Source organism: Microtus pennsylvanicus, chromosome 4 (assembly GCF_037038515.1).
Source record: "Microtus pennsylvanicus isolate mMicPen1 chromosome 4, mMicPen1.hap1, whole genome shotgun sequence".
Classification (NCBI taxonomy): Eukaryota; Metazoa; Chordata; class Mammalia; order Rodentia; family Cricetidae; genus Microtus; species Microtus pennsylvanicus.
Genome location: NC_134582.1, coordinates 78,729,654 through 78,854,896, shown reverse-complemented (window position 1 = coordinate 78,854,896; position 125,243 = coordinate 78,729,654). Strand labels below are relative to the sequence as shown.

Genomic DNA, 125,243 nt, shown 5'->3' with positions numbered 1-125,243 from the left:
AGCTGGAGTCCTTGGAGTTAGAGCTATAGATATGGGACAGTTTGGTGAGAGACACCTTGCATTTGGGACAGGAAGACAATTCTTCAACAGAGCTGTCTGGCTTCTGATGTGGCCAGGCAGGCTGGCCTCAATCTTTTCTTTTCTTTTTGTTTTTTAGACAGGGTTTCTCTGTGTAGCCCTGGCTATCCTGGAACTAGTTCTGTTGACCAGGTTCGCCTTGAACTCACAGAGATCCATCCACCTGCCTCTGCTTCCCGAGTGCTGGGATTAAAGGTGTGCGCCACCACCACCCAGCTTCTGGCCTTGATCTTAAGTGTAATTTAGCTTTGGAGAGAGAGCCCTTGTGTGGAAACACACAGAAAACAACTCAGGGATTGACCAGAAGGGATGGCCACAGTGCCCACTACCTACATTTGGGATGACTTATGAGAGGCCTCATGTCTCTGCCATGCCTTGACTGAGAACAAAGAGTATGAACTGGGCAGAGGTTGGAAGTTCGGCTGTGTGTATGTCAAGCTTCATGCCTGCAAGATGGAAATGACAAGAGCGTCCACCCCAGGGGATTAAATGAGACAGTGTCTTGGTTGAGAAATAGCTATGTTTGTGGAATACAACAGTCAGCACATACCAGAGGCAGGATCCTTTCTGGGGTTGTTGGGCTGTTTTTTTTTGGTTTTTTTTTGAGCTTTCAGGTAATAGCAGACTGTTTTTACTCTACAGGCAAAATCATGCCCTTATCCTTCCATGATAACCTAGCTCCTTCCAAGGTCCTTCGGGTTAGGCCCGTGATCTTTTATTATCCTCATTTCAGCCTCTTCTTGCACCTACAGCTTCCTTGCCCACGCTCCAGGTCGTGGTCATGCTCAGCCGTCATCAGTTCCCCAATCTGGTGTTTCTCTGGGTTCCTCTGTTGGAGTCTCTGTTGTGCCTTCCCTCCCTGACTTCAGTATTTGCCCTGGAAGTTCTTTCTAGATCTCCCGCTGCTCCTCTTTCTTCACAAGGCTCTGACCATCCTCAACAAGGATTTGCTGAATCAATGAATCAAAAGGGCTGCCTGACCGAGAGTCCCAGCAGGTACCTCGCATCTGGGTAGGACATGATAAAATAACCATGGACTACAGTACAGATGAGGAAATGGAAGCTAAGGTGATCTATCTAACATACAAATCCCTGCACATCTGTGTGTCCGACATGCCTGGCTTCTCACGCATCTGTTGGGTGTGCAGACTAGAACAAAGATGGTGGCCCACCAAACTGGTGAGAGTAGTGGTTCTGAAACCTTGCACAACGGGCTTGACCTCCTAGCCCCTAATTCTTCATAGGCTAGTAAAGAGTTAAAGAACAGGTGTGTGCCGAGTGCTCAGTGGTGTCTAATGCATAACACACACTGAGCAAACACATCTAGTCTCATCTGTTTCTAGGTGAGACACACAGGCCCAGAATAAGTTCTTGAGTTGTGATCAGCTGGAGAAGAGCTAGGTGTACACCCCAGAACTTATAGGAAAGCGGTCTTGTTTCATTTGAGAATTCAGTATCCTTGGGAGAATCTAGACCCCCAGAAGACACTTAGGTCAGCTCCATTAAACACGCTGGTTGGGTCACTTGGTAGACATTTTTATTCTAAGAGGCAGAGAGGGCCCTTAGGTGTTATCCAGGGAAGTCTGATTTTTCCCTGAGATTCCATGTCAGGAACCTCATATTTTGCTTCCGCAGTCTAGTATGTTGCCTAGAATGCAGGAAATGGTTACCGAAGGAAGCAATAAATTACATTTCAGCATTCATCAAGGGCTGTCTGTAATTGTTAAGGATGAACTGCCAGCCTGTCATGGAATCATCCAAGTTGCTTGTGACTTGGAGGCCACACGTGGGGAAACTGAGGTGTGGTGGTGGGGCTGAAAAATAATTTCTCCAAGGCCGTCCAGTGGCAGTTCCAAGTATGTCAAAATGGCTACGCACTGCGAAGGGTTTTGATTGGAGTGATGAGCACTGGGGGTAACTGCCAGTTAGAAATGACAGGCTCAAATTACGAGGTGTGAAAAGGGAGCCATGCTTTTCTATGGAACTGCCTGATGGAGTTAGCAGGAGCGACTCCTCAGTAGAACAAAAGGCGGGTCCCCATGAGGGAGGCCCCTGAGTTATGCCCCAGCTTCTCGCTGGCCAGTTCTCGCACAGGGAAAACTGCCAGTCAGCTTTGCATCTGGAAACTTTAGTAGCTCGGTCTTCAACCGAAGGAACTTCTCAGGACACAGTACCCTCAGTGCTCTTGGTTCCACGCGGCGCTCTTTAAGGAAACTCGCTCTCTTGGCAGGGCTAGACTTCCAGCACTTACTGAAGGTATGCTAAAAAGCTTATTTTTGAGCCTCTTTTAATGGATTGTGGGTCTTGGACAGCAAACAGCTAGAAGCATCCTGAGCTGCTGCTTGCTGGACCTAACCACGAGGTGAAGGCTAGGGTGGCTGGAGTTTGGCTCACCCATTACAGATGCGCGACCGGTACAGATACCCGGAGAATACCAAAAGTGGCTGTTCTCCCTAGTGGAGTCTCGTTACCAGAGGGCCCCCCCCGCCCCCCCTAAACACTCTACTGGGGCAACAACTATGCACATTTACTAAGCCTCTGGAGGGATGGTGGTCACGTGGCCATAGAGGGCGGCGCCCTCAGCTTTAAAATGAACTCCAAATCACAGAAGGCTTTCTGGAAGAGGCGGAAATTCTTTGGCGGTCCAATATGGCTTTCTCACAACAACAAGGATGCGCTTAACGCTCTAGGGTCCAAGTAATGCCTGAGGTGAGCTTCTTGCTATGAAGCAAGCCCAGGAAGCAGCGGGGTCCGGGAAGGGAGAAGAGCCTCAGGGGACTGGAGTTGCGGGACCAGGCCTGACTTGGGTTCCCTGACCTGTCTTTCCACTGTCTTTGAGGAATGGACGCTCCACAGCCATACGAGACCGGTGCTGCGGGGGCCCTGGTGCTGAGTGCACGCTCGGAGGTTCCCGTCATCCTCACGTAGAGTTGCCCCTAGGCCGGGGGCTCCTGTCTTTCAGGCTTGGCCGGACCAGCTAGCCTGTCCGTCTTCCCCGTGCAGTCCCGCAGGGGTCCCGATGCCTGGGCCTCAAGGGTGAGGCGCGCTCGAGAGGGCCATCTGCCTGGGTGCGGAGAACTGCAGCGTCCGCTTTGCGAGGCGCTGCCCCTCCCGGGCCCTAGCCCCGCGCGACCGCACCTAGCCAAGGCCGCCAGCGCCCGCAGCCCGGGCCGCCGTGCCAGGCCCAGACCCAGCCTAGGCGCGGGAGGCGGTGCAGGGATTAGTGGACCCCTCCCCCCAGGGCTCCCCTCGCCCCGCCCGGGGCTGCGAAGACCCCTGGGCCCGAGGGTGACCAAGGAGCTTCGTCCCCGCGGTGTCTGTCTGGACTAGGGACTCGGCCTCACGGGGCGGGGGCTGCACAGCGGCAGGCCGAGGTGCGGGCGCGCTGTGGGGTTGCATCCCGGTCGGGGTGCAGGGCGTGGGCTCAGAGCTGGGGGGGCTCACAGCCTCCACCCTCGGCTTAGGCCACGGTCCTGCGGCCAGTGCCCGGGCGGGTAACCCGACCCTGCTCCCCGGAGCCGCTCACCCCGCACGGCCCGGCCCGGAGAGGGAGAGGAACGAGGGAAGGGGGAAGGGAAAGGGGGTGGGTGAGGGGCCGTGGGGAGCGCAGGGCCGAGTCCCGGGCCCGCCTGCGCTGCTCTAGGGCGGCTGCCCGAGGCTCCCGGGAGGAGCCAGCCCCCTGCCTCGCGGGCGTCGAGCCTGCGGCAGGAGGGAGCCCCAGGGCTGGACAGGCTTGGCTCGGGGAGGCAGACCCGAGCTGCTGCCTCCATTTTGTTTCCTGTTCAGCTTGGTCTGTCGTGGTGGTGGTGGTGGTGTGGGTTTGGGGTGCGGCTGGGCAAGGGGGTTCACCTGTGGCCACGTCGGCTCGGGGCCTGAGGCCTCGAAGACCCTAGCCCCAGCCCCCAGGTGAGCCCTACGGCAAGAGGGGGGTAGCCTTGGCCTCGGCTCGAAACCAGCGGGCTGAGGGCAGGTGCCCAGTGGAAGGGGAGCCCGGGCTGTAACCTAAGATGGAGGCTGGGGCTGACGCGGGCCTGAGCAGGGCCGGCAGGACAGGCCTCAGCCAGGCCAGGTGTCTCCGGGGTTGGGGTGCAGCAGGACGGGGAGAAGGGTGCGGGAGCCGTGTGCGACCAGGGGCCGAGGCCGAGCCCCGAGGTAGGTGAAGGGCTCGCGATGCCACCCACGACGCCCGCAGGCCCCGCCACTCCCCGGAGGCGCGCGAGGCCCCCAGGGAGCCTGCCTCCGGCCCCGCCCGGGCAGCCGGGGCCAGCCCGTAGGCCCCGGCCTCGAGCGGGCGCACAGGGGGAGGGGAGGGGGCGATAGCCGCCGCGCCGCTGATTGGGCCGCTCGCTCGCGAGCCCGACTTCACCCGCCCTGAACCCCGAAGAGTGAGGCGTGGGAGCGCGCGCGCGGGCGCGCGTGTGGGAGCGCGGGAGCGCGCGCGTGTGGTGGGGGGGGTAGGAAGGGGGTTGGGCGCGCGCCCGGGGCTCCCGTCGCACACGCGGGCCAGTGCGAGGCGCTCTCCGTAGCACGCGCCGGCGCGGGGGCGCGCGCGGTGGGGGTGTGAGGAGGAGGAGGTGGCGGCGGTGGCGGCGGAGGAGGAATAGGCCGGGGCAGGTCGCCTTCGCTGCCTTCTTGCCCGAAGAGAGACGCAGGGAGGGGGGAGGGGGGTGCGGCGAGCGGCTCCTCTCTCTGCCCTCCGCTCCGCTGGCGCCCCAGTGTAATGAGGGTCACCCCCTCCCCCCAGCTGGCCCGGGAGGGGGCGCGGGGCACGGTAACTAGTGCGCAGGGGTGGGTGACGGGCGGGAGGGGGAGGGAGGAAACAGCCGGGGCCGGTAAGATGGTGGTGGCCGTGGGCTGAGGGACTCGGTCGGAGGGCCGGTGGCCGAGCCAGGGCTGGTGGCTGGCGGCGCTGCAGCCGCGGCCCCCTCCCCCGCCTCCATCACTACCAGCCGGCCTCAAGGCCTAGCCGGCCGGGGCTGCGGCGAACTTCCTCCCAACGCGGCCCGTGCATCGCCGGCCGTCCCCAGCCGCGCGCTCCTCGGCCTCTGCGTCCCCTCAGGTAGCTGGCTGGACGGGGGGGGAGGGGGCGCGGGGACGGCCGCCCTCCCGCAGCAAACTTTGCTTGCTGCTGAGTGTTGATGAGTGCCAACAGCGCCGGCCGGGAAGCGCTGCCGCGGCGGTGGGAAGGAGCGCGGCCCGGGCAGGCGGCGTTGGCGTCGGCAGCAGCCATGTTTGTCAAGCTTGTAGCAGCTGCTGCTACCCGGCCTCGGCTTTGCCGGCCGCCTCGGCTTCTCTCCCGGCCGTGTCTCGGTCTCGAGGCCCTTGCAGCTGTGAACGCAGGATGTTTGCAGTCAGGAAGGCGAGCTCCGGGGCACACCCGCCTCGGCCAACTTGCTTGAGGCCTGCGCACGGTAGCTGCAAAGGCTCTGGCGCCGACTGGGCGCGGGGTGCAGCGCTATTGTGACCGCTGCGCCCAGCTTGTTGAGGAGGAGGGGGTACCTTTTTGTGCAGCGTCCAGAAGCTGCCCCCGAGACCCGCAGCCCCTTCTCTTTGAAGAGATTTGGCTGCCGGACCTTGGGCGTGGGGAGGATGAGGTTCTCGTTTGAGATCTGGGAATTTTGACTGCCAAAGGGTTTTAATTTTAGTTCAGCCCCAGTGTCCAGCAGCCTGCAGTGCAGGGAAGAGGAACGGGCTGTTTCCATGTGGCAGGATTTGCCCAGCTCCGGGAAGATGTAGTTCGCGGAGACTCACTGAGGCCATTTTCCTGTCGTCAGCCTGGAGAACTTTTTCCGTCCTTGGAAGTGCAGCAGAAAGGCCACAAGGCCTTCAGAAGTGGCTGCCATTTTGAAGAGAAGAATCAGATGGTCTGTTAACTCAGATTAATTGCTGTGTCTTTTGGATTCCAGGTTGATGCGGGCACAGTATGGATCAGACTTGCGAACTCTCTAGAAGGAATTGTCTGCTGTCCTTTTCTAATCCAGTGAATTTAGATGCCACAGAAGACAAGGACAGCCCATTCGGTAATGGTCAATCCAATTTTTCTGAGCCACTTAAAGGGTGTACTATGCAGTTACCGACTGCCAGTGGAACATCCCAAAATGCTTATGGACAAGATTCTCCATCTTGTTACATTCCACTGCGGAGACTACAGGATTTGGCCTCCATGATCAATGTAGAGTATTTAAGTGGGTCTGCTGATGGATCAGAGTCCTTTCAAGACCCTGCAAAAAGCGATTCAAGAGCTCAGTCGCCAGTTGTTCGCACTTCCTTGAGTCCTGGTGGTCCAACAGCACTTGCTATGAAAGAGGATCCCTCTTGTAATAACTCCCCCGAACTCCAGTTGAGAGTAACAGAGACGACCAAGAATGGCTTTCTGCACTTTGAGAATTTTACTTGTGTGGACGATGCAGATGTAGATTCTGAAATGGACCCAGAACAGCCAGTCACAGAGGATGAGAGTATAGAGGAGCTCTTTGAGGAGACTCAGACCAATGCCACCTGCAATAATGAGCCCAAATCAGAAACTGGTGTAGAAATGGCCGTGAGACGTGAACAAGACAGCTCACCAGAGAGTAGACATGGTGCAGCCAAACGGCCATTCTTGCCTTTAGCTCCTGAAACTGAAAAACAGAAAAATAAACAAAGAAGTGAAGTGGACGGAAGCAATGAAAAAACAGCCCTCCTTCCAGCCCCCATTTCACTAGGAGATACAAACATTACCATAGAAGAGCAATTTAACTCAATAAATTTATCTTTTCAGGATGATCCAGACTCCAGTACCAGTACATTAGGAAACATGCTAGAATTACCCGGAACCTCATCATCATCCACTTCACAGGAATTGCCATTTGTAAGCAGCTTTTGGTACAACTTAAATATATACTTCGGTGTATATATACAGGCCACTTAAAGGGAAACTTAAACTAATTTGTTTTTCTTGCCAGTTCATAGCTGGAAGCTAATGATGAGCTTCTTGGGGAATTTTTCCTTGATTTTTAAACCTTATCTCTATTGTGTGAGTTTGGTTCTTTATAGTTTATCCCAGATTGCTCCATTGAGGATTGGCTATGTGTTAAGTCTATGAAGGCATTAGACTGAGGTCAGGTTTACATTTTCAAAATGCAGGTAGATATACATTTGATTATCTTTAAGAAACAAAGCAACAACAACAACAAAACCAAAAACGTTTGGTCTGCTGATGCCATTATCAGCTCAGGGGAACCAATGTGTGACGTGAAGTCCTGTTACTGCATAAAGCGTGACTTGTTTTTTAGGGGGCCAGACTTGCTCCAAGTTGAAGTGCATTTTGGGCACAGATTTAGCTTGGCTCTAAGATGAGAAACTTTCTTGGCCAGCACTCAAAATTTAAGTTAATTTTTTCTGAACTACTTGTAACATTGCAGCAGTCTATGCCTTTGATAACCACTACCACTGACTTGGACTTGATAATCTTTTCTATTAAAATTTGAAGTGTATGTGTAGATAGGTCTTGTGTACAAGTGTGCACATGTGTGTAGAAATGGAGAGGAACGCACGAGTCCCATAGTGTTATATCCTATTGCAGGAGGGGGCGGTAAGAGATAAAGTTCTTGTTTTTCAGAACCTAGCATTTCTTTACTAGTTAATGACAGTTGAGCTCTCTTAGCCCCAGTCTCATCACTTCTGAAATTAAAAGTACTTGCTGTGTGAAAGATCTCTTAGCTTTACACGTTTGATTCTTGTTTCTGCTCTAACCCTGTCTTGTCATGGCCACTGATAATGTCACCAAAGAGGATTATATTTTTGTTGGGAGTCAACAGATGCCTGAAAATACAACAAAGATTTCATATGAATTTTTTTTATAGCATATAGATGATTGTTTTGAGGACATTAAAAGTTTATTTAACTCCATAGCTCTATCTATCTTGAAAGTTGCAGAGAGAGAATGTGGGTGTGTCACCTTTGTTTCTGCTGATTAATATCAGCTAAAATTGATACTTTTGTTTCTTAGCTTAAATTGCTGTGGTGGATATCTTGAATTTCTGTTGTCCTGGATGTTTATTAGAGTATATAGGTTATTTTGAAAACCTACTGGCAGCTGGGACAAAGCTTTTCTTGGGTTCATGTTGATATTTATTGTACATGTGTATAGTTTTGTCTTTGTTTTCATAAATGCATTAGATTTGAGTGTAGAGATAGATTGAGTAGAAACAAAGAAATGTAAACCTGTAGTTCTCTTCAAGTATCTGTGGTCTAGTATTGGTCCTGTTAAAACTGCACCAGAGCTGGTACAGTGGCTCACACCTATATTCTTAACACTCTTGAGGGTGAGCACTCGTGAGACATCGTGAGTTCTAAGTCAGCCTGCTCTACAATCTGAGACTTTGTCTTAAAAAAATGAACCTTTTGAGAATATTGTGTATCTAACAAGGTAGTTGACAGATTTGTATAGATACAGAAAATTTTATTTACTTCTTTTTCTTGGTACAAACCTGTATACATATTAGGTGACATCTTTTTAAAAAAAGATTAGATCTCAACACTTTGAACAGGCAATGATTTATTATTAATTGCTTGATACTGTTTCACTGAGTGGGTCTTCATAGCCTTGTTGTAAAATGAGATGTCATAAAAGAAAGTGAGCCAGATGTGGTGACTCACGCCTATTTCTTACCACTCAAGAAACTGAGGCAGGAATGGTTATCTTGCGTTTGAGACCAACCTGAGCTACAGGTCAGTATTTATGGTACTTGACCCTTTCAGTCAGGATTGAATACAGCCAGCTTTCCTTAGTGATTTACAAGTCTCTCTGAAGTAACTCTTTGCAGATTTGTTACATTTACTATTTGCAATGTGGTTTTGAGCCTATCCATTCACATGGACAGTTTAAGGGAGTTAGTTCTGGACTTCTACTCCATGGTCCTGGGATTAAACTCAGATCATCAGGCTTGGCAGCAAGCTCCTTTATCTGGAGTGTCATCTCACTAGCCCTTTGTATATATTTTTGAGACAGGGAATCATGTAATGTAGACTGTTCTTGAACTTTTAGTAGAGAATGACCTTGAACGTCTGATCCTCCTTCTTCTACCTCTCAAAAGATGGAGTTACAGATGCTTTACCACACTTGGTTTTTCTTTTTCCTTTTTATTTTCTGTGTAGTCCTGGCTGTCCTGAAACTAGCTCTGTGTACCAGGCTGACCTTGAACTCAGAGATCTGACTGCCTCTGCCTTCTGAGTTCTGGGATTAAAGGCACGCTCCACTGCTACCTGACCACACCTGGTTTTTCTTTCTGAGTAGCGTAGACTGGCCTCAAATTCCCCCTGTTACCATTACAGTCATGTGTCACAATGATTGCTCATCTGCTTACATCAATTTACTTAGCTACAATTTCACTGTGTGAAAACTGTCTCTAGGTGACTTTGGATCTTTAAGAAAATCTGATTGCAAACTGATCCTTTCACCTTATATCATAGTCACTTAAAATGCAATATTAAACTGGATGTCATGGCACATGTCAGGAATCACAGCACTTGGGAGGCTGAAGGCAGGATTTGATTTTGAAGCCAGTCTGGGTTACAGAATGAGATTTAAATGCTGGATGTTGCACACACTTTTGATCATTAAAGCTGGTGTATCTCTGGGTTCCAGGCTAGTCTGGTCTACATATAGAGTTCAAGGTTAGCCATGGATACACAATAAAATACTGTTTTGTGCGCTAGGTTGACAACTCAGCATTTAAGTGTGCCTACTCCTCTTCTAGAGGACCCAGGTTTGATTCCCAGCATCTGTATCTGGCAGCTCACAATGCCTATACCTCCAGATCCAGGGAGACCTCATCTTGTCTTCATGGTCACTCGCACACACTTCAAAATATCAATCTTGAGAGGCTGGAGAGATGGCTCAGCGTTTGAAGAGCATCTTTCAGAGTACTCAGGTTTAGTTCCTAGCACCCACGTAGTGCTCATAATCCTCCATAACTCTAGACCCAGGATATACATGCAGACAGAAATGCCTGTACATGAAATAAAATGAAAAAAAGAGTAAATATAAAAATCTTGGAATATAAACAAAACAAGACGGTGGAGTGACTCGTGCCTGTAGTCGCAACACTCTGAAGGATAAATAAAGCATGGTGAGCTCCAGGTCAATTGGGTTACATAGTACATTCAAGAGTAGCCTGGGTTCATAGCAAGGCACACACTCTCTCATACATATACCAAAAAAAACAAAACCACATGGTCAAGTTCCAAACAGATAACAACAGCTGGAGTTGTAACCCAATAGCTATGTGCATAGGGTTCTAGGTTCCACATGAAAACAGAACGAGGGGGTATTTATGATTTGAACTTACCCCTTTTATTACCCAGTGTGCATAAGGAGGTTAGAGGACAATTTGTGAAAGTCAGGTTTCTTTACTAAGTGCGTCCCGGACCTAGTTATTGTTGTATTTTTTTTTTTTTCTGGAACTTGCTCTGTAGACCAGTCTGGCTTTGAACTCATGGAGATCTGCCTGTCTGCCCTTCAGTGCTGGGATTAAAGGCATTTGCCTCCACCACCAGGCTCTCTGCACTTCTTAAGGCTTTATCGACTACTCCAGGCTATCTGGTCCACGAGTTTCCAGGTAGATCTCCTGGCTCTTCCTTCTGTCTATCTCTTGTTTTAGGAGTGCTGGGATTACAAGTACATACTACTGCATCTGGCGTTTTGTGGATTATGGGCATAGAGTTTGTGGTCAGGCTTGGCAGGCTAGTGATTTTACCTTCTGAACTATCTCCCAGGTCCCTTCATTATATTTTTTCTTTCTTTTTTCTTTTTTTGCTTTGCGGTGGTTGGAGACAGTTTCTTTATGTATCTTCCTTGGCTTTCCTGGAACTTACTTCGTAGACCAGGCTGGCCTGGCTTGAACTCAGAAATTCCCCTTCTTCTGTCTCGCGAGTGCTGTGATTAATGGCATGTGCTACCACCACCTGGCTCCTTCATTGTTGTTTTAACTTATATTTTTGCTGATATTAATGCATGCTTTTTTCAAAAATGATTTTTGTGTGTGGGTGTTTTGCCATGAATGTTTATATAGTAGTTGTGCATGGTGTCCTTGGAGGCTAGAAGTGGGTACCTGACCTTTTGGAATTTGGCTTACCAATGGATGCGAGTTGGCCATATGGATACTGGGAATTGAATCCAAGTTCTATGGGAGAACAATCAGTACTCTCAACCTCTGAGCCATCTGCCCAGTCCTATGTTTATTTATTTGCTTTATTTTTAGGTTCATTTATCTTTTTTTTTAAAAAAAAATATTTATTTATTTATTTATTTGTTATGTATACAATATTCTATCTGTGTGTATGCCTGCAGGCCGGAAGAGGGCACTAGACCTTATTACAGATGGTTGTGAGCCACCATGTGGTTGCTGGGAATTGAACTCATGACCTTTGGGAGAGCAGGCAATGCTCTTAACCTCTGAGCCATCTCTCCAGCCCTAGGTTTATTTATCTTATGTATATGATTGCTCTATTGACTTTATGCCAGAAGAGGGTATCAGATCCTACTATTGATGGTTGTGAACCACCATGTAGTTGCTGAGAATTGAGAATTTAGGACTTCTGGAAGAACAGCCTGTGCTCTTAACTGCTGAGCCATCTCTCTAGTGCCTGTTATTTGTATTTTGTCTTTGCTTAATATATTAATATATTTTTTTGTTTTCAAGTTAAATTATTCAGTGGTAGTTGCATTGTCGGTGATGATGATAACCATTTTACTAGTATAGTCCAGGTGACTTGTATTCCTGGACCCTCCTGCCTTGGCCTACCATGTGTTTAGACATTTATCTTCAGAGGTTTCTTTGTGGGGGTTGCTAATATGGGAATTGTATTTAGGTTTTCATACTTTGTAGGCTCTGCCACTAATATATGTATATATACATACATACTCATACACACATCCTTTTTTTACATCTTTTGAGACAGAATTCTTGCTAAGTTGCCTGACATGGCCTTGAATTTACTATCCTCTTATTTGAGCCTCCTGAGTATCAGGAATAGCCCTATGCTATAAGACTCAGTTTTTAAGAGATATTTATGTATACTCTAGATGATGTACATTTTTTAATGACTCAATAAGCATTATTTTATTTTGCCTTTTTACCTTTTGTTTGAGATCTAGGATCTCAAGCATGTAGCCCAGGCTGACCTCAAACTCATCGACTGAGTAGGTGAGGATGATCTTGAATCCCTAATGGTTTTTTTTCACCTCCCAGGTACTAAGACTGTAGGCATATGCTGCAGTGCCTGTCTGCTTAAATTTGGTAATCCCATCGTTTACAAATTGGAGAACCAATAAGTTGACGTATATGAATGTAATGTTTACATATTACATCAGGTTTTTGTGTCTGCTGCTGTTACATGAAATTATAAAGGCCTTTTTGCTCTTTTTGGTTTTGGTCTGTAAAAAGCACTTGCTCCAAACCTAATAACTTTAATTCCTGTGACCCACAGGGTGGAAGGAGAGGACTGACCCTTGTAAGTTGTTCTCTGATTCTACATACATATGCATACACATACGCATGCACGTGCGTGCACACACACACACACAAATGTGACTTCATCCATCCATCTACTGTTTATTTATTTATGTTTATATTTTGAGACAGGTCTCTGTGCCCTGACTGTCCCGGAACTCGCTCTACAGACCAGGCTGGTCTCAAACTCAAAGAGATCCATTTGTCTGTGTCTCCCAAGTGCTGGGAAGCATGCACTGTCATGCCTAACCATAAATATAATTTTTCCTTTTTAAAAAATAGTATCCCAGGGTATTTTTTGTTCGTTTGTTTTTTGTTTTTTCGAGACAGGGTTTCTCTGTACCTTTGGAGTTTGTCCTGGAACTCTCTCTGTAGATCAGACTGGTCTCGAATTCAACAGAGATCCACCTGCCTCTGCCTCCTGAGTGCTGGGATTAAAGGTGTGCGCCACTACGCCCGCAAGGGTATTCTTGAACTCCTTTTCTGTTGGAAGATGTCTGTGAACTTCATACATAGTTTTCCATCTACCTCTTCAGTGCTGGAATTAAGCATGTACTGCTATAACTGGTATATGCAGGTAATGGAGAATAGAACCTAGGGCTCTGTAGAGCCTGGGGAAGCATCTGATCATCTGGCAACAGCTAAGCTGCATCGCTTCAATACTTGTAAAAGAGTGCTGGAAGGCTGAATGTGGTGCCAGCCAGGGCTACACAGTGAGACCCTTTCTCAAAAAGTGGGAAGGGGCACTAGAAGGTTAGAATACATTTTGAAGGATGAACTGTTTTAATATATTAGATATTGTTAAAAGTAATGACTGGTTATGTGATATCCCTTATGTACCAGGAACAGTCTGAAAGAAGTTGCTCTAAGTTAAGGTGTACTCCCTGTCATCTCTACTTCTTTCTGTGCTGATTGGCTTTGCTGTCAGTGGACATTAATGTCATACTCATTGTTACTGACATTTTATACCCAAAGCACCTATTTATTTATTTATTTATTTGTCACATCTTTAAAATTTTATTGTAGCCAAGGAGTGGTGGTATATGCCATTAATCCCAGCACATTGGGAAGCACAGACTGGCGGATCAATGTAAGTTCCAGGCTAGTCAGGGTTACATAAGGAGATTACGTATAAAAAGCAATAAAAGACCATCCATACTTCTTTATAAAATGTATTAAAGATCTATGTTTTGTGGGACGTATGTAATGTTAGTGTTCAGGAGCTGGGACAGAAAGACTGGGATATGTAAAATCTTGTCTCAGAAAACCAAAACAAGGTCTGGGCAAATAATAGCTTAAGCTTGTTGTAGTCATAGTATTCAGGAGGCTTAGTTAGGTGGGGCTTTTGAGTTTAAATTATGGAATGGCCTCTATTGGAGTGAGAATCTGCTTCAAGGTTCCTCCCTGTTAAAAATTAGTATTTTCTTGTCAATTTTAGGACTCACAGCCTTGTTCATAGGAGGGGATCCCTCTATTCTCCTAAACTTTATATGTGTTATATAATTAGCACACCATATATAATATGGTGCGTTTTAAATAAGGCGTCCTACTGTGCCACAATCTGCAAAGAATTACAGAACCGTTAAAGGATAATAAGATTCTGAGTTTAAAGTGATTTTGGTTAAAAGAGCTGAGGGCTGTATAGCTCAAACCGACCATAAACAGAAGAGTTTTAGGATCACAGGTGTGTTCTGTCACAACTGGTTTGAAATGTCTGCAAACATCTTAATTGTAGAAGTGTTACTGTATAAACAAGTAAAATTAAGCTTCTAATATCAGGTCTTTGTTAGAGGTGATATTAGAGTCTTTGTGTTTTGTATAGGGTTTCACTTTGTAGCTTAGGCTTCCTCCAGTCTTGGCCTCTCACTAGGATTATAGGCAGGAGCAACTACACCCACCTGTAAGTGAAGTTTTTTTTTTTTTTGTATCTCTTGTAGACCAGGCTGGCCTCGAACTCACAGAGATCCGCCTGCCTCTGCCTCCCGAGTGCTGGGATTAAAGGCGTGCGCCACCACCACCCAGTTTATTTATTTATTTTTTAAAGTTGTTTTGAGACAGGGTTTCTCTGGGTAACAGTCCTAGCTGTTCTGGAACTCACATTGTAGACCAGGATGGCCTCAAACTCAGAGAAATACCAGCCTCTGCTTCCCAAGTGCTGCTATTAAAGGTGTGTGTCACTACTGCCTGGTTAAGAGAAGTCTTGATACTAGGTACTTAGTCAGCTTTATAATATGTATGACATTATTTCCTGAGGGTAACTGACAGAATTATGACAAAGATAACTTTAATAGTTCTTGATAGGCTTACATCTGCATTGATTTCCATAAAGAACTGTAACAATTTGGGCGCTGGAGAGATGGCTCAGTAGTTGAGCTATTAACTTTTTTGTTGTTATTTGGGGGGGGGAGGGTTTGAGACGGGGGTTTCTCTGTAGCTTTGGAGCCTGTCCTTGAACTAGCTCTCTTAGACCAGACTGGTCTTGAACTCACAGAGATCTGCCTGCCTCTGTCTCCCAAGTGCTGGGATTAAAGTCATGCACCACCACAACCTAGGGTTTTTTGGTTTTTTTTGTTTTGTTTTGTTTTTGAGTCAGGATTTTTTTATGTAGCACTGTAATCCCACTTACCTGGGATTAAAGGCATACACCACTATACCCATCAGAAAAAAATTTAACCTTTGTGTGTATATATGCCTGCAACAGTGTACATGTGGAAGGCAGGGAACAACTTGATGGAGCAGGTTCTCTCCTTGTACCCTATGGGTTCCAGGGATTGAACTCACACAGTCAGGTCTAACAGCAAGTCCCTTCACCCATGGAACCATCTTGATAACTCTCAAGCTTAATTTTCAAATAGACATGTAGTGAAGAATTTTAGAACTTTACCAGGAACTAACTGCAGTGCTATGCCTGCTTACTCAGCATCTCCAGTTCCTGTCTTCTTCCCACTGCTTAATAGCACAATGTTACGGGTAATGTACTTGAATCTTTTATCCCTTAATAGATTATATATGTTCTAGTCCTTTTGTTTTATTTTACTTTCCCTATGTTGTCAGACTGGCATAGAACTCACCTGTTTCAGCCTTCCAAGCAAATGTTGGAATCGCAGACATGTACTATTGGGCTGGTTAAATTTGTAATTTAGAAAAGTAAATCTATCTGGGTATGTAAACCCAGTGTTTACATGCGTGGGAGAGTGTTCTGTGTAAACAGGAGGGGGCACATACCACTAGCTCCAGCACATTGTGGGGTAGAAGCAGGAAGATCTCTTGTGAGTTCTAGGCCAACTAGGGCTATATAATGGAAATTTTGTCTCAATAGTAAATTTAAAAAAATAAATAAGTAGAGACTGGGTGGTGGTGGCACATGCCTTTAATCCCATCACTCAAAAGGCAGAGGCAGGCAGATCTCTATGAGTTTGAGGCCAGTCTGGTCTATAAGAGCTAGTTCCAGAACAGGCACCACAGCTACAGAGAAACCCTATCTTGAAAAAATGTAAAAAAATAAGTAGAGTCTGAAGACTAAGTTGTTTGGAGGAAGTCATATAATCAAGGTACCATCGTCTTAAAGCATTATCAGACTTTAAGTCATCCATATGTAACTTGCATATATATATATTTATTATCTTTGTTATTCAAAACAGGGTTTCTTTTTGTTTGACAGCTTTGTATGCCAGGCAGGCCTTGAATTCACAGAGATATTTGAAAAACCATTAAAAAAAGAAAAGGAAAAAATAAAGTTATAACATTTCAAATTATGCAGAGGTTATTCTTTTGCAAATAGTTAATATTACAGTCTCCCCCAGACAGTGTTTCTCTGTAACTGACCTGGAACTTACTTTGTACACCTATGTGCACTGGTGTTTTGCCATGGGTGTTGGATCCCCGGGAAATGGAATTACAGACAGTTGTGAACTGCCATGTGGGTGCTGGGAATTGAACTCTGGTCCTCTGGAAGAACAGTAAGTGTTCTTAACCTCTAAGCCATCTCTTGAGCCCCAGGATTATTATTTTTAACAATTGTATATCCAGTATTGAGTGTATATTTACCAGAAATGTTAAAATTGGTTTTTGTCATTACATTTCCTGGCAGTACAGTTAAAATCTAGAAAGATCCATTTTTATAAAGTATGTTATTTTGGAGGTGCTTATAATTTCATTTGCATTTATAGTCTCATGGTGATCTAAAGGTACTTCTTTTCTTGTTAGGACAGGATCTTGTTATGCAGACTAGGCTGGCCTTTAACTTGCCATGACTTCAGCTTTTTTGTAGTCCTTCATTTACATTGGTAACCTCTTAGTAACTGTTAACAGTTTTTTTTCCCCCAAGGGCTATTTTGTACCTGTTTCTCCTAGCAGTCCTCTCCTCCCAATTCAAATTAGACTTCAGATGCTTTGTGAGCGTGTAAAGGTTTCTATTTATCTGTGTTCCGTTTACATTTTATGCTGCTTTACTTCCTTCAGTAATTTGAAGTTGCTTTATGTCTCAAGGAGTATAGTATAAGATAAAAATTTTCATTTGGGGACCAGAGAGATGGCTCACTGAATAGTAGCCTGCTCTTCAGATGACTGGGGTTTAATTCCTAGTACCCACATGGTGGCTCACAATCATTTGTAACTCTAGTTCTAGGACATCTAATACCTCGTTTTTGAATTCCATGGGCACCAGGCATGCTTGTAGTACACAGACATGAATGCAAAATGCCCATATGAATAATACTTAAAACAATTTTTTTCTTACAAAATACTTTGTCTTTTTTCCTCAGGATATTCTTGTGTTCCTCAGTTTCACCTTATAACTTTGGGATCAGGCAATCCTTCTGTCTTGCCTTCCTAAGGAACTGAGACTAAGAAGTATATATCATTTGGCCTATATATCCACCTACACATTTGAGAAAACAACCTTGATAGCTCTTCTGTACTGTCTGTATCATATTTTGTCTGTGATGTGAGCGACTATATTCTGCATCTACATAAAGAGCTGTCAGGTGTGGTGGTGCATAACAGTAATTCCAGTTGTTGGTGTTTAGAGGCCAAACCAGAGCTCAATGCTATCCTCGTTTACGCTGTGAGTTGGAGGCAAGTCTGAGCTATATAACATCCTGTCTCAAAATAAAGAGGGGGGCAGCAAGATGGCTCACCAGGTAAATGCACTTGCCACCACGCCTGATCATCTGATCTTGGAACCCATATAGAGGTAGAAATTTCCACAAATTATCCTTTCTCTTCCCCATCTACTTGTGTTCACACACATGTGCTCTCACATACATACACAATAGAAACACAAAAGAATTGTTTCATCCTTTTTATTAACAGATTTTATTTATATTTCATATGTATAAATGTTTGCCTGTTATACATGTATGTGTACTATATGTGTGCAGTGCCCTGGAAGGCCAGAGAGGGCATTAGATTTCCCCTGGAACTGGAATTGCAGACCATGTGAGCTGTCATGTGGGTATTGGGAACTCAACTTTCAACTGCTGAGCCATCTCTTCAGCCTTCATATTGTTTGGATGTACTACAATTAATTGTTGATGAACATTGAGTTTGTTTTCAGTATTTTGCTAATGTACCTAAGTTCTGCAATAATTGAGTTCTGTATCTCATTGCATGACTAAAAATGTAGGTATCTAAGGATAATATAGTCTGGATATTATAACACAAACCTGAAATTGTAACCCTCAGGAAGCTGAAGCAGGTGGATTGAGAATTTGAGGCCAGCCTGGACTCCATAGTGAGATCCTGTCTCAGAAACTAAGCCATTAATATATGGCTGGATTACCTAGTTGAATTTAGCTCATGTTATATGTTGTGAGTTCCAGTCACCTTGGGTTATACATGGGAGACCCTATATCTAAAAACAAAAAAGCAAATAATCCAAAAAAAAAAAGAAGAAATTAGAACATTGGCTCAGCAGTTAAGAGTGTGCACTGCTCTCCAGAGTGCCCGTGTTTAGTTCTCAGCACTCATTTCAGATACCACACAGCTCCTGAAGATCTAGCCACCTTCTCAGGCATTTGCACTTACATGTACATTCTCATAATCATTCTCTCTCTCTCTCTCTCATACACACACACACACACACACTTAAAAATGATAACAAGCCGGGTGGTGGTGGTGCACGCCTTTAATCCTAGCACTTGAGAGGCAGAGGCAGGCGGATCTCTGTGAGTTCTAGACCAGCCTGGTCTACAAGAGCTAGTTCCAGGACAGGCTCCAAAACCACAGAGAAACCCTGTCTCGAAAAAAGCAAATAAATAAATAAATAAATAAATAAATAAATAAATAAATAAATAAAAATGATAACAGCCTTAATAAAGAACATAGAAAAATGGCTGAGTGAGTAAAAGACCTTGTAACTAAACCTGATTTGAGTTCAATCCTTGGATTCCACATGATGAAAGGATAGAACGGACCCCTACATGCATACTTACTGATTCATGCCTACATAAGAAGCACACAAAACATAAAAATAAAAACAAATCTAGCAATTATAATAACAACCCCCCCAAATGAGACACTGAGGGTTTGTGTGTGTGTATTCGTGTTTGTGTATATGCTTGTGATAGCAGTGATTAAACCCAGGGCTTTGAGCATATCAGGTAGTGTTATTACTGTGTACTCAAGCAGTTGAATTACCTTAAGGTTAGACCATGATAGTGTTTGGCCAGTAAATGGGTTTTTGACTTTGTAGTAGGTGCTTATGTTTTAAAAGTGCTATGTTGTTATGGTTAGTAGTTAGAGTCATGACTGGGTAAGATAGAGTCAGAAGGCTGCTTGGCGCTAAGGCTAGGCTGGCCCTGAACTGAAGTGAACGGTTTTCCTGCCTCAGCCTTCTAAGTCATTGAGATAACAAATGTGAGCCATCCCTTGTGGCTTATACTGGTCTTTTAAACAAAACCTGAAATTATTGGTGTGCGCGTGCATGGCATGGAAGCATAAATGGAGGTCACAGGACAATTTTTTGGAGTTGGTTCTCTCCTACCAAAGTTTCAGGTAGTGAACTTGGTTGTCAATTTTGCCTGACAGGTACTGTTAACAGCTGAGCTGTTTTTTGGCCCCTAATGTTGGTCTTTGTTATACTTTATAATTTCTGTTTGTTTGTTTTCAGTGCTGGAGTTATAGGCATGCACTTCTGATTCTTAAGGATACTGCAGTTATGTTGACACTGCTTTTAATGTCTTTCTGCTCTGAGCTAGTAGAAAAAGCACATGTGTTAATTTGTCCTTAGTCCTGGCGTTTGGTAGTTTGTGATATCTATAACAGCTTAATCATAATTGCTACCACCTTTACTGTTAAGAATGTTTTTAGCCAGGTGGTAGTGGTTTGAGGCCAGCCTGATCTACCGAGTGAGTTCCAAGATAGGCTCCAAAGCTACACAATGAAACTCTATCTTGAAAGCAACAAGGAAACAAAACAAATATTTTTAGCAGCTTTTGGTTCGTAGGTTTCTAATAAGTGCTTGCATAATTTTTTTATTTTTATTTATTCATTTTGCTATGTGAGATAAAGCAACACTGAAATTATATGGAGTCAGTTATCACATGCTGGTGAGACTTTTGTACTAATTCATAGATTATCTTTTTTTTGTGGTCCCTCCATCCCCAAGCCTCAGGACTCAAAAACAAGTACTGGTTAACTATGGGATGAATTTTTTTTCAATCTTGGCAGATCTCTGGTGCTTTAAGAAAAAGTAGCTAATTTACTAAGAGTTCTACCTCAGACACAGAGAGTCTTTAGTTTGATGTGCAGTTGGTGGTGGAGGAATAATTGGTCAGCATTTGCTATTTAATAAGCTTCCTCATGTGGTTAGGAGATGATAGGCAAGTACTCTACCACTGAGCTATACCCTCAAGCCCTGGGTATGTATCCATTAGTCTTTAGTATATCTATGAGTAGAATTACTGGGATATGTGGTTATCATGTTATCTTAAATATTTTAATTTCTTAGAAAGTTTTTTTGTTTAGATTTATTTTATGCACATGAATTTTGCCCACATGCATGCATCTTTACTCTGTGAATGCCAGGTGCTCCCTGAGGTCAGAAGAGGGTGTCAGATCCCCTGGAACTGGAATTAATGGATGTGGGTGCTGGGAACCAAACCTGGGTTCTCTGTATTCTGAATCATTTCTCCAGCCTGGATCTTTTGATCTCTTAACAGGGCTGTACTAAAGTCACCATCATACTTTTCTTCATCAGTACTTGTTATTTTGCTGGTGATTTTGATTTGCATTTCCTTCACAACTTAGCACTTTTATTTTTTGGCATTGTGTCTGATAATACAATGTAATCGATTTGTAATTGGTATATAAAGAGAAGGTAGAACCAATTCCATGTCTTCAGTTATGGTTAGATTTATCATAAGTAGTTAAAGTAACTAAGGTTTTACTCAGTGGATGATGAATACAGTCATTAATAGTTAGAGCTTCAGTTGTGCTATCCAACTTTGAATCCTGGCTCTGCCTTTTACTAAACAACTATTACTATTAGGCATATAGTAAATACGTGTAAAAATATATGTCTTATGAGAATCCAAGGAGGATCATTTTCCTTGACACATCAGAAATACTGAATATACATTACTTAGATTTATTACTTGAATAATATTTATCAATGATTGGCCAAGTATTCTTTCTTTTCTTTTTTTTTTGCTTCCTCCCCTACCTCCCAAGAGTTTCTTTCTGTAGCCCTGGCTGACCTGGAACTAAACTCACAGGATCTGCCTGCCTCTTGTCTCCTGAGTGTTGGGATTAAAAGCCTCTGCTACCATACAGGTTTTCATTCAGGCTTTGAAATTTCAATCAACAAAATTTTAACGTTACAGTCTTTCTTATTTGATTGGCAAAATGATTCTCGAGGGCTTTTAAAAAGGAAATGCTATATTTCTTTCCTAACTCCTGGGTGACTATAAAGATGGAAAAGTAAGTGTATTATTTTCACTTGAATTTTACTTACATACATGAGTATTTTGAAGCATCCTAGGTCATTCTATTTTACATACTTCGTGTGAAAGAAGTCTTAGTTTTTTTTTTTTTAATGTTTATGGGGGTTTTTCCACATGTTTGTCTGTGTACCAGTTTGTTTGGTGGTAGCATGGACCAGAAGAGAGCATTGAAGCCCCTGGAGCTAGAATTACAGATGATTGTAAGCTACCCTGTATGTTGGCAATGAAACCACCGTCCTGGAAGAAAGAGTATGCATGCTCCTAATTGAGATTCCGATCCAGCCCCGTGTGAAAGCAATCTTAAGGTTTAGAGATAATTTACGTATTGTACTGAGCCACATCCTTTGGTATCTTTTGAGTAGGGGCATTATTCCCCACTTGAATTATTTCATTGAGTCCTTTCTTTTTTTTTTATAATTTTTTTTTATTTATTATGTATACAACATTCTGCCTCGATGTATGCCCGCACGCCAGAGGAGGGCGCCAGATCTCAGTACAGATGGTTGTGAGCCACCATGTGGTTGCTGGGAATTGAACTCAGGACCTCTGGAAGAGCAGCCAGTGCTCTTAACCTCTGAGCCATCTCTCCAGCCCCCATTGAGTCCTTTCTTGACCACTGGAGCGCCATGTGGGTAGTTTCAGGCATGGAGGAAGTAAAATGCAGTCTGACAGTTGAGCTCTCTAAGCGCATTTTGAAAGACATTGCCCTTAGGGCAAAATGATACTGTTTTGTTTTGTGTCTTGCTGAGGCAGAGGAGGTTGCTCTTAGTCCTTGTAGCCTAGGTACTTTGGCCTCTGCAAAATACTTGGTGTTTTTTTGTATTATACAAGATGTATACATTTATATATATATAAATGTAAATTTTAATTTAATAAAATATATATTTGTATTTTCCTAGATTATAAAAGCACAGACCTGTGGAAAAAATATTTCCTCTGAAGGCAGGAAGTTTTTGCTGTTTAGAAACGTGGACCAGGGAGCTGGGGTGGGTCAGTTAGATACCAGGTCAATCAAGCGTGTTATTTTTGGAGAAAGGATGTGGCCTGGGCTTCTGCGGTAAACGGTTCCTAAGAGCTTCATTTATATTTATACTATACTCTATTTGAATGTTGTTCCGAGTTGTACTGTGTAGTATTTAGTATATCTTTCTTGTATATCATGGGGATAATTTAGGGTTGGGTGCATTCGCATGAGTATAGTAGTATGGCTATGACCTATACTTCTAGGATTTGATTTTGTTTTGTTTGAGACTGGATCTCACTATGTAGTCCTAGCTATCTGGAACTATGTGGACCAGGCTGGCCTTGAACTTCCAGAGATCTATGCTTACCTCTGCCTCCCAAATACTAGAGTTAAAGACTTTTACCACCATATTCTGTGTACTTTTAGGATCTTTTTTCATTATAAATAGTAATGAGAATGTAAAATATTAATTGAAAATTACTCTAAAAGACTATACTGTGAACAATTAAGTCAGGCTAATTTGTGCTGGATTTTTAATCTATCAACATTAGAAATATTTATTGTGGATGTGAGTGGGTGCTGTGTGCCACATAGCTAATTTGGAGAGGGTAATATTATGAGGGTTTGTTCTCTGCATTGAGTTCCAGGGATCAAATTAAAGTTGTCTGACTTTGTGGCAGGTGCCATGGAGCCATCTTGCTAGGCCTGGCTGCGTTTTCCTTTTGTATTTTTTAGCCATTGGCTTTTCAGAGTTCTAGTTGGATGGTAATGCTTTGAAGGTTTTCTATTCTTACTGATTCCCCATGTTTTGTCTGTCTAAAGTGTCAACCGAAGAAAAGGTCTACACCACTGAAATATGAAGTTGGAGATCTCATTTGGGCAAAATTCAAGAGACGCCCATGGTGGCCCTGCAGGATTTGTGCTGATCCATTGATTAATACACACTCAAAAATGAAAGGTAATCATTTATAGCTGATAATTTGTGATAAAATGCAATGTGTAATCATAGGTTTGCAGTTGCTTTCAGTGTAATTCAGGAGTTTTGTTACTTTAGCAATAAATAATTCATTGTTATGAATTGTTAACAAATTTCTTCTTTAGTTTTTTTTTGTTTTTTTTTTTAGTTTATGCACTCTGAGATTTAAAAGTTGTTACACTAGGCATGTTTGGTATTTGCCTGTTAATCTCATTGTTTTAAAGATTGAGGCAGGAATCATGAATTTGAGGACAACTATATAATGAGACTATGGTTTTGTTGTTGTTCTTTTTGTTACTATGTATACAGCATTCTGTATACAGAAAAGTCATCAGATCTCATTTGAGCCACCATGTGGTTGCTGGAAATTAAACTCAGAACCTTTGAAAGAGCAGCCAGTGCTCTTTAACTGCTGAGCCATCTTCATCCAGCCCTGAGACTATGTTTTAAATAAAAGTTCTCAGCTATTCTGTATGTATAGAATGGAAAATGGAAATGGCAATTTAGCTTTACCAATTAAAATATATTCCCAGCCCCTTTACATTCTTCTTACTTGCTGGAGATGGGATTTCATGTATCCGAGGGTGACTTTGAACTGATCATCTGATCTTCCTCTGTCTTCCATGGGCATTATATAGGCGTGTGCCACCTAGTTTATGTGGTGTTATGATCTAGCCCAGGACCCCTGTGAAAGGGTCATTCAACCCCAAAAGGGGTCATAAACCATAGGTTGAGAATTGCTGACTTTTAGGGGATTGGAAGCAGGAGACTAAGGATTTCTAGCTTTTCCTTGTCTGCACAGTGAGCTTGAGGCCAATATGGGGTACATGAGACTCTGCCTCAACAAATGTGACAGAATCTTGATTTGGAATATTTTTCTTTGATTATTGCAATTTGTTTTTCTTACTTGGTGTCTCAGGGTCTCTATTTCTGTGAAGAGACCTCATGACCATGGTATTTCTTATAAAGGAAAACATTTAATTGGGTGGCTTAGAGTTTCAGAAGTTTAGTTCATTATCATCATGGCGGGACATGGCAACATGCAGGCAGACATGGTGCTGGAGAAGGAACTGAGAGTTCTACATCTTTATCTGAAGGCAACAGGAATTGAACTGAACTAGGTGTAACCTGAGCATAGGAGACCACAAAGCCCATCCTTACAGTGACAAGGCCACACCTCCTAAACTCCCTCTGAGCTTATGGGGTCCAATTACATTCAAACTACCACACTTGGTTTATCTCAGATATTTTTCCTTAAAGCTAAAGTCTAAAATTTGATTTACTTACTTATTTTTATAATTTGTAGTTATGTATGTGTAAGTGAGGGCAAGTACTCAAGGTCAGCAGCATTGTATCCTTGAGCTGGAGTTACAGGCATTTGTGAGCCATAGGTTCTGGGGCTCAAACTCTGGTACTAGAAGAGCAGTAAGTGCTCTTTATGGTTTAGCCATCTCTGCAGATGCCTATTTTTATATTTTGAAAAGACTAGGATGTTATGTATTCTTGGTCTGGAACTTGCTGTGTAGACCAGTTTGACTTCAAACTAGTGACTATCCTGCTTCTGTTGCAGAATTACACTGTCCCAAAGAACAACAAATATGTCCCCACCCACTTCCAACCCCCAAAAAGGAAAAGTGAGATTGCTGAAATTGATTTTATAGTTTAAAGTTTTTATTTTAAAAAACTTTTTTTCGTTTTTTGAGACAGGGTCTCTATATAGCTTTCAGTGGCCCTGAAGTCACTATGTAGACCAGGTTAGCCTCAAACTCACAGAGATCCACCTGCCTTTGCCTTCGAGTGCTGGGATTAAAGGTGTGCACCTTTGCACCTGACTCAGTTTGGGTATTTTTTTTTTTTTTTTCGAGACAGGGTTTCTCTGTGGTTTTTGGAGCCTGTCCTGGAACTAACTCTTGTAGACCAGGCTGGTCTCGAACTCACAGAGATCCGCCTGCCTCTACCTCCCGAGTGCTGGGATTAAAGGCGTGCGCCACCACCGCCCGGCCAGTTTGGGTATTTTTAAGATTTATTTACTTTTATGTGTTTGGGTGGTTTGCCTACATGTATGCAAGGGGTTGGAATTCCTGGATCTGGTGTTAGAGACAGTGGTTAACCGATGTGGGTGCTGGGAATTAAACCTATATTCTCTTGAAGAACAGTCATCTCTGCAGCCCAGCCCGCCCCTACAGGGTTTTTTGTTTGCTTGTTTTTATTTATTTATTTTTTTTATAGGATTTATTTTTATTTTCCTGTTATGTGTTTTGTACCATGTTTATTCCCAGTACCTATGGAGGCCAGAAGAGGGCACTGGATCCTTGGGACCTGGATTCATGACTAACCACGTGTAAGCTACCATGTGGTGCTGGGAGTCAGACTCAAGTTCTATGTTAGAGCAGCAAGTCCTCCTAATGGCAGAGCTGCTCGCCAGCACTGGAGTTGTTTTTTCTGTTACTCTACTTGCATTGTAGAGTTTTGCTTTCTTTCTTTTTGGTTTTTCTAGACAGGGCTTCTGTGTGAAATAGCCCTGTCTGTTCTTGTTTTGTAGACCAATCTAGCCTCAAACTCAGAGAGATCCACCTGCCTCTTCCTCCTGAGTGCTGGGATTAAAGGCGTGTACCACCATGCCCAACATGTTATGTAGTCTAGGCTGACCTCTAACTCACAGAGATCTGTTAGCATCTGTCTTCTTTTATTAGAGTTTTTAGTACTGCGATTAAACACTGTGGGGATGTGTGGGTATTTCATCTTACATTTTCAAGTAACAAATGTTTGTCACTGAGGAATTCATGGCAAACACCTGAGACAGGAACAAACAGAAACCATGGAGCAGTGTTCTTACTAACTTCTTAGTCAACTTTCTGTCATCACCCAGGACCATCCTCCCAGAGATGGCACCATGCTCAGTGAGCTGGTCCCTCCCACATTGATGATCAATCAAGAAAATGCACCATAGGCTTACCTACAGTGCCAGTGAGGCATTTTCTCAATTGAGGTTTCCTTTTCCCATATGGCTCTAGCCCATGTCAGGTTGATATAAAACTAGTTATCACATTCCCTGAGTGCTGGGATTAAGTTTTGGTTTCTTACTCATTTTAGTTCTCTTTGTGTATGCTAATTGGGCCCCTGCTGTTTATTTTTCAAATACTATTTATATCATATAAGTTGAGTCCTATGCCAGTACAGTTGACAAAATGATCGTTTTGATTATCCTTGTGGGAAATTAAGAGTCCAGTAAAAGAGAGAAGCTGCCAGCTAATAATTAAACAGATAATTTCCTGAGAAGTATACCAAACAAACAGTGTTGGCTTATAATCAGTGATACGAACAAGGTCATCAACTTTTGATACAGGAATATTCTGGCCACTGACAGTGGAACCATTATTTGTCCCTAGTGCATGAAATGGCTTTTTGGAGCCTATTCCCAATGGAGGGATGCCTTGCTCAGTCTAGACACAGTGGGGAGGGCCTTGGTCCTCCCTCAAGATGATATGACAGACTTTGTTGACTTCCCCATGGAAGGCTTCACCCTCTCTGAGTGGATGGGGAATGGGGTGGAGGGAAGGTAAGGGGAAGTGGGAGGAGGGGAAGGAGAGCGAACTGGGATTAGTATCTAAAATTTTAAGAAAAGGATTATTTTAAGTAGAAAAAAAGAAGTATTCTGGGCATTTTTGCTTATAGTGCTTGCCCCTTTTGAAAAAGGATTTATTTATGGGTATTTTATATTCTTTGGCCTTTGGCTAAATGTATGTCTGTTAAATAGTGTTGGATCCCCTGGAACTGGGGTCATAGTTGTGAGCTGTTATGTAGGTACTGGGAATTGAACCTGAATCCTGAAAGAGCAACCAGTGCTGTTAAACACTGAGTTATCTCTCCAGTCCTCTAGTGCTTGCTCTTTCAGTTTTTTTGGAAAGATTTTATATTAGTTTGTTTGTTTGTTTGATATGTATGAACATTTTTCTTATATGTATGTATGCACATCACTTGGGCCCTGATGCTCACAGTGTTTAGAAGAGGGTGTTAGATTCCTTGGGACTGGAGTTTAGGTGGTTGTGAGCCTACATGTAGGTGCTGGGAACCGAACCTGTGTCGTCTTCAAGACTTAAGAAGTGCTCTTAACCATCTCTTTAGCCTTCAGAATTTTATTATTTTATGTATATGAGTGTTTTGCCTGCTTGTTTGTCTTTGCAGCATGTGTGCTGAAGTGCTCATTGAGGCCAGAAGAGGGAGTAGGATTTTTTTTAATAATTTCTTTTTATTTTATGTGCATTAGTGTTTTATCTGCCTACATGTCTGTATGAGGGTGTCAGATCCCCTGGAACTAGAACTACAGATAGTTGCGAACTGCCATGTAGGTAGTGGGAATTGAACTCTGGTCCTCTGGAAGAGCAGTGCTCTTAACCCCTGAACCATCATCTCTCCAGCCCCAAGAGAGGGTAGGATCCCATGGAACTGTAGTTACAAATGGATGTTGGCCCCTGCTGGCGATTGAATCCTCTTGCATGGCAGTTGGTGCTCTTAAATACTGAGGCTTCTCTCAAGCCCCAGGGCTTTCCTTTTTAGGTTGGTATTTTTGATGGTATTGGGAACTTACCCTTGGACCTTTCACATACTAGACAATCACAGTAAACCTCTCTTACTTTGTGATCATTGGGAGATTACATTAGAACTACTTAGGGGGAAGTGATTTGCTTTAGGAACAGAAAGCGGCATGTTTTTTGTTCCTGAGAGGTTGAAGGTAGCAAATCATTCAGTGCCTGTAATGTTCATAAAAAAGTTCTGTGTACGCCGGTTGTGGTGGCGCACGCCGGTAGGATTTGCTGAAGGAGGCAGAGGCAGGAGGATCATGAGTTCGAGGCCAGCCTGGGCTACACATTTAAAAAAAAAAAAGTTCTGTGTAATATTCTAGGATGAATGTGCTGCCTTTGAAGAGGGTCAGTTTGATAGTGTTTTTAAAAACTTTTTAAGAAGTTCCACTCTAAACTGGGCAGTGGTGGCATACACCTTTAATCCCAGTACTTGCCTTTAATCCCAGCATTTGGGAGGCATAGGTAGGCGGTTCTCTGTGAGTTCAAGGCCTGCCTGGTCTACAAGAGCTAGTTCCAGGACAGGTTCCAAAATTACAGAGTTTTTAAAGTTTGTCTCAAAACAAAACAGAAGTTCACTCTTAAGTGTTGTGTTGGTTTTATACTGAAATTAGCATCTTATATTGGTCTAGAAATGTTAAAATTAGTTATTTTCCACTCATAAGGTAAAGGGCTGTAAGGTCTTACCTGTGTGTTTCACTATGAAAACTAATAAATATTCTGTAAATAATTTTTAAAAATTCACTCTATGGGCCCGTAATGCTCAAGTTTGTAGAGTTCTCGCCTAGCATGAGTGAAGCAGTCAGGATACTCCTCAGTCCTGAGTAAATGAGAGTCTGTACTTAGGGGTTAGGAGGCGGGGATCAGAAGTTCAGGACCATCCCTGATTACGCACTAAGTTTCAGGACAGTCTGGTCTGTCTGAGATCCTACCTTCAAATAAAACAAAATAACAACAAAAAGTTCTGATCAGAACCAAGAGCATGCTTGTTTACTGGCAGAAAGAAATCATGGGTGGGAATTGGGGGAAGGGGTATGAAAGTTAAAACTCTTTAAAGCCATACGTTCTAGCTGGGCAGCAGCGTAGCACATGCCTTTAATCCCAGTACTTGGGAGACAGAGGCAGGTGGATCTCTGAGTTTGAGGCCAGCTTGGTCTACACAGCAAGTTTCAGAACAGCCAGGACTGTTAAGCAGAGAAATCCTGTCTCGAAACACCCCTACCCCCCAAAAAAGTACTTTCTGAGACCTCTGTTGTATTTTAGAAAAGTGAACTCATGGCTAGTTAGTTCTTGTTTCTTTTTCCAGATTTCTATATTTTCAGTTTTGTTTTCTTGTTTTTGTAGTTCATGACAAGCCATAATCAGTTGAGTTCAAAAGACCTTACTGAATGAACATTTGCAGTAATGGCTCCATTTTTCCTGTGTGTGCTTACTGTTTATGTTACCACCATTGTCCAGTAGCCCATAAGAGATGTTGCAGTACTTAATTTTACAATTATGTGTGTGTATTCATGTATGCACATGTATTAGGTACACATGTCATGGGGCATGTGTGGAGGTCAGAGGACTTGGGGGTGTCACTATGTTTCTTAGTGATTGAATTCTGGTGGCTAGTTTTGACCACAAGTGCTTTACCTGCTTGAGCCAGCTTGCCAACCCCTATTCATAGCAGTACAGTTCTTTCCTTCAACTTTTCTTTGAAAAATTTCAAACCTACTGGAAATTTAAGTATAATGAAACTATATACTTAGATTTAGCAGTTAGAGTTATGCCAGTTCTTAGTTGATGTATAAAAATTACAGTGTAGTGTAAGTGCAGTATATAAAAAGAGTGATTTTTCTTTCTTCCCCCTTAGAGTAAGTATTTTTTTGTTTTTGTTTTTTTGTGTTTGGTTTTCGAGACAGGGTTTCTCTGTAGTTTTGGAGCCTGTCCTGGAGCTAGCTCGCTCTGTAGACCAGGCTGGCCTCGAACTCAGAGATCCGCCTGCCTCTGCCTCCCGAGTGCTGGGATTAAAGGCGTGTGCCACCACCATCCGGCCTAGGGTAAGTATTTCAAATTGTGTTAGAAAACACAGATTTTGGGACTGGGAATGGAAAGTAAAGTGCTTTTCTTTCAAAGCAGGAGGACTGAAGTTTAATCCTCAGTACCCAGAGAAGTCCAGGCACTGTGCTAACTTCTCTAACACTAGCACTGGTGGGGCCAGAGGGTGAGAAAGTACAGAGTTCTGCAACTAGAATTCCAGGTGGCTGCTGGGCTTGTAGAGTGAGTGCTGGAAACTGAACTTGAGTTCCCTGCAGGAGCAGTATGTGCTCTTAACCTCTGAGCCATCTCTTGTTTTTGATACAGTATCTTGTAGCCAAGACTGAGCTCAGAATTTCTGTGTAGTGTAGAATTACTGTGAATTCTGGATTACAGGCAGATATCACTAACCTTGATTTAGGTGGATTTAAAAAAAAATTTTTTTCTTCTTTTTCTTTGAGACAGGTTCTCACTGTAGCTCTGGCTAGCCTGCAAGTCTTCTATAGACCAAGCTGGCTTTACACTTAAAGAGATCTGCTTACCTTTGTCTCCCAAGAGCACAAACCCAGCCCAGTTTTAGTTTTAGTTTAGTCCAGACTTAGTTTTAGATAAGGTCTTTCTTTTTTCTGAGACGATTTAACTTTGTATTTCTGGCTGTCACTTTGTAGACCAGGCTAATCTTAAGCTCACAGAGACCTGCCTGTCTGCTGCTCTAGTGCAGGGCCTAAAGGCATGTGCCACCACCTTCTTGTGGTTTGAATTATTTCAGTCATTGTTCTCTCTGTAGAAGTTGGGAGTTAGTGCTGGATGTGGATGCTGGTGTTGTAGGCTTCTGAGGAATTCTAACACTTTTGTGTATGCCAAGGCAGAGGAAACTGAGTTTAAGACTAGCCTAGGAAGACCTTACCTCAGGGAAAAGATCTTTTAGTAAGAGATTGTGTACCACTGTGTGTACAGTGTGTATGGCTGTCATAGGACAGCTGTGGGAACTTCTTTCTACCACATAGGTCCTGAGGATTGAACTCAGGTAAGCCGACTTGACTTAGGTGCTTATCTCTCTGACTTGCTGTTTTTTTGTTTGGCATCCAGAATGGTTTTGAACTTGTGGCACTTGTGTGCCTTTACCTTCCAAGTGCTGGAAGTATGTGGTATTGGGAATTGAAGAACTACTAAACTAACTGTACCGAAGTTATGTCCTAGTCGCTCTGTGTCTGTCCATCCCCCCAGAGTGTGTGTGTGTGTGTGTGTGTGTGTGTGTGTGTGGTCCTGGGGATTGAATTCAGGGATACATACATGAAGCATAAGCTTTGCCAACTGAGCCACGTCCTCAGTCAGGGCTATTTATCATTCATTTTTAGATTTAACCCACTCTTCTCATCTTTGTTCATCATGGTTTTCATTTTGTTGTTTTTGAGATGAGGTCTTACTTTGTAGTCCTGGCTGAGTTGGTACTGGCTCTATAAACCAGGCTGGCTTCTAACTCAACAGAGATTGACCAGTTTCTACTCCCCAAGTACTGAGGTTAAAGGTATGCACTATGTGCCTGGCCTACCTATTTTTTTTTTATGATGTGTTTTTTATGTGGAAGCCAGAAAAGGGTATCAGATCCCCTGGAACTTGGGATATAGTTGTTAGCCACCACATGGATGCTATAAACCAAATCTTAGTCCTCTGGAAGAACAGCCAGTGTTCTTAATGGCTGAGCCATGTTTCCAGTTCTGGAATCAACATGGTTTTTCTTTTTTATTTTAAGGGTTTTTTTTTTTGAGATTTATTTTAATTATATGTTTGTGTGTGTGTGTGTGTGTGTGTGGTGGTGGTGGTGGTGGTGGTGGTGGTGGTGGTGGGGTAATGAGTGTCCAGGTCTGTGGAGATCAGAGCATTGGGTTCCTCAGAGATGGAGTTGTAGGCAATTGGGAGTCACCAGGTTTGAGTGCTGGGATCCTCTTCAAGAGCTGCACAGCTTTTAACTGCTGAACTATGTTTAGTCATTTCAAAAATTCTTTTGTGCATATGTGTGTTTGAGGATGCTCACTGAAGGCAGAAGAGGGTGTTGGATTCCCTGAAACTGGAATTAAAGGAGATTGTGAGCTGCCTGATCTGGGTGCTAAGAATTGAACTTAGGTCTTCTGGACCAGCTGAGCCATCTCTCTAGCCACTCAGCGTGGTTTGGATATATATTTGGGCCTTACATACTCAACAAATGCTCTAACTCCTTGCAGGACTCAGTGTTCTTTAATCCTGTGCTTTCTAGAGACCAAACTCAAGTTGAACTCAATTTGTAAGATTTGGTGCCAAGTGTCTTTACCTGCTGAGCAATCTGAATGTCCCAGAGGCTCCTATGGCAGTAGGAGGTTTGGCTGTTATCTTGACATTGAGTATCTTTGAAGTAATGACACTTTTTTTTTGTCCTCATCTAGTCGCCAATAGGAGGCCCTATCGAGAATACTACGTGGAGGCTTTTGGAGATCCTACTGAAAAAGCCTGGGTGGCTGGAAAAGCAATCGTCATGTTTGAAGGCAGGCATCAATTTGAAGAACTACCTGTCCTTAGGAGAAGAGGGAAACAGAAAGAAAAAGGATATAGGCATAAGGTAAAGACAATCTAAACAAAAGGACCTCTCAGAAACTATCTTCTTATGGAAGAAACAGCATTATATAGATTTGATCTATCCTATTACCTTTGGTTAGTAGGCTATCTGAAGAACGTTAGAAAATCAAATATTTTGTAGGGATTAGCTGTGGCTAGTTTCATACAACTTTATGCCGAGTTTTTTGAAAAGTGATTCTATCTACCTTTTTGGCTATCTTTTATAAAAGAAGAAAATGGTCATTAGAATTAGAGCTAAAATCTTGCTCATTGGGACAGCTCTTGCCTACTAAACATACATTCTTTGATTTAATCCTTAGGGCTGGACAGGAAAATAAAAACGAAATATTCTAATTGCCCTGAATACTAATTATTTCTCTTAAAAATGAGAAATGATTTTATATATTTGTTTATTTGAGATAGGTTCTTGTTTTTCACCTCAGGCTTTCCTGCCTTGGCTCTTCAGGTGCTGGAGTTAGAGAAATATTACCATAGTATCCAGCTTTGATAAAGCTTTTTAGTAGTTTTATTCTTTGCCAGTTTTCAATTTTGTAGTTTCATACCTACCTATATTTTAATCGTGAGCATTTCTCTTTGTCTGTATGTGTAGAGGTTATTTTGTTTGTTTGTTTTGTTTTTTTTCGTTGCCCAGGTAGGTCTCAGACTTGGCAGGTCTCTTGCCACACAGTCTTCAGGAATGCTCAGAACACAGGCATGTGACACCACACTAGGTTTATCTTACTGTCCTGAAATTGCTGAGTCAATATGTAGACCAGATTGGCTTTATACTCTGATCTACCTGCCTTTGCCTTGGAGTGCTAGGATTAGAGGCATGCCACTAAACCCAACCCAAAAGGTGGTGGTTTTTGTTTATTGTTGTGTTTTTTTTTTCTTCGAGACAAGGTTTCTCTGTGTAGCCCTGGCTGTCCTGGAACTTGCTCTGTAGACCATGTTGGTCTCAGACTCACAGAGATCCACCTGCTTCTGCCTCCTGAGTGCTGAGATTAAAGCTGTGTGCCACCACTGCCTAGTTGTTTTCATCTCTTAAGATGCTATAGCAACTTGTACTTTATAACTATTCTAATGTTTAGAATTATAAAATACTTAATATAAGGTTATCTTCTCAAAATATTTGTGTATGCAGTTGTTAGGATGCAACTTTAACTGCTTTTTGCCACTGTCACTGTTCCCCCCCTGCATGGCAGCTGTGGGAAGAGATCAGGTTTTGTATTGAGTTCTAGCTGTGTAGATTTATTTTAGCTATCTTTAGAAGAATTCACTCGGGGTTTCCTGTTTTGGAAACCTGATTTACTTCCATCACTAACATAAGCACAGATATATGTGTGGTCATGTCTGAAACTGGTGAAATGGTCAGTGTAGTACATTATAGAAGGAAGCTGCCTGTCCAGTGATCTTACGTTTTATGCGTTGGGGGAGCATTCCAAGTATTAATTATTTGTGAATAGTAACTGTTAGGTAGAACTTTGCCAAATAATATTACAGAGATTCAAGGATGAAAAAAAAACTAAAACAACAACAAAAAACCCTGAAAGACAGGTTCTAGATTGCTTATGATTTAAAATGCTTATTATCTCCCTGTTTTTCCTTTCCTCTTTCTTTTTGGAATTATTGATATTCTTATTTTTCTTTAAAGGTTCCTCAGAAAATTTTGAGCAAATGGGAAGCCAGTGTTGGTCTTGCTGAGCAATATGATGTTCCCAAAGGATCTAAGAACCAAAAATGTGTCACCAGTTCAATCAAGTTGGATCGTGAAGAAGCTATGCTATTTGAGGACTGTACAAATGACCCTGAATCGGAGCATGACCTGTTGCTTAATGGCTGCCTGAAGTCTCTGGCTTTTGATTCTGAACATTCTGCAGATGAAAAGGAAAAGCCCTGTGACAAGTCTCGAGCTAGAAAAAGCTCTGAAAATATAAAAAGGACTAGTGTGAAAAAGGGCCTCCTTTCATTTGAAGCACATAAAGAGGAACGGAGGGGAAAAATTCCAGAGAACCTTGGCCTAAACTTCATCTCTGGTAGTGTGTCTGATAAACAGGCTTCAAATGAACTTTCCAGGATAGCAAACAGCCTCACAGGGTCTAAAACTGCACCAGGAAATTTCCTCCTTTCTTCATGTGTGCAGAGCACTGATAAGGCAGATTTTGAGACTTCAAATTGTGATTCTTTATCAGGTTTGTCTGAGAGTGCTTTGATCTCTAAGCATTGTGTAGAGAAAAAGAAACTCCAGCCAGGCCTGGTGTGCAGCTCAAAAGTACAGCTCTGCTATATTGGAGCTGGTGATGAGGAAAAGCGAACTGATTCTATTAGTGTATGTACCACTTCTGATGATGGGAACAGTGATCTGGATCCTATAGAACACAACCCAGAATTTGATAACAGTGTCGTTGAAATTACAGATGCTTTTGATAGGACAGAGAGTGCTTTACCCATGCACAAAAATGAAACAAAGTATTCTAAATATCCTGCCACAAACAGAGTAAAAGAAAAACAAAAGTCCCTTATCACTAATTCGCATACAGATCTCTTAATGGATTCTGCCAAGACAGTGGAACCTGGAACTGCTGAGATGTCTCAGGTTGATTGTTCTGATCTTAAAGTCTGTACTCCTGTTCCTAAACCTCAACCAGAATTTAGAAATGACAGTCTTACTCCAAAATTCAGTGCATCACCAAGCATTTGTAGTGATAACTCCTTGACAAAGGGTGGGGCTCTAAATCAAACTCTGTTACCTTTAAAAAGCAGACAGCCCAAGTTCCGCAGTATAAAATGCAGGCATAAAGAAAACCCAGCTGATGCAGAATCCTCGGCTACAAATGAGGACCTCAACTTGAAATGTTCTTCTGATACCAAAGGCTCTCCTTTGGCCAGCATATCCAAAAGTGGGAAAGTAGAGGGCCTAAAACTACTGAATAATATGCATGAGAAAACCAGAGATTCAAGTGACATAGAAACAGCGGTGGTGAAACATGTTCTGTCAGAGTTGAAGGAACTCTCCTACAGATCGTTAAGTGAGGATGTCAGCGACTCTGGAACATCAAAGTCATCAAAGCCATTACTGTTTTCTTCTGCTTCTAGTCAGAATCATATACCTATTGAACCAGACTACAAATTTAGTACATTGCTAATGATGCTGAAAGACATGCACGATAGTAAGACTAAGGAGCAACGGTTGATGACTGCTCAAAATCTGGCTTCCTACCGTACTCCAGATCGTGGGGATTGTTCTACTAGTAGCCCTGTAGGGACATCAAAGGTTTTGCTGTTAGGAGGTTCCACACACAATTCTGAAAAAACTGGAGATAGTACTCAAGACGCTGTCCGACTGAATTCTAGTGAGGGTGACTCTGCCTTGTCTGGAGAATTGTCTTTGCCTGGCTTAGCTTCTGACAAAAGAGACCCTGCTTGTGGTAGAAGTCGCACTAACTGTATTCCAAGGCGCAACTGTGGCCGAGCAAAGCCATCGTCCAAATTGAGAGAAGCAGTTTCAGCCCAGATGGCAAAACCCCCAATAAACCCAAAAACCTTAAAGACCCAGCGGAAAAGAAAGTTGAATCGACCTCCAGCCGTGAGCATTGGCGCTAACCTGCTGGGAGACAAAGAAAGTGGAATTTTAGTGAATGGCCCATCAAGGGGTGGGGCTGAGGATCCTGGTAAAGAAGAGCCTCTTCAGCAGATGGGCCATTTAAGAAAGGAAGACGGCCATTTTTCTGATGTACATTTTGATAGCCAGGTTAAACAGTCTGACCCTGATAAAATTCTTGAAAAAGACCCTTCTTCTGAGAACAGGAAAGGCCCAGAGCTGGAGTCTGAAATGAAGGGTGAGAATGATGGACCCCATGGTGTTAATCAAGTGGTGCCTAAAAAGCGGTGGCAGCGATTAAACCAAAGGCGCCCTAAGCCTGGAAAACGCACTAATAGATTTAGGGAGAAAGAAAACTCTGAGGGTGCCTTTGGAGCCTTGCTTCCTGGTGACTCTGTGCCGAAGGGGCGGGAGGACTACTTGGAACCACGAGCTCCTCCTACAAGCATACTTGAGGACTCAGCAGCAGATCCCAATCATGTTGGCCACTCGGATTCAGTTGGGCCACGACTAAATGTTTGTGATAAATCCAGTGTTAGCATGGGTGATGGGGAAAAAGAGACAGGAATTCCCAATTTGACACCACAGACCAAGCTCCCTGAGCCAGGTAAGGATGCATCTGGTAGTGATTAGAGAATTTGTTGATAATGTTATTTTTATGATAGAGTAAGAAACAACTTGAAAAAGACTGAAATTTAATGCTGGTGTGTCTGTATTTTCAGACTGTTTGTTTTGTTTTGCTACCTTTGGGGGTTGAGTTTAAGACCTCATGCATGCTAGTCAATAGTTGCCTCATTGGTTTTGTGTGTGTGTGTGTGTGTGTGTGTGTGTGTTTAATCAGATTTTTTTCTTTTTCAAAAGAAAAACAATTTTCCCTCCCGTTTCTAGCTTGTTGTCTTATAATGTTGACTGACATTTTGGGATCCAGGAGGTAACTGAGAGGTGCTAAGAGAGGTGTGCTAAGATATCCTATCCCATGGGCTGCCTTTCCACTCTGCTGTGTCTTTTTTTTAAGTTTCTGTTTTGAGACAGAGTGTCTGTGTAGTCCTGGCTGTCTTGGAACTTGGTTTGTAGCCCAGGCTGCCTCAAACTCAAGAGATCCCAGGCTGGGATTAAAGCCAGCTAAATTTTTTTCAGAGAAGTTTAATGTCTCACATAATGATTCTTACTGTTTTTGCTTTTAATAGTTTTTATTAGGTGTCATAGCCAAGAAGCTATCCATCCCAGTGTAGTAGTATTCTTTCCTGTATTTTAGGAGTTTTATTGTCTTATGTCTTCTACCTATTTGTTTTGTTGTTGCTAATTTTTTTGTATGGGCGAAGTCAACATCTCTGAATTCTTTTGATGTGGATATTCAGTGCTTCCAAAATCATTTGTTGAAGAAACTGTACTTTTTCCATTGAGATCATCTTACTTTAGCTTCCTGTGTACTGGGATTGTAGATTCCCAGCTTTGAAAGAGTTTGAGAATGCTGGACTGCTTGGGACTGCTTGGGACTGCTTGAGGGAAACGTTCTAGTGAACCATGGGCTTCCTGGGCTTTGCTGTTGTTCTTAAATTTTATTTTTATTATTTTTAATTATGGGGGGATATGCACATGAGTGCAGGTCTCTACAGTATGTTGGGAATTGAATTTGGGTTCTCTGGAAGAGTATGTACATGCTCTTAACTGCTGAGTCATCTCCCCAGCCCTTTTGGAAATTTGTTTTGCTTTTAATTTATGTGTATGGGTTTTTCTTTTTACTTTTTTTTTTAAGATTTATTTATTTATTTATTTATACAGTATCCTGCCTGTAGGCCAGAAGAGGGCACCAGATCTCATTTTAGGTGGTTGTGAGCCACCATGTGGTTGCTGGGACGTGGGTTTCTCCCTCCTGGAACTCACTCTGTGGACCAGGCTGACCTTGAATTTACAGATATCTGACAGTCTCTGCCTTCTGGGTGCTGGGATTAAAGGCCTGAGCCACCACCACCTGGCTATGTGGTTTTGCTCGCAGTATGGTGCTCACAGAGGTTAGAAGAGGGTGTCAGTTCTGCTGTTGTATGCTGCCAAGCTTGCACGGGTCCTCTAGAAGAACAGCCAGTACTCATACCAGCTAAGCAGTTTGTCCAGCCCTGTAAAGTTTTTGATTATTAAATCTTTTTTTTTTCTTCTTCTTCTTCTTTTTTCGAGACAGGGTTTCTCTGTAGCTTTCGAGCCTGACCTGGAACTCACTCTTGTAGCCCAGGCTGGCCTCAAACTCACAGAGATCCACCTGTCTCTACCTCCCAAGTGCTGGGATTAAAGGCATGTGCCACCACCTTCCGGCTTGATTATTCAATCTTATTATGTCTGTTTAGATGTTCTTTTCTTTTCCTTTTATGGTTTTTTGAGACAGGATTTCTCTGTAGCTTTGGAGTCTGTCCTGGAACTAGCTCTTGTAGACCAGGCTGGCCTCGAACTCACAGAGATCCACCTGCCTCTGTTCTCCAAGTGCTGGGATTGAAGGTGAGCACCATCACTGCCTGACTTTCCTTTTTTTTTTTCTTCAAGACAGTTTCTCTGTAGCTTTGGTTGTCCTAGAGATAGCTCTGTAGACCACTCTGCCTCCCAAGTGCTGGAGTCAAAGGCATAAGCTCTGCTTTGCTTAGATTTGTTTTGAAATGACTCATTTCATTTAGTCTCATTGAATTGATTGTTTCAAGGAATTGATTCTGTTCTTTCAGATTGTCCATCCAGTTTGTTGGCGTACAGTTCTAAATGATTTCAGTCCTTTTCCCCCAATGTTGTTACGAGTTTGTAGTATGTATATATTTTTCTTTTTAAAACTTCAGCCTGCAGCCTGAAGACCTGGAGGGGATTGTTCAGCAATAAAGAGTGCATACTGTTCTTGCAAAGTGTTGGGATCTTCAGAATACCTATCACAGAGGACCCGAGTTAGGATCCCAGCAGGCATGTAGAACAGATCATAACTGCTTGGTATTTCAGCTCCAGGGAGTATAAAGCTCTCCTGGCTACTGCAGGCATCTGCATTCACATGCATATAACTTGTGTGCTTCCTCTATTTGATTCAATTTAAAAAATTAAATATATGTATAAACAACAGTTAGTAAAAAAGTCTGTGAGAAACTATAATTATAATATCAAAAAGTAAATAATAAAAATTTTCAAAACTCTTCCACTTGGTACTTAGAAGTATTTTCCTTTTTTATATTAGAGATTTAGCCTAAGACCTTGCTATATCCTTGACAAGCCTTAGCTGATGTAGCACAAAAACCCCTGAGACAGATATTGGGGTTACAGCTGAAGATCAGAGAGGCAGAGCAATAAGCCACTAGAGAGACCTTTTACTTCTACCAGTGCTCAGACTGCCCAGACTGCCCTGTGTCTCCACCAAACCTCAGACTCCACACTCCAGTGAGTTCCTGTCTCTTCCCCATATTATTCCTCTCTCCGCCCAGCCATATCGCTCCTGTCTCCACCTCCCTAGTGCTGGGATTAAAGGTGTGAGCCACCACCACTTGGATCTGTTTCTGGATCGATTTTGTGTAGCCTAGGGTAGCCTTGAACTCATGGAGATGGAGATCTGTCTACCTCTGTCTCTGGAGTCCTGGGATTAAAGGCCACCACTCCCTGGCCTCTAGTGGCTTAGCTTTGCATTCTGATCATCAAGTAAGCTTTATTTATTAAAAGACAGATAAATATCACTATACATTCCTAGCTTCTGATTTTGTTGTTTCTTGTATTCTCTTCACTAAATTTTATTTCTGCTGTACTTTTTTTCTTCTGATAACCTTGGATTAAGTTTTTTGCATATTTCTCATCCTGGAATTTGCTATGCTGGCCCTCAACTTGTAGATAGATATTCCTTCCTGCCTCTATTTTCTCAGTACTGGGGTTATTGAAGATGTATGTTACTAAGCCTGATTTCCTCCCACCCTTTTTTTTTTAAAGATTAAAAAATTTGCGTGCGTGTGCGTGCACACACGTGTGCACAGTATGTCTGTTAACTGCTGAGCCATCCATCTCTCCAGTCCCAGAGCTGGCTTTTAAAACAAGCAAACAAAAACCATATGTAGTTAATAATATAATTATCTTCAGTACTAATTTTGCTGAATATCATGTTTCATTCAGTCTCCAGTATTTTCATTTGCCTCAACATTCTTAATTTCCCTAATTTTTTCTGATAATTTTTTCTTTGACCGATTGTTCATTTTAGAATACAGTTTTATTACCATCTATGTATACATTTTTCTGATTTTTGTACTGTCATTGATTTCTGTTTTCTTTCCATGGTGGCTGGATCTCATTATGGATCGTTGTGAGCCACCATGTGGTTGCTGGGAATTGAACTCAGGATCTCTGGCAGAGCAGCTAGTGCTCTTATTCACTGAGCCATCTCTCCTGCCAGTTTTGTTTGTCTTTTTTTCAAGACAGGGTTTCTCTGTGTAACAGTTCTGCTGCCCTGGAACTCGCTTTGTAGACCAGGCTTGCCTCAAACTCAGTTTGCCTCTTCCCAAGCACTGAAGGCATGTGCCATTACTGCCCAGCTTCTCCTTCCATTTTGAAGGGAAGTTTGGCTGGATATATTGGCTTGCAGTTTTCTCTTCAGCACTTTGAATGTATTTATTTCCATCTAGTATGTAAGATTTAAGAAATCTGTGAAAAATATAACAGGAGTTTCCTTGTATGTGATTAGTTGATTTTCTTGGTGGCTTTAATATTCTCTGTGTTCTTTGATTTTCAACAATTTTGATGTACCACAGTATGGTCTTCTATATTCTGGACCTTTATAGATGCTGGGCAACTTCCAGTCTATTTGGGGGTCCTTTGAACTTGAATTTCTGTGTATTCCTCTCAGGTTTGGGAAGTCTTTTCAAGCAAACTTCTGGTCCTTTTTTTCTTGAAACATTATGTAGTCTATTGGTGCACTTGGTGGTTTCTTGTTTTTATATTTTCTTCACACTTTTTTTTTATTCTTTTGAGTACATAGTTTTTAATTACCTGTTTTTTGGGGTTTTTTTTTTTTTTGGCTTTGTTTTGCTTTTAGAAGGGTGCAATGATTAGTGTTTTAAATTTAGCAAGATCTACAATCACCTGGGAGATGGGCTTCTGGACGTGCCTGTGAGGGATTTCCCTGATTACTTTAATTGGCATGAGAAGGAGGACTCTGGGATCTGGGCTGTAAAAGTAAAAGCGAGCAAGCTCAGCCTTCTCTGCGTACATTGATCCACCTCTCTCTCCTGTCTGTCTGGAATGTAGCTAACTGCTTCAGCTCCTGCTGCCTTGAACTGCAACTCAAGCATTTTGAAGCTCTTCCCTTAAATCTTTTTGTTGTTGTGTTTTCTTACTGCAGTAAGAAAAGAAAGCACAGGATGTGGTAGGTGCTGGGCAGTAAACACCGCGCCCCCCGAGAGTATTTGCTAAGAGCTGGCCTCCCAGCCCTTGGAATTCTCTCTGGCGTTTGCCAGTTTTCTTTCTTCTACTTGATGACATTTTCTGTTGAATTCCTCTAGTTCTGTTTTAGTCCTCTAGTAAATTTCATTTCAGGCTGGGCGGTGGTGGTGCAAGCTTTTAAACCAGCACTGGTGAGGCAGAGGCAGACAGATCTCTGAATTTGAGGCCAGCCTGGTCTACAGAGTGAGTTTCAGGACAGCCAGGGTTTAAAAAATTTTCATTTCAGTTCTGTTCTCTCACCTCAGGGTTGTTGTTGTTTGGAATTTCCCTGTGATATTTTAATTTTGCTCATGCATTGGTTGAATTTTATTTTTAATTGTTTGTTATGTTATAGATAGACAATTGAGTTTCTTAGACAATATTTTGAATTCTTTATTGGGTTTTATGTACTTTTTGGAGTTCGTTTGTGGAGAAATTTCTCCCTCCTTTGTTTTATATTGGGTCATATTCCACCCCCATTCTCCAGCCCTGGTATTTCCCTACCTCACAAACTGAAGCTGCTAGTGGATCTGAGCTGAACTGGTTTGGTGAGTGGCAGTATCTGAGAAAGTGAAAGGTTCTTCTTACCCTTTATATTATGATTATTGCTGGGATTGGAATGTTTATAGAGTTACCATAAATGTCAGCATTTCTGGGAGTAACAAGGCCACTTATTCTGCTTTTTAAGAACTGTTCTCTTATTTTAAGTATTTTTAGTGCTAACAGTATTACATTGTGTGGATGCGTTAATTTTATTTTCATCAGTTGGTGAATTCAAGGGTGTTTACACTTAGGACTTTATATATACCTAGGAATGGAAATGCTAAGTGATTTAGTAATTTTGTGTTTAGACCTTTCAGGAATTGCTAGAAAAGTTGCTTTTTATCTAATTTTATGTTCCCAGTAGCAGTATGCGAGTTTCTGTTTCTCCAGATGCCCATTAGCACTTATTTGGTTGTAGCCTGTCTAGTGAGTATGGAGTGGTCTGAAATTGTAAGAATACCAAAAAAATTTTCATTTCTCTGATTAGTGATTTGTGTATTTTTCATGTACTTATTTGTGTGTGTGTGTGTGTGTGTGTGTGTGTGTGTATACATACATACTTTTGTTGGAAAAATGTCTTAATCTAGTTTTGGGTTATATTATTGCTATGTTTTCTTTTGTGGTCTTGGGGATAAACCAAGGGCCTGAGCTTCTACCCTGGAGCCTTCTCATGATTGTAATTGAGCTCTTTGTCTTTCAATTGTAAGCATTCCTCGTTCTAGATATTAGTAGTACATATGATGCACAAGTATTCTGAACTGATCTTGATCATAACGTTTTTTGGTGTTTTGTTTTGTTTTGATTTGTTTTCTTGTTTTCGAGGCAGGGTTTCCCACTCCTCGATGTCCTAGAACTCACCTTGCAGACTAGGCTGACTTTGAACTCACTGAGAACTCCCTGCCTCTGCCTCCCAAGTGCTGGGAACTAAAGGCATGGGCGCCATTGCCTGAACTTTACCATAACCTTTTAAAGTACAAAATTTTTAAAAAATTTGACAAACTCTTTTTTTGTGTATTTGATATTATATTTTGAAAACATTGTATAATCTGTGGTCATGAAGATTTACACCTGCTTTTTTTTCTAGAGCCTTTAATGAAATGTTTTTTTTTTGTATTTTTTTTGAATGAAATGTTTTTAAAGTAATGGTATGAGTTAAGCTACTCAACGTTACTCCTTTACATGTTGGTAACTTTTTGACTCAGTTATAGTATTAAAAAGACTTGTTACTAGCTGTGTGTGGTAATTCATGCTTATAATCCTAGCACTTGCTAAAATAAGTCAGGATGATGACTGTTTGGAGACAGCCTGGGCAAAAGAGTGACCCTGTTCCCTTAGAAAAAGTATTCTTTTTTTTTTCTTTTTCTTTTTTTTATTGTGTGGTCTTGTTGACATGTGTTTAAAAAACAAACTAGCAGCAAATATGTAAGGGTGACATCAGGTGTCTTCAGTCGCTCTCCACCTTAAATTTTGAACTAGGATGTCTCAGTGAACTTGGAGCTCAGCAGTTTAGCTAGGCTGGTCAGCCTCAGGAATATTTCTTCCCCATTTTCTCCACTTCTAGTTCTTAGAACAGTAGTTTGCCAATTGCTTCATCTTTGAAATTAGAATGTGAATGTTTAAAGTTTGTACTTTTCCAAGATGATTTAGACATCTATGCATCTTCTGTATTTCATATTAGATTTGTTAATTTCTTCAGTGTCCTCCATTAGAATTTTGATAGAGAATGTGCTGAAAGCTATAGGCTACTTCAGGCAGTGTTGCTGTTCTGGCTTCCAGTCTATCAATATGGAATGACATCTAAGTTGTACTTTCATTTCTTTCAATATTGTTTTGTAATTTTCAGTTTATAAGTCTCAGACATTTGCTAATGTATCCACAACTTAATTTTGACATTTATTTATTGATCTATTTATGTGTATATGCATGTACATTTTAGAAGTTATAGAACAATTTGTGGGAGTTGATTTTTCTCCTACTTTATGTGGGTTCCAGGGTTTAACTTAGGTCATCAGTACCCACATCCAAGTACCCACATCCACTGAGCCATGCTGACCCTAAATACCTTTTATTCTATTAAAATAAAATTGTATTTCAGGATTCATCAGATTGCTTATTCATAAATATAGTTGATTTTGTATATTGTTTTTTTAATTATTTTTTAATGTGTATAGGTTTTGTTTTTTTTTTTTGGTTTTTTTTGGTTTTTTAAGACAGGGTTTCTCTGTGGCTTTGGAGCCTGTCCTGGAACTAGCTCTGTAGACCAGGCTGGTCTCGAACTCACAGAAATCCGCCTGCGTGTATAGGTTTTTTGCCTACACATCTTTACAATGTGCACTGTGCCTGCAGAATCAAAGATGGTTGTGAGCCACCATGTGGGTACTGGGAATCAAACTCGGGTCCTCTGGAAGAGCATGAGCCAGCTTCACAGCCTAGCATATTGATATTAAAATTTGTTTGACTTGTTCATTAGTTCAGATAGATTTTCAGTGCACATATCTGCAAATGTAGATTACTTCTGTAAATGTACCTTACTTCTCTACTTACTCTGCCTAATTATTTTTGCTAGAATCTCTAGTGATGATGCACAGATGTGGAAAGAGCAACAGACATTCCCAATCATCAGAAAACCATTTGGTGTTTTCATTATATCACTAACTGTTTTAGTGGTGATTTTGACATTGAAGAATTCCCTTTCACCCCTGTGTGTTAGTAAGTTTCTTGGTGTTTTGACTTTAAGTTTTCAGAGCTTTCTGTCCATGGTGGTAAGGACAGCTGTTGTGTTACAGAGCAGAACAGCTCACATCATGGCACACAGGAAATAGAGAACCGTGTCTAAGCTAACTGGTTTCTTCCTCCTGCTGGTTCCCCAGCCTGTTGTGTTGTGCCATACACATTCAGGTTGGGTCTCTCTTCCCTCTAGTTTTTCCTTTCTGGAAACACACCCTCTCAGCCCTGTGCGCACATGTGCCAGTAAAGCTAGCACTCTGCTTACCTATTCTCCATGGTTCTTCTATTTAATCGAATTACAATTAAGATTAACCATCATTCTATATTTCATTAATTTGTCAGTTTGGCGCTTATTTGGCTCTTTTCCTCCCTTTATCTACCAGTGTGTATTAAACTTTGTAGTCTTAGGGTTAGTATCACTTGTGGTATATAGTACAATTTTTTTTTTAATTGCTAGGTTTGGTTTGCTTTTTTGTGATAATGTTTGTCTGGTTTTAGTTTGAGGTAGTAATGGCCTCATGGAATGTGTTATGACATGGGGGTTTGCTTTGTTTTTGTCTTAATGGGTATTAAATTTAGGGCCTCATATATGCTAGGTGAACTCTATATCTAGTCTATATCCCCAGCCATTTTTTTTGACTTTTTATATTGAGAAAGGGTCTCATTAAGTTGTTTAGACTGAACTTACTGTACAGTGTCTTTGGCAGGCCTTGAGCTTGTGATCCAGATTCTGCCTTTGTCTCTGGAGTAGCTGGGATTGAGTCTGTGCCATTATGCCTGGTTTTGTTTTGTTGGTGATGTTAGTGACTGAGCACAAATCTGTGTTCTATTGGTGAGCTGTACTCCCGGTTTTTTGTAGTCTGCAATGGGACAAATACCATTATATGTGACAGAGGTATTTTGCTGTTTTAAAAAGATAAATAAGAGCTCAGCGGAGGTGTCGAACGCCTTTGATCTCAGCTCTCAGGAGGCAGAAGCAGGTGAATCTCTGAGTTTGAGGCCAGCCTGGTCTACAAAGTGAGTTCCAGGACTGGCTCCAAAGCTACTGAGCAACCCTGTCTCAAAAAAACAAAACAAAACAAGAATCTGTAGCCCTAGTAGTAATCAGAACTGCATGATGGGGCCCTATCTCAGCTTGTGCTCTCTACCCTGTGTAAAATAGATGATGAATATTGTCTGGAAAACATTTGAAAATAATTTAAAAGCTGGACATCGTGTTACATGCTGTAATCGCAAGTACTTGAGAGTTGAAGGAAAGATCAGGAGTTCAAACTAGCCTCAGCTACATAGGGAGTTTGACGCTAGCCTGGACTACAAGAGTTCCATCCAGTCTCAAAAACAAACAAAACACCCATAGTCTATGTATATAATTTTCACTCCTTGCTTCTCAGCGGCTCAAACAAACACTAATCCAATTTTTGTTCTAAAAGATTTACTTCTCTTGTCATTTCATATTAGTGTAATGATATAGTGTATAGTCTCTAAGCTTTGCTTTTCACCTTACATATTTTGACTTGTCATAAGCACACTGGATCTCATCTGACTTGCATGTGATTATATGTGGTAACATGTAGCAATAACTTGTTTACACTGCTGAGTAGTATTTAGCATAGCTATATATACACATCCTATTTTCCTTTCCTTAGTTGGTCACCATTTGGTATGTTTTGGCATTAGGGCTATTTTATTATTTTAGCTGGTGTGTGCTCTCTGAACTGTAATCTACCAACATAAGAAGTTGACGTCCATTCTCTACAATACATTGTGTTCATTTTTGAAAGTTTATACTTGTAGAATGGGAATAAGAGCTTGTTTCTTTTGTGAGAATTTCAGTGGTGTTGAGTTTTAGCTCCTGCTTTGTCCGCTGCTGCTGCTCAGCCTGTATAAAGGCTTGCACAATCTACCATTTGCTCATTTGATTGTCATTCATTCTTCCTGTTGCCCTCCAGCATTCAAAGCTTGTGTTATAGTCATCTTTTTTTGATTGTCCTTTTTCATAACTTGTTTCAATGTTGTCCACTTGCATCAAGGAAACTAAGGCTATACAGAAAAGCTCTTTCTCAGAAAACAAAAAATAAATTAATTTTTTAAAATGGAGGAAATGGATTAGGGAACTTCTTTCCACTTTTCCAACTGTTCAAAGTGTTGTGACTGTTTGGGCAATCTGGGAAGAAGGTAGGTGAGAGTTGAGGTGTTGTAAATGTGAAGAAGAAAGAAAAAGAAAGTATCTTCTGTCTTACTAGTTATTTTCACTTTACAGTTTGTTACACTATTTAAGGAACGTGCTGGTAATTTTTTCCTAAAAGTAAATGTTTTAGGCATTAAGAACTGTATAGACTCTCTAACTACTAACCTTTGCCTTGGTGGCAAAAAAAAAAAGCCATAGACCATCTAGAAATGAATAGTGTGACTCTATACTCCAATAAAATGTTACCCCAAAAGTCTAATGTAATAGTTTATCAGACCCTAATTTGGGGTAGGGGGCAGATTTGAGACAGGGTTTCTCTGTATGTAGCCCTTGCTGCTGTGGAATTCATTTTGTAGACCAGGCCGACTTCAAATACCTGCCTCTGTCGCCACTAAAAGTGTTCACTACTACACCCAACTGAGGTCCTAAATCATGTTCTACATGATTTTGGCGAGGAGCAATGCATGTGATCACTGAATACAGATTTATCTCACTCTGATATCTACTTCTTTGTACTCTGCTGGCTTCTTTGTTTGCTCAAAGAAATAGCCAGAAAACTGAAGCTTGGCCTGAGTATTTTCTGAGAAAGCTGAATTGCCACTATCTAATGGGAACAGCAACCTCAAGAAGGGAACAAGACAGTCTTGAAACCTAGGATTGAAACTTTGTTTAGGAATGAGGGGACAGATACAATACTAACAAACACAGGAGCTCACTTTAATTAAAACCACTCACACTTTTAGAGTTGACAGATTTTGACAACTCCCAACTTTTGTTTTTGATAATCCATAGCAAATAATATCAAGCTTCTTACTGTTCAAGCCAGAATCCTTTTACATCTTTAAAATTGTTTTGAGCCTGCCTATTATTTTGGTTTTTCAAGACAGGCTTTCTCTGTGTAGCCCTGGCTGTCCTGGAACTTGCTCTGTAGACAAGGCTGGCCTCAAAGGCACAGAGATCTGCCTGACTCTGCCTCCCGAGTGCTGGGATTAAAGGCATGTGCACCACTGCTCACAGACTTCTTGCTGACAGAGTGGGTTTAAATAATTAATTAAATCCATTAATTAATATTGAAGTTATTTTCTCTTTTAGCTATTCGGTCAGAGAAGAAACGTCTTAGGAAGCCAAGCAAGTGGCTTCTGGAATATTCAGAAGAATATGACCAGATATTTGCTCCTAAGAAAAAACAAAAGAAGGTACAGGAACAAGTGCATAAGGTATGCAGCAACATTTTATAAGGTGGCAGTTTACCTGTAGTATCATATTTTATCTTCAGAAGACCATTACTTCTTTAACTGAGGTCCTCCTTCTCTGGTGTTTGTTTTGTGTAGTCTCTTGTTTACTGTTAGCTTCTAGCACAGTGTCTGCATACCCTGTGTTAGTTATTCATAAGGTGTGTGAGTGAATCAACTTAACATGTTTCTTCCTTTTTACCCTCTGCTTTTGAAGAGTGTTTTAGTACTTAGGAAGATTGTTATGATGAAGCATTAACAGCCTGGATAATAAAATGAAAATGCATAGTTTTGCCTTAACTTTTTTTTGTGAACTAAAGTTCTCATAATGCTAACTAATCTCTTTACTTTTATTTTACACTCTTGTGAATTAACAGTATGTATGTAATTAGTAGCAAAGGAATGTCCTGTACTTTGTTAGCCATTGCACTGTGGTTTAAAAAAAGTGAAGACCCTTATCTGTTAATTTTATTAGTGGCTATAAAATAAAAAGACTTAAAGATTTTCATCTTTCTCTACATTAAGCTCAGTCCTTTTATTAAACTTTAAAATTCTTTAAAAGTAAAAATAATTGTTTCTTTTAATTAAGGGGTTTAGTTTTAATTGGTAATATTAGGAGGAACTTTGATTTTTTTTCTCCCTCTCATTGGTTTTACATTATAGAGTTTAAATGTTAAACATTTTTCTTTTTAATTATGCTAAAATATTTCACAAAGTCTATTATAGTAGCTATTTTAAGCATACAGTTCTACAAGTTAGAGTAGTTGTGCTATTATACAACCATAAGTATCATTCATCTCTAGAATTATTTATTTTCTTAAACTGAAAAGCAATACTTATTGGACAAATAATTCTCTTTTCTAATATTTCCATTTTTTTTTAAAAATCTCCATGAGTTTGATTCTTCCAGATTGAACTAGTGGAGTTTTGTACTACTTTGAACTGTTTCCCTTAGCATAATATCCTCAGGCTTAATTCACGTTATAGCAAGTATCAGAATCTCTTGGGTTTGTTTTGTTATGTTTTGTTTTGGGGGGGGGGTGTGTTGTTTGTTTGTTTTGTTTTCTGAGACAGGGTTTCTCTGTGTAGCCTTGGCTGTCCTAGTGTAGACGAGACTGGCCTTGAACTCACAGATCTGCCTTCTGAGTGCCCGCACCAAGATTAAAGGTGTGAGCTACCACCACCACCAGGTCCTTTATGTTTCGTGTTTTTAATTGCCCTTTCATTCCCCTTTTGGTAAATTGTAATAATTTTGTCCTGTATAGCTGGGCGATGGTGGCGCACGCCTTTAATCCCAGCACTTGGGAGGCAGAGGCAGGCGGATCTCTGTGAGTTCGAGACCAGCCTGGTCTACAGAGCTAGTTCCAGGACAGGCTCCAAAGCCACAGAGAAACCCTGTCTCGAAAAACCAAAAAAAAAAAAAAAAAAAAAAAAAAATTTGTCCTGTGTATTCTATTTGTATCTACTATGTTTAGGTAAGTTCCCGCTGTGAAGACGAAAGCCTTCTTGCCCGATGTCGCTCTAGTGCTCAGAACAAGCAGGTGGATGAGAATTCTTTGATTTCAACTAAAGAAGAGCCTCCAGTTCTTGAAAGAGAGGCTCCATTTTTGGAAGGGCCCTTGGCTCAGTCAGATCTTGGAGTTGGACACGCTGAGTTGCCACAGCTGACCTTATCTGTTCCTGTGGCTCCAGAAGTCTCTCCGCAGCCTGCCCTTGAGTCTGAGGAATTGCTTGTTAAAACACCAGGTAAGGTGGGGCTGGGGTCTCAGTGTATAAGCAGCTGTGATTGGATGCAGCAGGAACTTTCTTCTATGTGTTGTTGTAAAGCTAACATCTTTTACTGTTTATGATTTTGTTCAAGGAAATTCCTAAAATAGTGGCTAATTTGATATAGCTTCTGACCACAAATGAGTCTGTGGAGTACTGTGAAGGAGATGTCTTTAGAAACTATCCTGTTTTATTGTCCTTTCATGATTATTGATCAGCTGCAGTGTGAACTAACAAACAAGTAGGAATGCTGCACACAGGTGGGCTAGAGAGATGGCTCAGAAATTAAGAGCATTGGCTGCTCTTCTAGAGGTTCTGAGTTCAATTCTCATCAACCACATGGTGGTTCACAACCAATGAAATGTGGTGCCCTCTGGCTTGCAGGCAGAACACTATATGCATAACAAATAAATAAGAATCTTTTAAAAAAAACTTAAATATTTTAGTGGCTGGGTGGTGCTATCATTCATTCATTCATTCATTTATTCCTCCCTTCTCCTTCTTCAAGATGGGTCATTATATAGCCCTGGCTGTCCTGGAACTCCTTCTGTAGATCAGGCTGACCTTGAACTCAAAAAAATCTCTAAAGTTTTTTCATCATGTATAAACTGGCTATAATAGGAACTGGAAAAATAGCTCAGCTAGAAAAATAGCTCAGTTGATGATATGATTGCTGCAGTTCAGTCCCCAGTACCTATATTAAAATTCCAGGTGTAATGGTGCATGTTGGGAATGCCAGTCAGAGGCAGCCTGTGAGCCCTTGGCCCCAGTGAAAACAAGGTGGATGGGCTCTGAGGAACACCTTGCAAAGTTGAGCTCTGGTCTCTACAGGTATACCCTAACAGCATAAAAGGAATCAGTATGTAACATTAGAATTTTGAAAACAAATTAAGCATCTAGTAAGTTTTAGTATTCCCTTTAAGTTCATTTCCAACTGGTTCTCATTTCATTATTTGCTATTTCACCTGGGAAGAATTAAATCTAAAAGTACTATTTGTATCATCCTGGTTATTGGGTGTTGCTTTAGTCTGTCAAGGACTGTTACTTGTCCTTCTATTTAGATAATAAGTATCTATACATCCCCAGCATTAGTTACTGGTATTTTTTCTTAAAATTCTAGTTATTCTTACTGCAGTAAAACAGAATCTTTTTTTTTTTTTTTTTTTTTTTTTTTTTTTTTTTTTTTTTTTTGGTTTTTCGAGACAGGGTTTCTCTGTGGCTTTGGAGCCTGTCCTGGAACTCGCTCTGTAGACCAGGCTGGTCTCGAACTCACAGAGATCCGCCTGCCTCTGCCTCCCGAGTGCTGGGATTAAAGGCGTGCGCCACCATCGCCCGGCTAGTAAAACAGAATCTTAAAAGATTTTTGTTTCATTTTATGTTATGTTGTTTTAATTTTTGCCATGCCAGGGATCACTCCTAGCGATTCACACATGTTAAGCAAGTGACTTGACACTGAACTATATGTCCAACTCCTAAAAGATTTTTTAAATTACATTTATTTGTGTGTGTTTGTATACATGCACAAGTGTGTGAGCACGTCACCACATATTTGTGGAGTTCAGAGGACAACTTTCAGAGGGACAGTTTTCTTCTATCATGTTTGTTTTGGGATCAAACTTAACTTGTCAGGCTTGGCACCAAGTGATTTTATACACTATGCCATCTGGCCTAACTAAAAGGTATGTTTTAAGGAACAGGAATAAGTACTTACTGTATCACACAAGCATACCTGTTTGTGCATGTGTGCGTGCGCATTTATATTGTAGGATTATTTGTTTTACTATTTTCCTATTTTGAGAGTGTTTATAGCACTAGCTGTTCTTGGTACTCACTATAGAACAGGCTGGTCTTTTCATCCACAGAGATCTGCCCATTTCTGTCTCTGGACTGCTGGGATTAAAGGGGTGCACTACCACACATAGTTTGTTTTACTTTTTTGTTTTGTTTCTTTTGTCTTTTTTTGGTGATGTGGGGGGAGGGTTGATCCACACACACACACACAGGATTTCTCTGTATGTAGTCCTGGCTGTTCACTTTGTGGTTCAGGCTGGCCTAATAGGGGTTCTCTGCCTTCCAAGTGCTGTGGTTAAAGGTGTGTGCTACCTCTACCTGGCTTTGTTTTACTTGTTTTGAAGGTCTGTTTGTGCCCAGACTCCAGCTCTACTTTATTTATCCTCACCATCAGTTGATTGCTATAATTCCACTTTTGCCCTTTTGGTTTTGCCCTTTTTCTATGGTTCACACATGCACACAGTCATCATGCATTAATGTGTGCCTTCATTATGTAAAATTAAATGTATTTTAGTAAGCACTGTTTTAGAGTAATATATTCATACTGTTCCTTTTCTTATAACATAATGAAAAATGTAAAAAAGATTGTGACTTATTAATACAAGTTTTTATTTTTCAAAATTAGCTTGTGCTGAATTTTCAAAGCATCTAAGGAAAATTATGTGCATTTCAGGGAATTATGAAAGTAAGCGTCAAAGAAAACCAACTAAGAAACTTCTTGAATCCAATGATTTAGACCCTGGATTTATGCCCAAGAAGGGTGATCTTGGCCTTTCTAGAAAGGTATGTTATTTTTGTCAAATGTAAAATAGGCTTAAACCCATGAAAAACATGATTAAAAATTGCATTTTTCAGTAGTACTTTTAACATTTATCTGCATAGTCATCCTTCTTTAATCGTGGTTTCACTTTCCACAGTTCCAATTAACTAATAACTATACCCTATAAACTATAAGTATTTAATGGCAAATTCAAGAAATACACAATTCATATTTAAAATGCATGTGTGTGACTTATTCTTTGTCCAGGCTGTCTATATCATTGTTTGGGTTACTGGGTTAATTCATGGTATGACAGTTTGCTTTGAAGTGATGCTTTTGACCAATTAGGATTCTAAAGTGCGAGTTTCGTGCTGGCAGCTTGAATATGCTAAAGAGCCTGGTAAGTGCCTTCTTTAAGTGGAAAAGTAAATGTTCTTGTGTTAATAATGAAATAAAACTATATGTTGAGCTTGCTGAGAAGTCTATTAAGAATGAGCCATCATCCCATTAAATTATGACAACAGAAATTTGTGAAACTTTTGATAGTCTTCTACAAACTACAGAAATTACAATCAGAAGTGTTTAATAAGTGCCCAGTTAAAATGGAAAGGTCATTTCATTTGTGGGTGGAACACATAAACCAGAAAGTGTGTTCCAATTGATGGCATAGAGGTGTGTCTGAAGAATTGAGCTGTTGCCAGACGGTGGTGGCACACACCTTTATTACCAGCACTCTGGGAGGCAGAGGTAGGAGATCTCTGTGAGTTCGAGGCCAGTGTGGTCTACAAAGTATGTTCCAGGACTGGCCCCATAGCTACTGGGAAACCTTGTCTCAAAAAACAAAATAAGTAAATAAATTAATTTTAAAACAAGAGTTGAGTCATTATAAAAACCTCAGAAAAAAGTAATACAAAGCTATGCAAATAAAATTTAGCTACAGAGATATTAGGAATAGAGTTGGACTGCAATATCTAAAAATTACAGAGAAGCATTGTCTGCTGTTGCAGAAGTGACTGCCACCTTTTTAGCAGAGTTTGAGAAGTTGATTAATGAGAACTACTGTGGAAAACAAATTTACATGTGATAAACATGTGCCTTTTTAGATAAGGATATCCAGTAAAATATATTCATAAAAGTGCAAAGGAGGGACTGCCTTATGCATAAGATAGATTATGAAGAGGACATGAACTCTGGTATGTAAGTGCACATGAGATATTTTAAGAAAGAGAAGAGAAGAAACCACACTCATGTAATTTATTATGGTATACTTTTTATACTTTATAGTTTGGTCTTGTGCCTAATAAAAAATTCAAGTTTAATATATGTTATGCTATGTGTAGGACTATGTGTAGTATGTATATTTTCAAGAATCCAAAAGAAAGTTCTCAAATATTTCCCTTGTGGCAGGGTAGAGATGGGGACAATGTATGCCAATGTGTATAGAAATTACAGAGTTTTAGTATGCGTCCTTGATCTATGTGAGATCTTATATTTAAAAACTTTTGCAGTACATAGCTTTGATGTGAGCTCATTTCAGGTGTTTTTTGTTTTGTTCTTTCTTTCCTTCCTTTTGACAGTATTAGAAATTGATCCTAGAGCTCACAGATGCTCAGCATGCATTCTGAGATAGATTCCTCCCTTCCCTTCTAAATCATGTTTTTGTTTATTCTTTGAGAATTTCATGCAGTGTATGTTGACTGAATTCATTCCCCCTTCCTAATTCCCCTAGCTCTCACCTTCCTTCCCTCCCCATTCACATTCATATTCTCTTTTCCTGTCTCCTGTAAACAGATAAATAAATAATTTCGGAAATAAAGAACAAAAAATCTTGGAGTCTGGTTTGTGTTGACCAACTATTTCTGTCGGTGTCGTTTTTCCTAGAGTGTGGTTGACATACCAAGTGTTACTACATTGCTAAAACTAATTTTCTCTTAGTCAAATGCAGTAACTCCTTGACTAGTGGTAGGACCTCATGTCTACCTCCTCTCCTCTGTGCTAGGATTTTGTCTGATTTGAATTTATGCATGCCGTCAGGATATGTTTGATTGTCTGGAAAATACTGTTTAATGACTTAACTAGCCTTGGTTTCTTGCTCTTGTTGACAGTGTCAGTGTGGGTTCCAGCTCATGGATTAGTCCTTAAATCTAATTTTAAAGGTTGTTGGTTATTCTCATAACATTTGTGCCCTGCCATAGGCCAAAGCAGCTTTTTTTTTAACCAGTGATAATAAAACACAGTGAGGAATCCCACATCACCCAAGTATATGTGAAGCCAGTCAAGGTGATTTATATATAGCAAGGGGGAAAATCCAAGCAGAGATAGAGGAGGAAAGAAGGTGGAGTTAGGGAGACACCATGTAGCTGTCCAAGAAGTAAGAGGTAACAAACCATGAGCCTCTTGGAAATGGGTTAATTTAAAATGTAAGAACTAGCTAGAAATAGGCCTGAGCCACTGGCCAAAGAGTATTGTGATTAATACAGTTTTTGTGTGATTATTCAGGTCTGGGTGGCTGGGAAACAGAAGCACATTTACACTTGGGCACGAGAACCTCCTGTCTTTATCTCCTCAACAACGTTTATTTTAGGCTATGTTACCAGACTGAGATTTTCTTTACAAATGAAATACATTTTTATGATAAAGTTGGTGCTAGTTGTTATTTATTTACTTTAAGGCAGATTCTTGCTCAGTTTTAGTCTGTACTGGCATTTACTGTATATATGGTACTCTGGTCCCATATTTGTGTTCCTTTTTGTCAACCTCTCAACTGTTAGAGTCCCTGGCATGAGAAGCCATGGCCAGCTTGCACAATATTTTTTCCTAAACTTAAAACCTTTTAACCTGATTTGTGTTGTTTTGTAGCATGAATTCTAGATGGTCTTAATAATAAAAGCCCAGAGTCAGATATAGGGGTTAATGCTGAAGATCAGAGAAGCGGGGAGGCCAGCCACTAGAGAGTTCTTTTACCTCTACCAATGCTCAGGCAGAAGGCATGATTCTGTCCTCAGACTGTACTGAGCTTCTGACTCCTTTTGCATTATATTCCTCTCGGTCTGCCCAGCCATATCACTCCTGTCTCCACTTACTTCTCTTGTGCTGAGATTACCTTTGTGTGAGCTCTGTTTCTCTGTTAGACAGATTCAGTCTTGTGCAGCCCAGGGTGGGCTTGAACTAACAGAGATTGCTCTGCCTCTGTCTCTCGAGTCCTGGGATTAAAGTTCAAATATTTGAAATCATGATTTTGCAGTTACAGATTTGCTTTTCACTAACAGTGAAAAGTCCAGTATTAAATGGTACACCGAAGTAGAAAGTTAATTCTATTATCAAAATAGAATTGGTTCTTTAGAAGTCTGACTGGAGAGGTGACTTGGAGAATAAAGGACTCATCTCCAAGCCTGATAACCTGAATCTGATTCCTGAGCCACACAATGAAAGGAAAGAACCAACTCCTCTAAGTTGTCCTTTGACCTCCTCAATTCCCAATATGCACAGATTCCTCTCCAATAACACAAAATAACTGAATATAAAAAGTATTTTTGATGAATCTTGAAAAGGAAAATAAATAATACTATAAAATCATAGTTAGTGATTCATAGTCATTGGTGTTGACTCAGCGCCTTTAATCCAGCACTTGAGAGGCAGAGGCCAGGTGAATCTCAGTGAACTCGAGCCAGCCTGGTCCACAAAGTGAGCTCCAGGAAAGCCAGAGCAATTAGACAAGAAACCATGTCTCAAAAAAACCAGAAATAAATAAATAAATGAAAATAAATGTCATAGTTTTTGGATTTCTATCCTTGCTTAGCTGGAGCAAGCTTAGGTCTTATAATCTTTCCCCTTCCCTCCCTTCCTTTTCTGAGACAGGGTTTCTCTGTGTAGCCCTAGCTGTCCTGGAATTCTTTCTGTAGACCAGGCTGGCCTCAAACTTAATATCTACCTGCCCTTGCCTCCTGAGTGCTGGAATTAAAGGTAAACGTTTACTGCCACCACCCAACAAGTATTTATTTATTTATTTATTTTTAAATATTTTTTACGATTTATTTAACTTTATTTTATGTGAAGGTGTCAGATTCCCTGTAACTGGATCTTCAGACCGTTGTGAACTGCCATGTGGGTGCTGGGAATTGAACCTGGGTCCTCTGGAAGAGCAGTCAGTACTCTTAAGCACTGAGCCATCTCTCCAGCCCCCAAGTATTTATTTTCATATTAATAGAATATCATTTATTTAAGGACTTTAGCCAGGTATAGTAACCTTTCCTTTTTCTAAACTTTTAGGTTAAGTGTACAAAGTAATGGATTTAATTGTGGCATTTTTGTATCTGTGTTCCATTGTCCATTGCTTTCAGTCCTTCCCCTCTTCTACTGTACTTCCAGTACCTCTTATTCCCCACTGGTCCTTTCTCCTTTCAAATAGAGTCACCTGCTTCATTTAGGGTGTTTAATAATAACTTTAATCTAAAATAGTAAGTTGTCATGCTATTCCATAATTTAGAATTGTTTTATTGTTCAGTGTTCATTGTTCCTTGAGTCAGTTTTTCAATGCTATTTGGTATAGTATGTATTTAAACAGAACGTATACTAAAATTGGAACATACAGAGAATTGGGTCTTTGTATAATGATGGTATGGATATTGTTCAAGTATATATGTGTGTGTGTGTGTATTACATTACATGAAAACACAGAATTGAGACAAGGTCTATGTAGCTTAAAATGACGTGTATAGCTGAGGATGACCTTGAACTCCTAATACACCACCACAGCCAGTATGGTCCTTGTTTTTTTGCTTTATTTATTTATGTATTTATTTAGTTTTCTTCTGTTTTAAGGCAAGGTCTTATTATCCAGTCTCCAACCACAAATTGTAGTCCTTCTGCTTCAGCTTTCTGGGTGCTTAAATTACTGTATTGATAGTAGAAATTGCCAAAATAACCCAGGATTTGTTGCTATGGCTGTAGCACATACAGTGCTAAAGAATGGTTTTCTGTACCTGGTAAATCCTATTGCTTTCTTCCTATTTACAGTGCTTTGAAGTGGGTTCTTTGGAGAATGGCATTGTTGACTCACGTGCTACATCTCATTTGAAAGAGTATCGTGGAGGTGAGTGTTTTTGATGTTGAGAAAATATAAAGCAGACAAATTTTAAGCACTTTGACTAGAAAGTTAATTTCTTGTTTAAAATGATGAACCCATACAATTATAGTTTTGAGACTTTCTAGACAGTATGCTTTCTGAAATTCATAGGAATCTATTTAGTCTTACACTGTTACCAGTTAAATGAAGTTAAAGTTTTTTAGTATGAAAATATTTGGACCAATTGTGAAATATCAGTTCCTCCTTAATTTCCTCAAGTAGTCTTAACTCTCCAGGTTGTACCATTAATTTCATAGCATTGATCCAGTTTTGATTTCTATGGTAGAAAATGTCCAGTGTAGTTTGAGAGGAAAATCGTAAATTATCTGAGTTGTCCTACACAAATTGATTAGCTTGTTTGTTTATAACATCTAAATTGACTTTAGTTTCTTTGGGTATAAATGTGACTGTTTGTCAAATAGCGTATGCTTGAAAAAGAGAGGGTATATGTTTGATCCTTGTCTGTTGTAGTTGTGTCTTTCATTCTTTTTCTGTTCCCACTATAATGCTTCTTCCCTATAAACCCCAGCTGCTTTCATCTTTTTTTGTTATCTGTTTTCCGTAACACAATGATTTCAGTTAGCTTCCTGCATGGACATACGTGGGGTGTCATTGACTGGAGATGGGAAATTATAGTAACTACTCCTAAAGAAAACTACTCTCTCTCTTTTCCCTCAGCTGTAATGTCTTTCACTGGTTCCTTAGGGAAAGGTGAGGTCTTATACGTCCTCTAGTTCATAATGAATTGTTGACAGAATCCATTTGTCTCCTGTGCACAGCTACTATGAATTCATGAAGAGAATGGCCATGCCATCTCTAGGAGACAGTCTAACAGCATTCTTCTTTTCCCTGGCTCTTACAATTACAGAATTGTTCTTTATTTCACAGTACTCCCCAGTCTTTAGTGGGGTTCATGTAGATGTACTGTTTAGGCCTGGGTACTCAAACGCCACCTATTTTCAGCACTTTGACCTGTTATAATTGCCTTTATTAACCACTGCCTACTGCAAGAAAAATCTCTGCTCAAAGCTAAAAGCAGCATTAATCTATAGATATAAACATAGGCATTTAGAAAGTAGCTTGGCAACATGTCATACAGCAATAAACCAGGTGTTTCTCTCCTCCCTTTCTAGGCATGTGACCTTCCTAAGTCAAAAGCTTTTGATTAGCTTCACAGTACCAATTATGAATGCCATCCAATGGAGCAGGCCTTAGATCCATTCAGAAAGTGACTGTTGCTCCATTAGACTAGTCATGCCACTATTGCACTGGTGGACATATCTTGTTTGTCAGGTTTATAGCTTCCCTAGCACTGTAATGGGACCTTTTAGCATGATGAAAGCTGGCTAACGTGGAGGGAGCTTACCACTCAGTTCCAATTTGAATCCTCACTTTCCTGACCCTTGAGTTGAATTGTTCATAGCCCTGACTGGCCTTGAACTCATTTTATTTTGTAGACCAGGCTGTAGTGTGTTTGTTTGCTTGTTCCCTAGTTCCTTCCTTCCTCTTTTTAGATATAGCTGACAGGGTCTCTTTATATAGCCCTGGCTGTACTGAAACTGGATGTAGACTAGCTGACATCACAGAGATCTGCCTGCCTCTACCTCTCAAATGCTGGAATTGAAGGGGTGTATCGCCAGGCCTGTTCCCTGTAGTGACTTTTAAGGGCTTGATTTTCTTTTATTTGAAATTCCACAGATTATTCCGGTTTTAGAATCATTATTGAATTATCACTTCAAAATTGAGCACATGAAGGCCTGGCGGTGGTGGCGCACGCCTTTAATCCCAGCACTTGGGAGGCAGAGGAAGGTGGATCTCTGTGAGTTCGAGACCAGCCTGGTCTACAAGAGCTAGTTCCAGGACAGGCTCCAAAACCACAGAGAAACCCTGTCTCGAAAAATCAAAAAAAAAAAAAAAATTGAGCACATGACACTAGATATGCTCTGTTGGCAAAATCTTAGATGTGCATTTCTGAGACCATGATCCATGGTTGTTAAGTAGATTATCATACATGTTGGTTGATTTTAGTTATGGGCAGTTAGGAACACCTGTCCATCAGTTTGCTTGCTTTTTTTTTTTTTTTTTTTTAAGGTTAGAGATAATGTCAACCAGCTCATTGTTTAAGAGCATGGATTGCTCTTCCAGAGGACCTGGGTCAGTTCCCAGCACCCATATGGCAGCTCACAGCTATCTTTAATTATAATTCCAGGAAACCCTACACCCTCACCCAGACATACATGCAGGCAAAACACCAATGCACACTAGAAAATAGGTAAATAAATAAACTTATAAGCTTTGTCCTTTGCGAATTTCATTTACATGATTGAGTGCATGAGGATTTTATATCTATAGCTGGGCGAAGTAGTGCACACCTGTGATCCCACTACTTGATAAGATGAAACGGGAATTTCTGTGAGTTAAAGGCCAGTCTGGTTTGTATAGTGCATTCCAGGCCAGCCATAACTACATAATAAGACAAATCAAAACAAACAAAAAAACCCAAATATTTTCTTTTTTCTTGGATACAGTTTCCAGAAACTCTTAACTCACGATAGAGCATTTACCCAGCATGCATGAGACATGAGTTCTCTTCTTAGCACCTGCAAGTAAAAAGAACTCTACGTTAACTCTTCTCTTAGTCTTGAATATTATTAACTCTAGTAAAGTCTCATCCCCATAAAGCAGTCAGAAACAGTAGCATTGATAATAATAGCTTCATTGATTAACTAGCATAAATGTCTTGGAACTTTTTATTTTTTAAAAAGATTCCTCCCACTCTAGTTTTTAGTACTTTAAAGTAGATTTTAAGAGCACATAAAGGTTAAACACAAAGGCCTAGTGAGCTCGAGCCCAGCTGGGTCCACAGATCAAGTTCCAGGAAACTGTCTAGAAAAAAATAAAATAAAATAAAAACAATATCAAGAATGTGAAGCAAAAATGATAAGATGAAATTTTGGTGTCCGCAACCAGAGTTTTTCTCTTTAAACTAATTATTTACAGCCAGATTGGAATCCCCATTGTGCAAAATCAAGAACTGAACAGTATATACAAACTAGACAGTTAAATTTCTTTTTTAAAAGAAGATCTCAATGTGTAACCTTGACTGGAGTGCAACTTTGTTGATAGACCTGAATGGCCTCAAACCTCATGGAAATCAATCTGTCTCTGCCTCCCAGATGGTGGGATGAAATGCATGTGCTACCATGCAGGGCTAGTTAAGTGTTCTTTACAGATAATCTACACCCATTTGACTTAAACCCATCATACTTTCTACTATGTAATGTGATTTTTTTTTTTTTTAGACAAATCCTACTAAGTGGTGATTTTAATACCAAGTGTTTGTTCTTTTGAAGTATAAACTGGTTTTTAGCTGAATTAAGATTGCAGATCAGGGGTGGGAAAGATATCTTTAGAGGCTAAAGGCACTTTCTGTGTGTCTTTATAATCTTAGTTTGGTTGCCAGGACTCTCTGTGTTCTCTGTGCTTTAGCATGTCCTTGCCTACACATGCACACACGCACCATTTCTGACCAGATGATAGAATGTTTTTGAAGATACAGATCACTTTTAAGTACTGCATACAACATTACTATTATAATTATATGATATCCAAACAAATTTCACTACCAGATCTTAAAGTAGACGTTAGTCTAAAATGCTTATTAAATTACTCATAGGTATAAGTATAGGTTAAGATTTTCAAATCTATTTTTTGTCTTACTAAATGAAGAATGCCACAGTAATAGACTATACCAGAGAGCACGAGGTCATTAATCCTAACAACACCCTTCATTCCTGGGATCAGTGTCTAGGGACCTCCTTGAGTAGGCAGGCAGATCCCCCTTTAAGGAGAGACCTATTATATATAAGTCTGGTCAGTGTTAAGACACTTAGGCTTAGGGACTGCAGGTAGAGTGCTTGACTAATGTACATGAAGCATCACAGAGTGTGCTGACACATGCCTATGATCTCAGCTTCTGGAAGATTCAGCAAGAAGGAGTGCCATTAGTCTGATGTCAGCCTGAGCCACAGAGTAAAACCCTGTTCTAGAATATCAGAAAAAAATTCTAATGATAAGAGGATAAACTGTGCAACGGCGGCACTAATTACAGTAGAAGAAAATGAGACAGCATAACTTAGTTCAAATGGGTACAACGAAGGAAGGAATATTGTATAGTACTAGAATTTTTTTTTTTTTTTTTTTTTTGTTTTTCGAGACAGGGTTTCTCTGTGGTTTTGGAGCCTGTCCTGGAACTAGCTCTTGTAGACCAGGCTGGTCTCGAACTCACAGAGATCCGCCTGCCTCTGCCTCCCGAGTGCTGGGATTAAAGGCATGCGCCACCACTGCCCGGCTATAGTACTAGAATTTAAAACATATTTTGGATAGAAAAAGCTGACCACAATTCCATTTTAAAAGTCTATAATAATATACTCATACAGGTTAGTTTTAAAGTAAAAGATGATGGGAATTTTTTTCTTTTGCATTTTATGATTCTGGGCCTGAGTACTTTAAAATTAGGGGAAAGTTATTTAAAATGATGAAAACAATGGTTGGAGAAGTAGTAAATTTTATAAGTTAGAGCATTTATATTCTGTGAGATCCTGTATCAACACTTTCACATTCAGTACCTCTGCACACACAAATAGAAAGAATGGGTATGATGGTTCGTGTTTCTAACCATAGCCCTTAAGAGGCAGAGACAGATGGATTTCTGTTAGTTAAAGGCCAGCCTGGTCTACTTATCAAGTTCTAAGCCAACTAACGACATATGAGACCCTGTCTCAAAAAAAAAAAAATTGTAAATAAGAAAATAGTGGATTCATTCCAAAATGAAATGGACCAAAGCTGGGCATGATTCTCCAATGTCTGGAAGCAAGCTACATGCCCTGAGCATCACCATAGCCAGGACTCAGGAGTGTTTTTCAGAATTCTTTATGAACCTTTAGAAGCTCTTGGAGCCAAGTATGAGACCAGGGAGATGTCTCTGAGAAAGTCTGGAGCAGCTGGGACACTTTCCTCCAGTGAGGTAGGCTCCAAGGTTAGCATGGGAAGCGGAAAGATTTACTTAGTACTAACACCTTGCTTCCTTAAGACAGCTAGTTACAAGAGAAAATTTTAGTGTTAATATATCATCACCATTATTAAATATTAAAACACTTAGTATATATCAAACATGGACAAGGTTTTATTTGACACTGCTAAAAATAAAGAAACCACTACTTCAAAATGAAGTACAGAAATGGTATTGAAAAGGATGGTAGTAAACTCAGGCAGTAATTCCAGTTTACTTGATGCCCTTAGGCTCTATGTTTTAAGATCCAGCAATGTTTTAAGATTCCATATTTGCAGACCAGCCTGGTCTACAGAGCTAGTTCCAGGACAGGCTCCAAAGCCACAGAGAAATCCTGTCTTGAAGATTTAGCTTATGTGGTACATATCATAGAACATCTTATGAAATGCCTGCCCTTAGAGTTTCTATAACAAAGAATTTAAATAGGAAACTGGAATTTCTTTGTCTAGTTCTGCTGGATGAGATTATATATTCACTGTAAATGTTGAATGTTAAAAGGTATACTACCACTCAATGATAATCAATTTAAGTCACAAAATGTAGGGAGATCACTTCCATACCTTCATGAGACAAATTTTATCTTACCTGCTTTCTTTATGGCAAGGTTTTACACTTAAAGTCTTGACTTGTCTAGAACTTACTATGTATCTGGCTGAGCCTGGTTATAAACACATAAAAAAATCTTTTTTTTAGCCTCCTTGAGTACTTGGTTTACATGTGTAAACCACTATTCCTGTCTCCCACCTTAATTTGCTGGCATTACAAATGCATGCCACTATACCCAACATCTTTTACATGGGTTCTGAGGATTGAACTCAGGTCATCATGCAAACAAGACAAATATTTTACTGACTGAGCTATTCCCCCAGTCCCCATCTTAGTTCTTAACCTGTAGTGATAGAAGTTGTTTTTTCCAATCTAGAACTTAGGAACTAGAATTTTTTCCTGCATGGTAAGTGCATTTCCTCTACGTCTTGTCATAAAATGCAGTTACTTTCAATGAAAGATTTATTTGTATTTGTATGTATGTGTGTTTTGCCTGCATCTTTATATGTACATGAAGTCTCTTCCTCTCCCCCGTCTGTGCCAGCTCTCAGCCCATCCTCATGTGAGTGCGCAGTTTTTGAGACAGGGTTTGTCTGTATAGACATGGCTGCCCTTTTTGTTGCCTCTGCCTCCAGAATACTAGGATTAAAGGTGTCCACCATCATGCATGGCACGTGTGTGCACACACTCAAACACAATTTTCTCTTAGAGGTTGCCTTATGTAACCCAGGCTGCAGGTCAGGATGATCTGTGCACTCCTGATCCTTCTGTTTCTCAAGTGATGAGGTTTTAGAAATGTGTCAGTTTGCCTTGCTTGAGATTGCTTTAATTTTGTAAGCACAGATACAACATTTGCTTATTTATATTTGCACCTCAGGGGATAACTCATTGGAGTTGATTCTGTCCTTCTACCATGTTGATTTAAAGGCTAGTCTTAATCAGTGAGTCATCTCTCTGGCCCTAATTTTGTTTTATGACCTATACCTTTGCTATTCGTGTCAGGTCCTGCTAAGAATCCCCACTAATTTACTTTCTTTTCTTGAAGTCAGGGTTTCTCTGTGTAGCCCTCACTGTCCTGGAAATCACTCGTAGACCAGGCTGGCCTCAAACTCAGAGAGATTTACCTGCTTCTGCCTCCCAAGTGATGGGATCAAAGGTGTATTACCACTCCCTGGCAGAAACTTCTTTTTTCACCTTAGAGAAAACCTTTATGGCCGGGCAGTGGTGGCGCACGCCTTTAATCCCAGCACTCGCGAGGCAGAGACAGGCGGATCTTTGTGAGTTCGAGGCCAGCCTGGTCTACAAGAACTAGTTCCAGGACAGGCTCCAAAGCCACAGAGAAACCCTGTCTCGAAAGAGAGAGAGAGAGAGAGAGAGAGAGAGAGAGAGAGAGAGAGAGAAAACCTTTATGTAGGATAGTATATTGACAAACAGTTTCAATTGAAGTATTTGTAACATGAAAATTGATTCAAGGGCTGGAGAGATGGCTCAGTGGTTAAGAGCACTGACTGTTCTTCCAGAATACCATGGTTCAATTCCCACCATGCACATGGCAGCTTACAACTGTCTACAACTTCAAGAAATGACATAAATATACACGCAGGCAAAATACTGATGCACATAAAATGAAAATAAATAATTTTTTTTATAAAAAGAAAATTGATTCAACATACATCAGCAACATTTTATAGACTTTGAGAACGTCCTTTTAGGCTAGAGAGGTGAGTCAGAGGTTAAGATTTCTTGCTGCTCTTACAAGATGATCTGAAATAGGTTCCTAGCACCCATTTAAGACCGTTTACAGCTGCATATAATTTTAGCTCCAGGAATATTCAACATCCTTTTCTGGCCTTCCTAGGCACTACATGTACAAATACTCAGGTATACATAAACACATTTTATATTTTTGAAAGTTATTATGTTTTATTGCTATTTCTTCCTTTCTTGGACTTTTCTGTTAAGTTATTGTAATTAAGTTACAATAAAACCATAGCTATAGTTGTTGAAAATAAATGCTAGTTTTTAGCTTTATGTCTTAAGTAATAGTTTTTTTAATAAGATAAAACCTATTACTGCTGGGAGTGATGGTACACATTTTAATCCCAGTAAAGGCAAGTGGATCTCTTTGAATTCATGGCCAGCCTGTACCACAGCCAAGAGGGAGTCTGTCTCCCAAAAATAATCCAATAAGTAATTTATTTATTTACATCTGCTTTAGTATTCTAGACACTTTAGTTATAAGTAGATTCTGAGTTAGGTATTACTTTACTATAGCTTTTAAGGATCCTTAATTTAAGGATGAAAGTTGCTGAAAATATATTTGAGTAGCTAGCTATTAGGTAACATTTGTTTTCCTTTTGTAGGCACAACCAAGATACTTGATAAACCAAGGAAGCGAAAACGACAAAGGCATGTTACAGCCAGAGTACACTATAAAAAAGTGAGAAAGGACGGCTCCTCAAAAGAGGCTCCACGCTCGGAGGTATCACTCAGTTCCTCACCTTTCCACCTTCCACGCTAGGCGGCCCATCCTCTCCCTTGAAGATTTAAAGAATCTTGACTTATGGAGAGCCCAGTCCTAGCAAAGTACAAATTGCAACTGTGGATAATGGCCCCTTTGCTTGAGATAGCAGATACATTATATATGTGTTGCCTTAATAAGTGAAGTTGTTCTAAAACTGGAGAGTACAGTCTAAGTAACCAAATAATATGAATGAACCTAGATAGTGCCCCATTAAAGTTCAGACTGCTGTAGGTAGGGGGAAATTCCATATGCTTATTTACTGACCATCAGTTGCTTAGTTTGGGATGTTTATAAACATCAGCTCTTGAAAAGCATTTAAAGCTGCCTTTACAGAGCTTTTGAATTCAAGTTAAAAATAGAATTAGATCCAGTTTTTGAGCATCACAGATGCTGCTGAGTGTTTTCTTTCTAATTTGAATAGAATGCCCAAGGGGGCATTGCCTAGGAAACACGGATCTGGAGGACAAATAAGTAATCAAATAAACTTAAGAATGTTTTCTCTCCCTTAGTGAAACCTTTAAGTGGAACAGCTCAAAAAGTTCCAGTGGAAAAGCCTCAGAGCAGTTAGTGGCAGGGCATGAGGCGCCCACTACCCGTCCAATCACAGCAGGGTTAGAACTAACATTGCATGCAGTCCGCCCGCGTGATTGGCTGAACATCTGTAAGTGCTTGATGGCTAGACAAATAGCAGCCCAGAGGGAGGAGGGGGTCATATGGAAGAGACATCAATAATACAGATGTGGGGTGTTATTTTTTTCTCTGCAAGGGAGAACTGATGATCCACAGGACTGCTGCCAGCCCCAAGGAGATTCTTGAAGATGGTGTAGAACATGATCCTGGGATGTCTGCATCCAAAAAATTGCAGGGTGAACGCGGTGGAGGAGCAGCACTCAAGGAGAATGTTTGTCAGGTAGGGAATGTTTGTCTCATTTTTGTTGCATGTGTACTTTTTGAGAAACCCCCTTTATCTCTTAAAAGACCTTATCTTGGTTAGAGAAAATGGTTATGGATAATTCCTGAGGAGTTTCTTTTTTTTTTTTTTAAAGATTTATTTATTTATTATGTATACAACATTCCTTCTATGTATGCTTACATGCCAGAAGAGGGCTCCAGATCTCATTATAGATGGCTGTGAGCCACCATGTGGTTGCTGGGAATTGAACTCAGGACCTCTGGAAGGGCAGTCAGTGCTCTTACCCTATGAGCCATCTCTCCAGCCCCTTGAGTTTCTTTCAGGCTGTAATTCTTTTGTCTCTTTTGAAAAGCAAAGAGAAGGAATTAGTTGACTATTGGTTACAGTCTGTCCTTGTGGCCTATGAGTATATACCTCCAGAAGCAGAGCATCCTGGAATCAGACCTAATTGTTTCGAGTCCTAACTGTTGTGCTGATTATTTGTGAGGTGTTTCTGTGGCTTTATGAGTTATCAGTTCCTTGGTTTACCTTTGCAAACTCTTAAAATCTGACATTATGAAAACCTGGTGCTTGGTGTATGTGTGTGTACATATGGGTGGATGTGCAGGTGCATGTGGGTATAACATGGAGGTCAGAGGACAGCTTTGAGTGGAGATCCTCAGGTGACCAACACTTTTTGTTTGAAATGGAGCCTGTCATTTGGCCTGGAACTTAGACATTGGCCATGCTGACTCAACCATGAGCATCCAGAGGATGGGTCTGTGTGTCATTTCTCATGTCTCACCACTGCTGGGTACAAGCACACTGCTATGTGGGCTGCTTGAATTTGAACTCAGGTTTCTTGCTTGCAAGTCAAGCGTGTTAGTGATTAACTTTCTTTGCTGCTGTATTTATTTGTTGTTAGGTTTTTCTTTTCTTTTTGAGATGAAATCTTACTTAGTAGCCGTAGCTGGCCTGGAACTTCATGTGTTGACCAGGCTGGGCTCAAATTCATAGAGGTTTGCTTCCTTTGGGCTCCCTTCTCTGCTGCCAGGGCACTATTGTTTTTAATTGAAACAACTAAAAAGTAAAACAGGTCCAGGCTATGTTGCTGTGATAGATGCAGTTTTATCCTATTGTCTCTTCGTTGCATTTTTCTCTGTTACATGAAGAATATCTAGGGGCTGGAGAGATGGTTAAGAGCGCTCGGTGTTCTTCCAGAAGTCCTGAGTTCAATTCCCAGCAACCGCATGGTGGCTCACAACCATCTGTAATGAGATCTGTCACCCTCTTCTGGTGTGCAGGCATACATGGAAGCAGAATGTTGTATACATAATAAATAGATAAATCAATAAATCTTTTCTTTAAAAAATGTCCACCTGAACCAGGCCAGAGACAGACAGGCAGGTCTCTGAGTTCAAGGCCAGCCTGGTGTAGACAGTGAGTTCTAGGACGACCCCTGTCTCTTTGGAATGGGGGTGGAGTGGGGCTTTCCATATTTGGACTAATTCCCAAATGCAGTATTGATCCTGAAAAGCAGCTCTGCTCATTAATCATTGATAAAACAAGTCAGTATGTAAATGCATTTTACACCGATCATTAAAAGACAATGTTTGTCACTTTAGATGGGATTCACATTTAGTCCTAGCACTCAGAAGACCGAGCCAGCCTGGTAGTCTACATAGTGAGTTCTAAGCCATTGAGGGACTATACAGTGAGACCCTTGCCTTTTTAAAAAAAAAAAAGCTTGGTGTGATTACACCCATCTATAATATCTATAATTCCAGCATTTGGGAGGGAGATATTGACAGAATGACGTTCATGGCCATTTTAAGCCACATATGGAGATAGTAGGTACAAAGGGTAGCCCTGTGGTCCAGGCTTGCTGTATTGATGTGATGTGCATGCATGTATATTAGGACATACAGATCCTGATATAAACTATTTGTGGCACTTCCTTTGTCAAGTGTCGAGTTCATAAGTAAATGATCCCAACTAAGCTGTTATGGTAAACCATGTAGTTAATTTGAATAACATATTCAGTTTGTACTGTAATTGACATTTTCATGTTTTAAACTGAATGTGTTTGCTTACTATATGAAAACTGTTCATTGGCCCTCTATGTATGTATGTACATATACAAAACGAATTTTTGTTTTGTTTTGTAAGTAATAGATAATAGGAAAGTCAAGGTAAGAAAGATAAGCTCTGCCTGTCTCCCTAACATTTTCCTACTTGTTTATTTAGGTGACCAAGACCTTTCGTTTCTTTTATTCCCCCACCCACCTGTAGACCAGGCTGGCCTAGAACTTGCTGCCTCTGCCTCCCTTGTACTGGGGTTAGAGGCGTTTCTTTTGATTTTTTTTTTTTAATAGATAGTAGATTTTGGTTTCTGTGGACTAAATCAATTGTATAGATGAAAAAAATACTTTGGGAAAGCTTGTTTATATTGTTATGTAATAGTTAATAGTTGGGTCTGTACTGAATATAGATTTATTTGGAGGGGTATACATATGAGTCTATGTTCAGGTGTTTGTATTTCATGACTGTGTTCATGTATATATATGCCGTGTTCTCCCCACTTTGAGACAAGGTCTCTTTATGTAACCCTGGCTGACCTGAAACTCTGTATAGACCCAGCTGTCCTGGAACTCACTGAGATCCCTCTGCCTCTGTATTGGGATTCGGTCTGTGCACCACCATGATCAGTTCTGTCCATTTTGATTTTTGAGGCAGGGTCTGTTACTGGAATCCAGAACTTGATGTTTAGGTAGGCAGCCTGGCCAGAAGGATCAAGAAATCCAGCATGGATTTGCAGTGTGCACCACCATGCCTAGCTTTTTTTTTTTCTTAAATATATATAATTTATTATGTATACAATATTCTTTCTGTGTGTATGCTTGCCGGCCAGAAGAGGGCACCAGACCTCATTACAGATAGTTGTGAGCCACCATGTGGTTGCTGGGAATTGAACTCAGGACCTTTGGAAGACCAGGCAATGCTCTTAACCGCTGAGCCATCTCTCTGGCCTCATGCCTAGCTTTTTACATAGGTTTGGGGAATGCGCTTGTTTTCTCATGCTTGCAGAGCAAGCTCTTCACTAACTGAGCCATCTCCTCAGCCTCATTACTCTGTTTTTCAAGGAACAACTATTTACACAGCATGTATGCTATAAAAGATTAGAGTTTATAAGTGTTTTAAAGTATACAAGAAGATTGTGTATACAATATGCAGTTTTCGTTGTATGAAGGACATGGGTATTCACAGATTTGGTATGGGGGTTTCCTAGTTGATGGTATCAGGCTAATTTTTTTCTACTTTTTTTTTGTTGTTGTGAATCAGTTGTAGATACAATGGGATTAAAAAGAAACATTGGGAATTTCCAAGGTTTTCATAATTAGATATAATATCCTCATTTCATTAGGCTTTTTTTCCTTTTAGTGATATCATGTCTTCATGAGACTGTCTATGTCAGTGATTTTATGTCCCTCTTCCTCGTGGGCCCAAAGCTTTGTGTTTAGTTCCCAATGAGAGGAACAAAAAGATAAGGGGTGAGAAGGGTTATATTTTTTTATGAAGTAATTTGATATATATCTCAAAGGGCTCTTATTTTGGTACTGTTAGGACCCAAGTCCAATTGGCTGTTATTGCCTCCTGCGCAGCTGTCTGGTTTGTCTCCTCTTAGCTTTGTTCTTTAGTTCGTTTTCCAGTAACCAGCTATAGGAATCTTTTAAAAAATGAACACCTGAGTTCAACCCTCACTTAGCAAAGCTCTCCAATGGTATATCTTTGCAATTAGATTAAAATCTGAAATTATTGACCTCCTCCCTTTTTTTATGTCATTTACTGCCAGTTATGACCTGTCTTCACTTCAGTAAAGTAACAGTGTCTTTCAGTTACATTTTCCTCCCTGTGGGTTTTTTACTTGCTACCTTCCTTTGTCATAGCCTACTGTGAACTTTCAGACTCTGACCTAAGATGTCATCCTCATAAACAAAGCCAAGTTAGCTATTTGAATTCTCTGCCTAATACTAATTGATATTGATCATTTTCTGAACTCTTTCCTGTGTTGTTATTATTAGTGTTAATTACCAACTTGGCAGGATTTGGAATCACCTCCCAGGTACACCTGTGAGGGATTGTTTATTCTGTGGTCTTGCCTCTAAGGAATTATCTTGATTAGCTTAATTAATTAAAGTGGGGAAATTTGCCCACTGTGAATGGTGCCATTTCCTTGGCTGAGGTTCCAGACTGTGAGCTAGGCTAAAGCAGTTCATTGCTCTCTGATTTCTCATGTGAACGATGTTTGACCAGCTGCATCAAGCTCCTGCTACCTTGACCTCTCCACCAGAGTAGACCATATCTTGAACTATGAGCCAGAACAATGAGCCAGAACAAACCTTTCTCCCTTAAATTGCTTTCATCGGGGTGTTTTATCAGAGCAACTAGAACAGTAACTAAGACGACTATTGTTTTCATTTGTTTGTGTCATCTGTCCCCATTAAAAACCAGAGAACTTCTTGTGCTTGGCATATAGGAAGTAATTATTAATATTAGTTGAAGAAGTGATGGAATTTCACAGATTTTTTCTTTGCTGTTGATCTTATGAGGACTCTTCATTTGGGAGTTTTCTAAAGTCTTTCTACAGACAAATCTCTATTCCTTTACAGAACTGTGAAAAACTGGGTGAGCTGTTACTATGTGAAGCTCAATGCTGTGGGGCTTTCCACCTGGAGTGCCTTGGCCTAACTGAGATGCCGCGAGGAAAATTTATCTGCAATGAGTGTCGCACAGGTAAAGTAGATGACGTCGGAATTTTAGTTTTTTTAGGACAAAGGTATATTGAAGATGCCGCTTTCTGACAACAGGGAGCTTATTGTACATGCAGATGTAGGTACTGTGAGGTCCTAACCCTCGAGGAATCTTACAGAATAATAGAATTGCCTTTATCATTCTGAAATGAGCTCTGAATAAACTGATCCCAAGGTAAAGCTATGTTTTTAAGAGTTGCATATAAATCAAACAGTGTGTAGTACTTTCTGTGTGGCTCAAGTGTGGTAATGTCTTTGAGACCCATCTGTGTTAAAAAGGGTATGTCAGTAGATCATCTTTCCACCCTTCTTTCTCCACTCTGCTCTCCCTCTTCCTCACACCATAGCCCAGGCTTGCTTTGAGCTCATTCTTTCTGTTTTGATCTCCTGAGTGTTGGGATTGTAGGTGTAAGCCAACATTTCTGTCTAGCTTACTCTTTCTTAAAATACCTGTGTTGAGGTGTATATAGCATACACTGAGCTAGCACATGTAATCAGGCAGATTATGAGTTTAAGACCTCTATGGGCTTACCGTATTAGATCCCTTTTTCTTTTCTTTTCCTTGAGACAGGGTTTCTCCATAACCCTGAAGGAGACCAGGCTGGCCTCAAACTCAAATAGAGGTGCCTGTCTCTACCTTCTAAGTTCTGAGAGTAAAGGCATGTGTCAAAACACCCAGCAAGAACCTTTTGTTTGATTGTGTGTGATATTGTGTTTATGTCTGTGTGTATTCTTTTTTTTTTTTTTTTTTTTTTTGGTTTTTCGAGACAGGGTTTCTCTGTGGTTTTGGAGCCTGTCCTGGAACTAGCTCTTGTAGACCAGGCTGGTCTCGAACTCACAGAGATCCACCTGCCTCTGCCTCCCAAGTGCTGGGATTAAAGGCGTGCGCCACCACCACCTGGCAGTGTGTATTCTTTTGTTACTATTAAATTTTGCAGTTTATGAGGGTTTTGCATACATGCCTGGCTATGAATCACTTATGCCTGGTGTATGAGTAGGCTAGAAGAAGAAACATATCTACTGGAATTGGAATTTAAGCATAATTGTGAGCCACCTTGTAGATGCTGGGAAATAAAATTGTATCCTCGGGAAGAGCAGTTGGTGCTCTTAACTGCTGAGCCATTGCTGCAATCCCTTGAGATGCTATCTTGGGGGGGGGGGGAAGGACCCAGGCAGTGGTGGTGCACACCTTTAATCCCAGCACTCAGGATGCAGAGCAGAGACAGGTGGAATTCTATGAGTTCAAGGCCAGCCTGGTCTACAGAGCAAGTTCTATGACTGACAGGCTCCAAAGCTACAGAGAAACCCTGTCTCAGAAAATGTGCTTCAGATCCCAAGAATCTATTAAAAAAAAAAAAGCATCCTTAGTGAAAAATTCTCTCTTTGATCTTCCTGATTCCTTAACAGTGTTAATCCACTTGACCCATCTGTTTCACACCTGCTCAGACTTTAACTAAGTTTAGGCAGACAAAACTATGGCTAGCCATCCTTTACTGCATTAGCAGATTCCAGGGATTGTTAAGGAGGACTTCCTTATCTCCCATCTCTCCGTGGCTGCCAAACAAAATGCTGTGTCTTGTCTTATGATTGGAGTATGTTTAAAATACAGCTGCAGAATGCATACCTTCAGCTACAGGAATTACATGAATGGCAAGGACTCTATGATCTTATTACCTTAACAGTCAGTGTCCAGTTTGTCTTGAGGTCCATGATACAGATGAGGCAGGAATAACTTGTACAATAATACACAGCTGAATCAGTGAAGGATTCAAATGTTACTTTATTAACTATATATTTCCATTTTTGAATATTCAGTGGAGGTTCAATCAAAAGAAAATAATGATCTTCAGGTTGTCCTGCAAGATATGTAAATAAGAGTTCCTCCCACCTTTGCTTCTTTAATTTCTTCCAAGTTTAAGCAGTTTTATTTGGAGGGCAAAAATGTTTAACCTAACCCTGGACCCAAGATCTCTTCAGATGTCCTATAGACAAAATTCCTCTGATTCAGGAGGCCTTACAGCCAGAAATGTAAGCAGAGGGTCTTTGAAAGCTGGCCCTCAACTCGATGCTTTCTTCCCTTCCACTAGAGCATCAGCTCTAGGCCCAGGACAGAAGCAAAAGAATTCTGAATGAGATTAGGAATCTTTCCCAAGTTGAGAGGATTCTGGATATTACGTGTAGAAAGCTCCTGTAGCGTTGAAAAGATTTATTCAGATAGGGTGTTATCAGAACCTAGAAACACTGGTTGGTCTTAATAGAGATCAGGATGAAGAAAAAGGCGTGTTGTTTAGATGCACCTTTGCTTTTTGTCTGTATCACGGATGGGATCTTTCTGAGAATGCTAGCCACGATAGGGGAAAAAAATAGAATAATAGATTTAGGCCTGAATCTTACACTGCCCTTTCCTGATGATATTGCTGTACAATGAATGCAAAATTTTATTCTTAGAGATTACACAGTACAACAATCATTTTTAATGAAAAGCATTTTGAAATTACATTGGGCCATAATCATTCCATCAAGCCATTGGAAATTGGTCACTTTCCTGCATTTGTAAATTTTTGGGGTACTTCATCACCTCCTCTGAGCTTGATCACATGCTTTTTGCTGACTCCTTAGTAGCAATAAACTGTTTTCTTTTTTCTTTTTCTACTGTGTCTTTCTTTTGTGTATTTCATGCCAATCTACCACTGTCAGAATGTTCCACTGTTCTCCTTTTTCTGGTGTTTCTGCTACTACTCCCACTGCTGTTGTGGTCAGTGGAGGTCCTATCTGACCATCCGTAGCTAGGGATGAGGGGAAGGGTTGAGGTAGAGATAGTGTAACAAAAAAGCAGCTGATGGATAACTGCTACCATGCTGCCTAAAGCACAGTTCTTTCTACGCTCCCTGGAACTGTCTCCCCTCTCTCTTCTTCCTCTTCATCCTGCCCTTACCTTACAGTTCCTCCTCTCAATTTGCCTTTCCCTGGGAAGCCATTATAGCTCCAGTGCTGACACTTATATATAAAATATTGTTTCTTTGTTAATGTACAGTTTACAAACAATTTCTTTTTCCCTGTGTTCACTGTTTCTTTTTAGGCGTTTGGAGTTTTTTATTTTTACCTTTTTTGGGTTTTTTGTTTTTTTCTGAGACAGTCATTTTGCAGTTCAACCTGCTCTCAAACTCAGTAAATGTTTCTAAATATAATCCTCCTGCCTCAGCCTCCCAAATGCTAAGATTATAGGTATGGGCCACCATGACTAGCTTTTTTACTGTGTTAAAATCTGATTTGCCTGTATTGATAAGATATTTCATTTGTATTTTAACAAAGCTTGCATGACAATCAGAATACAGAGCTAAGCCACTAGAAGCTAGGCAGTGGTGGCGCACACCTTTGATTCTAGGACTCAGGAGAAAGAGGCAGAGGGATCTCTGTTAGTAAAGGTCACCCTGAGCTACACAAGATTGAATCTGTCTAAAAGAGAAACAGCTCACACAAAAGTGATCCCAGCACTTAGGATCCCACACCTTTAGTCCTAGCACGAGGGAGGTGGAGGCAGGAGTGATATGGCTGGGCCCGGAGAGGAATATAAAGCGGGAAGAGACAGAAGTTCAGTGTAGTCTGTGGACAGGATCGCCCCTTTGGTCTGATCATTGGTAAAGAGGTAAAAAAACTCTAGCTTCTCTGATCCTTCAGCTTTCACCCCCTAATATCTGACTCTATTTTTATTATTAATACCAATTAGAATTCGTGCTACATTTGCCTGTGTTTTGTTTGCTTCTGTTGTTAGGCTCCCATCCAAATGTCCTTTCCCTGACCATGTGGTCTCTTTGCCCTTAAACTTGTTTCAATCCTCTGTTGTTTTTTTTTCTTTGTTTTCAGTTGGTGGTTTACTGTGGTGTCCAGGCTGACCTTTAACTCATGCCTTCCTCATCCTTTGCATGTTGCTCCATCAATTATATTAGTTTTTGCCGTCTTTTGGCAGTCTTTGGAACTTTGGTTTATTTTATGGTCGTGGGAAGCAGAATCTGGGTTTTTGTGTGTAGTAGACCAGCTCTACCACTGAGATGTGTCCATCTGTCTTATGAGACATGATCTCAGGCTGACTACAAAATTCTCAGTTCTCCAGGACAGCTCATTATTGTTGGTATTACAAGCATACACCATTATTCATGGCTCAGGATTTTTATTTGTAGTTCTCTGGTAGGTTCATTGTCTTTTTTTGTTTTTGAAACAAGGTCTGCCTGGCGGTGGTGGTGCACGCCTTTAATCCCAGCACTTGGGAGGCAGAGGCAGGTAGATTTCTGTGAGTTCGAGGCCAGCCTGGTCTACAAGAGCTAGTTCCAGGACAGGCTTGAAAGCTACAGAGAAACCCTGTCTCGAAAAACTTAAAAAGAAAGAAAGAAAGAAAGGAAGAAAGAAAGAAAGAAGAAAGAAAGGAAAGAAAGAAAGAAAGGTCTAAGAGATTTAAAACTCAGAATTTAAAGTGTACACTAACATGCCTATCTTTATTTTATTTTTTTTTTTTTTTTTTTTTTTGGTTTTTCGAGACAGGGTTTCTCTGTAGCTTTGGAGCCTGTCCTGGAACTAGCTCTTGTAGCCCAGGCTGGTCTCGAACTCACAGAGATCCGCCTGCCTCTGCCTCCCAAGTGCTGGGATTAAAGGCGTGCGCCACCATCGCCCGGCTCATGCCTATCTTTAGATTCATTTTCCTAATGTCTTCAAAGGAGCAGACATTTTAAGTTTTGATAGAAGTCTGGTTTGTCAACTTCTAGAAAGGTTTTTATTTTATATGTATTAGCAATTTGCCTGCCTGTTGTCACATACTTACATACATATGTATATGTTGTATGCCTGCAGGCCTGTTGTCCTCAATGTCTAGGAGAGGACATTGGTTCCCCAGAGTTGGAGTTAGAGGTGATTTTGAGATGCCATATTATAGCCGCTGGGAATTGAACCTTGGCCTTCTGGAAGGGAAATCGATGTGCTCTTAACCACTGTGCCATCTTTGGTCCCTGGTTTATCAACTTTCATTTGTATTATTTTATGTCATGTTTAAGAAATACAGCTTAACTCTGTGTCACTTTTTTCCAGTACATCTTCTGTGATTTTTATAGTTTCTGTCTTCATATTTATGTGTATAATCTGTTTCATAGTAACTTGTATGTGTGATTTGAAGTATAGAGAAATTTCCATTTTTATTTTTTCTAGGCCTGGAAGTTAGATTCAGAGTCTTATGTAGGCTCAGCAATCAGTGTATCACTGTATCCTCAGCCTGAGACTGTATAAGGTATTCTGGGGGTGAGGGGCTGGCGAGATAACTGAGTGCTTAAGAGCACTCCCTGGCTGCTCTTCCAGAGGACCTGCAGACCTGAGGTCCATTCCCAGCAACCCTTTACAGTGGAATCTTGTGCCTTCTTCTGGCATAACGGTGTACATGGAGATAGAGCACTCATAAATAAGTCTTTTTTTTCTCCTAAGATATTTTACCTGCTTCCAGACAGATAAAAAGTATGAAGACGTTTTCTTACTTCATGGCTCTTCCTGCTCTACTGTAATAGGGGATCATCTCAGGTTTGCTTTTCAGTGCTGGCCTGTTCCCTTCCGCTATATCTCCAAAGCAGGGTTTCTCCCTCCCCTCCCGCTTCTTTCTTTCCTTAACTTTTCATTGTGTACATGGATAATGGTGGAACAAAAAGATTGCATGTGTTCAGGTAGGAAGGTGGCTCAATCAATAAAATAATTGCCATACAAGTGTAAGGACCTGATTTTAGATTTCCAGCATCTGGTCAGGCATGGCTATGTGTATCTGTAATCCCAGACACTGGGAGACAGACAGGTAGGTTTCTGGAGCTCACTATCTAGCCACCATATGAGCATCAATAAGCCACAGTGTCTCAGAAAACAAGAGGGGGCGGGGCTGGGACTTAGTGCGTTTTCACAGAACCTGCCTTCATTCCCCTGCACCACATTGGGAAGCACACAGCTGTCTGAAACTCAAGTTCCAGGGGATCCAGCATCCTCTTCTGGCCTCACAAATACACATACTCACAAATAAATCTTTTTAAAAAATAAAAGGTAGAGACTGGGCAGTGGTGGCTCATGCCTTTAATCCCAGCACTCCCAGGTGAATCTCTGTGAGTTTGAGGGCAGCCTGGTCTACAAAGTGAGTTTCAGGATAGCTAGAGCTGTTACACAGAGAAACCCAGTCTTAAAAAACAAACAAACAAATAAAAATAAAAGGTAGAGAATGACTGAGGGACACCTCCCATGTCAACCTTAACCTCCACTTAAAACATGTACATACACGAAGAATCTTTTTTTTTTTTTTTTTTTTTTTTTTTTTTTTTTTTTTTTTTTTGGTTTTTCGAGACAGGGTTTCTCTGTGGCTTTGGAGCCTGTCCTGGAACTAGCTCTGTAGACCAGGCTGGTCTCGAACTCACAGAGATCCGCCTACCTCTGCCTCCCAAGTGCTGGGATTAAAGGCGTGCGCCACCACCGCCCGGCCATACACGAAGAATCTATAAGTGTTTATTGAAGTCTTCTAACAGAACTTTGAAAAGAAAATCCAATATATTTTCAAGAGTTGTAGTATTCCTGGTTTTATTTTCAGATTTTTCCATATGTCTCAAAGGTATTTTTTAAAAGATGGCTGGAGAGATAACTTAGGTTAAGAGCACTGGCTGTTCTACAGGTCCTGAGTTCAATTCTCAGTGACCACATAGTGACTAGTAACCATCCGCAGTGAGATCTGCCCCCTCCTGACATGCATGCAGGTAGAACACTGTATACAAAACAAATAAATCTAAATAAATAAATAAAACTCTTTAAAAAAACTGGCTGTGATAGTTTTGTCAACTTGAAACAATGTTGAATTATCTGAGAAGAAATAAGAATTGTACTGAACACAGTGGTACAAGCCTTTAATTCTAGCACTTGAGAGAGAGAGAGAGAAGCAAGTGGATTTCTTAAGTTCAGATCTCAGAATTCCCCAGAAAGCTTCACAGAAAATTGTCTAAATCTCCTTGACCTGTGGGCATATCTATAGGAAATTGCCCTAAGTTCATTGATGTGGCAAAATTCAGTCTAAAAGTGCATCACATGTATTCCTGCTGTCTGCTCCTGACTGGAAAACATTGACTGCGTCAAGCTGCTGCCACCTTGCTGCCGTGATAGACCATAATCTGAAATTGTAAGCTAAAATAGACCCTTTCTTTTATAGCTTGCTTTGTCATGGCTTTTGGGGGGGGGGGGTGTTTGGTTTTTGTTGTTGTTTTTTTTTTTTTTTTTTTTGAGATGGTAGTTTTAGAGTCTGTTATGGGGCTAGCTCTTGTAGGCCAGGCTGGCCTCAAACTCACACAGATCCGCCTGCCTCTGCCTCCTCCTGAGTGCTCCAATTAAAGACGTGCGCCACCAGTGCGCGTTGTCATGGATTTTTGTCATACAAGCCAGGAATAAGGCTTGAGAGGAAGCATTTAATGTCCACCTTGTTCCTGTGTTTTCTTTATCACCTACAATGTAGTTGGATCTAGAGGCTGGATTTTCTTTGAGAGAAATGTGTTGTACTCAGTATAATATGACACTTCGTTATATAAACACATATCAGATCAAATTGTCCACTTTTTTGTTTAGTTTTTTTGCTTGTTTTTGTTTTGTTTTGTTTTTGAGGCAGGGTTTCTCTGTGTAGCTTTGAAGTCTATCCTGGAACTTTCTCAGTACACCATGCTGGTCCGAAACTCAGATTCACCTACTTCTGCCTCCCGAGTGCTGGGATTAAAGGCGTGCGCTGCCACTGCCTGCCCAGATTGCCCACTTATAAAAGTACTAAAGTTGTGCATAGTCAGATTCTGTCAGTTTGGTAAATTTTATAAAGTTCTTCACTAACTTATTCCTAACAACTTTGATTGGAATAGATTCTTGTATTATTAATCTGTTGCCTCTTTCCTTTTCCAGGAATCCATACCTGTTTTGTATGTAAACAGAGTGGAGAAGATGTGAAAAGGTGCCTTCTGCCCTTATGTGGAAAGTTTTACCATGAACAATGTGTCCAGAAGTACCCACCAACTGTCATGCAGAACAAGGGCTTCCGGTGCCCCCTGCACATCTGTATAACTTGCCATGCTGCTAATCCAGCCAATGTATCTGCTTCTAAAGGTGTGGATTTTTTTTTTGATGTAAATCAATCTAATTATAAGACTTTGGTTTCTTGGGCACTACTACTTATTTTCAAGTGCAGTCTGAAGCATCCTGCTTGTCAGTTTGCTAAAGTAGCAACATTTGTGGCCAAGTAGAGTAATGAATTCCCATGGATACCATGCTGTGTTCTGTGGAATTTCCAGCTGATGGCTTAAAATATTTAGATATCATTAGAGATTTTGTTTGAAAACATCTCCTATTCAATACACTTTATATCCCTTTTAGTTCTTCTACCATATAGATTTAAGTAGTTGGATCCTGGTTTTTAGTTGCTGATGTATATTAGAGATCCATCTGGGAAATAAGCTTCATAAAGTAATAAGCAAAGACTAATTCCACTGTTCAATTGCTTTTGTCTTCTGTTTTTGTTTTGTTTTGTTTTTAAGACGGTTTCCCTGTGTAGCCCTGGCTGTCCTGGAATACTCTGTAGACCAGACTGGCCTCAAACTCAACAGAGATCCACCAGCCTCTGCCTCCCAAGTCCATTCGTTTCAATTTACTTATTTCAGATGTTACAGGATTTGAGGCAGTCATCTGGATCGTAGATCATGGTCTCCTTGCAGATGCAGGTGTATTTACAGTTGTGCAGTCCTATTCCCACTGGGGACTAGCACAGAGCTCCTCTCTTCATCTTAATAGTGAATTACATGTTTAAGAGCCATGTTTCTCCCTGCTGGCAAATAGACTTTCATAATGCACTTTGTTTCCATATGTAATCTTTTTCTCTTGCTTCGCTCCCATTTTTCTTCCCATAAATGTAGGTCGTCTGATGCGTTGTGTCCGATGTCCTGTGGCCTACCATGCTAATGACTTTTGTCTTGCCGCTGGGTCAAAAATCCTTGCATCTAATAGTATCATCTGCCCTAATCACTTCACCCCTAGGCGGGGCTGCCGAAATCATGAGCATGTTAATGTCAGCTGGTGTTTTGTGTGCTCAGAAGGTAAGATGTGACTTCTAACTTTGACTGGTTTCAAAGGGATTATCAAGTGTTTTATATTTTAATGTGTATTGCAGTGAATATATGGACAACTTACAGGAATTGCTTCTCTTTCTCTTGCCATATGGGTCCTAGATATCAAGCTTAGGTCTTCAGACTTGGCTCATCTCTCTGACCCTGAAATAAGATCTCTCATCAATCTGTTTTGGCTAGACTGGTGTGCTGTTGAGTCCCTAGGATCTGCTTGTCTCATGTACTCAGTGCTGGGGTTATAGGCTAGCTTCTCTGGGTTCTGGGAATCCTAACTTTGGGGCTTCATACTTTGTAGCAAGCCCATTATGACCGACCCACTGATAAATTTCTCCAGTCTCTCATGTATCCTTTTTAGTTTATAATACTTGAGGCTGGGAATAGTGCTTGCTTAGCCTATCATGCCCAAAGCATTGGACTTTATATAAATTGATGTGATGGGGCATACCTATAATCTTTACTGTACATCACATGAATTCAGTGCCAGAGTAGGCCAGAAGAGGGAGTCATTTCCCCTGGAACTAGAGTTATAGAAGGTTGTTAGTAACTATGTGTTTGCTGGGGAATCAAACCCTGGTCCTCTGCCAGAGTAGTAGCCCATGCTTTGGATCCCACTAAGCCATCTTTCCAACTTCTGAAGAAAGTTTTTATTTTTATATATGTATATTTCTTTTTACAACAGGGCTTATGTACTTGCTTTGTATGCCAAACTAATCATAAACTCCCAGAGGTCCACATGCTTCTGCAACTCCAGTGTGCCTCTATTAAAGGCATTCACCACCATGCCCAAGTTGAAAAAAATTTCTAGAACAATACAAAGGAAAAATGAAATAGCACAGCCTATGAAGGAAGTTCAGTCATAAAAGTTAAAAACAAGTCCAGAGATCACCTAAAATTTTCTCACTGTGTTAAGTAACCAACTTTATTTAAACAATTTTAATAAGTGTGATAGCAAATGGAGACTATAAGTTATGAACCAAGAAACTCAGGTTCAGTAGGGATGCCAAACACCCTGCTTACAAGCACTTGATAACTCTGTGTCTGAAACTGCCGTGTTCTGAAAAAAGAGTGAAACAGCTACGCGTATGGAGGTGCTGCTGGGTTATGTGTTTGTTAGCTGAGGTCTCAAGAGCAACTGTTGCTCATTATAAAATGTTTCTACTGGGAAATTTAGATCTCAATAAGGAAAGTGAATTCCTGAAGTGATAAGGTCTTAGGACTTCAAGACCTTCCTGTCACCAGCTGAATCGAATTTTCAGGTTTTAGGGATGGTTTGGTTGGTAAAATCCCAGCCATGACAGACTGAGTCCAGACTCATGTAGAAAAACAAGGTACATTCTCATAACATGGTATTGTTAGGTCAGAGACAGGCATGAGTTCTTTTGCTAGCCAACCATCTTAGCAGAATGGGTGAGCTCTAGGTTCAGTAGACCTTGTCATAAAAAATAAGGTAGAAAGTGATGAAGAATCCATCCAACACCAACCTCTGACCTCCATGTGCATGCAAACACACAAGCTACATACACAAAACTTAATTGTGCCTTGTTTTTTTTAAAAAGATGTATATTTATTATGTATGCAGTGTTCTATCTGTATGTTTCCATGATTGCCAGAAGAGAGTATTCTATGTCATTATAGATGATTGTCAGCCTCCATCTGGTTGCTTGGAACAGAACTCAGGCCCTCTGGAAGAGCAGTTAATATGCTTAACCTCTGAGTCATTTCTCCAGCCCCTAATTGTGTGTTTGTTATACTGTGGCCTCTATTTGCTATAAATAGTCTTAGAAGGGAAGGGTTTGTTTGTTTTGTTGTTGTTGGTTGGTTGGTTCTGTTTTTGTTGTTTTGTTTTGTTAATTTTTTTGAAATAGGGTTTCTCTGTGTAACAGCCCTGGCTGTCCTGGAACTCACTCTATAGACCCAGGCTAGCCTTGAACTCAGAGATCCACCTGTTTCTGCCTCCTGAGTGGCTGTGATTAAAGGCGAGCCACTATTGCCTTGCTAACCTTTTTCTTTTTCTTTTCTTTTCTTTTTTTCATTTTTTGTTTTTCGAGACAGGGTATCTCTGGAACGTTCCTGGGTATCCTGGAACTCATTCTGTTTATCAGCCTTGCTTCTAACTAACTGAAATCTGCCTGCCTCTGCCTTTCAAGTGCTGGGATAAGGAAAATGTTTATATTGATATTTATGCACATAAATACCATCTTGTTATCATAACTAATTTTGGTAGAAAATATACTATTTATTATCCTAATATGAAAATTTTTGATGTGAGTTTGGAGCTCAGGAATATTAAAGGCATATTGTTACAGAGTAGTCTTTCTGTGTGTGTTCTACTAAGCCCTTGGCTAGAGTTAGAAATAATTGATTAGGGGCTGGAGAGATAGCTCAGAGGTTAAGAGCACTGACTGCTCTTCCAGAGGTCCTGATTTCTATTCCCAGCAACTACATGGTGGCTCACACCATCTGTAATGAGATCTGGTGCCCTCTTCTGGTCTGCAGCATATATGTAGGGAAAATGCTGTATGCATAATTAATAAATAAAAATCTTTTAAAAAAAATAATTGATTAGGAGCTGAGCAAAAGCCATTTCTGCTGGGACTTTTTATGGACTCTTGTGGTCTAATGCGAGGTTTCCCTATTCCTCTAGGAGGCAGTCTTCTGTGCTGTGACTCCTGTCCTGCTGCTTTCCATCGTGAGTGCCTAAACATTGATATTCCTGAAGGAAATTGGTATTGCAATGACTGTAAGGCTGGCAAAAAACCACACTATAGGGAGATTGTCTGGGTGAAGGTTGGTCGATACAGGTGAGTAACATGACAAAGAATGGCACTCATTTCTCCTATCATCCTCTGTTTCTTGGGTTCTGGAAGATAACTTTTTGGTTTTGTTTTTCCAAACACGGTTTCTCTGTGTAGCCCTGGTTGTCCTGGAACTCACTCTGTACACCAGGCTGGCTTCACACTACAGAGATCCATCTGCCGTTGTTTCCCAAGTCCAGGGGTTAAAACCGTGCATTACCACCACCAGGCTGGTAATTAACTTCTTAAAATGTTCTTCATGATTAGGCATAGTACTCTAAACTCTATTAGAAAATGTTAAATATTTATTTTTCAGTTCTAGGTATATAGTATGTGTACTGTAGCAAATTATTTACTGAATAAGCACATAATCTCATAAACAAGGAAAATTCATTATAGTTTCAAAGTATTTACTCACAAACATGCACAGTAATATTCTTCTCCACCTGATAATTGTCCGTAGTTTCCCCACAATTGTTCATTTTGGTTTTGCTTTTGAAGTTGTAATTGAGCTGGGAATGCATAAAAGTATACAACATAAATGTAGTTTGTTAGATTTTTAAACAAGGCTTCATTATATAGCCCTGGCTGGCCTCAGACTCAGATTCCTCCCTGCCTCTGGTTCCTACTTACCCAGCTAACATGAATGATTTCAACATAGAATGACACACTATGATTATATATTTTATGAATTACTAGCTATGTGTGGTGGTGTACCCTGTATTCCCAGCACTTGGGAGCCTGAGGCAGGATGATCATAAGTTCATGACTAGTTCTTGCTATATAGCAAGATCCTACATCTACTAAAGAAAAGTTTAAAAGTTGTCAACACCAAGAGATGATAGATGATGGAAATACTGGAGAGATGGCTCGGAGGCTAAGAGCATTGCCTGCTCTTCCAAAGGTCCTGAGTTCAATTCCCAGCAACCACATGATGGCTCACAACCATCTTTAATGGGGTCTGGTGCCCTCTTCTGGCCTGCAAGCATACACAGACAGAATATTGTATACATAATAAATAAATAAATATTTTTTAAAAAAAAAAGATGAAAATATTGATTATCTTGGTTAGATAATTACAGGGAATTTCTTTTTTAGTTTTTGCTTTTGAGTTAAGGTCTAACTGTGTATCCTGGCTGACCTCAAACTTGATATCCAGCTTGGTATATAGACCAGACTGGCCTGAAACTCTTGGAATTAGAAATACGTGACCTCTAGCCTAGCTGTAAGTTTTTTTAAAATCCAAATTGTCTGGTATACTACTGTTGAAACCCTTAATGATGAACATTGTTTTCCCTGTCATTGTTACGTCTTCATTTCTCTTTTTCTAATTACTTTTAATAAACTTAATAATTGTGTATGTGTCTTAATGTGGATATGTACATGTGAGCACAAGTAATCTGAGACCAGAAGCATGGGATTCTATGGAACTAAATAATACAGATGTCTGTGAGCCACGTGACAAGGGTGCTGAGAATGGGCTCTTAGTCACTATGCCAATTCTTCAGTCAGATTTTCATTTCACTGTTGAAGAAATTTCTTCAGTGGACATTGTAAATATTCATGTATCATAATTTCCTTGAAGCAACGTAACTGTTTCTAAGAAATTATTTATATTTGTGAATGTTTATTTTAGCTTTCTGTGACATTCTACTTGAGGATACAGCTAAATGAACAAAGTGCTTGGTACCCAAGTATGAAGGCTAGTGTTCTAAACCTAGCACCTTCATACATGTATGCAGTCTTAGAGCTTGGGCGGCAAAGATAAGGTTCCTCAGGGTAAACTGGTTAGCTAGGCTAGAAAGCACTAGTGAACTCCAGGTTCACCTCGAGAACCTGCCTCTGTAAACAGAGTGAACAATAACCAGGGAAACATTTGTTTTTCAGTTTGTGCCTGTATACATGTACATACTATGTATACACACATGCAGAAAGACCTACAACAAAACCTTAAGTATGTTATTTTCCCAGTGCTTTTGCAGCCTTGTAGAGGTTTCTTCTCTTATTTGTACCTTTCCCAGGTGGTGGCCAGCTGAGATCTGCCATCCTCGAGCTGTACCCTCTAACATTGATAAAATGAGACACGATGTGGGAGAGTTCCCTGTTCTCTTCTTTGGGTCTAATGACTATCTATGGACTCATCAGGCCCGAGTTTTCCCTTATATGGAAGGAGATGTGAGCAGCAAGGATAAAATGGGAAAAGGAGTGGATGGAACATATAGAAAAGGTAACTTTACCCTTATGATTTTTCAGGCAAGCAGAAATTTCCATAGCTCAGTATCTGCTCTGTGTTAAAGTTCATGTAAATGGTTCAGGGTGTCTGAAATACTGTGATGCCTGCTTGTAATCGTAAGACTCGAGGCTAAGGCAAACGAACCCCAGGATCAAGACTACCCTGATTACATAGTGAGTTCCAGGGTGATTTTTGCTACACAGTGAGGCTGTGTATCAAAAAGAAAAAAAGAGAAAACAAAAGTGTCTTAGCCACATGCTTGTAATTTCAGTTCTTGGGTTGGGGGCCCAAGTTCAATGGCCTAGGTTTTATAAGACCATCTCAACAAAACAAAATTGGCTGGGATTATAGATGGAGTTTAAAGGCACAGGGCTTGCCTGGCATCTGTAAAGTCATGGATTGCTCTCCAACACTTAAAACCGTTTTCAAATTTAGGTTCCATGCTGATACACACCTGTAATTTCAGTGGCTTGGAGGACCATAAATTTGAGGCCAGCCTCTGCTACTGAGTAGAAAGACACTGCTTCACCCTCCCTGTCCAAAAAAAGGCAGGGCGTAGGTATGGCTGGCCTCAAACTCACAGAGATCCACCTGCCTCTGCCTCTCCCTCCTAAGTGCTGGGGTTAAAGGCGGGCGCCACCACAGCCCAGCAGGACATGGGCTTTCTTCAGCTTAAAGGGGGAGATAGGGTAAAATAAATATACCCAGAGATATATAATTTTTTTTTTACGTGATTTTGTTTTATTTTTTCAGCTCTTCAGGAAGCTGCAGCGAGGTTTGAAGAGTTAAAGGCCCAAAAAGAGCTAAGACAACTACAGGAAGATCGAAAGAATGACAAAAAGCCACCACCTTATAAACATATAAAGGTGATGGGGACAAATCTTGGGAGGCTGTGTAGTAGAATAACACTGTATGGCTCCTTTTCCTTTCTTGCTCATGGTAAACATTTAAAAATTGGAAGTTAAGAGTATAAAAAGAGTACTTGATTTTTATTTCTAACACAGTTGTCGACTTGTCAGTTCTCGACTTGTCAGACTTATCAGTAAGCTCCTGGACCTATTGAACCATCTCACTGTCCCTCTTCAGTGTTCTTCCTAAAGTGATTATTTGTATATATTAGCTTATATAACATCATCTTATGCCAGGACCTGGTTTTAAATTCTTTGAGTGTAGCAACTTTTAAATTGATTTTTTTTTTCCCTCTAGTGCTATAGGTTTATAAGCAAGCACTCTACCACCAAACTACAGTCTCCCATCCCCACCCCTTTTTAATTTGGTGATGGTGTTCCATTTGTCTGGGCTCACCTTTAACTTGTGATCTCCTGTCTTAGTCTCTGAAAAAAAACAGAATTAAAGGCATATTCCAATATAGCTGGCTTGAAATTTACATTTAATGTATCAGCTGTAGCTTTATTATTAATATGAATAGTCTCATCTTGATTTCTTCAAATCATGTAAAATGTGTCATATAACTTGAAGGATATGTTACTGAATTGCTTTATGTTAATTTATCTGATATGACACAATGTGCTTTTCCAGGTGAACCGACCTATTGGTAGGGTACAGATCTTCACTGCAGACTTGTCAGAAATTCCCCGTTGCAACTGTAAAGCTACTGATGAGAATCCCTGTGGGATAGATTCAGAGTGTATCAACCGGATGCTGCTCTATGAGTGCCATCCCACGGTGTGTCCTGCTGGAGGGCGCTGTCAAAACCAGTGCTTCAGCAAGCGCCAGTATCCAGACGTTGAAATTTTCCGCACATTACAGAGGGGCTGGGGTCTCCGGACAAAAACAGATATTAAAAAGGTAAAGATAAACTAAGAGGTTTTGTTAGGCTTTTATTTTGTTTTTACTGCTTGATATAACTGGTTCTTCTTGATGAATATGAGAATTACTACATAGAGGACACATAGTTAGGAATTATTATAAACTCCAAGGTGTAGAGAGAGGCTTGATAGTGGATGATCTTGTCATCAAAGTCCTTACATTGATCATAGTCGCTATATATAACAATATAGGGAGAAATTCATAAGAATGTTATGAGATTCTTTACACTTTGTGACAGTTTTAGAGCCAGTAGTAAAGATGGAAGAAGAGGTGGTTACAGTATTTTGTTTGGTTGGTTTTTGTTGTTTTGAGACAGGTTTCTCTGTAGCTTTGGAGCCTGTTCTGGAACTCACTTGGTGTATCAGGCTGGCCTTTGAACTCGGGAAGATCCACCTGTCTTTACCTCCCAAGTGCTGGGATTAAAGGTGTGCACCACTGCTGCCCAGCAGTTATAGTATTTGAATAAAGTATTTAATCAGGAGAAATAGTTTGGGGTTATCAAGAGTGACGAGCTTTGTTGAGCTTTTCACAGTGAAAATGCAGGGAATCTTCAACATGAAATGTGGAGGGCCTCTGCTAACCTCCTTCTTGAAGGCAATAATGGGTTTATTAACCTTCATTAAGAGGTTTTGTTTTGTTTTTTGCTTGCATGTATGGGACTGGAATTACAGGCAGTTGTGAACTGCCATGTGGTGGCTGGGAATTGAACCCCCGTCCTCTGGAAGAACAGCCAATGCTTTTAGCTGCCCATCTCTCTAGTCTCTTTAATATAATTTTTAGAGCTCTAGAATTTTGAGAAAAGTGTATAGGAAGGAATCCAGACATTTGTCACTTGTTTGGTTGAGTTTTTGGTATTTTGACACAGGGTTTCATTCTGTTGCCCTGACTGTCCTGACATCAAACTCGGAGATCCACCTGCCTCTGTCTCCAGAACACACCACCACACCTGGCTGTTCTTCAACGTTTTAACAGATAATATTATACATTCTGGATAGAAAAATTAATCTTATTTGACAATTTAGTAACAAAGCTTATTTTCATAATTTCCAAAGAATTTTGTTGGGGGCTCAGTGGTTAAGAGCACTGTCTGTTCTTTGAAGAGAACCTGGTTCAATTCCCTGCACCCACATGGCAACAAACAGCTGTCTGTAACTCCAGTTCCAGGGAATCCAGAATTCTCAAACAGGCATACGTTCAGGGAAAACACCAAAGCATTCAATCAATCAATCAATAAAAATTTAAGCATTTAAAATTTTTTGTTGTTGTTGAGGTTTCTAGGAAACACAATGAAGCCATTTACCAAATATTTATCTTGTTTGCCAGGTAGAGATAGGGTTAAAGTCTCCCATGTTATTTGTGAAAGATGGTTTAATTATGCTATGCAGAGTAGGGTGGACAGTGATGTGAAATGTAGAAGGATGGTAAAAGCAGGGCAAGCTCCAAGACAGAGAATGTAGTTGAAACTGCATTTCAGGCCATCAGACAGGTAACAAAATTGACTTGTTTCTTTACTGTTTCTCAGTCTTCAATTCTGGTGGTTCTTCAGTGTGCCTTATCCTGGAGCTTTTCTGCTAGTGGGAATGAGGAAGTGATTTTTCTTCATTAAGTGATTAAGGCATCATAAATAATAAAATTCACATAGTCTACTTTTGAGAATCATCTATATTATTTTTAAAATATAAATTGCACTTGTAAACACCAGTGTTCTTTTACCATTTAGTTATGAGCTTTTTCTGTTATAGGGTGAGTTTGTGAATGAGTATGTGGGTGAACTAATAGATGAAGAAGAGTGCAGAGCTCGAATCCGTTATGCACAGGAACACGATATCACTAATTTCTATATGCTCACTCTAGATAAAGTAAGTAATATAAAATTGTTTTGTATTTGAAAATGTATTTGTGATAGACCCAAGTTCCAGACTTTGTCCATATACATGAGCAATTTCTTGATCCTGATTCTAGAGAGGGCTAAATTGCTCATTTTTGGCTCTTTACCAAAAACAATAAAGCTACTTTTAGCATTTTTTTTTAATGATCCAATATAAGTCGGGGTTTTTTTAACGCTGTAAAAATATATTAAAAAATCACAAGAGTTAATAATCTTTTATCCCTTAATTGTATAAACTTGACTAATTTGTTCATGTTTAACTAGTGTGTTGTTACGATCATATAACTCAGTGGTTCTCAACCCTCCTAGTGCTGCAACGCTTTAATACAGTTCCTCATGTTGTGGTGACTCCAATCACCAGTAATTTTGCTACTGTTATGCATTGTAATGTAAATATCTGTATTTTCTGGTGATATTTTTGGGGTCATGACCCATAGGTGTATGTAAATTAAAAAACTCAAGATACCAAGTATTTCAGTATTTTTTTTATTTGGGGGGTCATTGGATTATATTTCAGAAGAAATTTCCCATTGTGTCTGTATCTTTTATCTGCAATTCTTTGTGCTTGGAAATTAGATTCCAGTACATTTCTTTCCCTGTACTATGGTTTTGGAGTTCTCCCTTTGCTAATATGAGAATTGAACCATGAAACCTATGCACAGTAGTCAAAGATTGTACAACTGAAGTATGTCTTTAGCCTATTTTACTTTGGTTGATTTATGTTGTGTCATTTTGGTTTTTTATTTATCCTTTGTTATTACATGTTATATTAGCTTATTACAGTTGAATTTGAATCAGAATCTTACTAAGTTTCCTTGGCAAGCCTAGAAGTTGCATTGTCCTGCAGTGAGCCATCTCTCCAGCCCCTGCCCTACCATTCTCAGTACTTGGGATTACATTGACCCTCATGCTTAGACTGACAGCTCTTTTCCTGGCATCTACCTTTGTAAATACTTCTTCAGTTGTGTTTGTGTGTTTGTGAGTCTTTATTGACAGACATTCTCATTATGATTACTTTGGGTAAGGAATTGGATTAAGTAGTTAAATTTCAATAAATGATTTCTAATGTGCCTCTCATCTGTAAACTTCCTGATTAGAAAATGTAATAAGCTGCTGCTTCTCTGGGGGCAGTGGTTCATAAACTTCAGTGTAGACCAGAATCCCATAGGCGGGCTTGTCATAACAACACATTGTTAAACCTGCATAGAGTTTCCTCTTTAGTATATTTGAAGCACAGCCTTCCAAGTGGAGTTGGTGGTGATACTGGTCCATATGTGACTTACATAGAACTCCTGCTCTGAGAAACTTTGATTTTAAAAGCATTCACTTCTGTTGACGGGTTTCTGTCCCACCTGGTCCGGCAGCCTTTCAGTTCTAAAGAAACACACAGAGGTCTACATTAATCCTAAACTGGTTGGCCTGTTAGCTCAGGCTTCTTATCAACTATCACATCCTATATTAACCCCTAATTCTTGTCTGTATCAGCCATGTAGCTTGGTACCTTTTATCAGCAAGGCATTCTCATTTTGCTTTGCCTATACCTGACTTCTTCTGTGACAACTACAGACTGAGCCTTTTCTCTTCCCAGAATTCTCCTGTTCTGGTTGCCCTGTCTATATTCTACCTGGGTACTGGTCAAGCAGTATTTTATTAAAATAATACAAGACCATTGTCCAGTAGCACATTTCATCTTATTAGAGAGAATAGTTTTCTACATAGTAGAGTCTCAGGAAATCTGACAGGTCGCTTTTCTTGAAATTCTAGGATCGAATTATTGATGCTGGACCGAAAGGAAACTATGCTCGGTTCATGAACCACTGCTGCCAGCCTAACTGCGAAACACAGAAGTGGTCTGTGAACGGGGACACGCGTGTTGGTCTTTTTGCTTTGAGTGACATTAAAGCAGGTAAGGTCAATAAAGACTCGGGAGCTAAGGCCTGAGTTTCAAGTTCTTTATTTACCATCTAAAAATCTTCTTTGCCATCTAAAAATCTTCTTTGTCACCGGGCGATAGTGGCGCACGCCTTTAATCCCAGCACTCGGGAGGCAGAGGCAGGCAGATCTCTGTGAGTTTGAGACCAGCCTGGTCTACAGAACTAGTTCCAGGACAGGCTCCAAAGCCACAGAGTGTGGGTGAGTGCTGTCTTGGGGCCTCCCTGCATTGTGGCTCATTTATGCTAGCCATTTTCTACTGCACTGTGCTGCACCACTGCCCTTTGGATGAAAGTAGGATAAGTGGCATCACATTATTATTGGACCAATAATTCTATAGGGAGTATGATGTAGGAGCCACGGCTTGCTGTTAACCCTGGTTGGTTTTGGTTTGTGTGGGGTTGTTTGTTTTGTTTTGTTTCTAGCCTCTCAGTGATGTAAATACAGATGATTCTTAATCCTGCAGCATGTGTATTAACTATAAGTCACTTGGCTTTATATTCTGTCCAGCTAAAGAAAGAATTAATGATTTCCAGCATCTATCTAATGAAAATCTTTCTTGGTCTCACTGTTAGAATGTATATCAGGGCAGATAAGATGGTTAAGTAGGTAAAAGCTTGCTGACCAAGCCTGATTACCTGAGTTGGATTCCCGGAACCATGTAGTGTGGATGGAGAAAACCAATTCACAAGTTATCCGCTGACCACCACACATGCACCCCTATATACATACATACACTTAGAGACTTGTACATATGTGTACAGACAAAACAAATGTTAGAAATTTTTTAATTAAAAAAAAATATTGGGGCTGATGAGCGATGTCTCAGTGGTTAAGAGTACTGACTGCTCTTCTGGAGGATCCAGGTTTAATTCACAGCATCCACATGGCAGCTCACAACTGTCTGTACTTTCAAGTTCTGACATCCTCACACAGACATACATGCAAGCAAAACACCAATATATATAAAATAAAAAAAAATAGACCATCAGTCTGCAATTGTTAATATTCCTAAAATGTGATCGATGTTGTTAGCTGTGAAATTACTAAGAATACGTGTATTTGTCTTCATAAAACATTCTCATATCTGTTAGGCCAACCTACTTTTGAGTTTAAGTGTGTGTGGTTTTTTTTAATATTTATTTGTTTATTATGTATATAGTATTCTATCTGAATGTGTGCCTGCAGGCCAGAAGAGGGCACCAGACCTCATTACAGATGGTTGTGAGCCACCATGTGGTTGCTGGGAATTGAACTCAGGACCTTTGGAAGAGCAGGCAATGCTCTTAACCAGTGATCCATCTCTCCAGCCCAGTGTTTGTGTTTTATTACCTTTCGGTTCTGATTCACTGAAGTCAGGTCTGACTCATTTATTATTTTATTGGGATTTGTTATTGTTTGAGACAGGAGCTAACTCAGCCTTTTAACCTCTGGGATTATAGGTATATGCTACCTTACCCAGCTCAGGAAGAGTATATTTTTGTGCCTTAATTTGTTACAATTTTGTTTTATTTGTTGTTTTTGTTAGTTTTTTACTTGAGGGAACGGTTTGCTAGGGATTAATCTAGGGTTTTGCACATACTAGGCAAGCAAGCTATGCCCCTAGTCCTGTATACTGGTCTTTAAACTTTTATATACTGCTGTGGGTATTGTGCTGTATTCTTAGAATAGATGTATGATATTTCTCCATTATAGCGTAGGGTATTTGGCCTGCTGTGGTAGCACATGCTTATAATCTCAGCATCCAGACGTGAACACAGGAAGACTAGGAGTGCCTCAGCTGTACTTTTGAGTCTTGCCTGGTCTCTATGAATGAGTAAAGCTACTCTTAAGTTCAGATCCCCTAACAGTTATGTCATAACTCGTGTGGATCGCCCATTTGCAATCTTGCTTTCCTCATAGTATTACTTTGCAGTGAAATGCCTCTTCCCCTGAATGCTGCCAGATAGGTTTATTCTCAGGGACACATACCTGACAAGGTTTCTTCTTCAAATTTGCATTCCTTATGTAGGTGTACTGATGAAAGTGTGTGTGTGTGTGTGTGTGTGTGTGTGTGTGTGTGTGTGTGTGTGTGTGTGTGTGAATGTTATTTTTGGGGGGGCACACATACTAAGCATGTAGAAATCAGAAACTATCAGGTGCTGGTCTCTGCCTTACCTTGTTTTGAGACAGGATTTCTTTGATGGCTCTCTGTTGCTTATAATGAGCTTGATGACCCTTGAGCTTCTGGATATTGTCCCGTCTCCACCCAAAAATTCGGCTTTCATGTGGATTCTTAGAACTCAAATTCAGTTCTTATGCTTACAGATCCAAGTGCTGTTGTGTTTTGTTATGGTGGAGTCTCACTCTGTGAGTGCTAGTTTGGTACTCACTATACAGTGATCTTCCTGCCTCTGCCTTTGAGTGCTGGGATTACAATATGTGCCAGCATCCTACCATCAAGTTCTCAAGTTAATTTTATTAGTGAGTTTAGTGTATTTTGAATCTAAATAGTTGAAAAACAGATGGAAAAATAAGAGAAGTAATACTTTAAAGATAAAAGTTATTTTAAATATCACTTAACTGCTTTAATTGATGTTACATACTGTCTATAGTGGTGCACACCTTTAATCCCAGCATTTGGGAGGCAGAGGTGGTAGGTAGATCTCAGTGAGTTCGAGGCCAGCCTGGTTTAGAATGAGTTCTAAGATAGCCAGTGCTGTTACACAGGGAAACCCTGTCTCAGAAAACCAACAAAATAAAATTCTGTCACATTAGCTAATGAATAACACAGATTTAAAATTTTATTCTCTTAAAATTACTCTCATCCTGATGTGGTAGTGCACGCCGTTAATCCTAGCAGTTAGGAGGCAGAGGCAAGAAGATCTCTGAGTTCATGACAGCCTGGACTACACAGAGACCCTTTTTGAACAAAAAATAAAAATAAAATAAAATTATTTTATTAGACATTATTGTCACTTATAATTAGGAAATAATATAACTGTATATGTTAATATTTTGTGATCTTTATGCAGGCACTGAACTTACCTTCAATTACAACCTAGAATGTCTTGGGAATGGAAAAACTGTCTGCAAATGTGGAGCCCCGAACTGCAGTGGCTTCCTGGGTGTGCGGCCAAAGGTACCAATTTCAACACTTTCTATTAGCAACAATGGTGTGTCTCTCCTGTAGCATTGTTAGGTGCAGTGCTAGGGATGAGTCTTCATTTCAAGAAGCTTTGCTTTGAAATAATGGGATTGATTATCAGTAGTGCCACTAACAGTTTACTGAGCAGTCTCATGATCTAGTTGATGTTGCTGTAGTATTTTGACTTACAAGTATTTTTCTAATTCCCCCCAACCAAAAAAAAAAAAAAGGTCTACTGAATTAAAACAATGAAATAGGTTACTTTGGTCTCTGCTCACCCCATACCTCCCATACCTTCTAGGAAGCTACTTAGATTTCCCTGGGTATGTAGTTGTCTTCTTTTTGCTTTCTACAGGTATTAGTAAAATTTACTACACTATAATACCATACATTAAAATAGAATTCTAGACTGATGATGTAGCTCTGTGGTAGAATGCTTTCTGGCCCATGCTGAGCCGTGGGTTTACCACCAAAAAATATAGAGATTAACAAAATATAAATATTATTTTGTCTTCCTGTGCTTATTTATGTACATTTAACTGAGTTACAATGCTGTAATTGTTAAGGAGATTTGTCTTTTATGTTATGTGTATGGATGTTTTGCCTGTATAGATGGGTTTTTTTGTTTTTTTTTTTTAAAGATTTATTTATTATGCATACAACTTTCTGCCTCCATTTATACCCACACGCTAGAGGATGGCGCCAGATGTCTTTCCAGATGGTTTGGAGCCACCATGTGGTTGCTGGGAATTGAACTCAGAACCTCTGGAAGAGCAGATAGTGCTCTTAGCCACTGAGCCATCTCTCCAGCCCCTGTATAGATGTTTGTATCACATGCATTTAATGCTCAGGCCACCAAAGGTCATTGGAGCCCCTCCCTAGAAAGTAGAACTAGAAATGGTTGTGAATCTCCTTGTGGCCATTTGGAATCAAACCCAAGTCGTCTATAAGAATTGCCAGTGCTGATCTTCAGTGCCTCCTGCCCTCTTTTTTTTTTTGTTTGTTTGTTTGTTTCTGTTTTTTTGAGACAGAGTTTCTCTGTAGCTTTGGAACTAGCTCTTGTATACCAGGCTGGCTTCGAACAACAGAGATACACCTGTCTCTGCCTCCCAAGTGCTGAGATTAAAGGTGTGCGCCACTACTGCCCGGCAAAATTTTTATTTATTTATGTGTGCTCTGTATGCCAGAGAGGGCATCAGATCCTATTAAAGATGGTTGTAACCACCATGTGGGTGCTGGGAATTGAACTCAGGGCTTTTGGAAGAGCAGCCAGTGCTCTTAACCACTGAGCCACCTTTCCAGCCCCATCTTTCTTTTTTAGAAGAGACTTTCACTGTCTTTTCCAGCATAGCCTTAAACTTGAGTCTGTCTTCTCTTTGCCTGCTACTTACATGCTGGGATTATAGGTATGCAACCCCATCCCTGGCTGCTGTTTTCTGTTAGAGAGTTTTTGTTGTTGTCGTTGTTTGCTTGTTTGTTTGTTCATTTGTTTTTCTCTTAGATTTATTGATCTTGTGTGTATACATAAAATGTGTGTGTATGAGTGCTATAGGGTGGACAGAGGACTACAACCCACAGGAGTCATTTGTGTGCAGGCTTGGAGACCATTGCCTTTACCTGTGGAGCCATCTCTCAGGACCCTGATGGTTTCCTTTTCGTTTAGTGGAGGGTTTTTTGTTTGGTTTGTTTTTTGCAACATGATCTCACTATGTAGGGTCTGGCTGTCCTGGAACTCACTATGTAGATTAGACTAACCTCAAACTCAAAAAGATCCACCAGCCTCTGTCTCCCAAATGGTGAGATTAAGGTGTGCACTACCATGCCTGGCTGCCAAGCCTAATCATCTAAATTCAGTCTCCAAAGACCTAAAGGTGGAAGTTGGGAACCGAGTCCTTCCAGGTTGTCCTCTGACCTACACACACACACATTAAGTGGATGGAGTTAAGATTTTTGGTTTTTTGAGACAGGGTTTGTCTGTGTAGCTTTGGTGGCTGTACTGGAACTCCCTCTGTGTAGCCCAGAGTGGCCTTGAACTCACACAGATCTACCTGCCTCTGCCTCCTGAGTGCTGAGATTAAAGGCACACAACCACGTCCCAGCTTTGACATAAAAATTTTTATGTCAAACAATAAAAAACCAAAATGCTGGGCATGTTCATATGTACCTTTAATCCCTACACTTTTGAGTCAGACGCAGGTGATCTCAATTTCTCAATCTCTCTCTCTGATTATTTATATTAAGGAAGCTTTATTTTCTGTCAGCGCTATCTCCCTAAAACAGGGTTTGAGAGAATATCCCCAAACACAGGAGAAATGTTTTATTTTATAGCCCAAAAATTGTAAGGCTGGAGCTAGCTTGCTTGCTTGCTTGCTTGCTTGCTTGCTTGCTTGCTTGCTTGCTTTCTTTTGTTCGTTCATTCTTTTGTTCTTTCTGGGTGTGTTTTTTTGTTTTGGTTTGGTTTTTGGGTTTTTTTTTTGTTTTTTTTTTTTTTTTGGTTACGTAGGAATTTGGCTGATTGAACATCTTATCCGGGTGGTGAATGAAAAAGAATAAGAAAGGCTGTAAGACTGCTCCTACATATGGTGGACAAGGAAGTTTATTATAGATAAAAAGGAGAGCATAGTCAGAAGCAGGAACATCTGGGAGAGGGAAGAGAGGGAAACAGGGTGCAGCAACCAGCAGTCTCAGGGAGTAGATGAAATGGCCTGGTAACCAAAATGGTTAGATTATATAGGGTAGCAGGGCCATCCTGATCAACATAGCAAATACCAGGATAGCTAGGACTACATAAAAGATACCCTGTTTCAAAAACAAAAACAATTTTTTTAATCAAAGAAATGCTAAAATACATAGAGATGGGCCTGTATCACAAGGATAGAGCCAATTGAGAAACATTCCCAACGGTCAAAGCTTAATAATTTTTAAAACACAAGAAAGTTATTATAATATATACACTTTAAATTTTATTTAATTTATGTGATGGATGTTTTACTTGAATGTGTGCCTATGCAAGGCTTGCGTGCCTGGTGCCCATAGAGGCCAGCAGAGGGTATCTGATCCCCTGGATTTAGGAGTTAGAGCTGGGTGTGAGCTACAGTGTGGATGATTCAAATCACACCTGAGTCCTTTGGAAGAGCAAAGGACTCTTAACTGCTGAGGAGTCACCTCTTCAGCCCCTGTACTGTTTGGTTTTTAAGATTGCAGTCAAAGCTAACATGAATTGGGCGTGCCTTCCTGTATCTTCACTAACTTTACAACAGTCTCTGAGTGTTGTCTTTTCCAGAGGAGAAGCTGGGGTTGAAAGGATAGTTAATCTAGTGAAGAGTACATACCTGAGTTGTTGTCACAGTGTTGACTGATCAATATCTGACCTCCAGAATCAACCCATTGTCACTGAAGAAAAGTCCAGGAAATTCAGGAAGAAGCAACATGGGAAGCGCAGGAGCCAGGGTGAAGTCACAAAGGAGAGAGAGGATGAGTGTTTCAGCTGTGGAGATGCTGGTCAGCTCGTCTCCTGCAAGAAGCCAGGCTGCCCGAAAGTTTACCATGCTGACTGTCTCAATCTGACCAAGCGACCAGCAGGTTGGTGCCAAAGTCCATTCGGAGCACTCCTTGTTCTCTGTCAGAGTTGTCAGGATCTGATGCCACTTGTTTCAGTCTGACAGAGAACACTGTTGTTGAGCACAAGCCCACTGTGGGATCTGGTTCGTGTTCTTTGGTGATAAAGAAACAACAAAGGCTTAGAGTCCTAGATTATAGGAAAGAAAACAGAAATGTGTTTTATTTCCATTTACATTATTTCATCTTTCCAGCAACTCATAAAGATTGTTTTTTATCCATATGTGCATGGGGAAAATGCAAATGAAGATTGAGATTACTTGTTGCTGATAATTCAAAGACAGGTGTTCTGACCCCAAGGCCACTAAATCACCTTTCCTTTCCAAAGGGAGAGTGAGGCATATAGAGACTTTTAGATATTAGGATCAATTAGAGATGGGTCAGCAGCTTTTAACCACAGTTTCTCTCAACTCTGCCTGAGTCTCCTACCTTACAATGTAGACTTTTTCTGTGTAGATGAAGTAGTTGTATTAATTTACACATGAGACAACTGCTAAGGTAGATAAGGTAATTAGGAATTTGTGTTAGGAAAAGTTAATATCCTTTGGGCAGTGACTGGGTCTTAGGATTGTAGCCATTGGTCAGGCTGGCTATGGTAAGGTACAAACAACAGATGCAAATGAAGCTGTTTAAAGGGATGTTAACACAATATGCGGAGTGGAGAGCTCTAGGGTAGAAGTGTGTGAAAATCTAAATTGATTTTCCTTCCCTTTGTGTAGTCCAGGGTCATGATAGAACAGAAAGTCAAGTAGAATAAAGTTAGAGCCTTTGTGTTGAAATGTTAGTACCAGGAAGTAGAAGTAAATCTTTTTCAGAATCACCTTGTTTCATGGCACAGGTCATGATTTTGCTTGTGTTCCATCAGTGAGTTCTAGCATAATTTATTTGGAGATGGGAACACTTACATGCCTTATGAGGAAGTAGATACAAGGTTAGTTTTAGGTCAGTTTTAGGTCTTTTCCCTTGTTTCTACATGGACAATCCAGATAAAGTTTTTTGCTGGTTTCAAGACTTAGAATTCAGCAAAGGTGAGTCAGCTTCCCTTATTATTTATGTAATGTGTAAATTTACTCTATTTCTGGTGAAAACAAAATAAGCAAGAATGTTAAAAAGCTGGAATGTTCCTCTTTGAGTTGGATTTTTAAAAGCTGTCTAGATCTGGGCATTGTGATATATATATATATACCTTGAATTTTAAGTTAAGGCAATCCTGGGCTTATATAGTGAGACTCTGTCTCAAATAATACAAGACAACCAGAATTTGGAGAAAAAAAAATGTGGAAATAGTAATGATTGTTTCTTTTAAGAGGAACTTTGGGGTTTATTTGGTTTCCCCCTGTACAGCTCATGCTAGAAATAGTCTCTTGCTTGTGTTTAGTTGATACTTAGTTACTCAACCTTGATTCTTTGCTGTTATTTTATATATTGTTTTGTGCAGAAGAGGAAGCTGAAATTCTGGGGAAGGAGTAATGGCAGGTGAGTGGCACAAACTCTGAAGATGTGGCAGTTTGAGGAGGCTTTGCAGCCACTGCTGTGGACCAGTCTCAGAGCCGCGGCTCATCTCACATGCATCTATTTTCCCTAAGCTTCTGTTCACTCTTGTTTTCAGGGAAGTGGGAATGTCCTTGGCACCAGTGTGACGTATGTGGGAAGGAAGCAGCCTCCTTTTGTGAGATGTGTCCCAGCTCCTTTTGCAAGCAGCATCGAGAAGGGATGCTTTTCATTTCCAAGCTCGATGGGCGTCTGTCTTGTACTGAACATGATCCCTGTGGGCCCAACCCTCTGGAACCAGGGGAGATCCGTGAGTATGTGCCGCCCCCAGTGCAACTGCCTCCAAGCCCCAGCACTCAACTGACAGAACAGTCATCAGGAATGGCTACTCAGGGACCCAAGATGCCTGATCAGCCACCTACTGATGCCACCCAGAGGCTGCCAGTCTCCAAAAAAGCCCTGACAGGGACTTGTCAGAGGCCACTGCTACCTGAAAGACCTGAGAGAACTGAGTCTAGCTCCCACCTTTTAGATAGGGTTAGAGACCTTGCTGGGTCAGGGACCAAATCCTTGGTATCCAACCAGAGGCCACAGGACAGACCACCTGCTAAAGAAGGACCAAGACCTCAGCCATCTGACAAAGCCTCTTCAATGACCAAGCCAAGCTCCTCACCCTCAGTCAGGTCCCTGCCACTGGAAAGACCTCTGGGAATGATTGACCCAAGGCTGGATAAATCCATAGGTGCTGCCAGCCCAAAGTCCCAGTCAGTGGAGAAATCCCCAGCCCCCACTGGCCTGAGACTTTCACCACCAGACAGACTGTTGAGTACCAGCAGTCCCAAACCCCAGATTTCTGATAGGCCCCCAGACAAATCCCATGCCTCTTTGACCCAGAGACTTCCTCCTCCTGAGAAAGTACTATCAGCTGTGGTCCAGTCTCTGGTAGCTAAAGAAAAAGCACTGAGGCCTGTGGACCAGAACACTCAGTCAAAGCACAGACCTGCGCTAGTGATGGATCTCATAGACCTAACTCCTCGCCAAAAGGAGAGGGCTGGATCTCCACATGAAGTCACACCACAGGCTGATGAAAAGACGCCAGTGCTGGAATCAAGCTCGTGGCCATCTGGTAAAGGTCTGGGGCACATGCCACGAGCTGTGGAGAAAAGCAGCGTGTCAGAGTCCCTTCCGCCAGCTGGGAAAGCAGCAGCTCCTTCAGAACACCCTTGGCAAGCTGTTAAGTCACTCACCCAGGCCAGACTTCTTTCTCCATCTTCTGCCAAGGCTTTTTTATATGAATCAGCAACTCAAGCCTCAGGAAGAGCTCCTGTAGGAGCTGAGCAGACCCCAGGACTTCCCAGCACAGCACCCAGCCTCATTAAACAGGGAAAGCAGCTATCTAGAGGACTTACTGCCAAGAGTGGGCAGTCCTTCAGGTCTCTTGGGAAGATCCCAGCTTCTCTCCCCAATGAAGAGAAGAAGTTGACAACCACAGAACAGAGTCCCTGGGGCCTGGGAAAAGCCTCACCAGGGGCAGGGCTTTGGCCCATAGTGGCTGGACAAACACTAGCCCAAGCTTGCTGGTCTACTGGGGGCACACAGACATTGGCACAAACTTGTTGGTCCCTTGGAAGAGGGCAAGACCCCAAACCAGAGCAAAATACAATTCAAGCTCTTAACCAGGCTCCTTCTAGTCGCAAATGTGCAGAGTCAGAACAGAAATAATGCAGTAAATATCACATAACCAGGCAAGCTGTCCCCAGGGTGCTGTTGGGGTTGGGGGGGGATAATCCTTCTTTCCCTTCTCTTCTTAAACAGAAATATTCCCAACACTTCCACTGTTCTTCTTTTCTTATATCCCAACACTCAGAACTCTCGTGGCATTAGCCCATGGGGACTTGTGGTTGTGTGAACCATGTATGGAAATCGTCGGGCCCCAGTCAAGGAGACAGACTTGAGTCTCTTTGTCCTAACTTTTACATATGGTCAACTTAAAATAAAAAGTCCACTCTGCAATCAAGCATGGAATTCAATTCCAGTGATCAAGTTGGAAAGTATAGAGGCTCACAAAGCTACTTCCCTGGCCCAGCAGTGCCCCTTTGAGAACACCTGATAAACCTTTAGGAGGATCTGATGCTCATTCAAATCACTGGCAGTTATCTGAGTATTGCTGTATGCTAGGTCAGGAGGCTAGTCATTGTGTAAGACAGAATTACATAAGGCCTGATCCCAATGAGCCTGACTTGCCTGCTTGGGTCCCCAAGCAGATTCAAGGACCTCTGACCAGGAAACAACAGAAAGTACTGCTAGGCCATGGGTTTCCAGGTTTGTTCTCAAATATTTTTGTGTGTATGTATGCGTGTGTGGCCCAGAATGTGTCTGTATTGAACATGTTTCCTAGTTGGACTGTGCATGCATGTGCGTGCCTGCAAAGCTCTTCTCTGTAAATGGAAGGGTGCTACATCAAGGCCAAGGCAAGCTGTTGACTGGGACTTTTACCTGTGTATTGCAGTCTGAAGATTTGTTCTTGGAGGAGCATCAGGTTAGAGGGAGCTGGTTTCTGAGAATGTAGTGTTCCAGAAGTGGACAAAGGAAATTGGCAAGCTTACCTTTCTTTTCTACCAATAATCCTTTTCTAAGAACCTACCCCATCCGCATTTCCTCAAACACTCAGGTGCTTTCAGATTTCAGTCTCGGGCAGTGGACATAGGGAATTTCTGGCAAACTCCTAGCAAGACACACCACCTTCAAGAAGAGTGTCAGATTCTGATGGGAATTTTCTTCCGGTCTCATGCCTTCCTACCTGAAGGGAGGGAACTCTTTCCACCTCCTTGTAAATTGTTGTGCTTTCTGTTACAGAGAGCACATGCATGGTCACTTAGCTCAATGGCAAGCCAGAACCCTTCCCCAAGACTGGAGAGACGTGGTGTTTGGAGCAGTGTCCAATCTAAGACGACTCCTCGTAACTGCTGATTATCTGTTACTGCTGCCCTGAGCTGGGGCCCAAGGGCTGGGAATCTGTTGGTGCTACCCTGCCCTTCCATTTCCCCAGCTCACAAACTGCCAACAGAAAGTGCTGTTTGGCTAGTTCTCTCACACTCACCCTGCCCCTTGTCCTCAGACCATGTGTTCGTTTACCTGTCTGCTTTGCCAACATAGTATCTTTAGCTAACAAATGGCATCTCCTGGCCAAAACATCTGGCCTTTCTGTCCCAGTTACAGCTTTTATATCCTCAACAGGATTCTGTTTGCCCCAGGTTCCTCCTAAGTTCCTGTTGAGGTTAGCTTCCATCACTTTTCAAAAGGAAAGAACAGTGGTGGTTACTGAAGCATTTGTACTTTACATAAAAATTGAGAGTAGTGTCTGCTTTTATTTCCCCAAGTCTGTCTCTGGGGTAGAAACCCCTGAACTCAGGCAGAGGGATGAGGCTAGGACAGGGCTGACCCGAGTTTGGGGGCTAGTCCCTGCACCTCTCTGAGACCTCAGAATCTCCTCTCTGAATTACGCCTGCCTAGTTCTCCCCTTTCCTCCTTTCTTTCCACATCATCAGAGTAAGAAAAGCTCTGTGTTCAAAAGGAAGAGAAAACATAAAGCATCTTATTTTCTTTTAAAAAAAATTTTTAAACCATGAAGAAAATATTTTTAAAGAAATTCACCCAGGAAATTAAAGTTCACTATATTGCATATTTATCATGTGTGAAGATATAAGTATATAACTGCAGCTAGTAGACCCCTTTCCTGATTTCTTAGGTTGTGTGCGTAGGTTTGCTTGGTGCCAGTCCTGTGCCCTTTGCTCTCCTGTCATCTGTAGTTGTGATCAGAAACAGATGTCTGCACTGCACTGTCAGAGTCTCCGTTCACTATGTTGTGTGTTTGATTACCGTAGCTCTGTTTCATGAAATAAACTGTGAAGTGGGGGGTGGGGGGTGCAGGCTATGTAAAATTTTTAAGTGAAGTTTAGTCTTGACTTAACTTCTCTAAAATAGGTTTCAGTAGTTAATTGGCTTTGACAGCTGTCTAGAAGTGTCTCACAGAACAGGAGGGAGGGATGGGGTCACAATTGGCCACTTGTGTTTGTTGCGATATTTTCATTCACCGCCATTTTTTGGAGCCTTCCTTCCAGACCTGCCGGGAAAACATCTGAACTGTGTACTTGTGGGGTGGAGGGAGTGAGGGGCATGGGTGAGAAACAACCCTTCTAATGACAGGCACGTTTTGTTCAGGGCCACTGAAAGACTCTCAGGTTGTTGTTGGAACTAGACATTTGAGCGGAGACCCACAGCTAACAGCATGAGTCGTGTTAAAATAGGGTATTGGTTACTGTCCTTCAGTAACAAGTGCTTAGGGAGCAGGGACTTGAGTGTGATGGTGGGAAGAGGGTGACCTTGCAGTTCTGGGCTGCGTTTGAATCCTGTAATAACCCTTTCTTTGAGGGTGTGAATTGGCAACACAGAAAATCTTACTAGAAACTTCTGATCATTGGGCAGGTTATATTTTGGCATTGGCATTTGGCTAAGTGCTTGAAATTTGAATTGCCAGAAAATCTACCTGTGAGACAGCACCTAGGAAGTTCTTTCCAGGGACAAGCCAAAGGCAGAAATGCTCCTAGTAGTGACTAGAGGGAAAAGGGGGTGGAATTGTTGAAATTTGCATTTAAAACTTCATTTGTTCTTCCTGTTGGAGCCAACCCATTTTAATAGAAGGTAGCCACTATTTACAACCCCCCCCCCAGTATTTTTAGATGTCTGCTTCCCTAAAATTACTGAGTTTGAAATTATTTGCATAACTGTGTCATTTTTTTTTAACGAATTCTGCATCTTTGGTATTCATATCCTCTACCCCACACGTACAGTCTGGGCTTGAAGTGCAGTAGTAGTGAGCCTTCGTGGCTCTGCACTGTCAGTTCCCTGAAGCTGAACTTTGAGATTGTATTCCAGTGCTGTTCCACAACTGACAGGAAGGATGTCTAGGTTGTCCATGCAGGGCAATCAGGAGAGCATTCAATCAGATGGGTCTTGCCCCGGCTCCAAAAAATTAAGTTTTCTAAAACTTGTCAGGACATTGTTATCCTCTTGGGGATGTTGTCATTGAATGAAAAGAGGCCCAGTGTCCTCACTTCCTAGATCAGAGGACAGGAGGAGCAGCAGGAATTTCCTGTTGTTGAGTGATTAATGTTAAAAGTATCCCAAGTCGTTTAGACCTAGGTAGCTTCTGCAGGAGCTTTGATTGGTTATGACCAGTTTGTTTTCAGCTGAGCTTCCTAGGTCAGTGCAGTTCTATAGTGTAAATTGAAATACAAATAATTGCTTTGTACACAAAACAATGTAATGATGGTGCTAATCTCATGGTATAAATAAGCACTGCCAAGGGTTGAGGAAGTGGTGACATGAGAAACCTAGTTCCCTTTTGGGAAGATAATTTATGTAGGTTCCTTTCAGCTCTATGAGAGATAGGCGGCAGGCAGTGTCACTGATGCCTGCCAACCCAACCCTGGAGTTTTTAGTACGATCCAGAGGTGAAGAGATGATCCCAAATCCAGTTGATGGCCACTGAGTTTCTCAGGGCTAGGGTCACCTTTGTCCCATCCTGTCTAGGACAGTTTAGAAGAGAACTATGGGTGTGGGGTATCCACTACCTTCTGCTTCTCTACCTCTTCCCCTCTCGTGGCAGCATCTCAATTGCTTATGAATAAGGACAATGTCTCTTAAGAACGTTGGGAGAGTTTTATTTAGACAACTACAACCTCACAAGAGATGTTTTCTTACCAACATAAGCAAAACAAAAACTCTTTTGTGGTCTTTACCCTAGAGTAGCCTTCCTGTGACTTAAGAACATCAGACTATGAGGGGCTCCAAGGGTAGCTCTTGGGAGCTTAGCACAGATTGACAGGTAAACACAGGGAGCAGAGTAGAAACCAAGGAGAGTCCTGGTGTTCTCATTCCAGGGTGGACAGAGTAGGTGGTCTCCAGGCTATGGTGGTGCCGCCTTATGTTATGTAGGTGAGTGTGAAAGTTGGGTGAGTACAGCACCTAGGAGCTCATGGAAAAGCCGCTTTTTAGGTCTTGGCGAAGAAAGCTGACTAGAAAGCTCTATTTTTTAAATGGGGAAAAGGGTTCAGCCAAGGTCCATCACTGTGTTCTCTCACCACCCCCCCAACAGATTGTCAGCTGGAAGTGAACCTCCTAGTGAAAAAGAGGGGAACCCTGTGCTAGGAGTCCCCATAAACATGTACTGTAATTCTTTGTATATAGAAAAAATTACTGTAAAGTAAAGTTTAACTTTACTCTTATGGCCCTTGCCCTGTGTTTTTATTGTCTCTGGGGAGATGTAGCATAAGACAAAGGACTGACTGGGTTGTGGTAAGAGCTAGAGCCAACCTGAGCTTAAGGCCTTCAAGAACTTCAAGAAAATTGACCTCCCAGATTCCTTCCTTTCCATTGGGAGTTGCAAAATATTCCTGTGTAGCCCTTGGCTGTCCTGGAACTCAATCTGCAGACCAGGCTGGCCTTGAACTATACCTCCAAGTGCTGGAAGTAAAGCCACCACTCTCACGGGCATTTTGAGGAAGTAAAGAGAAACGAAACCAGGGCACTGGGTTGTTTAGAGACATCCTCACTATGCTGTGCAGTCCAGACTCACCTCAAACTAGTCTGTCTCCTGCCTGGCTGCCCAGTTAGTGCTTAGATGTCAGAAAAATGGTCCCAAAATGCCTTCTGGGCAGGAATAGGACCAGTTGGTATTTCTGAAATCTTCAAAGGCAAAGGGGCCCTGAACTGGCATCACACCCTCACACTAACTAGAAAGGGCTGCAATACACTTCCTTGTTTAAACAGGAAGCGTTAGCCCTTTTTACATTACCATCTAGGTTTTCAGGGTATTTCTGATCCTGAAAAAATTAGCAGTTGTCTCAATTTTCTTTTTCTCACTTTATTTATTTACTTAGGGTTTGTGTGTTCTTTTATTGTTTTGTTTTCTTATGGGGGTGGGAATTTTACTGTGTAGCTGTGGTGGCCTGGAACTCAGAGGCACATCTGCCTCTGCCTTCTGAGTGCTGAGATTAAAGACAAGCCATCACTGTCTTCAAATCCTTTTGGTTTTTTGTGTTTTGTTTTTAGGGTTTTTTTTTTAATGGTGTATGTGGGTATTTTCGTTTTATTTTTCAAAACAGGGTTTCTCTGTGTTATTGCTGTCCTGGAACTCAATTTATAGACCAGGCTGGCCTCAAACTCAGATCCACCTGACTGCCTCCCTAGCGCTGGGATTAAAGGTGAGCACCACCACCACCCAGTTTCAAGTCCTCTTTTTAAATTAAAAGCTAAATTGCATCCATAAAGTCTTTTGGACTTGCAGAACTATGGATTGCCTCTTGTTAAATATATTACAGGGCAATCCTGGGAAGCTTAGGACTGAGTCACAGCCCTGAGCCACAGTTCTAGACATGACACAAGAAGTTGAGCTGGCCAAACTAACTTTGAGCCTTTCATCTGTGGGTACAACTTACGTGCTTTCCTTGCTCTAAGAGTTTGTATTCCTCCATCCCAGTCCCTAAGCCTATTTCATCCTCACGAGAGAAAAGAAACTGCTTAGTCAGTGGTAAAGTTCCTGACTGGTATGTTAGAAGCCTTGAGGGTTTGCTCTACATGCACATGCGAGCGCGCGCGCGCGCACACACACACACACACACACACACACACACGGAACTGTGCGTGGGGACATAAGAGCCCATTGCTTCTCCATGATTTCGGTGACTCACTATTTGGTTTCCAAATGCTGACAGGAAGTGAGGCCAGTCTGATGGCCCCAAGAACAACTAGGTGTTCTGACACCCAGTGCACAAAACAGGGAAGGGGCTGTGAGTCACAGTGCATCAATTTTATTTACAGTTCAGAAGCTAGTTAAATAATCTGTGGACAGAAGTTCTGTCCAGGACACAAGCCAGGGAGTCAAATCAGCCCTTATCCTTCTTCATGCCCACAATCTGCCCAATACTGCCTCCGTTCCATGGGCCAGCACAGGCAGGTGCCACCTCTGCTGCCAAGGGGACCTGGAGTAGCTCAGACACTTGACCACACCAGCCCAGACAAGAATTGGGTCCAAGCCCTCTGGGGGAATTCATTTAATTCTCCCAGGCCAGATGAGTGGTGGCTCAGTGATGACAGCAGCTGTAGAAGTAAGGGTTTGCCTTCTGGCTCAGGTCCACACCTTTGTCCTCTGTCAAAGAGAGAGGTGGCTGCTCAGCACTATTGTGGTGATCAGGTAAGTCACCAGCAGGACTAGAGTCCACGAGCCTAGAGGACATCTTAATAGGTGGGGAGTACACACCTGTCATCACCTGGAAAGCCGCCACACTGACGTAATCCTCTGCCACTTTCTGGAAGAGCTCGTCTGGCAAGCAAAGGATCATTGAGGCCCTGGTGCCAGCAGCCCTGAGAACTCCCAGTGACCCAGCCCTCTGAACCTTTTTTCCTTCTGCTGGCAGGCCCCAAGACAGCACTCACCCACACTCTGGCCTGTCTTGCTGGATGTTTCAAAGAGCTGGGCTTTGATATCTGCAAAGAGAAGTGACTCTTTATCCCTGGGAATCAGGACCTAAATGTAGTTAACAGTTCAGTGTCCTGGATCCCATAGGTTCAAGAAGGCCAGAAAGCAGCCAAGGGTGTCAGTTGGCCGTCCTTGTAATCCACTCAAGCAGGTATCACCCACTCTCTGCCCCCCCCACCCTCAAAGGTTTTAGAACATTTACTATCTGCATAATCTTGGACATCATGGAAGTCAACACGACGGCGCCGCCTGTCTTCCTCCAGCAGGTCACTCTTAGTGCCACACAGGTAAATTTGACAGCCCTGTAGCAGAAGACAAGACTGAGATTATCTCCACAGACCAAAATGGTCCCTGTCGCCTATCTGTGGGATCTGGTCACCTACCTCTTCTAAACTGCGCAGCTCCTTCACCCAGAATTTGGCTCTCTCAAAACTGCTGCTGTCAGTGAGGTCTTGGTGTAGGGGTCAGACAGGAGACACAATCAAGGATCAGTGGTTTCCCTCTGTTGTTGGCCTGTAACCCAACCCTTAAAATAGGCCAGAATTCAATCCCTTACCATAACACACAATGGCAGCTTTGGCGCCCCGATAATAGATTCTGCTCATGGCTTCGTAGCGCTCTGATCCTGCTGTGTCCTGGGGGGTGAAGGTAAGCTCCTTCATAAGTCTTAAGAACAAGGCCTGCGTCTTCCAAACCCCCATTTTTTTTTAAAGATAACTGAATGGGTGTGGGGAAGGAAAAACGACCTCTATAAGGCCCCACTTGGCTAGCTTAAGAGACAAGACATTAAACCTTGGAAATGGTTTTGCTCAAATCTATATCCCCAAGGGACTTACCCAAATACCCAGAGTCACCGTCCGATCTCCAACGCACATCACCTTGGCCACGAAGGCAGCCCCAATGGTCTGCAACCAGGTAAGAGATAAGAGTCGAATGCAGGCCAGCCCCCTTCTTCCCGGGCCTGGCCCGGTGGGGTGCACTTACGTTCTGATAGGGGCCCACCAAGAAGCGGTCGTGCACGTATCGCTCCACCAGGCTTGTCTTGCCCACGTATTCCTTGCCCAGCATAACCACCTTGACGTCCACGCGCTGCCCGCTCATGCTCCCAGGGCCGCCTCACTCACGTCAGGGTCCGCGTGGCCCAGGCAGAGCCCAAGCCTCAGACCCTAACCCCAAGGGCCTCGCACGTCGCAGGCCCCCGGAGCTTCGGCCGGGGCGCTCCGTCCCTAGCAGAGCCGCGGCGCGGGGACGCGGATAGCGCCCTCCGCCGCGCCGTCGAGCCCTGCTCCGCTCACCCGCGCGAACGCTACTGCGACTGAGGCTCCGCCGAGCCGGGGTTACCGACTGAAACCGGGGTCCCTGAAGCTAACTCCAGCCAGCACCTTCGGAATTGGACGCCAGGGGGCGGGACATCCGATCACGTGTGCGAGCGCCGGAAGTGGCCGAACCTACGCGGCCGGCGCCGGAAGCGTCGCGCCGTCTGATAGTCCCTCATGGCGGCCGTAGGGACTTGGGCGCGGCGCGGCGGTGACTGAGCTGCGAGCCTGGCGGGCGTGCGCCGAGCCACGTGCCTCCCACCCCCGGGCTCTTCACCCTGATGCTGCACGGGTGCTGAGCCCGTCCGGGTCGGGACGATGGTGAAGTATTTCCTGGGCCAGAGCGTGCTCCGAAGTTCCTGGGACCAAGTGTTCGCTGCCTTCTGGCAGCGGTACCCGAATCCCTATAGGTACGTGGCGGTGGGAGCGAATGGCCGTCCTTTCTCCATCTGAAGGTTGGAGTGAAGGCTGTCCTTGAGTATTGGAGCCGGGAAAGACAGGACAGCGAATCTGACGTGGTGTCGTACTGTGGCCACAGTTAGAGCACAAAGTCCTTGTTAAGATTAGGACCAGACCAAGCCTGCAAGGTCCTCGAAGAAGACTGTCTACGCTATGGACTATATGAGGCTCTAGATTTTTATTTTGTGGTCTCAAGGTGTTGAGACTGGAAGAGGCGGGGGAAACAGGAGTTGAGTTACCTTGGGGTTTGGCAATCCTGGCGATGGCCTGCTCACCTGCCCGTGGCGCTCCCTAGTGGTACAAATCTTGGAGATTGGAAAAACGTCTGAAACCAGGTCAGGAAGGAGGAGGGGATTGGAATTTGCCCGGGGATCGGTTCAGTATACCCTTAACTTTGAACCCAGGTACAGATCACTTAGTAAGATTGCAGGAAGCCATGACCTGGAGGCTCCAAGCGGGAACCCGTAGACAGTTTATCAGGAGCAGACTTCTGAGAATAATCTTTACTTTAACACCCGCAGCAAACATGTCTTAACGGAAGACATAGTACACCGGGAGGTGACCCCTGACCAGAAGCTTCTGTCTCGGAGACTCCTGACCAAGACCAACAGGATGCCACGTTGGGCAGAGCGACTTTTTCCTGCCAACGTTGCTCACTCGGTGTACATCCTGGAGGACTCTATTGTGGACCCACAGAACCAGACCATGACCACCTTCACCTGGAACATCAACCATGCCCGGCTGATGGTGAGACCTCCTTTGGTCCCTTAAAATAGTTGCCCTCCAGGTCTCAGGCAGTTGTGGGAACCCCTGTGGCCTGAAGCAGCTGTGGAATACTAATGAACAAAGTCTACAGCCTCTCTAGGCCTCTCTCTTGGCTCTCAGATGGTGGGGAAGACACCTCTTTTCAGAACTTGTTTCAAGTGCTGTGCACAGAACTCTAGGTTAGTGTATGACGTACATACATACAGGGTGGACTTTCAGGAGTGGTGCTGGGCAGAATGGGAGGTGGCTACCTGACGGATAACCAGCACAGTGGTGTGTTTGTGACTACTATCTTTGTGTTCTTCAGGAAGTTGCCACTCACTTTGATAATGAAAGCTGTGATTATTATCAAATGACTCTGTGTGTGTGTGTGTGTGTGTGTGTGTGTGTGTGAGAGAGAGAGAGAGAGAGAGAGAGAGAGAGAGAGAGAGAGAGAGAGAGAGAACACTCAAAGGGGAGAGTTCAGAATGTAGATTGGAGACACTGTGCATGGCCGAATCTATAGGCCCCAAGCAAAGCCCAGGATCAGGCTGGAATGCCAGCTGATCCCCAAAACTTTTTTTTCTTTTTTTCACGACAAGGTTTCTCTGTAGCTTCGGTGCCTGTCCTGGAACTAGCTCTTGTAGACCAGGCTGGGCTCGAACTCACAGAGGTCTGCCTGCCTCTGCCTCCCGAGTGCTGGGATTAAAGGCATGCGCCACCACCGCCCGGCTAAAATTATTTATCTAAAATTATTGGTGTTTTGCCTGCATGCATGTCTGTATGATGATGGCAGATCTCCTGGAACTGGAGTTACAGACAGTTGTGAACTGTCATGTGGGTGCTGGGAATTGAACTCAGGTCCTCTGGAAGAACAGCCAGTGTTCTTAACCACTAAGCCATTTCTTCAGCCGACTATTAGAACATAGGGCAAGTACTCACCCAGTGTCGAGTGCAGGAGTGTGATGCTGGCTTGAGAGGCACAGTAGAGACAGGGTCTGAGTCTGTGCAAGTGAGCAAAGCAATGGACACGCCTACAAGGTGCTCTCCTGGATTCCCTGTGCAGGTGGTGGAGGAACGATGTGTTTACTGTGTGAACTCTGACAACAGCGGCTGGACCGAAATCCGTCGGGAAGCCTGGGTCTCCTCCAGCTTATTTGGTGTCTCTCGAGCTGTCCAGGTAAGAGGTTTGGGAGCTGGGCCCCACCGGGCGCTGGGTCACTGAGCAGCTCTCCCATGCTCCTTCTTCTTCTGCCAGGAATTTGGCCTTGCCCGGTTCAAAAGCAATGTGACCAAGACGATGAAGGGCTTTGAATACATCTTGGCCAAGCTACAAGGTGAGAGCCCTGGACACTGCTTGGGGACTAAGGGACCCTTATTAGCAGTGGCTGGGATGATCCTCCCTCAGCTTGACCAATGCCTTGGGCCAATCATTACCCTGTTCTGAGCCTGAGGTTCTTGTGTGCCTGCAAGGGTGGGAGGGTCAAGAATCAGGACATTGACTCCATTCCTAAGAAGCCTTGGTTGGATGGGGATCAAGTGGGTCTTCCAGGCATCTTCTGAAGCCAGCCTCCTGTTGTTTGCCACAGGGGAGGCTCCTTCCAGAACACTCGTTGAGACAGCCAAAGAGGCCAAAGAAAAAGCAAAGGAGACGGCACTGGCAGCTACAGAGAAGGCCAAGGACCTGGCCAACAAGGCCGCCACCAAGCAGCAGCAGCAGCTCGTGTAGCTGCTCCCTTCCTCTCCCTTGTCCTCACTGTACTTGATTATTAAAGATGCGCCTCCAGCCCTCTCTGCTGTCTGGGTTCGGGTGGTGTCCTGGTCCGCATCTGCAGTACACCCGGCTCAGCGTCTACTGAGCCCAGCCTCCTTTTACCCCATTGGGCAGAAAGGTGCAGTGACTTGCCCAGGGTCAGAAGCAGTACGCAGGTGAAGCGGCGACACATGATAGACTGTGCGCTCCACGAGGGCAGGGCTCCTTGTTTTATTCTCTGATGTGTCCCAAGTACCCTGAACAATATTTAGCACATAACAGGCACTCAATAAACACGTGAATTGATTGGCCCCAGTTCTGGAGTCAGACAGCGTTGGTTTGGAACCTGACCTCAGGCAGGTCGCCTCACTGCCTGGCACCCCCAGCAGCCTCCACCTGTCTTAGGTGTGTGCTGTCCAGCACATGACCATGTTTGGCAGCGACCGATCTGATTTCCTCTTTTCCAGTTGTGGCTGGGACTTCCTCCACCTCATCAGGCAGAACCATGGACAGGAACTTACGAAAGAGGATTTTAATGAGAATACTGTGCAGTATATGTGGGGCAGAGGCCTGGGGCTTTGCCCAGGAACAAGTAGTCTACAGGCTTCCTGTCCCTGGGGGGGGGGCAGCAAAGCAGAGCCAAGGGCTACATAAAATGCCCTGGGGGATGGGGAAGGTGTCCCAGGCTCAAGCTGTGCAGCAGAGTGCAGAGTCCTGTCCCCACACAAGGGTCTTTGTGGTCTCCCAACAAGTGGCTCTAAGCAGACATTGGAACTTGTGTGGGGCTCCCCTGCCTGGCAGGCTCAGTCCAGAGAGAGAGGCAGCTGGCGTCATAGCCAGGTACCGGTGCTGTGTGAGTAGCTGAGCCCCTGGCCATTGCTGAAGCTCTGAAGCAGCTCAGTCTCAGTTCCGAACACCAGGCTCTCCACATCTACCTCCACGTCCTCTGCAGAGAGAAACCCATCAGGAACCCCGCCCACATGCCACAGCTCAGTGCTGCCCAGAGAAACCCACCAGGAACCCCGCCCACATGCCACAGCACTCACCTTGGTCTGAGTCTGAGCGCTCAGAGGACAGAACCGAAGAGTCCAGGCTGTCTGCTCGCGGCCTGTCCCTCTCTCCACCCCGGGGCAGCCCCTGGAGCTGCTCCAACTGCTGCTGTAGGCTCTGCTGTTTACTGCGAAGCTTCTCCTTGAGCCGCTGGGCCTGCTGCTCCTGCTCCTCCAGCTTCTGCAGAATCCCAGGAGCAGGGACTCGGGTCAAGCTGCCCAGGGACTGGCCTTTCTGTGGCCACCGGTACCTTTTTCTATGCCAGACAGGCAGCCACATAACCAACCTAAGCTAGTTTCATGTCCTTCAGGGCCATCTCCTGCCCATCTAAGTACAAAGATCTGTCTAGATGGCTGTGCTTGACAAGGTACACCAATCTCAAATGCCTTTAGGGTCTTGTCACATAATAGGGTAAAATACAATGTCAGTACAAACTTGGAGACTGGTACCCTGACAGGCAAAACTCTGGCTAAAGGATATGGCCATGCCTAAGTTGCAGCCCATTGCTGCCCATAGTCACAGACCCAGCCAGCTCTTCCAATCTCCAAATTTTTTATGTCAAGTGTACTTTGAAGCACTGCCAACTACTTTTAAATTATTGGACTAGAGGCTACTAGTTCACTGGGCAAGCGGCTCGGTGGTAAGGTGCTTGCCTAGCACGTGAAAGGCCCTGGGTTCGCTCCTCCCATACAAATGATTTTCTGCTTTTTTTTTCTTTTTTTTTTTTTTTTTACCGCTAGACCATGTGGGAGATTTTCTGCTTTTTAAAACGAGAATAAACCAAAACACTCGAGACAAGGTACAGAAGGATGTGTGTCCTCACGTAGACTAAGATGTGGCATTGGATTACAACCAAGGCAGAGGAACCCGGGAAGCTTGCAGGATCCAGCTTTGTCTGTCTGTGGTAGGCAGTGAGAAAAGCCTAAGAAAGTCGTCATGAGGCTGTGGAGCCCAAAAAAGCAAGGCCTGCGTTAGACAGAGACTTGAGTTTCATAGGAAGTAGGTACTGAGACTGTCCTGCCACGGTTTCCAGCTGGAGATGAACCTCTGTAGGTCTACATACAGAGTAGAAAACAGCCCGAGAGACACCAAGTCAGAGGGGAAGGAAGCCCAGAAGATGCTGCCCGGGGCTTGCCATGTGCCACTCAACACCTGAATAGCACGTTTCATCTACCTGAAGATGACGGCAAAGGAACTTCATGGGAGAACTCACAGCCTATGTGACAACCAGAATAATGGAAGTGACAGTATGCACCTATGTGACAACAATCTGTCCCACAGCCAAGATTTGTTTGCTGATGGCACTGATTGCCATGGCCCTTGGCAAGAGCCTGACAGTGGTGCTTAATGAACTGCTGATAAGGCAGGACAGGCATTAGTCTTGTGGTCTTGAATCTGCCTCGGCTGCTGTGCCTCCAGTCTGGCAGTATCTGTTTTTTCTCATCAAAGGGGCCTGGAAGGCAGGGAAAACCCTCTTTTGTTTCCAAGGGAGCTTCTAAAATGCCCACATGGCTGGCACAGCCTGGGCCTTGGCATCTGCATACCCACTCTTGTCCACCAGGGGGCCTGCAATCCCACCTAAGTAGTGGCAAGGCCAGGTTGGACCAGCTAGCGGTTCACCTGTCCTTTGCTGAGGGAAGGCAGGGACCAGCCCTCTACAGCCCACTGGATCACATGGCTCACGACAGTATTTTCAACAGGCATATACTATGCAGAACTAAACAGCCAGGACCTAAGTGATACCATAACAAAAAGGACCTTTACAGGGCCTCAGAACAGCCCAGCTGTCTGCTTTCCTTCCCATTTGAGAGATTCGGAAACGGTTGTCTCACGTCACACAGGATGGGGGCAGGTCCCAAAGCTCCAGCCAGGCCCTCCACACCACACCGTCCCATTCCGTCTAACGAGCACACAGGAGACACCTTACCTGGATATGCATCCTGGCCCGGCGCAGCAGGCTCAATGTAGTATATCGGGTACAGTCAACCCCCAGGGGCATCTGCTGCCTCAGCTGCTCCAGGCACCGCTTCAGCTGGGCTCTCCTGCAGGGAAAGAGTTCTGGAGGGCATTGCCAGCCCCACCTCACCGGCCAGAGGGATGGCAAGGGGGGAAAGGTCTGAGAGAAACGGTCCTTGGGACCTGGTTCTCAAGGCCAGGTTGGAACTCACCTGCGTTTCTCCAGCTCATTGTGCACAGACCTGCCAATGCCAAGAGGAGAGGAAGTGAGGGGCAGTGGGTACTGTTCAAATCCTCAACCCCAGGTTATTGGGCAGCTCAAAATTCACTACAGATATCTGTGCCAAGTGAGCCTTTTTGTGACAACCCAGGCTCATCTAGGGCACCAAAATCCCAGGCTGTGACAGAGGAATCAGAGGCATATACCCCGGAAGATACAGGACACCTGCCCGGGATAGTTGTGGGGTCTCCCCTGACAGCCAGGTAAGAGGGGGTGACTGGACAGATGTGACATTGGGTCCAAAAACAAGTCTGCCAGAGAAGCCAGTAGATGGGAAAACATTTAAAAGGAACGGCATATGCAAAAGGTCAGAAAAGCTGAAGCCTGTAGGGGAGAGAGTTCAGGAGTGTGAGTGGAAGGGGACTCAGAACTGTCTTGTTACAGTTCCTGGCCACATCAAAGGTGCTTTAGGAGTCCGTGAGTGGGCGCGAGCGCGACACACACACACAGAGGAAGATAGAGTAGGGTACCTGGCCCAGAAAGGCAAACAAGGAAGTGAGAAGAGGGTTAGATGGGACAGCTGAGAACTAGCGCCCCTCCCCACACTGCCCCATCCCTGCTCACCGTCCACTGTTCAGCGCACCAGGAGCTTGCACGGGTCGCTTCCTCCTCTTGTAGACAGTCCCGGGGCTGTAGTGTGGACACAGGGACGCATAGCCATGCTCCGCCTCTGCCAGAGAGAGGACCCAGCCCGTCAGCCGGAGCCCCTGGCACGGCGTGATCAAGGAAAGGTTTTTGGCGCCAGGACCCTATCTCCAGTCACTCCCTGCCCTGACGCCAGCGCACTCCTGTGGATGTGCGGGCGGTAGCACGCCAGCTGCCCTCGAGCCGTACTCTGTCCAAGTTGGGAGCCAACTCCAGCCCGCGCGCGGGGTCTGTCCTCACCTCTCTCGCGCCTCTCCAGGAACTCCGCAGCCTGCAGCAGGACCTGGATGTTGCTGGCCACGGGTTCCATGTCGGCGACAGCCGCCGGCGAGCGGGAGGGCAGGGGATGCTGGCCCTGGCAGCCGCGGAACCACTTTTGTTTCAATGTAACTGACACGGTGCCACAAACACAGGGTCCGCCCCGCCCCCGGCCGCCCCGCCCCGGCCCCGCCCCTGGGAACTGCGGCCGCCCCGCCCTGCCCCGCCCGTCCCGCCTCTTCCCGCCCAGTCTGTCCCGGTCCACGGCTCCAACGCCTGGTGACAAGCGCTCGGCCGGGTCGGACAGCCTGGATACCGGGTGCTGCGAACTGCCCACACTCCTGCCACCCGCAGTCGCGCGGGTCCGGGTTGCACGTGCGCGCGGTCGCGGCCGCATCCTCGGGGTGGGCCGCGAGCCTCCGAGCCGGGGTTGGCTGGCGCGCGGCCCCGCCCTCTCCCGCCGCGGGGCCCCGGCTCGGGCGGGAAAAGCCGCAGGTTTCAAATTTGAAAACCCGAACGATGAGGGCGGGGGCGAGAGGAGTGGGACGGCGATGCGCACGCGCCTGCTGAGGGGCGCGGGCGCAGGACACGGTCAGTCCCGCATCTGCCCCTCGTGGGTCCTCAGCTTCCACCATTTGAGTGGAATGAGAATCTCTCCGGTTTCTCCTGTCATATGCAGAGAAGCGAATGTCATCGTGAGTACGTCGGTAGGTAACAGCTTCCCAAACCAGGGCACGAAGCACACCGTCTGTCCCTGGGTTCTGGAGTGACGGAACCGGACTCCTCTCCCGTCACTGCTAAGTGTGGACAACTCGAGGACCCTGAGACAGCCTTGCGGAGGGGTCAGAGCTAATGCCTATGTAGTGCCCAGAAAGCAAGCAGCCATCTCTCATTAGAGCAGTTGCAACCAGACAGCCCGCCCCTGGGAGGCCCTTCTAGAACAAGACTGCTATGCTTGTGGTGAAGGCTCCTGGAGCAGTACCACCAGGGGTGGCCACACCTATGAGTCAGGAAGGGTGGGGCATTCTGAGAGTCCGCTAGAACAGAGAGGGAGGCTATGAAATGGTCTAGGGAAACACAGGCCCCTTCCAAAGAGGCGCTCTTAAAAGTCTGCCAGAGAAATCAACTGTTAGCTAAGAATTGCCGTGCTGTGTAAGAGTTTGTACTCTGAAAGAAAACCATTTTAGTTATGGAAATAGACACCTTGAAGGGCTTCCCGGACATGGGACAGGTGGATGGCCCCTAAAACTCCCATCAGCAATCAACGTTGTAAAGCTTAAGGATGAATTCCTTCCGGAAGAGAGTGAGGAGGCTATTAACACAGGGTCTCATGTCCAACAACTTAGCTTCAAACTCGCTTTGTAACCAGAGATGATGACCTGCTGATACTCCCTCCCGAACACTGGGGTTACAGACGAGCACCATATAGCCAATCCCTTTCTAATTTCATTTGTCTACAGCACACACACAGTGCAGGCACATCTGGTGCTCAGGTGGTCTGAGCAGAATGGACACGGAACGGCTCTCCCAGAGAAGTTCCAGCAGAGGGAAGTAAGGCTGGCACTGAACAGGAACTAAGCGGCCACTTCATCCTGGGAGCTGTGGGGAACAGCATGGCCGAACGGTGGTGGAGGTCAGCCTGGCCTGAGGCCTCCCATGGGTGTGGGTCAGGGCCACCAGCCAGCACTAGGTAGGTAAAACACTTCAAGGGCAAGGTGCTGGGAGGCCCCCATAATAAAATGCTCCAGCAAGTACTTTGCAGGCCATGAACCGACAGAACTCTCAGTATTGTGATCGTCAGCAGAAAGAGCCTCTGTCCCTCAATCCCCTGTGTCCTGTGCTACCCAGGGGCATCCATGGCCCTGTCAGTCACAGGAAGTGGGGAGGGCTTACCTTGTTGCAGTTTGTCAGGTTCTAGAGTCCAGGATGGACTTGTGCCTTGGGTGAGATAGAAGACAGGGATTCCCAAGGAAGGCTGCCTTCCATCTCATCCTACAGATAGTTGAGGGGATGGTCCTGCTGCTCCACCCCAGAGCCCCGCACTGTCCTCTCTGTGGATGGGGGAGCTGGCGATCAGGGTGTGGGAACCTGAGCGGCTGAACTCCCTCCCAGCCGTCCCTTACTGTGGAATAGCCTTCCTTAGCCTAAGCAATGCCCTGCTGAAGCCTGTGGTGGGTCCAAGAGCTGACGGTGCCCCTGCTGCTGCCACCTCGGCAGATCCTGCCCTTGCTTCCCTGCTCTACCAGCTGTGCTCAGATGCCTGGTCCTCCAGGAAGGGTCCAGGCCTCCCTCCTTCCATGCATCCTCTAAAAACACCAGCATCCCTTGGGTCAGCTCTTCTACCAGAGGAAAATAGTACTGAGAAAAGCAAGCAGCCATGCTGGTGGGACAGTCGCACCCAGCTAGAGTCCACTGGGAATGTCACCCCAGGCTATCAGGGTGGCACAGCACAGTGACACTTGATGTGGCTTCTTACCTCTTTCAAGTGGACTTTTTTTTTTTTATCCGAGACAGGGTTTCTCTGTAGCTTTGGAGCCTGTTCTGGAACTCACACTCTAGACCAGGCTGGCCTCGAACTCTCAGAGATCCGCCTGCCTCTGCCTCCCGAGTGCGAGTGCTGGGATTAAAGGTGTGTGGCACCACTGCCCTGCTTATTATTATTCTTTTAATGTATATGGGCATTTTGCCAGCATGCATGTGTGCCTGGTGCCCTGGCGGCCAGAAGAGTCGGAGTCCCTGGAACTAGAGATACAGATGGTTGTAAACCACCATATGGGTGCTGGGAATCTAACCTAGATCAGATTCTGGAAGAGCACCCAGTGCCCTTAACTGCTGCTCCATCTCTCCAGCCCCCCTCAAGTGACCTTTAGGTGATTCCTTTAGGAAATATGTATCTTTGGATTATCACAGTCTACCTTGGATTAATATGGCTCAATATGCATATGTGCATCCTTCCATTGGCTTCCTACCAGCCTTCTCCCGACACTGTTACATCTTATTTCTACACGTCACACTTCCTAAATCACACTGTAACACTGACTCTGTGTACACGCATGTGCATGTGCTGGGGATTGAACCTGGCACCTCACATATTCTTAGACGTGAGCTGACACAATGAGCCAAACCAATAGCTTGAAATATCAAGAGTAACTGGGGTGCTAGCGCACACCTTTAATCCCAGCACTTGGGAGGCAGAGGCAGACTGGTCTCTGAGTTCAAGGCCAGCCTGGTCTACAAAGCAAAGTTCAGGACAGCCAGAGAACAAAGGAACCCTGTCTCAAAAAACCAAAATGAATGAATGAATGAAGAGCAAGAATAACCAGTGTTTCCTGCTGGGGGTGGAACTTAGTTTAGAGCATTTGTCTAGCATGTGTGAGGCCAGGAGTTCCATCTGCAACACTGCAAAAACAACAGCAAGAACTCTTTCCTGTCTCATCCCACATTTCCCATCTCCAGCACTTTAGCCCTTCCTGCCTGACGTCACTGCCCCCAGCCTGGGATGCTCTCCTTGGCATTTAGTGCCTCCATCAGACTGGCCTGTGGCAAAGGCTGCAAAGCATTTTCTTGATTGCCAATTGCTATAAGAGGGTCCAGCCCTCTGCAGGCGGTACCATCCCTTAGCAGGGGTGCCTGGGCTGTATAAGAAAGACAGCTGAGCAAGCCATGGAGAGCAAGCCAGTAAGCCATGGAGAGCAAGCCATGGAGAGCAAGCCAGTAAGCCGTGTTCCTCCATGGTCCTGCCCTGTCTTCCCTCACTTGTGACTGTAACCAATGAGGTGACCGCAACCCCCTTCACCTTCCAAGTTGCTGTCGGTCAGAGCATTTATCACAGCAACAGGAACACAAACTGGGTCATTGCTATACTGTATTGTTTAGGGGGAAATAGGAAGGAAAAGTCCATGTGCCCGTGCAGGTGCAGCCTCAGTAGGCCTAACTACCTACAGCACTCTCGGCAGTATGTCGGATGCAGAGATGCGGAATCCAGAGATAGGGATGGAGAACCAGAACAGAGGTTGTCTTAGCCCTGCAGATTTTTAGATGTATTTGTTTTATGTGTGAGAGTGTTTTGCCTGCATGTATGTATGCATGTGTACCGTGTGTGTCTGGTGCCTGCAGAGGTCAGAAGAGGGGGTCTTACCTCCTGGGCCTGGAGTTACACGTAGTCGTGAACCACCACGTGGGTGCTGGGAACTGAACCCAGGCCCTTCTCTCCAGTCCCCAGATCATTCCCCCGCTCCATGCTCACCATCTTCCCCTAGCTCCTTCATGAAATTTCTTCCCTAACCACTAATCAAGTTCAAGTGTTTTCCCAAAAAAACATGCTGCAGTCCTACCTCCGAACAGCAGCTGTTGCTGTCTTTGGAAATGGGGCCGGTGTAGAATTAAAGCAATCATTGTAGCGTGGTTGGATATGATTGGTGTCTTCATCAAAACAGGAAGTCTGGAGACAAACACTTATGCAGGAAGATGGATACGTGACCGCGGGGTCAGAGGCTGCATCAGTGTGTCTGCAAGCCAAGGGACTGCTAAGACTGGAGAATCAGCAGAGCTAGAAGGGAAAGTCACGCTCTAGGTAAAGGGCAGGGTGTGGCCCAGCCTCCCCGTGGGACAGCAACACAGGGGCTCTTTGGGCACACCAAGCTTACCGTGCTTGGCTACTGCAATTCGCAACAAATGCAGCAATTTCTAACAATTATTTCCCCCGGTTTTCCCATTAGGCTGTGGGTTTGATAGTGAAACAGTTTTTTCCTTGTTTTAAAAGTGTGTGTGTGTGTGTGTGTGTGTGTACATACAGGCATGGGGGGTGCCATAGCTACGTCTGGAATTCAAAGGACAACTTCCCTCCTCCCTCATAGGATCTGTGTGAATGAGAGTCGGGGGACACAGGTAGAAAAGGAAAGTGAAAATGAGCCTCCTGCTTTGGAGGCAGAGACAGGCAAATCTCTGTGAGTTCAAGGCCAGCCTGGCTGGTCTACAGAGCAAGTGCCAGGACAGGCTCCAAAGCTCTAAACCCTACTCCCCCCCAAAAAAAAGAAAAAGAAAATGGGCCTCCTGAGGCATTGGCTTCTTGTTCAGGAACACATTGCTACGGAGAGGCATCAAGAAGGCATGGGCGGGTCTCTAAAGAGGACCAACAGCAGAAAGGGGAGAGCCCAGGAGCCCTTCACACGCCTGTCATTACAAACAGGTAAAGTCGCTTTCACAGCTCAGTCTCCAGCTGTTTGTGCCTGCCCGGGGAGGAGCTCAGTGACCTCACCCGAGATGACCAGCAGCACCCAGTTACATTTCTGGAGGTCTCTCATGTGAAACCCGAAAAGTCCTCAACTCGAAGTCATATCTCGGACTACAGATGGTGCGAAGGGACTTGGAAGTGGCCTTGACCCATCCAGCACACCGAAGGCTCCTTCTGTGCAAGGGGACCTTTCATATTTCCACCACAGAACCCGCAGTCAGCCCTTGGCTCCACGGGGAGTAAGCACTGGGCCTAGGAGAACCGGGTGCCCTGATGCCTTCTGGCAGGAGGGAGTTCTCCAGGATCAGGGCAGGCTGAGGCCACTAGTCCTAAGCACCTAAGCTAGAGATGGGGCAAATTGGACCCCACAAGACGATCATCTTCCTGGGGAGGAAGCATGACAGAGGGCAGAGTCTCCACTATAGACCTGGAAAAGGTCAGTGGGGAAGGTCATTTTGCTCTATAGTTCCCTTGCCCCACAGCCAGCTCTTAGGCCCTAAGTACAGGCCGAGACAATTAGCCTAAGTGAATAGCCGAGTATGGGCACCTGGGTGTGGGCTGTGTGGGAAGGGGAAGCTTACTCAGCTTGCTTAGCATTTTCTTGAGCCGCTCTAGACTGTAGGCGAAGCCTGAAGCAGTCTGGCGGTTTTCAGGTGCAGAGGAGAAAAGGGAACTCCTAGCTCACTTTGCCTTTGAGAGAGGACCTGCCTGAAACTCAAGTGGAGCCAGTGTGGCGTCTGAAGGAGAATGGCCCCCACAGGCTCATCTAGTTGAACGCTAGGTGGAGGAGAATTAGAAGGCGTGGCCTTGGAGGCGTAAGGGGGGGGGGAGTTTTGAGGTTTTAAAAACCCAGTCTGCTTGTTGGGCTTCATACTTGTGGGTCAAGATGAGACCTCTTAGCTGCTGCTTCCGGCACCATGCCTGCCTGCTGCACCGCTTCCCGCCATGGCGGTCACGGACTGTAGATTTCTGAAACTGTAAGCTCCCAGGTGCTGATTAAAGACGCGTGCTGTGTGCCACCACGCCTGGCAGTACATTTTCTCTGTGAGTCGCCTTGGCCTTGGTGTCTTTTCACAATAGGAAGGTAAGCAAGACAGGCAGCTTTGGAGAGCTGGGGAAGGGTGTGGTGCCCTGATGTCTGGAGCAAGTCGGGAACCCATGTGGTCCTTGCTCATCCTTGGCGCTTTCTAGAGTCTCTGTGGATGACTGGCACAAGGCATTGCCACTGTATGTGACCTTGGCTACTGTATGTGACCTTTGCGGGAGGAGGCCAGAGTAGCAGACAGTGGAGCGTCTCCCTTAGCTGGATCATTGGGAGGATGACCACTCTGACCTTACAAGTGTCCCCTCCACAGACACGTCCTTTTTCCAACATAGGCTCCCCCACATGTCCCTGCTGCGTGTGCAAACGTCTCTGCTGGCCTTGAAAAGGGCACTGGGCTCTGGAGGTCCCCAAGCGATGGGGAGAGGGGGAGAAAACACCAAAGAGCCTTCGCTGTGGAGCTCAGGGCGGAAGGCTTGCTGAAGCCCAGGGTACTGACTGCAGCAGTTAGGCCCCGAGGAAGTGGGAGCTCTGCTTCTGTGTCAGAGTTTCGTGCATTAACTGGGTTTGTTTGTTTGTTTGTTTGTTTGTTTTTGGGACAGTATTTCACTATGTAACCCTGACTGGCCTGGAACTTAAAAGAAGCCTGCCTTCCTGCGCCTCTTCATGTACTACCAACTATGTTGGCCTAGCTACTGGATTCTAAAGGAAGCTTCAGTCTTCCCAGCCTTGTGCCTCTGTCACAGAGGTTCTCAATCTTCCTAATGCTGCAACCCTTTAATTCAGTTCCTCATGTTGTGGAACCTTAAGATTATTTTTATTGCTGCCTCATAACTAATTTTGCTACTGTTATAGATTGTAATGTAAATATCTGTGTTTTCCAATAGTTTTAGGCGACCCCTGTGGAAGAGTCATTCAGTCCCCCAAAGAGGTCGAAGCCACAGGTTGAGAATCGTTGCTCCAGCATGAAGATGGCTGGGGCTAGGAGAGTCACGTCAGTTTGCAGGAGTAGCCCAGGGCCATGTGCTAAACAGGCCCTGTAATCTGCCAGTAATAGCTACAGGCAAGGGAGAGCCAGCCTGCTTGGGTGGGAGGCTGGAAACACACACACACACACACACACACACACACACACACACTCACTCACACACCCGTCTTAATGCCTACTCTTTCTGCCTGGCATCTGCAGCCCCATTTTTCTCTAGTTTCTATGCTGTACAGACAAGCTGAGGAAAAAAGCATTCTGGATTATGGGCGCCCGTGGTAAATTACCCTCCGTGTTCTGTGAATTATGGGTGCATGAGATAAATTACCCTCCACGGTCTGTGGATTATGGGTGCATGCGGTAAATTACTCTCCCTGTGCAGTTATTATTACTCTTGCTTATAGATTATGAATTTGAGGGCAAGGGTCAAAGGGAAGGAACATTTACTCCAAAAGTGGTTTGGTTTTTCCAAGACAGGGTTTCTCTGTGTAGCCTTGGCTGTTCTGGAACTTGCTCTATAGACCAGGTTGACCTCAAATTCATAGCAGTCCACCGGCCTCTGTCTCCAGAGTTCTGGGACTAAAGGCGTGCACCACCACCACCCGGCAGCTTTTGTTTTGTCTTGCTTTTGAATGTTGGATCCTATAAGACTGGGAATTCACTAAGGCCACAGGGTATTTAAAGAGCCACACAGAGCAAATATATGGAACAGGCCTGTCCTCTTTCGGGTTGTGAGGAAGGATAGAATAAAATACCCGCATTGGTTAAAAAAAAAATACTCTGGAAGGTGTCCAGTACATCTTTTTTTTTAGTTTTATTATTTTATGTAAATGGTGTTTTGCCTGCATGGATGTCCCTCTACCATGTGCACACCTGGTGCCCAAGGAGGTCCGAGAGGGTGTTGGGTGCCCTAAAACTGGAGTTCAGGTGTTGTGGGCTACTATGGAAGTGCTGGGACCCAACCCAGGTCTTTTGGAAGAGCAGTCTGTACTGTTAGCTGCTGAGCCATCTCTCCACCCCACACCCACCCCTATGTCTTCTGTCTTCAGTTGGGTGGATAAACACAAAGGCTCCCCTAGACTGTGTCCTTAACCCTTGAGATCGCTTGGATCCTTTCTCTGCACATGGGCCTGGCTTAAACAGAAGATTAAAAAAGTGGCCTCTAGTGGGAAAGGCTGTGTAGCTTCTTAATAGTGACAGGGTAGACACTCCACATCCACACTTGGGAGCCGATACTCCTGTGGGCTGAGGGCTGGGCAGAGGGTCGGTAGGCTGCTACAGG

At 42.8% G+C, this 125,243-nt stretch overlaps 4 protein-coding genes and 1 long non-coding RNA gene across 11 annotated transcripts; 2 read left to right on the top strand and 3 right to left on the bottom strand.

Annotated features, from left to right (window-relative positions):
• Positions 1–3,719: 3,719 nt before the first annotated feature.
• On the top strand, positions 3,720–105,988 carry Nsd1 (nuclear receptor binding SET domain protein 1). Of its 7 annotated transcripts, none has more exons than XM_075969538.1 (24): positions 3,766–3,984; positions 5,985–6,098; positions 6,839–6,928; positions 23,304–23,439; positions 32,477–32,649; positions 34,300–36,853; positions 48,212–48,336; positions 49,827–50,097; positions 52,583–52,692; positions 57,686–57,761; positions 65,775–65,893; positions 66,702–66,845; positions 71,498–71,621; positions 79,574–79,774; positions 80,578–80,757; positions 83,432–83,588; positions 85,604–85,809; positions 86,569–86,681; positions 87,355–87,624; positions 89,388–89,504; positions 91,298–91,439; positions 94,480–94,586; positions 97,970–98,174; positions 99,820–105,988. In XM_075969538.1, exons 2-24 carry the CDS (start codon positions 6,069–6,071, stop codon positions 101,421–101,423), a joined length of 7,254 nt encoding a protein of 2,417 aa, XP_075825653.1. In that variant the 5' UTR covers positions 3,766–3,984; positions 5,985–6,068; the 3' UTR covers positions 101,424–105,988. The 7 variants fall into 7 exon arrangements, with proteins under 7 accessions (XP_075825649.1, XP_075825653.1, XP_075825648.1 ...); XM_075969537.1 differs by lacking the exon at positions 3,766–3,984 and adding an exon at positions 4,653–4,849; XM_075969539.1 differs by lacking the exon at positions 3,766–3,984 and adding exons at positions 4,871–5,137; positions 99,649–99,686 and having other exon boundaries at positions 5,985–6,928; positions 99,820–99,952.
• LOC142848054 (uncharacterized) lies at positions 97,171–98,025 on the bottom strand. The gene is made up of 2 exons (XR_012910352.1): positions 97,925–98,025; positions 97,171–97,297 (listed from the first exon to the last, which is right to left on the bottom strand). It is a non-coding gene; the product is annotated as an uncharacterized LOC142848054 (long non-coding RNA).
• A 1,568-nt stretch (positions 105,989–107,556) lies between the features above and the next one.
• On the bottom strand, positions 107,557–109,628 carry Rab24 (RAB24, member RAS oncogene family). Its single transcript, XM_075969542.1, has 8 exons — positions 109,225–109,628; positions 109,077–109,145; positions 108,797–108,875; positions 108,624–108,691; positions 108,443–108,542; positions 108,198–108,248; positions 108,022–108,084; positions 107,557–107,910 (listed from the first exon to the last, which is right to left on the bottom strand). The coding sequence occupies exons 1-8, from the start codon at positions 109,339–109,341 to the stop codon at positions 107,846–107,848; spliced, it is 612 nt and encodes a 203-aa protein (XP_075825657.1). The 5' UTR covers positions 109,342–109,628; the 3' UTR covers positions 107,557–107,845.
• An 87-nt stretch (positions 109,629–109,715) lies between these two features.
• On the top strand, positions 109,716–112,827 carry Prelid1 (PRELI domain containing 1). The gene is made up of 5 exons (XM_075969540.1): positions 109,716–109,966; positions 110,537–110,762; positions 111,826–111,939; positions 112,018–112,096; positions 112,349–112,827. Exons 1-5 carry the CDS (start codon positions 109,875–109,877, stop codon positions 112,486–112,488), a joined length of 651 nt encoding a protein of 216 aa, XP_075825655.1. The 5' UTR covers positions 109,716–109,874; the 3' UTR covers positions 112,489–112,827.
• A 135-nt stretch (positions 112,828–112,962) lies between these two features.
• On the bottom strand, positions 112,963–116,842 carry Mxd3 (MAX dimerization protein 3). The gene is made up of 6 exons (XM_075969541.1): positions 116,684–116,842; positions 116,363–116,468; positions 115,731–115,760; positions 115,490–115,604; positions 113,559–113,742; positions 112,963–113,458 (listed from the first exon to the last, which is right to left on the bottom strand). Exons 1-6 carry the CDS (start codon positions 116,751–116,753, stop codon positions 113,343–113,345), a joined length of 621 nt encoding a protein of 206 aa, XP_075825656.1. The 5' UTR covers positions 116,754–116,842; the 3' UTR covers positions 112,963–113,342.
• Between the last annotated feature and the right edge of the window lie 8,401 nt (positions 116,843–125,243).

Bases quoted from the DNA above. Each gene is read 5' to 3' on its own strand.
- Nsd1 (XM_075969534.1), top strand. From the start codon at position 6,002: ATGGATCAGACTTGCGAACTCTCTAGAAGGAATTGTCTGCTGTCCTTT. The intron at 36,854-48,211 runs GTAAGGATGCAT...TTTCTCTTTTAG, and splicing joins GACCAAGCTCCCTGAGCCAG to CTATTCGGTCAGAGAAGAAA. The intron at 65,894-66,701 runs GTATCACTCAGT...TTTCTCTGCAAG, and splicing joins AAGAGGCTCCACGCTCGGAG to GGAGAACTGATGATCCACAG.
- Rab24 (XM_075969542.1), bottom strand. From the start codon at position 109,341: ATGAGCGGGCAGCGCGTGGACGTCAAGGTGGTTATGCTGGGCAAGGAA. The intron at 108,692-108,796 runs GTAAGGGATTGA...CCCTACACCAAG, and splicing joins AGCTGCCATTGTGTGTTATG to ACCTCACTGACAGCAGCAGT. The intron at 108,249-108,442 runs GTAAATGTTCTA...TTCTCTTTGCAG, and splicing joins TGTCCAAGATTATGCAGATA to ATATCAAAGCCCAGCTCTTT.
- Prelid1 (XM_075969540.1), top strand. From the start codon at position 109,875: ATGGTGAAGTATTTCCTGGGCCAGAGCGTGCTCCGAAGTTCCTGGGAC. The intron at 111,940-112,017 runs GTAAGAGGTTTG...TTCTTCTGCCAG, and splicing joins GTGTCTCTCGAGCTGTCCAG to GAATTTGGCCTTGCCCGGTT. The intron at 112,097-112,348 runs GTGAGAGCCCTG...TGTTTGCCACAG, and splicing joins CATCTTGGCCAAGCTACAAG to GGGAGGCTCCTTCCAGAACA.
- Mxd3 (XM_075969541.1), bottom strand. From the start codon at position 116,753: ATGGAACCCGTGGCCAGCAACATCCAGGTCCTGCTGCAGGCTGCGGAG. The intron at 115,605-115,730 runs GTGAGTTCCAAC...CTTTCCCTGCAG, and splicing joins AATGAGCTGGAGAAACGCAG to GAGAGCCCAGCTGAAGCGGT. The intron at 113,743-115,489 runs GTAAGGTGTCTC...GGGATTCTGCAG, and splicing joins GGGCCAGGATGCATATCCAG to AAGCTGGAGGAGCAGGAGCA.